The sequence below is a fragment of the Tasmannia lanceolata genome, unplaced genomic scaffold (genome assembly GCF_043159265.1).
Source record: "Tasmannia lanceolata isolate RefF3 unplaced genomic scaffold, GAP_Taslan_0.1 ptg000002l, whole genome shotgun sequence".
Classification (NCBI taxonomy): Eukaryota; Viridiplantae; Streptophyta; class Magnoliopsida; order Canellales; family Winteraceae; genus Tasmannia; species Tasmannia lanceolata.
In genome coordinates this window covers 44,634,891-44,761,355 of record NW_027518679.1, presented here as the reverse complement: position 1 = coordinate 44,761,355, position 126,465 = coordinate 44,634,891, and the positions used below count along the sequence as shown (strand labels likewise).

The 126,465-nt window shown below is 38.6% G+C and overlaps 8 protein-coding genes and 1 long non-coding RNA gene across 17 annotated transcripts in view; 3 read left to right on the top strand and 6 right to left on the bottom strand.

The window, feature by feature from the left end:
- Positions 1-5,994: 5,994 nt before the first annotated feature.
- Positions 5,995-29,081, bottom strand: LOC143874877 (trihelix transcription factor ENAP1-like). 4 transcript variants are annotated; one of them, XR_013249573.1, is made up of 3 exons: positions 28,046-29,081; positions 6,582-6,705; positions 5,995-6,420 (listed from the first exon to the last, which is right to left on the bottom strand). XR_013249573.1 is itself a non-coding variant. In XM_077376924.1 (2 exons), exons 1-2 carry the CDS (start codon positions 28,872-28,874, stop codon positions 6,697-6,699), a joined length of 843 nt encoding a protein of 280 aa, XP_077233039.1. In that variant the 5' UTR covers positions 28,875-29,072; the 3' UTR covers positions 6,456-6,696. The 4 variants fall into 4 exon arrangements, 1 of the variants encoding a protein (XP_077233039.1); XR_013249561.1 differs by having other exon boundaries at positions 6,582-6,710; positions 28,046-29,073; XR_013249567.1 differs by having other exon boundaries at positions 5,995-6,376; positions 6,582-6,710; positions 28,046-29,073.
- Positions 29,082-29,705: 624 nt separating this feature from the next.
- On the top strand, positions 29,706-37,144 carry LOC143885373 (uncharacterized). Its single transcript, XR_013253258.1, has 5 exons — positions 29,706-30,467; positions 34,384-34,450; positions 36,176-36,453; positions 36,760-36,855; positions 36,984-37,144. It is a non-coding gene; the product is annotated as an uncharacterized LOC143885373 (long non-coding RNA).
- Positions 37,145-39,374: 2,230 nt separating this feature from the next.
- Positions 39,375-42,766, top strand: LOC143885363 (nudix hydrolase 15, mitochondrial-like). Of its 2 annotated transcripts, XM_077389503.1 has the most exons (4): positions 39,378-39,715; positions 40,057-40,199; positions 40,899-41,018; positions 42,470-42,766. In XM_077389503.1, the coding sequence occupies exons 1-4, from the start codon at positions 39,409-39,411 to the stop codon at positions 42,686-42,688; spliced, it is 789 nt and encodes a 262-aa protein (XP_077245618.1). In that variant the 5' UTR covers positions 39,378-39,408; the 3' UTR covers positions 42,689-42,766. The 2 variants fall into 2 exon arrangements, with proteins under 2 accessions (XP_077245626.1, XP_077245618.1); XM_077389511.1 differs by lacking the exon at positions 40,899-41,018 and having other exon boundaries at positions 39,375-39,715.
- Positions 42,767-46,616: 3,850 nt separating this feature from the next.
- LOC143874841 (SAGA-associated factor-like protein) lies at positions 46,617-60,236 on the top strand. 3 transcript variants are annotated; one of them, XM_077376921.1, is made up of 5 exons: positions 46,617-46,689; positions 46,875-46,943; positions 56,325-56,425; positions 58,654-58,965; positions 59,676-60,236. In XM_077376921.1, the coding sequence occupies exons 3-5, from the start codon at positions 56,384-56,386 to the stop codon at positions 59,856-59,858; spliced, it is 537 nt and encodes a 178-aa protein (XP_077233036.1). In that variant the 5' UTR covers positions 46,617-46,689; positions 46,875-46,943; positions 56,325-56,383; the 3' UTR covers positions 59,859-60,236. The 3 variants fall into 3 exon arrangements, with proteins under 3 accessions (XP_077233036.1, XP_077233038.1, XP_077233037.1); XM_077376923.1 differs by lacking the exons at positions 46,617-46,689; positions 46,875-46,943 and adding an exon at positions 53,182-53,190 and having other exon boundaries at positions 56,372-56,425; XM_077376922.1 differs by lacking the exons at positions 46,617-46,689; positions 46,875-46,943 and adding an exon at positions 53,253-54,506.
- A 2,284-nt stretch (positions 60,237-62,520) lies between these two features.
- LOC143874825 (cinnamoyl-CoA reductase CAD2-like) lies at positions 62,521-72,217 on the bottom strand. The gene is made up of 6 exons (XM_077376920.1): positions 71,867-72,217; positions 69,847-70,019; positions 68,809-68,994; positions 65,834-66,002; positions 63,745-63,931; positions 62,521-62,934 (listed from the first exon to the last, which is right to left on the bottom strand). Exons 1-6 carry the CDS (start codon positions 71,982-71,984, stop codon positions 62,790-62,792), a joined length of 978 nt encoding a protein of 325 aa, XP_077233035.1. The 5' UTR covers positions 71,985-72,217; the 3' UTR covers positions 62,521-62,789.
- A 7,515-nt stretch (positions 72,218-79,732) lies between these two features.
- Positions 79,733-88,920, bottom strand: LOC143874809 (cinnamoyl-CoA reductase CAD2-like). The gene is made up of 6 exons (XM_077376919.1): positions 88,656-88,920; positions 87,182-87,354; positions 86,144-86,329; positions 83,155-83,323; positions 81,082-81,268; positions 79,733-80,147 (listed from the first exon to the last, which is right to left on the bottom strand). The coding sequence occupies exons 1-6, from the start codon at positions 88,771-88,773 to the stop codon at positions 80,003-80,005; spliced, it is 978 nt and encodes a 325-aa protein (XP_077233034.1). The 5' UTR covers positions 88,774-88,920; the 3' UTR covers positions 79,733-80,002.
- Positions 88,921-93,730: 4,810 nt separating this feature from the next.
- Positions 93,731-102,754, bottom strand: LOC143874783 (cinnamoyl-CoA reductase CAD2-like). Of its 2 annotated transcripts, none has more exons than XM_077376917.1 (7): positions 102,708-102,754; positions 102,480-102,607; positions 100,559-100,731; positions 99,593-99,778; positions 98,140-98,308; positions 95,220-95,406; positions 93,731-94,082 (listed from the first exon to the last, which is right to left on the bottom strand). In XM_077376917.1, exons 1-7 carry the CDS (start codon positions 102,737-102,739, stop codon positions 93,938-93,940), a joined length of 1,020 nt encoding a protein of 339 aa, XP_077233032.1. In that variant the 5' UTR covers positions 102,740-102,754; the 3' UTR covers positions 93,731-93,937. The 2 variants fall into 2 exon arrangements, with proteins under 2 accessions (XP_077233032.1, XP_077233033.1); XM_077376918.1 differs by lacking the exon at positions 102,708-102,754 and adding an exon at positions 102,684-102,687.
- A 5,084-nt stretch (positions 102,755-107,838) lies between these two features.
- Positions 107,839-120,378, bottom strand: LOC143874757 (cinnamoyl-CoA reductase CAD2-like). 2 transcript variants are annotated; one of them, XM_077376915.1, is made up of 6 exons: positions 120,024-120,378; positions 117,973-118,145; positions 116,917-117,153; positions 111,253-111,421; positions 109,154-109,340; positions 107,839-108,228 (listed from the first exon to the last, which is right to left on the bottom strand). In XM_077376915.1, the coding sequence occupies exons 1-6, from the start codon at positions 120,139-120,141 to the stop codon at positions 108,084-108,086; spliced, it is 1,029 nt and encodes a 342-aa protein (XP_077233030.1). In that variant the 5' UTR covers positions 120,142-120,378; the 3' UTR covers positions 107,839-108,083. The 2 variants fall into 2 exon arrangements, with proteins under 2 accessions (XP_077233030.1, XP_077233031.1); XM_077376916.1 differs by having other exon boundaries at positions 116,968-117,153; positions 120,024-120,370.
- A 3,334-nt stretch (positions 120,379-123,712) lies between these two features.
- The window catches only part of LOC143874741 (Mitochondrial import inner membrane translocase subunit Tim17/Tim22/Tim23 family protein), a 10,917-nt gene continuing 8,164 nt past the window's right edge, over positions 123,713-126,465 (bottom strand). The window contains exon 4 of the mRNA XM_077376914.1: positions 123,713-124,214. Coding sequence (XP_077233029.1) covers positions 124,129-124,214 — 86 coding nt within the window. The 3' untranslated portion in view covers positions 123,713-124,128. The remainder of the gene's footprint in view (positions 124,215-126,465) is intronic.

Sequence of the window (126,465 nt, the reverse complement as noted above, 5' to 3'; positions counted from 1 at the left end):
ACTTGATAAGCCCATTCGTAGATTGGTAACCACATTTTGATACTAGATAACCCTAATCCCAAATACTTGAAAACCCCCTTCCAAAACTCTAGTACCCTCGGCCAATTTTTAGGAACTTGATAAGCCCATTCTGAAATTGGTAACCCCATTTTGATACCTGATAACCCCAATCCTAGAGACTTGAAAACCTCCTCCAAAGTCAAAACGTGTTGTATATGCCAAAGGGTATTTTCGTCCAGCTTTTACTAACAAGATCTCTTTTGTCCTCCGTTGATAATTTTTGAAAAGCATGGGTCATGTTGATAATTTTGCCTAATGTTTGTCCCCCATTGGTAATTGGTCCATAAACTAAAGTGGCATAACATAGATAAATGAAACAAATTAACTGGCATAAACCATCTTAAATGACACTATTCCACATTAAATGACAATATAATGGCATCCATCGATTCAAACACAATCACAAGAATAATATAAAAAAAGGCATGGCCCTGAGTTCCTTCCCTTCCTCTTTAAATCCATAGCTAGACGAGCAACGTCAAATGATCTTCAATTCCCCTGCATGTCATAGCAAATTATCACAGTATAAGGGAAGGGAAAAATAAAAAAGACTGAGGCAAAGAAAAATGTCTAAAGGTTGACTTTCTTGTAGTGAATCCTCACACTAGTTGGGTCCGTCTACATTAGGGGTGGACATGGTTCCTGTTCGAACCGAGGAACCGAACCGAACCGGCACATATGGTTCGGTTCGGTTCGGTTCCGGTTCTGATATCCTGGAACCGATGGAAATTCGGTTCGGTTCTGGGTTTGGGATCCCGGAACCAAAAACCGAACCGAGAACTGACCCTTACCTTAAAACCTAATGCCTCATCGCTTGATAAAATCACCCCACCCCCTTTTAATTCACCCCCTCTTTAACGTGTTGCTTTGCCTTTAAAATTTTAATTCACCCCCCAAATTTGTGCTTGATTATTCCAATTTGTGCATGTTTGTAGGTCATATATAATTTTTGCATTGCCCAAATTTGTGCAAATTTGTGCCTGATTATTCCAAATTCGTGCATGTTAGTCTTTGTAGTTCATATATAAATAGGACCGAACCGATTATAAATACGATTAGGCAAAATATCTACATTTGGTGAAGGTTGGGTAAACCCAGAACCGAACTGAACCGAACCGATTATATATGGTTCTGGTTCGGTTCGGTTCGGTTCCAAACATATATGGTTCGGTTCTGGTTCCAATTTCTGGGAACTGATTATATATGGTTCGGTTCTGGGTATACCCCAAAACCGAACCGAACCATGTCCACCCCTCGTCTACATGGATCATTTTCTTCCATTCTATCATATCCAAGGTCATGCTCTCTGTTATGTTCCTAACCCTCAAGTCTTTCCTCACTGTTTCGACCCAAGTTGTTTTCGGTCTGCCCCTACCTCTTTTTACTCCATCAACTTGGCATGAGTCACTTCTTTTCACTGGAGCATCTAAAGGCCCATGTTGGATATGCCCAAACTATCTTAAGCGGCACTCTCTCATCTTCTCTTCAATTGGTGCCACCCCCACTTTTTTACAGATGTCTTCATTTTTAATTCGATCTAACCTTGTGTGGTCGCACATTTATTTAAGCATTCATATCTCCGCTACACTTATCTTATCCACATGTTGCTTCTGGGTGGTCCAACATTTTGAGAGATGTCTTATAAAACTTTCCCTTCAATTTGGTAGGTATTTTACGATCGTACAGAACTCCTAAAGCATGCTTCCACTTCAACCAATCTACTCTTATTCTGTGGTTAACACCATCTCTAATCTCTCCTTCCTTATGTAGGATTGAACCAAGATTGTAAAAGATATCCCTCTTAGATACCTCTTGTCCATTCATATTTACTACATCCTCACCCCGCCTCCTTGCATTACTAAAGTTGCACTCCATATACTGTGTTTTAGCCCTGCTCAGTTCAAAACCTTTGGATTCCAAAGTAGTTCTCCATAACTCGATCTTAGCATTAACTTCTGCTTTGGTTTCGTCAATTAATACTATGTCATCTTCATATAACATACACCACGGCCCCTCGTCTTGGGTACCCTTTGTAAGTTCATCCATAACTGGAGTAAAAAGATAAGGGCATAGAGCTAGAAATTATGCTTTTTTTTCTTTTTCTCTCGTTCTCCCTCTTGACTCTCTCTTCTATCTCTAAATTGGTAATGACACCTGGCCCTAGCGCTACTCTACGAGGTTTACAACCAAACATTACTTACCACTATTCTACGGTAGGGGTGCAACTCGGGTTGGATGCAACCTGAAACAAAGTAGGGTAAGGTTGGGTTGATTTTTCCCAACCCGGGTTGAGTTCGGGTCGAGTTCAGGTTGGAAAGAAGGGTTCCTCAAGTCGGGTCGGGTTTAAACTCATCGGGTTAGAAATCTGGTCGGGTCGGGTTTGGGTTGGAAAAAAGGGTTCTACAGTATGAGCTTATTTATTTGGGGACCAAATGGAAGGCAAGTTGGAAGTAGAAGGAATTCTTCAAATGTCATTTCTTAGGTTCAAGGCTTGAGCATTGGTCCATAGAGATCAGCCGAGTTTTTAGATGACATTATTTCTATGATTAACAATAGTTTTCTTTCCCTTTTCCCATATCCCTATATTTCTATGATTAACAATAGTTTTCTTTCCCTTTTCTCATATCCCTAAAAGTTCCAAACATCTAGCATGTAGCATGGGATTGGCTAAATCTAGGGCTTAGAGTGACTTAGTGTACTTACTACATGTCCTCTCACCTCATTGATGTGAATCTGAATCTCCATGGAATATAGTGATCTTTCTCAAATAAAATAAAAAATTACCACAATTCTACGGGATAACTACAAAGCTTGTGGCCTCCCCGTTGACACTATTTAAGAGGTAAATACCTCCAAAAACTGACCCTAATTTTTCCAAATGAATTTTTTTTTTCCTGTAAAAATTTTTCACCGAAAATCCAAACGGCCGACAGTGGGCCAGGAGTGGAAAAGAAGAGATGGAAAATGGAAAAAGGCGAGTACAGAATCACATGTTCTTCCGTGTTTCTCGTATTGGGTGGGTGAATCATAATTATTTTTGCTTCCCCCGAGTGAAAATATCTGCAATTCCTTGTCACCCTCAATCCCATCTCAACCCACATCAGTTTGAAAGCTTTCTAATCAAATCTCTCTTAATTTTTAGAGTTTTCAAACACATTGATCGAGGTGAAAATGTTGACTTCTGCCTTTGAATTTTCAATGGTGTGACTTCTTTCACCTTTTTTCTGACTCTTGTTCTTTGATCTTCTTATTTAATTCCACTGCGGGAGAGACACCAAACTTCACGGAGAATTGGACATATTTCTTCTTTACTGTTTGTATAGAATGATGATAGAAACGGCAATGTAACTAAAAAACATGGCAAACGGTCGTAATAAATTTCGGTTTCTATTGGAGCCGAGATATGGGGCTTTTTTCGGATATGGACAGGCCCTATCTATGACTACAATTTTAAACTAGAGGGGGTTCTCAGCAAGTAAGAACTAAGAAAGGGGGGTAAAAGTTGAAACAAGGTGGTTAAAAGTTGAAACACACACCCTTTACAAGAGTTTTTATATGGTGTTAGGGAATTCATAGCAGCCATTGATATTTGATCCAATGACGGAACGAACTTTATAAGAAGCTGTCGTCGGATCAAATATAAAGGGCGATGCTTTTATCGAACCCAACAAGAGATTTTTAGATGGTGTTTGGTAATTCATAGCCACCATAGATATTTGGTCAGCGACATGCCGACAGGCCGACAGCCGACTTTAAAAGAAGCTGTCTTTGGATCAAATATCAAGGGCGGCACCTATATCTGAATGTCTAACCCTATCCTTGTTTTGAATTTTGGTTTCTATTAACCCATATATCAACAACAAAATTAAAGAAGAAAGAAAAAAAAAGTAAAGGTAAATAATTTCTTTAAACCTATTTCATTGTAGCATTTTATCAAAATATGGTTGTGCCGATAATCAGTCCCCTTTGTTGTCTCCATTCACGAGGTGGCTGGTCTGATGTGGCAAGGTAAAAAAAATAATTACAACAACCGAACGATGCTCGGCTAGGATGAATCCTATTTCATCCTAATTCCAACCTTCTCTCTCAATCCAAACCCTAGTCTTAATCCAAGAGACTGTCCAAAATTTCTATTTGCACTTTTCACATCTGCTCTCTCTTGATCTCTGATTTTTTAGTGCTCTCTCTTGATATCTGATATTTTAGTTTTTTTCTTTGCATTTTCATTTCCTTTCTTCTTTATAATCTGCGTCTTTCATCCTTTCTGTCTTCTTTGCATTTTCATTTCCTTTATTCTCTATAATCCGCATATTTCGCCCTTTTTGTCTATTTAGGTCATTGTTCTTCCATCTTACTGTTAAATTATCCAATTTGCATCTTATTTTGCATTTCTCTTTCTGGTAATAAGAAACAAAATAAGAGGTGCAATTATCAGGCTCGAGTTCAGGACACCAGTCTTGACAGGGCAAGGATGGTGCCTAACGCCTTCCGTCTCCGTAATCAGACAACGAATCCAATCTAAGATTATGCGGGCATCATAGTCATTTATGGATCCTAGGCCCTAACCCAGGAGGCGACTCTAGTCTATTTTTGTCTTAATGCAACAAGCAGATCCACACACACATACAGAGCCACATATACGTAATTTAAATATATATCTCACAGAGAAAAGAAAGAAAACACTCTTAGAAAAACGGAATATTTACATACCCAGAAAGGGAAATAACACCTTCATCAGGTTTTATATATTTTTCCTCTTTTTTTTTTTTTTTTTTTCCTTGGAGGAAATTTCTTTTTGACTAACGCCCGAAAAACCTAAATTTGTGGGAAATGATTTTTTCTGTATAACAGGATTATTAATAACTCGTTGGGTTTATTCGAGACATATGAGGTTTAAGTGATTTATATGAATCATTGATATTCCTTTCATGGAGTTTCTCCATTATTCATATGGTTCCTAAAGTGGGGAACCAAAGAATGAAATGAAAGCATCCAAACATGTCACCAGTTTGAGCAAACAAGCAATTCAAAAGTATTATACCATGTATTTAATTTCACAATTACATGGTTCCACACCTTCTGGCTTACTTCATTCATTTCAGGTGAGGGTTAAAATGAGGTATCAGCAAGGGTTAGACTGGTTGCAATCATGCATTCTAAGGAAAGAATCAATAAGATCAAAGATATTTTACCTTTTTCCCATAACAATGACATGCCTTCTTTTATTTAATTTGTTTCTGACCACCACTAGTTTGTCATAAATCATTTTTTTTAATATTTTGAATGATTCTCATAAATCATTTTATGCGTGTGATTACTCTTTTGTATGGATAATTTAATTAAAAATATCTAGCTAAAAAAAAAAAAAAAAAGAATTATATTTGAACTTACCATTTGCGACTCGATGATTTTTTGATTTCTTCCAATATCTCAGTTGATCTAATAAAATTGCTTCAACGACCGCTTGCATTCTTGCATCTTTTCTAATTCTATTTAACCAAATTATATAAAGGTGAGTAGACAGAGAGAAAGAAAACTTTTATAGGCAGCAATACTCATGCTAAAAGACTAAGTGATAATCTTTCGTGCTCTTTCGCAGTACATACATTGTTCTATTAGTGGTTTTTTCATGTAGAAAGCACATGCATTGTCCTGAAATGTTGAGCATGCATAATCCATGTGAAATTAGTTAGAAAGGTATGAGACAAGGAGAAACACTTCTTTCTTTCTTGTTTTTTTCCCTTTTTTTTTGGAATAGCGAGACATGGAGAATACTTAATTATAGTGTGTTATAGCCATTAGAGACAAATCGTCAAATATGCCTAATATTAAATCTCACATTGTCCAAGAGTGAATTTGATAGCCATTGAAGATAGATAATCTAATGAGCCCCACCTTAGATCTCACATTGCTCAATGTTGAAATTAATAGCAATTAGAAATAAGAATATATAAAAAAGTGTAAAGGGATACTAGTTATAGGATCTAAGTAAAAGACAATCACAGATTGGGGATGTCCATTTTGTCTAGTGAAGAGTGTCATCATCACAAGAAAAGAGTGCAGATATCACTATATCATGGCAATTCAGCAGTAGCAATTTTGTAGCACGTCTTTTTCAGGGGATAAGTGCGACCTCATATGAGGTTCATATGAATTAAATGAATAAGATAAATTCTGCTATGAAAGAGGCTCTTCTCTATAGAAGAAGAGGAGCCACGAAATGGCTTTTTGATGCAAAGAGGGGGCTCTTCTCTCTTGAAAAAGAGGAGCTGCATCCGTGTCCACCGATTTTACTAATCAGTGTCATCCATATAACCTGCAATCATGAGAAACTAACCTTTGCACTTCGCACATATGCAGCTTCTTGTTGGAAAACAATGAAACACATGTGCAAATGAGAAATGTATGCTTATTAGAATTAAACTAAATGATAACAAAAGACCCCTCTAGTTATACAATCTGAGTATGTACAAAAAAACCATAGTTAAAGAACAAAGATTGTATGTAGAATCAATACTAACCCTAATCACCAACATCTTGTATGGGTCATCTGGTGCTCAAGGTTCGAGAGGGCTTCAGCAAAAAACATCTAGTTGTCGCTCACTTCCAACAGGGAGGGTTGGAATCACCTTTAAGTTACAACTTCTTCCCTGATGCAAGTAATGATGGTTGAGAATGTATTAGACTGAAATTTCAAGGTCAGTTTAGCAGAAAGACAAGACAATCAGGATGTTAAATACAAGCTTATTTATGCATCAGTATATCAAATTCTTCAAAAGAGATTTCCATACAATGCATTCCAAAAGTAGATCTCTCTTTTTACCATGATATCTTGTTTCTCCTAGAACTTCGCCGTAAATATATGGTAGAGTCTTCTTTTTATCTGAGAGAAATCTTTAAGTGTACCATCATCATGACACATAGAACATGCCCAGAGAATGGCACCAACACCTTCTGTGTTTGAGGGGTAGAAGGTGCCTCATTATGAGGAACATCTACTCCTGCTGTTATATTCCTGTCCGCCTTAACCAACTAATGTACCAAAAAAGGAAAAATATACCCAGGTGTTGGTGCATCTTAATCCTTATCTTAAGAGAAACAAAATACAGATTACATCTGACCAGGTGATGGGAATGTATGAGATAGATGCCCAAAGTAACATCAGCATCACATTGAGACTACTGAATGAGATATGGTTTTCAAGAAAGCAATAGGAACCAGCATATCAAATTTTTCAAAAAAAAACAAAAAAAACAAAAAGGAAACAGCATATCAAATAACACATCAAACTTATCAACAATTCAGTTAACATAATGAATGGAATAAAGTTCATAAAATGGAGCAAAATGAGATGAAGATAAAAAGCTACATAGGTTCCCTTCTCTGGCTCCGAGTAATATCAAAGATAAGAAGACTAAGAACCCCAATTCAATCACATAATGGAGCGAGTAGCAACTGTGCCAATAACAATTGATTCTTTGTCTCTTTTCAAGTCAACGAGCAAGTTGGTTAGTAAAAGAAAGTACATGGGAAGCCTTGACTTCGGAAGATATGGCACAAGACTGCCTTAATGTCTATGTTCTTGGTCATCAGTAACATCTAGGCCCAATAGAATTTGCAATTTGAATTCCCTAAGACCTCCATCATTGGATGACTGCACTGGTGTATCCTACACCCCATATTCTCCCAAAGATCATTATTTTAGTTTGTGACAATGAGGATGTGATTTTCTTCTTCTTTACCTTCGAGTGAAATGTGTTTTGCTCCACGTTTATCTTTGATATCTTTAATAGAGTCCAATCATTTCTCAAACCATTAGGAAATAGCTTACAGAAAGGAAACTTCACCTTTACAGATATCAAGCTTCCATATAAATCCAGGATTGTGTAATGTTTTGGAAGTGGCAATTTCTTGACCTCATGTGGCAAACGAACCAGCAACATGGTCACTTCGCTAAAAGGCACATGTACACAAACAATCCAGCCCCAACAGCTTTAGATTCTTCGTCGAGCCATCACTCTCCCAGGTTCAGATGCCATTACTATTTTTTTTTTAATGGCATTATTATTTTTTAGCATAGCCTATAAAATAGCCACTTCAGATGCCATCACTATTGACCTCAAACTGGAAAGCTGCATGTAACTGTGCGACAAGAGGTTGACTCTGTCACTTCTGTGATGGCTCAAGTGTAGGGGGGCCTCACCCACCTGCATCTACAATTTCTGGTCTGGACCTGATCTCTCCTGAGAGATATATCGATTCTTCAACGGATAAAGAAGCAAAAAAGGGCTCTGAGAAAAAGAAGGCGATTTTTTAGGCGATTTTGGAGCTCCCTCCTTAGGTCGATGGAAACCCTAGGGAGGGAGGCATTTTCTTCCCTATTTCGTCTCTATCTCTCTCTCCCGTCTCTCTCTCTCCCTCCCCTATTTTGTCTCTCCCTCTCCCGTATCTCTCTCTTCCCTATTTCGTCTCTCTCTCCCATCTCTCTCTCTCTCTCTCTCTCTCTCTCTTGTCTCTCTATTTTGTCTCTATCTCTCTCCCCTATTTCGTCTCTCTCTCTCTCTCTCTCTCTCTCTCTCCTCTTTTTCTCCCCCATCTGAGTGTCGTGGCAGGTCACAGCTATGATTTGATGGGGTCCACAAATATGGCACTTTAAAATGAGACCAATGTGCAATATAAAGGAAAGGAAGGGGGACTGGTGAAGGCATTTTCAGCTGCGGTAGTAGATGAAGAATTCGAAAGGGAAGTGAATAGGTATTCGGCAGGGTGACAGCGCATGGAAGTGTAAAACTCGTTGTAGTGGTTGACCCAGAAGATCATATTTTGGCTTTTTACTGGTCTAGGAGCATGCTCCTAGCCACCCTTAATTGATTCTATGTAATGCAAGTCGGGACCCCTGGTCCCCAATGTAATCTTCATAGTATCAATGAAATTGTCAATTTTCAAAAAAATATATCGATTCTTCAATCTGAAAAATCATTTTTCAAGCAAAAACCAGTTTGAAAAGTCCATAACAACCATCCACCCACTAATCTGGTTATTCCTCAACCCCCAACCCCACTTATTCAAATTCCATCAACATTTAGTGTCCATTATGTTTTTTTTTTTTGAAAAGCAAATGTCCATGATGTTACTCCACAAAAATCAAGGAGATACAACTGGCTTACGCCAATGTACCTAAAGCAATGCACAAAATAAAGCTTCGCCAAGAATTAGGGACTAATTTTAAGGCAAGATTCCAAATTTCAATTATGATCGCTGTTAGAAACGAGATTAGGGTTAGAAGAGAGGAAGAAGAAGAGTGAAGGATGGAGAGTCTCCACTAGGGAGCTCCTCATGTAAATGATGTATATATAGGCCCATCTAGGGCAACATGAGTACAAAGACTATAATACCCTCACTCCTACAAGTAATACCTAAACTACCCTTGCATACTCTTCAACACTCCCCCTCAAGATGGAGTGTATATACTATGGAACTCCAACTTGCTACAAAGAAGTAAAACAAGCAACTAAAGATAACAAAAATTACAATAAGCTCAAACACATATCCAGCTTGGTATATCACTCCTCAAGCTGGTGTGGTGAATACATAATAAAAGATAACGGCCACCATGAGAGTACAATCGTAGAGATCAGCAGCCACAAAAAAGGAACAGCTCCCCCTGAAGCAGCACTACGACAAGAGCAAATAGAACAGGGCTTCCTCCTGAATGAGAGCCCGGTGAACAAAGCTGCAAACCATGAAGGATCGAACAGAAGCACCTCGACAGGGAAATAGTAGCGATCCATTGAGCAAAAAAGGCACACCAAAGGCGCTCACAACGAACATCGGCAAAGTAGTACAATGCCAAGAGAAGATAACCATCGATGGGGAAACCATCGGAGACAAGGTTGACGGGAAAACCGTCGCTTGGAGATAAGAAGAAAAGAAGGAGAAAGATAACCAACCAACGATGGGGAAACCATCATCTGGTGACAAGGTCGACGGCATGAACATCGTCGCTTAAAGACAAGGAGGGAAAAGATAAACCAACCAACGATGGGGACACCATCGTCTGGAGACTAGGTCGACGGCATGAACATCGTCGCCTGAAAAGAGCCTACAAATGATGGGGAAAACATCGCCCAGAAAAGAGAGGTCAACGGGAAAAAACTATCTCCTGTAAGAGAGCCGACCAACGATGGAAATGGAAGCCATCGCCTGGAAAATGATAGAGAAGATAACTGACCAACGATGGGGAAACCATCGTCTGAAGACAAGGTCGACGGCATGAACATCGTCGCCTGAAAATGAGCTAACCAACGATGAGGACACCATCGTCCGGAAAAGAGAGGTCGACGGGAAAAGACCGTCGCCTGTAAGAGAGCCTACCAACGATGGATATGGAAGCCATCACCCAGAAAAGAGGGGAGAAGGCATAAAACTGAGAAGACAAAGACTGACTAGGGAGCACAACAACACTCCCCATCGGGCGAAACTACATGAGCTTGGAGATGACAAGACAAGGAGGACAGTATCAAGACAAACGAAGAGATAAGGCATAAAGCCGGACAACATGAAGGGACATGAAAATAAGAAAGACGGTAATAATCACCAAGGGGACGAACAAATAACATAAAGAGAAGACGATAACACTCTCCATAAAAAAAAACAGCATAACAACATAGCAACACTCTCTCAAGAAGACAACAACATAACAACACTCCACCAAGAAAAGACACAAAGAACCACATGAGAACAACTTGAGAAGACTCCCCTCAAGTTGAAGGTCATAATACCTTCAACTTGTAACGGAAAAAAAAGGAGAGAAACAAGGCACCACACCTCTCTCGGACATTTCATCGAAGCCTTGAAGAAGATAAAGAAACGGAGAGAAACAAGGCACTACACCTCTCTTAGACATTTGAGCAAACACTTGGTGTGTGCTTTGAAGAACTACATAAAAGACATGGAAAACAATACATAGAAGACAATGTAAAGAAAGAGATGACATCAACAAAAAATAATAAGAGAACCACAAGAAACAATACAAGACAACAAGAAAAATAGTACAAGTCAATACTCCCCCTCAAGTTGAGGCCGAAGACCTTCAACTTGAAATGAAAAGAAGACTTTCAATGCACGAAACCTCTTTGAGACATTTTATCAAACACTTGGTGGGCGCCTTGGAGAGCAAGACAAAAGACATGAAACACAATGAGGATGAAAGACAAGAAGACAACAAGCCATACGACAACCCAAATGAGAGAAAGAGAGAGTAAATACGGCCGAGGAAAATGAGTTTTGCCGAGAGAGAAACGACGACACAGAAAATACAGAGAGAGATTTTAGGGGTTTGAAACAAAAACAGAGAAAAACGAGAGACTCTTGGGGGAGAGATCTTACGGAAGATTTGAGGAGAAACTATAGGGAGATAAAGAGAGGAAAACGAGATACGAGAGAGATACAAGAGAAACAGATGATGGCGTGGAGGGAGATAGACTCTTCTTCTTTCCTTCTTGAAGGATCAGCCCATTGGCTCTGATACCATGTTAACTTACCAACTTCTCCGAAAGCTTAAGCTATTGGAGAAAGGCGTTATTTATCTTTTATACTTTAACACTCCCCCTCACGTGTGGCCCCACTTGGCAAACACATGGCACATGTGGTCCCACTTTGGGCCGACCATCACATGTGGATTTTTGCTATCTGGGAGGTTTGAACTCGAGACCTTTGGCTCTGATACCATGTTAGAAATGAGATTAGAGTTAGAAGAGAGGAAGAAGAAGAGGAGTGAAGGATGGAGAGTCTCCACTAGGGAGCTCCTCATGTAAATGATGTATATATAAGCCCATCTAGGGCAACATGAATACAAAGACTATAATACCCTCACTCCTACAAGTAATACCTAAACTACCCTTACATACTCTTCAACAATCCCAATCCTCATCAATGATGCAAATTGAAACTTTGAGTTTCAATGGAAATCCAAACATAAACCCCCTCCCTCCCTCCCTCTAACCTTCTACCTCTAACCTGGTTGAGTGAATGAAATCCCTAGCAAATGCAACTTACATACACTCTTAAGACTATTCAGAGATAAGATTGTAAAGGTTGTGCATCCCAACATGCCAACTCATGGAACATAAAATATCCAATCTAGATAGCCCTTACATGGAGCTCATAGCTTACGTGATACATAAGACAAGAGTACAGCAGTAATTCAATAAAATCAATGCATAAAAAAGATTTAGAAACTTCTGAAAGAATGTGGTAGATTTCCCTAGCCAACTCATGAACTGATGCAACTTTGAGCTCCTGTCTCAAAAAACTCACTCATTGGCTTTCAGACCATGCCCTATCCTTCTGCTTCAAGACCACATGCCTTATCGATGTTCCAAGTATCTTCATCATCATTTCTCAAGGATAACATCAGTAAAAGCCTCAAGCATTTGCATAGATCATAACCAAACCCACACATCATTAGGCTAAAAGCACTTGAATAGACAAATCCCAAGCATCTTTCGGCTAAAATATATTGACACACTAATGAAAACCTTAAGTTGGTGGTTGGGGTTGAGCATGTTGCTGAGTTGGTCAAGCCTTTATGCCTAAATCTAGAGGCTGCAGGTTTAGATCCCAACTTACCTACCAAAAAAGTTAGTGGAGACTTTGTACAACCCAAGTACAACCAAGTTCAATATGAGTACCAAAAGAGAGCCTTATGAAGTGTGGTTGTGGTGCCAACCATATGTAAGAGTAAAATATCAGCATCGTACCAAACTTTCAGATGACATACGTCAGTATCCCCGGAACCCTGACAAAGTCCACAAATAATTTTGGTTTTCTACAAAATTTCGATCGAATTTCGATAGTTTTGATCAAGGTTTTAAATTTCGACTCAATACCAAAATCAAAATCGACTGTAATCGAAACGTTACATTATTTCGAGCGAAATTTCGGTCGAAATTCAAGGGATTTCGCTCAAAAAATCTGGAATTGATTTGTTATTTAATATCTCCCCGAAATTTCAGGCAGGATTAAAAAATACTTTTACGGTTTCGTGTGATTTTGAATGAAATTTCGAAATTTCGTCAAAAAATTAGGTTTCGGTGAGTACCGAAACCCATTCTGAAACCGAAATTTAAAACCTTGGTTTTGATACCATGTTGGTAGCGTTTCGATCATGCCAACCGATATGTTACACCGACAATGTATAGATTGCATGAGTTCATGGGTAAATGCCAAAATTTGGATCAATATCTCTCCAAAATTTTCAGTTCAACACCCAAGTTCAGTTATGTTTTTTTTGTTTGAAATGGTGAAATATATTAAAAGAGAAAGCACACGACCGAGAAAGTCGAGTCCAAAGTTCAGGTATATTTTTATTTTTATTTTTTATTGATCCTTTCTACAATTATCATGCATTAAAGTGCAAATGCATTAACTAAGATGCATTTACACACGGATTAATCCATAAAATGTCATTTCATGGATTTAATCCTTTCACAATTGAGAAAAAATTTATTTTTGAAAAAAATAATACTCCAACAACCCCAGTATACAAGTTTCACTCAACCACGAAAAATACACAATTTTTTTCATTACAAAATATCTCTAGAGTGTGTTCTGGGGGCTTGCCACACCAATTATCCAACTAGAAGAAGGTATTTTGATAATTTCCCACTCAAGAAGAAAGGTGGGAGGAGAAGCATTGGAACACCATCTTCCAGTTTCTCCATAAAAGGAATATTCATCATCCACCTACTCCCCAAGCCTGAGAAACATACTAGGTTTTGAGTATTTAGAATAGAGAACACTGGCTGCCATTGAAAAAAAAAAGAAAAAAGAATAGAGAACCCTGACTCATTATTCATCATTATTATTGAAAGGTTTCCACCATTTTCCTGTAAGCACAAAATGTTGGGTTCATACCTTCTTTACACAAAGATTCCCAGTAGCCTTAGGACAGCAAACTGTCTCCTAATTGATCAGATGAACTCTCTCGAAAGTGGAGCCACCGTTCCATAAGAAATTCCTAAAACTGCCACAGTAGGGATCTTGTACATAGAGAAGAAATAAGTTGAGATTGTAGATAATGATGCTTGAAGCATTGTAATCCTCTTGGGGAGAGATAGGTACTTGGTCTTCCAAGATTCAAGTCAAGACTCAATTCTTTCAACCATAGGATCCCAAACATGCTGATTGAGAGTTCCATTTTTGTGGCAAAGGCAAAGATATTTGATAGGTAGGGAAGCAATTGAGCACAGAAGCAATTGACTCACTCTCAAAGAAATCCATATTAATACCATAGACTAAAGATTCGAATATGATAATTCTTTGCCCAGTGGTCTCCTCGACAAGGTATAAGAAAAATATGATTCTGAGAGTGTGAGATCTTGCGAAGCCTATTAGAAAATGATAGTATCGTCAACATACTGAAGATGAGAAATAATGGAGCAGCCAAGACATGCCTCCAGGCCCTTAAGAAAACCAATCTTCCCAGGTTTAGACATTATGTAACCAATACTCCCAGATGTCAATGTGTAAAGGATGAAGATAGAGGATCCTCTTGCCAGAGACCCCTCAAAGCCTTGAAATAGCAAACCTACATTAAAAGGAATAGAGAAATGGACAATGGAGATGCACCACTCGATCCACTTCCCCACTTAAGACCAAACCCCATTTTCATCAAAGACCACATCAAAAGAGGTCATTCAAGCCTATGATATGCTTTCTCAAGATCTTTCTTGAGAAGCATACCTTTGGATCCGTGGCTTATGGTTGAATCAATAACTTCACTGGCCACCATTATGTCATCAATGATTTGTCCTATAGACAAAACCACTTTTACTAGCTGCCACCAAGAGAGGCATAGCCCGCTTAAGCCTGATAGTTAAGAGTTTAGAAATTTTCTTGAAAATGCTTCCAATCAGGCTGATAAAACGAAAATCTTTAATATCTTCTGCATTCTTGACTTTGGGAATCAGAGAAATGAAAGAGGCATTAAAAGCTTTGTCATATGATAGAAGAAAAATGCATCCATCACCTTCATTTAATTGGATTCAATGACCTCCCAAAATTCTTGAAAAAAAATAGGGAGAAGCCATCCGAAGCTGCAGCATTATCTTTGTTTAAGCTGAAGACTGCTCTATGAACTTCATCTATATAAAATCGAGATTCGAGGAAGATGACTTCCTCATTGGGGAGTTGAGGGCAGTCAAAAGAATTGAAGGTTTGTTTCCCCAATCAAAAGTAAACATCCTAGAAAAATAGTTCACAATTTCCACCATGAGCCCAGCTCTTGCTTTTATCTTCTAACCTGGCGCTAACTTACTAATCAACTTTTTTTTCCTTACTATGGAAAAAACAAACATTGCTCTAGGAGTAAGCGTGAGATAGAAGAAACTTCATTGAGGAAAATCATTGCAAGAATTATGAGAGTTGGGGTGAGAGGGGCATTAGAAAGTTAGCAGAGGTAAACACACTTGAGCTTGGAAGTCCACAAGTCATGTTTGGAATGTCTTCTTGAGGGGATTAGGTAAAGGATGGGATGGCAAGGGTATAAAGTTTTACGAGGATATTTGGTTAAGAAATATTATTTCTAGAGAAGCTTTTATAGGCAGGCCTCTATAGGATTGTGTGGGGCAAAAGGATTAAAATTTCCAATTACTATGAGATATTGGGTGGGAGTTTAGCATGTGGGTACTGGGTGGGTATTCTATACGGTGTGTTTGGTTGCACAAAATCTCGGCAGCCATTGGCATTTTGGTTGAATTTGGGATGCCATTCCTCGTTTGATTGCCACTATTGCATTGAACTCCCAAGAGACACCTTCGCATGTCTCCTAGGTAATTGTTGCATGTCTGCTGAGGTGGAATTCGTGTCCGCTCATAGCTTTCAAACCAAGTTCTCCAAAATTTTGGTTGAAAACTCTTGGGAATGGTGCTCTCTCTCTCTCTCTCTCTCTCTCTCTCTCTCTCTCTCTATACTGGTAATGGTAGGGGTGCAACTCCGGTCGATTTTTTAGAATTCGGGTTGAGCTTTTGCCTAAAAATCGGGTCGGGTTCAGGTTCATTCCTATTATTTTTTTAGCAAAAGCTCAACCCGACCCGACCCAAGTTGCACCCCAAGGTAATGGCACCCCTTCTTATTCCCCTAGTCTCCGAGGTAATTCCAAGCAAATCCAATGCTTGTCTCCTCGCTTTTGACTACTTATTCCACTACTCTCTGAGTTTATGTAGCGCATCCAAACATACCCTAGGAATTTAAAAGATGAAAAGTTTGTGTCTTCTTACCCTTTTTTTTGTTTTTTTGAATGAATAAAATAAAATAAAGTAAAATATCCCTTCAATTCATAGTTTGAAGATGATAAAGAAAAGGGGGCTTCTAATCGTGGGGGCACTTTTTTAGTGTAGTTATCTTTTGGTTTCCTTGGAAGGAAATAGTTCCTTTAATGAAGTGGAACAAGATATGGAAAGCCCGATTCCTCCAAGAGTCTAGAAAATTAATACTTTGGACAAACTGAACAGGAGGGGGGCATACTAATATAGGAACCCTATGCAAGGGTGAAGAAGAGACGATGGACCATATATTTATCTATTGGAACATGGCTTAGATTTATTTTTATTTTTTGAAAGATAACTGATGCAGATTATAGGGCTAATAAGAGGCATATTTGCCCATTAGGATTTTAGAGATTTATTTTCCATGTTATTTAGTTTCTAGGAATTTTATTTTCATGTTTTAGTTTTAGGGCTTTTATTTTCTATGGAATTTTATTTCCATTGCCTATGTATAGGCCTCATGTATGGAGCTTTAATTAGTTTTGATGAGTAAAAAATAGATTGGTTTTCACCCCTCTACAGATTTGTTCTTCTCCTTCTTCACCCTTTCTCCTCCATTCTTCGTTTTTCTCTTCTTCTCCTATTCTTCCTCTTCTCTTCTTATTCTTCTTCTCTTCTTCTTCTTCCCTCTTTCTTTTATTTCTCTTCCCGGTCCTACATCACTAACTTTATTAATGAAGACAAAGCAAATACAAGGGTGGGAGAAGATGTCCCCCCCAAAAAAAGACAGATAGCACCACAGGAGATCGCAGAGGCCAAAACCCCCCAAAACGCACTCACTACTTGGAAGCTATGAGGATGTGATTACAGTAGATAGAACCAATACGTCAAACAACATCTATTGTTCGGCCACACGGACATAACAAGGAATTTCAGTGCATATCAGCACCCTTCAAGACCCCTAGCAACAGCTTTTAGGCCTCTACCCTCAACAGTGAAGCAAGTTACTGGATGGAATCAGAGATAGCTTGTATTACGGACAATCCTTCCTTGTCTACCCCTTCTTTTGCTAGGTTATAGGCCTCTTTGTTCGCAAACCGTCTCATGTGCTGAAACTTGGGGTTGACCAAGATCACTAAGTCCCTAATTTCCACAATGATGTCCGCTAGCTTCCAAGGACCTGCGGCTTTACCACAAGCCAAAGAGATTACATTGGAGAAATCACCATCGATGATGAGAGGATCAGTTTTATTGGTTGCAAACCATCTCATCCCATAACTGCGCCTTAGCCTCCGCTTGATTTGAGTCATAAATGCCGGCTGGTTCGGAGTAAGAAAATAATAATAGGCCGTTTGAATCCTGAAATAGCCCTCCAATACCTGCCAGACCCGGTTTCCCTTTGGAGCTTCCATCAAAGTTTAACTTTATCCACCCCGAAGGATGAGGCACCACTTCAAAAACAAATTTCCTTCTTTCCTTCTAACATAATCACCTTCCAATTCCTAAGGATATCTACAACATTATAAGGAGATAATTCCTTGCCAGCTCTTCTCCATGCTATAATATCAAATTTGATGTCTAGCAAAGTCCTTCCCCATCTTCTTGAGCTATTTTGAAAAATCTAATTATTCCTCTCCTTCCAAATATGCCATACAATCGCAGACGGCAGTAGTCTCCAACAAGATTGACCCACTTCCCCAAAAGGGCCTCCACTCCAATCCAAGATAATAGATTTTATAGAAAGTTGAAAAACCCATGATAAGCCAAAGCTTGATATGATGCTCTACCATAGCCTATAGGAGTAGAAGCAATGGACTAGTAGGTGGTCCATTCTTCGCACTCCTTGCATAGTATGGACCAAGAGGCCATGTGAACTTTCCTTCTTTTTAGCCGATCACAGGTATTGAACATCCTCCTCACCACGGTCCATGTAAAAGCCACCACTCCCAGGGGCATACTAATATAGGCACCCTATGCAAGGATGAAGAAGAGATGATGGACCATATATTTATCTATTTGAAAGTGGTTGGATTTTTTTTCTTCGAAAGATAACTTTATTAATGAAGACAAAGCAAATACAAGAGTGGAACAAGATGTCCCCACTCCCCCCAAATAGACAGATAGCACCACAGGAGGCCGCAGAAGGCAAAACCCCCCAAAAACCACACTCACTACTTGGAAGCTACGAGGATGCGACTGCTCCGTCTCATTCAGTTTCCTGCTCTCGAAGGCAACAACTGGATGCTTGTCTTGAATCAGCACTCCGTCAATCTCACGGTCATTCTATCGAGAAGAAGGGCACCCACCCTCGGTTAAGTTAAGGGATAGACCGAACCGAACCAGCTCACTAACGAAATTTCAGATCAGGAAATGTCACCCGAAGCACACCTTATTCGCTCGGCTGAAGCTGGACTCGAAGCACGCCTTCAAAGCTTACCTTCCCTGAACCAACCGATAGAACCAATACGCCAAACAGCATCTGTTTCTCAGCCACACAGACATAACAAAGAATTTCTGTGCATATCAGCACCCTTCAGGATCTCTAGCAGCAACTTGTAGGCCTCGACCCTCAGTAGGGAAGCAAGTTATTGGATGGAATCAGAGATAGCTTGGATTATCGACAAACCGTCCTTGTCTGCCCCTTCTTTTCCTGGCTTATTGGCCTCTTTGTTCGCAGACAGCCTCATGTGATGGAACTTGGGGTTGATCGAGAACCCTAATTGCCAAAATGATGTCTGCTAGCTTCCAAGGACCCGCGGCTTTACCACAAGACCAAGAGATTACATTGGAAGAATCACTGTTGATGATGAGGGTACCAGTTTTATTGGCTGCAAACAATCTCATCCCCCATACTAGCGCCCTAGCCTCCGCTTCATTGGAGTCACAAATGTCGGCCGGTCCGGAGTAAGACAATATAATAGGCCGTTTGAATCCCGAAATAGCCCTCCGGGTTCCCTTTGGAGCTTCCATCAAAGTTTAACTTTATCCACCCCGAAGGAGGGCACCACTTCGGCGAAATTTTTTCCTTCTTTCTTTCTAACATGATCACCTTCCAATTCCAAGGATATCTACAACATTAAGGAGATAATTCATTGCCGGCTCTACTCCATGCTATAATATCAAATTTGATGTCTAGCAAAGTCCGTCCCCATCTTCTCGGGCAATTTTAAAAATCTGATTATTCCTCTCCTTCCAAGTATGCCATACAATCACATAAGGCACTAGTCTCCAACAAGATTGACCCACTTCGCCAAAAGGGCCTCCACTCCAATCCAAGATAATAGATTTTATAGAACGTTGAAAAACCCATGATAAGCCAAAGCTTGAAATGATGTTCTTCCATGGCCTATAGGAGTAGGAGAAATGGACTAGTAGGTGGTCTAGGGGCTATTCACACTCCTTGCATAGCACAGACCAAGAGACCATGTGAACTTTCCTTCTTTTTAGCCGATCACAGGTATTGATCCTCCTCACCACCGTCCATGTAAAAGCCACCACTCTGGGAGAGGCCAAAGATTTCCACATCCTAGCATAACGAGATGCTTCTCTATTCAAAGCGGCCAACCTTAAAAAAGAAAGAGCAAACCGAGAAAGATTCATTGGGGTTCGAGACCCATACTCTACAGTCTGATTCATTAGGAGAACAATAACAAGCATAAAGCCAAGTTGAAAGGGTAGAAAAACTGACTATCTCACACTCGTTGAGGTTTCGCCTAAGGGTAATGGACCACACCACTCCCCCATCTGCCTCCCTCTCCATATAGTCACACACCCTAGCCTCCCTATCGGTTGCTAAAAGGTAAAGGCTCAGAAATGCATGGCATAACAAGGACTCTCCTAACCAAAGATCTACCCAAAGTACTGTCCCTTCCCCTCCCCACTCTAAATCTCACCCAAGGGTCATACAATGGCCTAGACTCACAAATGGACCTCCATGCACCCCAAGCCTTTTCCTACAGATGGATTTCTACTCTCCCACAACCCCCAACCCTTCCCATATTTGTCTACAATTATTTGATGCCACAGTGAATTTTTTTCTTCTCCAAATCTCCGCAACCATTTTTGGAAAACATGCCTCCCTTTATAGGCATTTAGAACCTTAGAATAGGACGCATCAAACTAGGCGCCCAACAAGATGACATAGTTGACCATTCAAAAAAAAAAAAAAAGATGACATAGTTGTCAAGACTGACGTCCAGGTTTGTCCCTTGTGAGTTGTGTTTCCCTAGACCCACAAACCCAAAGGAATGACAGATGTAACAGAAACAAATTAAAAGTTACGCTTTGTCGCCAACAATAAAATTCTGAATCATCAAGGCCCTCTTGCCAATGAGTAGAAGCATCTCGAAACCGGCCTCTAGCAGCGAATTGGATGTTGAAGTGAACTTGGGCCTGAAGGGGATTAAGAGCCTAATACGAGCAAATCACTTTTTCAATCCTATCCTAACATACTAATAGTCCCCATAACTCCTTCGCTTCCAAATACCACCTTGGAGCAATTGAACCCACCATAAACTTGTAACTGAATTTCCAACTGAGAACTTGTAGCATCCTTTGTCCTAAATTCCACCATGGCGACCCTAGTTGGAATTGTGAATGCTTGGAGCTCTTCATCACTGAGCAAACCATCCTCCCTGCAACCCCTAAGTGCTTTTACCCACCAAATAGAATCTCAGCAAAGCCATTACAAGCTTATGGTTAAGGAACTGTACCCATTGAAACATGCCTTTCCTTCAATAAAATATTTAGAAACTTAAGATTCCCTTAAAAAGAATCTCAGCAAAGCCATTTTTCGTGCCTTCCTGATCCAATTATTTGATCCATCTTGGATCACAAGATGGTCCCATATAATTTTTTTTTTTTTTGAAAGGTAAAAGAAGGTCCCATAGAATATGTTCCACCAGATCTCTAAAACCTACATAAAAGGCATCAATTTCCCACAACACTCTTCTTAAAGTTCTCATGTGTCAATGTTCATCAAACTTCATATCAAACCACAATATGGAAGAACAGAGATCCCTAAAACTAGGTAAGAAAATGCACATTGTACCCATCACATAGCACTAGGCATGCAACTTTGTCACAGGACTAAAAAATAGGTATTTAGTTTTTCATTTGCCTGATTTTTTTAACATGCTACGAAATCACTTTTTTGCGATAGATCATGCTAAAAAAAACTCGTAGCATAAAAAAAAGGCGCACCTTAGTTGTACACATGACTCCTTTCATGGATGCTGATGTGCATGAATAGATACCAATACGGCAATACCCATCTCATCTCCTTTTTTAAGTTGGTGTCTCTAAGAACCAATATCTGCCTTGTACTTACACCCATACCCATAATCAAGTGACATAGAAGACTACGAAAGAATAATGTACTTATCTCAATTATATCATCACATTCTAGGTAAGTTCCTCAAAAAATTTATAAATTCCAGATCTTTGCCTTCATCTAAATAGTAGCACAGTGAAAGAAGGCAATGGCTTCACCTGCTAAAGAAGCCAAAATTCCAAGATCTGTATCCAAGGGAAGACCAATATTAACTCTTGCTTACCTATCCAATGACCAAAACTTCACTTGCAAGAGGGGATTTCATCCTCTTCTTGTTGAAAGCAAAACATATTGAATCATAAATGAGCTTAGTCTTAGGTAACTAAGATACATCCCTATTCATTTCTCTACGCATTGTTTCAAGAGCTCTAGTTTGAAAGAAATAAAATAATATGGATTCCCAACAGAAAAGAATTCCAAATCCCAAGAAATAAACCCTTCAGATCAAATACAGATATTGATAGTACACAATTCAAGAATATTAAAGAAAAAGAATAACAAAAAAATTGAGTTTGACAAGACTCCTTAAATCAAAGTCGCGTGGCTTCTTTCTTCAACATAGAAAAGGTAAAAAAAACAAGATAAAAAGAAGAAATTGCTGTTACGTTTCTTTCTTTTTAGGTTATTTCCATAATTTAGGTTTCCTTATTTTCCCTTTCTATTTCTTCTGATTTTATTTCCTAAATTGCAACCATAGACTTCTATAAATCCATGTAGATGTCGTATGGCTATTCTCAAGCAATAATATTCGTTTCAGTGCTCTTGCACATTGGAGGCCTAAGTTTCCTCGAATTAACTCCCTGATTTCTTCATCTTTCTCTATTTTCTCTCTTCTTTTTCTTTGATTTCTGTTTTGATAGAACGGTGTTCTATCAAGTTGGTATCAGAGCACTTTCCTGGTGGATGCCTCTGACGCGTCTTCAAAAGAACGAGCTCGGTATCAAAGATTTGAAGGCTTATTCCATGGCTGCCGGGAACAAGAATGGTTCGTCAGAAGATCAAGCCTTGGAAGCGAAGTTCGATCTGAGATTCCAAGCTTTCGAAGAAAAAATAATGAAGATGTTTGGAGAATTGGTCTCCAAATTACGAATCCTCCTCAAGTGATGACCACCAAAGATAGACCTGATCTTGTGTCTGAATCTACTATTGTGCACAAGGATCGGCCTGAACAAGACGCTACAAGTTTTCATGATCGTCGAATCAACGAACGAGATAATCGGGGAGGCGGAAATTATAATGCTCGAGATCAAAATTTTCCCCTCATTAGAGTAGAGTTTCCGCGATGGGATGATAGTGATTCGATTGGTTGGGTGTTCCGAGCAGAACATTATTTTCGATTCTATTAGTCGGCGGAGGACCTCAGGGTAGAAATTGCTTCCATCAGTCTCGAGGGCGATGCTACCCAATGGTACGATTGGTTTGAAACCACTTGCCATGGAGTTCCTTCTTGGAAACAGTTTGTGGAGGGTGTATTAGTTCGCTTCGGCCCCTCTGGATACGAAAATGTTCATGGAGAGCTAGCGAACATATGCCAAACAACAACTGTCTTGGAGTATCAAGGCCGCTCCGAACGACTTTCTAACTGAGCCAGGGACTGGTTAGAGCCACAGTTGGTCGGAACGTTTGTAGCAGGACTTTGTCCAGACATTAAACGAGAAGTCAAGATGTATCACCCTCGCACGATGACATCGGCTATCTCGTATGCACGATTGCAAGAGGAAAAACTCAATGAAGATAGTCGACATTCATATAGAGGCTCTACTAGTTGGCCTCCAGATGGGCCTCGAGATGGTCCTGTCAAATCTACGGGTCATAACCTCCCGGTGAAACGATTGACGGAAGAAGAACTCAAGGATCGGACGTCGAAAGGGCTATGTTGGCATTGTGATGAGAAGTGGCACAAGAGTCATCGTTGTAGACAAAGGCGATTGCTGATGATCGAGCCCGTGGATGATTCCGACATTGAGGACGATGGTGAATCAGATCACGAGGATACCGATCAAGAAGGTAATGGTGATACAGTTGCTATTTATGTACATGCCTTGGCGAGATATTCTACTCCCCAAACTATGCGGATCAATGGATACATCAAACGCCAGCCTGTGACGATTTTAATTGACTCAGGTAGTACAAATAATTTTCTTAACGTGTGGGTTGCCAAAAGACTTTCTTGCCCTGTGGAGCACTCTGATAAATTTGAGGTTAAGATAGCAGATGGTCGAACCTTAACTAGTTTGGGAAAATGCCCCAATATGAAGATTTCCGTACAAGATCAGGAGTTAGTCACCGATCTATTCCTATTGCCACTAGATGGCTGTGATCTAGCTCTAGGAGCTCAATGGTTGCGTACTTTGGGAGATATTACTTGGAATTTTTCCAAACTCATCATGCAATTTTCGTTGAACGGAAAAAGGGTCACTATTAAGGACAAAAGTGGAGGCAGTGTAACTACAATTAGCAATCATCGTATGGAAAAGCTGGTACAGAAAGAGCATGAGGCCTTCCTTGTGCAGCTGCGAAGACTTGAGAGTTTTGAAATTGCCACAGAAGCTGAGGAAATGGAGGTCCTTCTCTTAGAATTTGCTGAATTATTTGAAGAACCCAAGGGGCTACCTCCTAAGCGCTCGCATGATCATCGCATACCCGTTCTTCCGGGCAGTAGTCCTGCGAATGTGAGACCCTACCGCTATCCATATATACAGAAGGCTGAGGTCGAGATAGTTGTACGTGAAATGTTAGCACTTGGTATTATTCGGCCTTGTGTTAGCCCCTACTCATCCCCTGTATTACTAGTGCGAAAGAAAGATGGCTCGTGGAGGATGTGTGTTGATTACCGCGCATTGAATCGCACCACCATCAAAGATAAGTATCCAATTCCAGTGGTGGATGAATTACTTGATGAGCTTGGAGGTGCCTAATATTTTTCTAAGTTGGATCTGCGCTTCGGGTACCACCAGATTCGTGTTCACGAGGAGGACATTCCGAAGACAGCCTTTCGAACTCATGATGGTCACTATCAATTTTTAGTGATGCCGTTCGGACTCACCAATCCTCCTTCCACTTTTCAGAGCCTTATGAATGACATCTTCTGACCATATCTCCGTAAGTTTATTTTAGTTTTCTTTGACGATATTCTCATATTCAGTTCGTCTTGGAAAGATCATCTGCAAAATTTACGGATTACTCTCACCCTCCTGCGGGAGCATTGTCTCTTTGTTAAACGATCTAAATGCAGCTTTGGGAAAACTGAGGTTGAGTACCTTGGTCATATTGTCTCAAAGGATGGGGTAGCAGCAGACCCTTCAAAAATCAAAGATATGGTCGAGTGGCCTAAATCGACCACAATCAAGGCATTGCGGGGATTTCTTGGGCTGACAGGATATTACAGGAAATTTGTGTGAGATTATGGCAAAATAAGTGCGCCCTTAACCGCTCTATTGCGGAAGGACAACTTCAAATGGGGAGCGGATGCTGATGTTTCTTTTGAGAGGTTAAAGGAGGCAATGTCAACTACACCTGTTCTCACCTTGCCAAATTTTAACAAGATTTTTGTGATAGAGTGTGATGCCTCTGGTATCGGTATTGGTGGAGTACTAATGCAAGAGGGTCATCCCTTAGCATTTACAAGCAAGGCCTTGTCCCCAGACCAGGGGCGATGGCACATGAAAGGGAAGGGGGACAATTGCCCCCCTTAAATTTTGGGAAAAAAAATACCATTATTTTTTAGAGGAATGCTAGCCTCAAGTGGCTAATTAGCCGCTTGAATGTACTCTGGATATGATTGGTTACAAATTCGCCAAGCTAGCATTTTTCTTGCAATAAAATCCGTCTCTTCCCTAATTTGTCGCTTTCCCACTTTTATCATTTATCTATATGCTATTTTTTCGTTCCAAAAAAGAATCCATAATTAGACGGTTTTCCTCTTTAATAAGTTAGCTTTAACCCTGTTAAGGCAATTTTTTAGTTGCACTGCAGTGAGAGATTGATTGGGATAAGCTTTAACTACATCTTCGACTGAGAGAGAAGATTGGGATTATCTTTACGGGACCCACCAACATCCAAACTAACATATAGCTTCTGGCTCCTCACCATGTGTAGTATGGGATTAGATCCATTGATCTGATCGGCTCACGAGTATGGCCCATTCCCGTTGCACCCACATTGATTGGATGATCCTGGCCCCTAGATCCATTAATCGTCAATTAATCCAAGAAAAGTTAAACCACTGAATTTTTGTAAGCCGTGTCTTACGGATGAGATATCCTTTTGACATAGGACCAAGATACCTAAGAAAGTTCAAAGGAACGACACCATGGAAGTAATTGAAATGAAAGGGAGTCGGTATTTATTGTAGATGATTACAGAGGCGCTTAATTTTGTGTGTGTTCCCATGGATTCCCTTCCGGTACCCTCGACCAAAAAAATTACTACAAATTTTGCCCCCCTTGTGCAAAATTTCTGGCATCGCCTCTGCCCCAGACACCACGAGTTGTCTGTGTATGACAAGGAAATGATGGCTATCGTCCATAAAGTCACAAAGTGGAGGCCGTATCTGATTGGTCGGCATTTCAAAATACTGACAAACCACAAGAGTCTAAAGTACATAACGGAGCAACAGATTTCTTCCATGGAGCAGCACAAATGGGTCTCTAAGTTGATGGGTTATGACTATGAAATCATCTATAAAAAGGGGGCTGAAAATGTGGTGGCTGACGCACTATCACGTATACCGGAGAATGTGTCACTTGTAGCCATATCGATGCCGCTCTTTAATGACCTTGATGATATTCGCAAGGAGTGGGTAAGACGGTGGCAAGCCCCGGTCTTCTTCATCCCTTGCCGATTCCGACACAGGTTTGGACCGATATTTCCATGGATTTTATTGATGGCGTGCCTCTTTCACATGGGAAAAGTGCGAAATTCGTCATCGTTGATCGTCTTACAAAATATGCTCACTTTTGCTCCTTATCTCACCCATACACTGCAGCTACTATTGAGCAAGTATTCATAAATAATATTTTTTAAGTTGCATGGGATGCCCCAATCTATTGTCAGTGATCGCAGCCAGTGTTCATTAGCAAGTTTTGGACAGAGTTTTTTTCGCTTGCAGGAGAGCAAGCTGAACATGAGTACTGCATACCATCCCCAAACCGATGGCCAAACTGAGGTAGTCAATCGCTGTTTAGAAAATTATTTGCGTTGCTTCACAAGTGATCGACCCAAGGAGTGGGTCTGTTGGCTACCCTGGGCTGAGTGGTGGTATAACACGACTTATCACTCTGCTACAAAGAGGACACCTTTCAAAATTGTGTATGGGCGTGCCCCACCTGTTGTCACTTCTTACACCCATGGGTCTTCTAATGTGCACCAAGTTGACTATGACTTACGCGATCGAGACTGTGTGCTGCAGATTCTTAAGGATAATTTACAAGGTGCTCAAGCCCGCGTGAAGCAACAGGCAGATAAACATCGAACTGAGCGAGAATTCCAAGTTGGTGACTGGGTATTCCCGCGTCTACAGCCTTATCGACATATGTCCATTAATGTTCGTGCTTCCAGGAAACTTTCTCCACGTTTTTATGGGTCTTACAAGGTGCTTAAGCGTATTGGACATGTTGCTTATCAGCTAGATCTTCCATAGGGCTCAAAAATACACCATGTTTTCCATGTGTCATGTTTGAAAAAGAAGCTAGGACCACATGTGATTCCTCAAAGTCACCTGCCAGACACGTCCCCAACAGGTGAAGTTAAAACACAACCACAAGCCATTTTGGACCGACGGGTTGTCAAGCGCAATAATCGAGCACTGACTGAGGTTCTCGTGGAATGAAAAGATTTACCAATGGAAGATGCCACGTGGGAGCCTTACTATTTCCTCCAGCGTAAATTCCCGGAGTTTATTACTATTCAACCTTTATTACAAGGTTGAAATTAAGGGCGGAGGAATATTACGTTTCTTTCTTTTTAGGTTATTTCCATAATTTAGGTTTCCTTACTTTGCCTTTCTATTTCTGCTGATTTTATTTCCTTAATTGCTACCATAGATTTCTATAAATCCATGTAGATGTCGTATGGCTATTCTCAAGAAATAATATTCATTTCAGTGCTCTTGCACATTGGATGCCTGAGTTTCCTCAAATTAACTCCCTGATTTCTTCATCTTTCTCTATTTTCTCTCTTCTTTTTCTTTAATTTCTGTTTTGATAGAACAGTGTTCTATCAATTGTAGACCTATTGGAGACTGTCAAATCTCCTAAAACATCCTTGATTTTCCGTTCATAATCATAAATGATAGAGATTACAACTTTATTATAATGCGATCAACATAGATAGAAATAAATACATCTGATTTTCAATAATATTTCCTAAATTAGGCGAAACTCACCAGTGCCAGAACTATACTTAGGGCGCTTCATCTTCTCAAGCTCAATCTGCGCCTCCATGAACATCTGCATTCGCTGAAATTCAAGCTCCTTAGTAAACTCCATTTTCTGCCTCTCAAGCTCCATCATCTGCTGCTGTTTCGCACTTTCTACCCTCTCATAAATCTCCCCAAATTTCAGTATCGCCCTAGCCAGTTCTCTAAACGCCGGAACACCCGACGAAGATTCCGGCGGTGGCGAATCAGAACCCGGCCGATTCTCCCTGAACGCCGGAATCCCTTCGCCGGAACTATCCGTAGATCCAGGCGAGTTCATCCTAGAGGAAGATCCAGCCGAATAGGCGAGAATCGCATTAGGGTTAGGGCTAGGGTTTGGAGAGGGGAGTTTGCGTTTGACGGTGAAAGTAACAGAGGAGGGAGTTTTAGGGGTTTGGTTTGGTTTTTTAGGGTTAGGGTTAGGGTTTGTACCAATGAGGAGATCAAGGCGGGTGTAAAAAGGCCAATTTGAGGGGGCGAGTTTGGATTTTTCAAGCTTGTATTTCTTTTTGAGAGTGTCGATTCGGTTTTTGCATTGGATATCAGTTTTTCGAGGTTTGTTAACGGCAACTTGACGGGCGTTAACGGCGTCAGCTACTTCTTTCCAGTCTTTTTGACGGAGGTTGCCTCTGCTGAGCTGGAGATAACGGTCGCCCCATGCTTCGATTAGGGTTTGGCTTGCGCCTTCGCTCCAACAATCTTCGCGAGTGGTGGTGGCTGGAGTGTAGTGGTGGTGGTGGGGCCGGGTTGTGGGGGTGGTGTTTTGCGCACCCTGGTTTTCTGTAGATTCCTTCATTGAGAGGGTGGGATTTTGGATGGAGGAGAAAGGGGGATTAGGGTTTGTGCTAAGGTACGCCGGAGGAGGGGAATAAGTAAAAGGGGTGAGGAGAAAAGGGGAAGAAGAATCCCGACGGTTGGGTGTGAGGAGCAGAGGACCGGAGGTGATTGAGACCAGTTGTCATTTGATCGGAACTTGATCGAATGATCCTAGCCCTTAGATCTATCAGACCTCGTTTTAGCAAGAAAATTAAAGGAGGAATGATAGATGCAAGAGCCCCTTTGCATAGAGCCGGAAAAGGGCCCTTCATTGGATCACATCATTTTTGGTAACCTTCGATTTAATGACATGGTTCAAATCAAGGGCCCTTTTCCTGCTCTTTATGCAAAGGCGCCCTTGTATCTATCGTTCCTCAAATTTTTGAAATTATTGTGTTTTTAGTCATTTACCTTACACATTGGTTGTTTGTTTGGAATTGGGCTAAGACCAATGGCTTCACTTTTGAAATGGCTTTTCTAAGTAATCCTTACTATTCTAAAAGCCTACACCTTCAAATTTCGTCAACCAACTTCTCCTCAAACACCATATGTGTCCCACTTTATATGTTGATAAACTTCCTTCCGTATCCTCTTTTCTCAAGGCTTTTCCGTCATTTTCAATTGTGCTTTGCCCCTGGGATAAGTCAAAAAATCTCACCAGATGTCAATTCATCTTCTGAATTACCCCTGCATACCCGTCCAAGAGATCGCCGCTCCTTCTACCAAGTACCAACAATCCTTACTATTCTAAAAGCCTACACCTTCAAATTTCATCAACCAACTTCTCCTCAAACACCATGTGTGGCCCACTTTATATTTTGATAAACTTCCTTCTGTATCCTCTTTTCTCAAGGTTTTTCCGTCATTTTCAATTGTGGTTTGCCCCTGGGATAAGTCCAAAAATCCCACCAGATGTCAATTCATCTTCTGAATTACCCCTTCATACCCGTCCAAGAGATCGCCGCTCCTTCTACCAAGTACCAACAACACTCATCTCCCCTAAAGCACGAAATCCACCGTCTCTCCAACCAATAGTTGTTCATCTGCACAGGTGTCTGCCAAACCGATCGATTTCGCCACAGGTGTCACCTCACGCTGCCAGCTCTCTCGGCCTCTATCTCCTTTTTTTTCTCCTTCTATCTATACCCTCTGTTCTCCTTTCCATGCCCCTCCACCCTCTTTCACTGCTCTCTCCCTCAATCTCAACCATATTTTCTTCTGACCACCACCACCATCGTTGGACCCCTTGCTAAGCTTTTCCCGACTTCCTTCAAACCTAACACAATGAAAGGCCAGTAATGTTTTCCCCCAGCCTGATGAGTGTGATCGGCAAGCTGGATTTGAGATCAAGAGATTGGATCCAAATTCTTCAGACTAAAGAACCCCTTCCATCTTCTAATTCCTTGTTGTCTTCTTCTTCCATCCTTTTGCTTCCAGATGGCATCCAGAGCTTAAGAGCATGAACCTACAGGTGGAGAGAGTACTTTTTCTCTTCTTTTTTTGGGAAAGGTACAGGTGGAGAGAGTATTTGCAGGACGATCTTATGGTTGGAATCACCGTAGGCGCTTGTTCCGTCCGTATCTCTCTCTCTCTCTCTCTCTCTCTCTCTCTCTCTCTCTCTCTCTCTCTCTCTCTCTCTCTCTGTATTTATTCTTCACCGTCTTCTTTGATCAATTTTTGTCTTTGTTGATGGATATTCAAGAGAATTTCTGCATGGAGATCGGTGATTATTTCATTTGTGAACTATAATTCCTGGAAATGCTAAGAGATTTTTGCTTTCATTTAAGTATATTGCACTTTTATTCCTTTCAGTGTATTTGGTTTCCCTTATATGCTACACTTTTCTTTTCTTGATTGAATTATATCGTTTTTTATACACAGATTCTGGTTTCATTCCTATCTTTATTTATTCTATATTTGAGTCATTGAGTCAAGTCGCAGTTGGTCCGGTGGCATTGGTGTATCTCTTAGTTATTGTCTATTCTTCATATGAACTATACACAGAGCTTGCAATATTGCTAGGCTGCTAGCTCAGATGGTCAGCGTTTTTTTAATGTATAATGGGTCTGTTGAGGTATGAAGCCAATTTTTTTATTTTCTTGTATTTTAATTGCTACAGGTGATCAACAATTTTGTAGATTAATTCTGAGAATGTGAGACCAAAAAGTTGATGATTTATGCAATACTAAGCAATAATTTGTCTATAAAAGGACTTGTTTATATTCTGCTTTAATTTTTTACAATGGCCAAAGTTAGTGGAAGCACTTTAAGCATTTCTCATAGCCCCTTAATTTTGCATGAGTATAATTAGACTTTTTTTTTTTTTTTTAAATACCGGGTACTTGTTTATTGAACGAAATAGAACCTGAATCCTAAGCACCCTATATAATTAGACTATTCTAGAAAAAAAAGGTGAATTAGTGACTTAAGAACTATGACATGTATGTTAATGAAGTGTTGATTTTGTACTGCTAATTAATTGATGATTATTGGCAAAGTGAAATCTAGACCAGTGATTTCAGGATATCACCATCTCATTGATGACGTCGATAGGCCTAATGACAATACACGTGAGTGACCAATTTCATGTTCAGGTTGGTCTCATTGCTGCAACCAATCAAATGGGCAAAGAACGAACCACATCTCCCTTTACTATGATAAATGTTGATGAGAAATTGACAATGATAAAAGGAGAGAATTCCCTTAGCTCTGTTACCAATTTATTGTTGTGTTAGGGGAAATGTTATAGATTGTTGTCTCTCCTAAACCAATTTGTTGTTTTGTTGGGGGAGATGATATAGATTGTTGTCTCTCCTAAAAGCCAATGTAGGACATTCATAAGATATGATGATAGAAAAGTTGGATTTCAGTCAGTGGCGGAGCCAGGATTTATACATAAGGGGGGGCTGCTTATACATAAGGCTGGGCCCATTTGAGTTGGGCCTATTAAGGAGTTTGGCCCAACTCAACAAGGGCAGCTGCCCACCTTATGCTACATGTAGCTCCGCCCCTGATTTCAGTGATAGTTTGATTTATGCATGTGAGAAGCAAAACATTGGTAAATACTTGTGTTTTATCTCTTCACAATGTTTCTTTGAAATTTTGAGCAGTTTTGGTCGTTGCCTGCATTTGACGTTTTTTGCTTAAAATCATTGTCAATTTCTCCTCTATGTAAAATGTAAGATCAAATCAAATAAAGGTAGTTGATATGGTGAAAAAATGCCCTAACATATCTTTTTGGTGACTAACACACCAACATACCAATTTTTATGGTTGGAATTAAATAACTTTCATTTTTTTGACATTTAATAAGTGATCTATTAGGACCTACTTTGCATCAATGTATGATCTAGATGGGTGCTGTGTAGAAACTTCTACACTGAAATTTTAGTTTTGGGATTTTGTTTATAAATCTATGATTCACACATTTTTTTCCAATGTGTACTTTTTATCGTTCATTAGTGAAAGAAAATTACATCTTTGTTTTGTAAGTGATGTGGCTTCTTGCATAATGATATGTTTAGGTGTGATTTCAGCATAGGCTACCATGCATGACAGTGCTTAGGACACATGAGTGGCCAATAGAGCACATTTATTCCAGACATAATCATGCTTGGATTAATTTATTTTGGATTTGCAGTAATGAATTTCTTATATTTCTAGATCACCCAAGGCTATTTAACAAATCTGCTCACTTCCTCCAGGCCCCAGTAAACAACAGTTGTTGCATAACAACCCCTATTCTGCTCTTGTTGTGGATGATTCTGAAGATGATAGTTATGAATTGCTTATCGTTAATTGATGATTTAAAAAGGTTATCAAGAGTTTTTTTTTCCTTAGAGATTTATAAAGATTATCAATGGAAGTTTTTTATTCTTACGATTAACTTCATATAAATGGTTTCATTTGTGAGGAAAGTGTTCATGTGCAGCTGCGTAGGGAGCTCCCTGCGCTTAAGTGGCTTATAAAGCCACCGATTGGTCGCTTTTTGTGGACCCCGCAAAGGTGGACCCGCCATACGAACCAATCGTTTGTTCTTTTAAAGCCATTCCATCAACTGATTAGGTTTTGATTTTCTAATTAGATTTTTTATTCAGCTGTATGTCTTTTGAATAAATATCAATGCAAGATCCATCCATTTTTTTGACACTTGGATCATCTATCTTTTGTTAATATTGGGTGGTAAATAGCAGTATAGCAGTCGATGTATGAGTAAATGCTCCCTATAATAGGTTATATCGTATGGAAATTGTTTTTCCTTGTCTCCCTCTCTCTATGTGTGGGTTTTTTTTTTATGTACATCATAAACTCTTGGGCATGAACGATGAGGCACTACTCCTATCGATTTTTAAATTCTAATTTCTCAACTGAGCTATGAATTTTATACTATTTTACTTCATTTGTCCCGAATTGAAATGCTTCTCTCTTTCTCGCTCATATGTCTCTAAAAGCTGGTGTCGGTTGACTTGAATTGGCCGATTCTTGATTCAACTTTGTAACTTATCTATCATTTAGTTACATGGGTTTTTTTTTTTTTTTTTTTTTTTTTGTGGCAGAGGAACAATTTTGGTAGAATTCTTTTCAATCTTTTCCTTTACCGCACTTGATAGTGAAGGTGGAGTTCTCTCTGCTTAATAATAAAACAATGGGGCGAAAAGTGAGGAAAAACTTCAAAAAAAGTTATTTTTTCACAGGGAAAACTTTACAATAATTTCCTATTTTTTTCATTGTTTCGCTATATATGGAAAAATAACTTCAACCGGCGTGGTTCAATTTGTATTCTGAGAAACCCTTGATATCCCTTCAAATAAGCCATAACCAATTAACCATATCATTTCCCTCTAAATCATTGAAAGGAAAAAAAATTTACACAAAATCCGACAAATAGAATTGAGAAGAGAGTTCTTATACGTTTTATGAGTACTGACTTTACCATATCTAAATGGGAAACAAAATTTCGAACCCTTTGTTTTGGTATGTCTTTATTTGTCTTGGAGACTGCATTTTCTAACAGATTATCTACTAATACACACACAGGCATGCTCAGATAGTAGTTGAATGTGACGAGGTGTGCAACTGCTTGAATGTTTAAAACAGTTCCTTGTATGAACTCCATGCAATAGAAGTTTCTTTTAGATTGCAATTACAATCACATTGACTACTGGACTTTGTTTCACAAACATCTTTGTTTATGTGCAAATTGTTCAATTATTATTGGATTAGCTAACAAACATCCACATAGTGGTCTGTTTGAAATTTTCATGTTGTTTCTGCTATGAAAAAATAAAATAATGTTACATAAATATGTTATTGCTCTATTCCCTATGCCAACTTTCCTGTTCATTTGATTCATTTCCTTCTCAAGGAAAAAACCCACCATTCTCTGTTTTCATATTTCTTTCAAATATTTTAATAGTAAATTTATGATTTAGATTTGTTCACTTTACTAATTTATTTGTCGAAATATTGACTTTTCTATTTTATTGTAGGTGTTCTTCTTTTTTAAATTGACTTGATGGGACTTGACGGAGATAGGTGTCTGCTTTTTTTTTCCTGGTAATATATGCTCTTAATGGATTTTATTAGCAGTTCTGATCAATATTTGTTCGGTTTAAATTAAATGTATAATTCAGTTTTCTTAACCGGATAATTAGGTTTGGTGTAGGCTTGACTGATCATGTCGATTATCAAAGGATACACTTGCCTCTCTGAAATCGGTCTACTGACATTTATATTCCTTTAGAATGTCATGAATAATAATACCAACATCTTATTTTAATCATTCAAGTAAAATTTTGATCTATTATAATTTTGCCTCTAAATATTAAGATAGTGTATTTTTTAGATTTCTTCATCTAAACCAAGAGAATGTGTTTTAAACAACCAAGCATGATCTTATGTTTGTTTCCTTTTTGTTAATTAAAGAGGGTACTCTATTTAGATTGTTTAGATTTTCTTCTTGGTTATTGTTGTGGTGTCAACAACAACAATAGATCAAAACGAAGATATCATCAGACTTGGTTATTATTTTCGTATCATCAGAACCTTCTTGGTTATTGATTTGACTTTGACGATGCCCGAAAGATTTAAGGTGTTTGATGTTTTTTTTTGTTTTTTTTCGTATCATCAGAACCTTGTAGATATCTTCTTTATGCATAAGATGCATGTACATCTCACATCCAAAAGCTTGAAAGTTATGGTGTCTACCCTATTCTTCAAGAAAAAATACTGGCAACAAAAGTATAGGTGTGATTTGCTGAAGTTGTTTGATGATGTAGGTAATTTATCTGGCAAGCATTCCAACAGATGGGCCTCATACTGAAAATCGCTTCCAACTACTACGCTAATCCTCCTCAATTACACGAGGAAGCAGAGCACTTCGACGGTTGATCTGCTTTGGGTTTAGTCGGTTTTGGAAATAGGAAATTGATTTGGTGACTTCTTTTGCGATTTCCAGCGGTAATGGATGATATATATATATATATATATATATATATATATATATATATATATATATATATGAGGAATATTGCCGCTTCTGGTCTTGATACAAGAAATATCTCATCTTTGTTGGATGCCTATTTTTATTTCTAGAATCTTTCATTTCTTTTTCCTTTTTTCCCCTCCTAGAGTATCCTTCTTGAAATCAAAAAGTTCCAAGTAGGTCCTAAAGGTGCTGAGATTTTTTACTTACACTTTATTTTGAAGAGCATTTCCATGGAGCATTGAGGAGAACCCGGATTTTGGTACATGACTAAGGTTCCCTTTCTCTGCCTAAACATTATTCTATAATTTGTTAAACATTTCTTGGATGAAACTTCATGAAAAAAATTCTGACGAAAAGGTTTAAATGCAAATTGCTTTAATTTACACATGTTAGGTTTTGTTTCGTTTAATGATGATGTATTGAATAGAACTGTACTGTTGAGCTAAATTTTACTGTTGTGTTGTTTCCATCATTGGTACACTTAATTTCCATTAGATTCCGGGCAGAAAATTTTCTGTTTCCGAGCTTCTTTGTGCACCAGTTCAGAATGGACATTCTTTTGCAAGTTTCCCACTAATTATTATTTTCATTTTTTTATTGGCTATATTGAAAAGGATGCATAAGAAAAATTGAGCCATTTTCGATCCCGACTTGAGATGAAAGCTACCAGAGTCGTGATCTTGAAAAGCATTTTAATGTTTTAATTTTAGAACGATTTGTATATAACAGTTTTGAGTATTATTTTGGCTGGGAATATCTGCTTGCTGATAGTTTTACCCATATCATATTTGTAGGCATTCCAGCAAGTAGCAAAGCATCTATATAATGCAAATGTCCAACCATCAACTTTGCTACCCAACCCAATTGGCATCTTTATGCTGCATTTGCATCTAATTTTCACAAGATTCCTGTCATTGCCAGACCATGAAACTCTTTGAACAAAGTCCGATGGATGACTTTACTTGTTCCTACTTCCTAGAGCTCTTGAAGAACTACAACTGCTTGTTTGTGGATATTCATCATGGGTTATTGAGGCAACTTGCTTGAAGCTGGTTTGAAATTTGAAAAGCAGGTTGTGTGTGCTTTTTTATTAATTTATGAGAACTAATAATAGTTGCTATGTGCAGGATAAGTTCTTCTAGCCGAGTGTGTACAACAAATTGCAATTTGTTTTTTTAGCAGTTTGGCTTAATATGTATGTCTTGGATCTCATGTTTTATTAGACTAATGGCTATGTAAAAATATATGTGATGTACCCAGATGATTATGAGCAGTACATTGGTTTGTTTCTTTAGCAGTTTGACTTAAATACGTATTTCTTGTTTCTCATGTTTTGCATGTAAAAATAGTATATCTCACATTTTAAGCTTCTACGCAGACTAACGGAAGAATTGCGTTACTCTTTGGTGGTGGTGTCATTCCAGTTCTCTGTTGTAGTGAAAGTGCTTGTGATCCGTTTTGATGTCCCAACATGGTACCTACTATATGATTAGAGACAAAAACTATTGATGATTATAGGTTTCTATTGGAATCACAGATATGAATTAATAATTGTATGCTCTCTTTATTAGTGTCCTCTAATATGGATTATGACTTTTTAAGGTCACAGAGATTGCTGGAGGACCGTGCAATTGGAACTGAGAACAACAAGATTGCATTGCACTTTGACAAGGTTTTATAGCCTAATTTGTGATTGTTGCAACCACATCTTATAAATGTAGTCATCACTTAAAATGTTTACATACCTACCAGTGGGGGAAGATGGAAGCTTTTAGTTGTAAAATCAACATGTATTTTGTTGTTATATGTGGTTAACATACTGTAGTTCCACGTGCAACGCACGTGCACTTTTACTAGTTAGAAGAAAACATGGATGGTCACACATGAGATCTACACAACTCACATGGGGTCTTGTCTCGTATCAAATTTTATTTTGGGTGGTAATAGAGCCCCTTACTTTTACCATAAAATACTAAGATTGTGTGATCTAAACCATAAGCATATTGTTCAATAAATTACACATAATAAGTGATTGGACAAAGATACCTCTGTCTATGGCTTTGGAATGCTTTGGCAAAAATAATTTCTTGATCCTGAGATGATTATGATCCTCTGCAAAATGAAGAACAATCTGAGGTAGTCTTTTACCCTCTTCACTTCCTTATGTGTATTCCAATGGGAAGAAATAACAACCTTTGCGAGAGTAGGAACTATTCCCGTATTTTTAATAACTCAAAAGGAAACCCTAGAGTACACCATTACGGACTTTTTTTCCTCAGATAAGACCACTAACCTTATTGAGCTTACAACGAACTTTCACATACTATTAACACGTTATCATACTCCTTCCAATGCACACACGTACACGTGGCTAAGGTGTTCTCGGCTCAAAACCTTATTGATCACTAAGCATCTATGTTTCGATCTGAATTGCTCTTTACTAATCAAATATTTTCTACACTCCGGTTTTTACAAAAGCCAGAACATATGATATGGAAGACAATAAAAGTCTTATATTTACGTATGTTTCATTGCTCTAAACAAAATTTTCATGGAATTTTAGTTTCCCTAGTGGTAAGAGAGAGATAGTGAGACTGGTGAGAGAGACCTAGGGAGAGTGTTGAGAGAGATTAGAGAGGGCATGAGGGAGAAGAGGGTGAGAAAAAACTCTAATCAAAATGCAACTCATCATTCAATGAGGAGCTGACACGCAGCACTTGGAAGACTCTAAGCTGGTTAGGGTAAAAGGGTAGTTTTGCCACGCTTCCAGAAGCCATAGAAATTCAATAGAAATCGCAGCCGCCTTAGCAGGATAAACTTAGAAAGCGGTATTCCAAGAAACTCACCAATTAGGCAAGACTATATAAAAGGCAGCATTACTTTGATGCATGGGACTCCAGTCTATAAAGGGGGGACAAACTTCAAGGTACGCAACACACATTATGATCTCTCTCAAGCTCTTTCTCTCACTTAGCTCAGCTCTTACTGTTGCCATGTGAGACTTAGGCATCAGAAAGACCTTCTAAAGTCCAAATTCGGTCATCTTTTTTATCCATTTCTGTGGTTGTAGGACATCTTTCCAGAGCTAGCTCAATATGGATCACTTTTTGAGAGCCAGTCCAGCTTTTAACAGCAACAGTTGCCAATCGTGTGGCCCTCATGTAGCAACCCGAGGAAGATATGAGTGTGTCAATCTTGAGATGAACACTTTTTTTTTTTTTTTTGGGAGGTAAGCTGGGTCGAACCTGCAAGCTCAAGGTATAGAAACAAAGCCTCATGGCCCTGAACCATTGGGCTACAGGCCCAACCCTAGAGATGAACACATTAGATTACACATCATCGTATTTCATGGCAACCGAGGTGTGAGATGGTCATGATGATTCTCAACTACAGGATGATCCAAACCGTGTGTGCATGCAGTCCAGTATTTTTCAAAGTATTGTGAGACCTACTTTGTAGGATGATCCGAACTGTTCATTTGCTGGGCCACAACGTAAATAAGTTATGCCCACAAATGAACGGTTCGGATCATCCTATGAAGTGGGCCCCACAGCACTTTTTGAAAAATACTTGACTTTACAGGCATACGACATATAAAATCTCTATATAAAGGATTTATGACGACCAAATTCGAGACTAGAGATTTCTAGGCCAAGGGATTTTGTTTGCCTTGCATCATTAAGCAACCTCGAGCATATATAGTTGATTCCAAAATGATAATGTCACCCTATGGTCATTATCATGGGATGTGATTCCCAACCCATGCAAAATTGCAAATATTCCTCTAGCAAGGTTCTTCCAAGTTGTATGCAGTGCATATTACAGTCTCTAGTCGAATGATCTCCATCAGATCACGATCTAAGATGGAACATAAGGTGGTCCCACACAACTTGATAGAGGATCACACCAACTTGGTGGGCTCACCCCTCCTTACAAGTAGAGACTTCAATTGGTCATCCAGATTCTTATTCACACCGATGATCCTACGTGTAATCCTCCTCTCATCATATATTATGATGTTGAAGGGATGGTTGTGATTGTTCTAATCATGGGTGAGATTTCTTCGAACGCCCCCATTAATGGCGGTGACAACCATCTTGATTGGGCGCTCCAAAGTCTCACTGAGAAGTTAAAATTCAACACGTTAGAAAGTAGAAGAGACACAATTTCTCATCTCGGGGTCCTCGAGACTCTACCAGAAAACCCTCACCCGCCCCATGTTGCCGGAGTGAGGGAGAGGAGGGCCGCTGTTCTGGTATGCCTTTTCGAAGGTCACCAAGGAGAATTACGTGTAATTCTTACCAAGCGGTCCGAAAATCTTTCGACACATCCAGGTAATAATAAATAATCCCTACTGTTTTGATTTCATTTATCAATTAACCCTGCTTGGCAACCATGAATTTTTTTTTTTCATGGAATATTAGCTTACCAAGTGTTGGGAGAGGAGTAGGGAGACTGGGAGAAGGAGAGAATTGAGAGGACATGAGTGAGAAAATGATGCGAAGTGGCCAAAAAATAAGGAAAACAAAAACTCTATTTTGAGTAGAGTTTTTCTTTTCCCACCCTCCTTGTTTCTCTAACACCACCTGACAAACTAATATTCTATGGAAAAAACTTTCATGGATGCCAAATATGGCCTAGGAGATCATGCGAAGTACACGATGGATGATTATAGGCGAAGTAGCATTACCGGGAGGGAAGATGGAGGAGGGAGATGAAGATGACTCTGCAACGGCATTAAGGGAAGCCAAGGAAGAGATCGGCTTGGATCCCTCTCATGTTCGGATTGTTGCATTCCTTGAACCGTTCATCTCTAAGGTTCGCCATGGCTACACCATCTTTTCTTGTGGATAATACTATAGTAGGGTACAATCTCATTGTAATGGACAAAGCTATGGTTGATCTAGGGAGTCCGTTTGGTAGGCTCTAAGTTAGATGTCCATGATTGCTTGAAAATCACACCAATTAGACACTTTTACTATCGACTAATCATATTTTGGTTTCTAAATGGGATCATCTGTACCTATACATAGTTTTTTACAATATATCGACATTAAATGACCAAAATACATATTATAAGATCTTCTGATTTGGACGATGTTGGGGTCGTTAGGGATTCAACATATGACCTAAAATAGACTATCTGGATTATAGTTTCAAAACTCTCCTACATCATTGTCAACTCGAACGAACGGACCTCTTTTTACCTTGCATACGTTCTTATTTGAGTCTGCATTTTATACTAGAAATGCAATCAAAACTTCTTTGACTCTCACAAGTTATGAATGTGTCAACCAAGTACTCAGCCACATCAAGCCACATCAACCGAGTACTCAATTACGTCATGCTGATTAAACTAAGATTTGCTTGGGCTATGTTTTGACCAACATATATCATTCTGAAACACTAGCCTGATCAACCAAAGGCGAGTCGGCTATCTACCTATAGAAGCATTCCACTTCTTTGTATATATATTTTTACTTACGAAAGACTGATTGTTGTTTTACTTCGAAGCAGCATCTTCTCAGTGTTTCACCAGTGATTGGTCTACTCAGGGACAAGGATAACTTCGAGCCTGTTCTTAACACTGCCGAAGTGCATGCTGTTTTCGATGCTCCATTAGAAATGTTCCTCAAGGTAGTGAATCTCTTTGTAGCTGTGTTTACAACCATTTTTTAAAATAAGATAAGTTAGGTCTTGTAAGAGCAAGTTATTCATTGGATACTGATTTGTTGAACTTAGGACGGTTATCCACCGACGGTTATTTCCCTTAAAATGGGGATAATGATAGTCATATAAAACGAGAAATTTGAAATTCAAAATGGGTAGTTATTTTCATTGAATGCACCATTAGAGAGGTTCCGCATATCAGGTTTTGTCTTATTCATTTAATTCATCTCGAGTTCACTGTTCCTTCCTGAAAATGTGAGCCGTGATTGGCTTTATGCGAAATTGCCTAGCAGATGTTAAAGCATAAAAGATTAAATAAAGCCATCTCCAACTGCTTAAGCATTTGGAGTAATTGATTGTTTCACATGGTATCAAAACAAAGGTCCTGGGTTCAAAACTCTTTGATATTAGAAAAATCGACATGTAATGGCGAAGCCTAAAGAGGGGTCACATGTGCCACGTGTAAGCCGACCCTAAAAAGAGGGACCACACATGAGGGGGAGTGTTAAAGCATAAAAGATTAAATAATGCGATCTCCAATGGCTTAAGCTTTTGGAGTAATTGGTTGTTTCACAAAGTCCTATGTATAATATGTATATCGGAAAAGTGTTTTTGGTCAGCACAACCAGATAAGTTATCTGGTCTGTCGACCAGAAATATTGTGGGCCCACATTGTTTGGGTGATGCAGACCATTCATCTGATGGGCCCTGACATAAATAGGGTGTGCCCAAAAAATCATCTCCATAGGATTATCCTAACCCTTCAATTTGTGGAGGTTTATTCTTGTCCATCTTAACCTCCACAAATCGAAGGGTTAGGATGATCTTATGGGGGATGAGTTTTTGGGTACACCCTATCTATATCAGTGCCCATCAAATGAATGGTTTGCATCACCCAAACAACGTGGGTGCATAGTGTTTCTAGTCAACGGACCAAATAAGTTATATGGTCCGTAACTTATCCGGTGGACGGACCAAAAGCACTTTTTTGTGTGTGTAGAGAGAGAGAGAGAGAGAGAGTTTCCTCTCTTGAACATTGACTCTTCCATAGATTTTTCCCCTTTCCGCATGGTAGTCAGGGATCAGGTTTGCAAAATCCTAACATTGGTTTGCATTGTCAAAAATGCCCAGTTGAAGGAAGCTGATTGCTAAGAAACCTGATTGTATCTAGAGACTCTATCTTAGTTGGTCCATATTTATCACAAGAACAAGATAATTTGTAACAAGTCTTATTCAATTCCATCATTTTTCTCGTATTTTTTTCATTTTCTGTAGGCACGCTAATATTCATAATTACAAAAAAATTTCATTATCTCATATGGACTGATATTGGAACGATCGACTATGTATATTTTGACAATGGCACTACCATATATATATTTTTTAACATTTCCTAAGGTTGACGTTTTCCTGTGTAGGAAGACAAGCATAGAAGTGAAGAAATGGAATGGATGGGTTGCAAGTATATAACTCATCTCTTTGATTTCGAAACGGAGAACGGGAATTTCCTCATTTGGGGCTTTACTGCTTCGATTCTTATTCGGACTGCATCTGTCGTTTACCAAAGAGAACCACCCTTTGAAGAACATCTCCCGGATTTCCAAACACTCCACAGAGATGGCATTGCCCACATCTAAGCTTCCCTACGCTTTTCTCTTGTAGTTATTGTAATTTTGTAATTCAATTATAAATGAAAGACTTCCGTTCTTGTTCTTGTTCTTGACTTTACAAACACTTTGCTTCCCCACCACAGAGAGGAAGACAGAGATCTTCATGGCTTTTTCTCTTGTGCATGGTTTTGGTTGAGAAGCAAGTGGAAGAGTTTGATTTGCGGGTTTGCAGGTTTATCCCATGTAATCCTTGTAATTTTATTTCTCATAATGATTTGCATGTGGACGTAGGCATCTTGACCGAACCACATAAAGTCGCGGTGTGCATCTTGAGGTGACTTCTTGTTTTACTTTTCCATTTATCTGCATAGGGTCGGATCGGATTTAGATCAGCAGATTTTGACAACAGTCATAAAATAATAAACGTTAATTGTTAATTTTATGACAAATTGATTAAGCCATTGCGGTTTACTTGTTACTTTACTTTAGTCTTCATTATACAGTTGAAATGGGTTAAGATGTGGAAGAATTTGCAGAAGGGTCATGTTTCAACAGTTGAGTTAATAGGAAAATCCTAACCATTCGATAGGACCTTTTTCATGGGATGTTAAATATTGGTTATTTTTGACGAATTCTCCATTGGCAAGGACTTGGACTGTCCTACATAGAGACATGGTTTTAAATTTCGACCGAAATCCGAAATCCAAAATTTCGGTGGAGACCGACACCAAAATCAATAATACCCGAAATGGTATTTTTTTCGTCCAAAATTTTGAAATTTCGACCAAAAACCTGTTTTTTTTTTTAAAAAAAAATTAAATTAATATTTTACCGAAATTTCGACCGAAATTACCAAAAAATTCAGCGGTAATTTCAGCCGAAATTTTATATTGAATAAAATAGTGTTGTTCTGGTTTTGACGGATTTCGCCCGAAATTTCAATTTCGGTGGGGCCCGAAACCGGTACCGAAACTGAAATTAAAAACCATGATAGGGATAAGAATCATTGGATAAGCTATTTCTGGCATTGGGTATCTTGCTCGAATTTTTCTTGAATAACTCTTGGGATTGGCTACCCCGCTTGCATAAGATGCGCTACCTATTGGAGCTGTTCCCGTTCTGAATAGAGGGGATAATAGCCCCAATCAACAGGATAAAATCCTTGATCTGGGTTTTCCAATCAGAGAAGGGCATTTGGATCCAGGGAAATGAAAATTATGGAAAATAATATATTTCATGAAAAATAAAGTTCTAAGGATTTTTTTTTCTTGAAAAACAAGAAAATTTTTTAAAATTTGAAGAAAAGACCATGGAAAAATGAGTTTGGGTTTACCCAACATTGGAAAAAGTATTTTCCATGTAAAAAAATTAAGAAAGAAGCTTCGGTATATCCAAATTGCCGTTGGTTTCCATATGCTTTGTAAAATGGAAAAATACAACTTATAAGGCCATGAATAGAATCCTACTGCCATATATGTGTACGGCCATGAATATTGTTGGTTAGCCTAATCATTATCCCATCAAGGGCAGCACACGATTCGGTCTGGTTCGGTTTAGGAAGGTTTTTTTAACTGAATAGATCCCATCGGTTTGGAGAAAATCCAAACCGTAACCGAACCGATGGGAGGTATAACCGAACCAAACTGAACCGATTTTGACTGGTTCGGTTTGGTCCAGTTCACGGTTTATTTGGATTTGTTGGAGGCCGCCAAAATCAATGGAGGCCCCTGGAGATGAGGTCACTCCCCTCCTTCCCTTCTCTTCTCTCTGTTCTCTCTTTCCCTCAACTCTTGGCATTCTCTTCTGCTCGTTCTCTCTCTCTCACACTCCAATCCTCTCCTCTCTCTGCAATCTGTAGCTTTCCACCTCTAACCCTAGCTCCAAAAAATATCCTCCCTCAAATGAGGCTTTTATGTTGCATTTATATCTAGGCTTAGGGTTGATACCCTTAGGGTGACTACAATGACAGAATTACCCCTAGACTACCGAAAATGGTAAAAATGCCCTCTAATAAGAAGAGAAAAGAAAGGAGGTGCAATTTTGAGTTAAGTGGGGGCGGCTAAAAATGGGTGTCTAGAGGGGTGGCCAAAATAGGGTGTCTACAGTTTCCCATCGGTTCGGTTCGGTTCATTTTCGGATTAAAACTCAAAAACCGTCAACCGGTCGGTAAAAGTCTCAACTTTGACCGAACCAATGCCTAGAAAAACCGAACCAAACCAAACCGAAAGGCATGGCACGGTTCGGTTTATCGGTTTGGCCGGTTTTTTGTGTAGCCCTAATCCCATCTTCATTGGATGATTCTAGGTCCTTAACCAAGAATGATGAAAATCTTGTGAATGAGATCTTTGCTCAATATCAGACCAATGTTTTAAATTTCGGTTTCATAATACGTTTCAGTCCTCTCCAAAACTGAAATTTCAGCCGAAATCTGCCAAAATCAAATCAAATAATATTTTATCCCCCCCAAAGTTTTCAGGAATTTTAGGAATTTCGACTGAAATTTTGGAAAAATATATAATAATACCAAAAATCTGGGTGAAATCCCTTAAATTTCGGCCGAAATTTGGGAAAACGAAATATCAGCCGAAATTCTTAAATTTCGTTCGAAATTTGGTAACGTTTCGATTATACGTGATTTCAATTTCTCTCTCAGCCGAAATCCTATCGTCGAAATTTAAAACCTTGTATCAGACCCACTAGGCCACTAGGGATCCATTTGATGGACCATCATATCAACGGTCCGGTTTGACAGGTCCGGTTTGCCAAGCACATATTCGTTGGGAACCACAAAGAGTGGGACCCATGCATGAAAACCTTGCCTAACATCGAATGAGTCCCAAATAGAACTGTAACATTCCACCAAGTTGATGGAACGCATTAGGCTAGGCCCTTTAAAGTTTAAACATGTCTCATGTGGGTCCCACCCTGTCCAGTAATAGGAGGGGGCGGACCCAATCCAATACCTAGTCGAATTACCGCTCTGGACTAGACCTGGCAAAATGGGACCCGTACCCGCGGGTACACCCGGCCCACAGGGGCACGGGTACCAATTTCATTACCGGCGAAAAAAATACCCGTACCCGTGAGCCGCGGGTGCGTCTGGGTCGGGCGTTGGTGCCCGCGGGTGCTCGCAAGTTACCCGCCATTCGGTTTTCAACTTTTTATTCTTAAGGCCTAAACACTAAACAATAAAAAATAGACTATGTGGGTGGGCCAACAAAACAAATCAAACCAATCAGACTATGTGGGTGGCCAACAGTCAATAACTTTAATTGGGTGCTGGAATTTGCAACGAATGGTTGGTAATCTTGCAACAATTAACAACAATATAGGTTGCAAAATGAATGAAATTGTCGTTGCCGCAAAGTTTTTTTTTTCAAAATAAATATAAATTTATTGAGGAAAAGGATTGTACGCTCGACCGTACCTAAAGTTAGATACGGTAGAGTGCCAAATCACATGGGTCCCCCATTTTTGGTGGGCATCTAAACTATTCATTTGCAAGGCCCCATCATAGATAGGGTGCATACCAAAAATCAGCACCATTGAATCATCCTAACCCCTCCAAAACTGGAAGCCAAAATGGGCAGATTTGTGGACAAACATTGTCTGTCCATTTTGGCCTCCACAAATGGATGGGTTAGGATGATCCTATGGACCTGATTTTTGGTATGCACCCTATCTATGATGGGGCCTTGCAAATGAATGGTTTAGATGCCCACAAAAAATGTGGGACCCATGTGATTTGGTACTCTACCGTACTTAACTTTAGGTACGGTCGAGCGTACAATCATATACCTCAAATTTATTGGGTTATCCGCAGGTTTACCCAACCCGCGCGGGTTGGGTCAGGGTCCATGAAAAACCTACCCGTAGAATCGCGGGTATTTTTTACCAGTACCCGCGCGGGTTACCCGTTTGCCGGGTCTACTCTGGACCGGATCCATATTTCCACCCCCAGACAAAAATAATCTCTCTCTCTGCAAAAACGAAGCAGGCAAAAGCTCCATCACAGACCGCACCTCGATGTGAATTCTCTTTCTCTCTCATTCATTTCCCTTTCAATTTTAGATCAAATTCTTCAAATTCAAGGAGCGATTCACTCCAAATGATCTTTTTTTGTTTCGATCTCGATCTCTATTTTGTTTCCACTCAATACCTCTTAATTTCTATTTCGCACTCTCTCTCTCTCTCTCTCTCTCTCTCTGTACAGCTCTTATCTTCGTCAAGCCCTTATCAGGACGTTGTCTCGTACGTTTTCGAAACCCTAGAAAAAGGAAAGGTAAAACGGAGTAATGTTCCGATTTACTTACGCAGTTCTTGATCGCCATATGCTGATTCAGTATTTTCTGAATTTTAGAAATTTTGTGCTGAATTTTTGCATTTTGATCGAAGCACAGTGTTTAATTAATATCTAAATTAGAAAAAAAATTATGAGCACTTTCCCATTTTTCTTCTTCTTCTTCTTTTTGTATTCATTTATTTGCATTTTTGGAATACTTGAATCTGATCTCTTTGGAGAATTGCATTAATTAGTTCTCTGCAGGTATGGTATAGAATGCACTTATCTATTTCTTATTTTAGCACATCGTCGAATTGCATTATTTATTGAAGTCAAATTTCTGAAAAATAATTTGTGGGAGGCTGCAATCCATCTTAAACATACTGTAAAACTGGTCTGTTCTATTACATAGTGAGAATCGTAGTTGTCAAACTCTTATGAGTCGTATGAGTCAACTCCCAAGTCGAGTCAAGTCATTGGGCGAAAGGCAAGTTGCATGGGTGACTCTGTTGAAGACTCTTGCGAGTCGTTTGGTCACTCTTACGAGTCGCTGTGAGTCAACTCGAAAAAATAACTCTTATGAGTCGAGTCGAGCCACTGAGCTTTTGAGGCGAGTCGCATGGGTGACTCTGTTTAAGACTCTTTCGAGTCGTCTGGTGACTCTTACGAGTCGCTGGAAGCCAACTCGGAAAAAAAAGACACGAGTCGAGTCGAGCTGCCGGGCCAGGGCTTTCTTTTTTTATGGTTGAAAACTTGGAACTTAGAACTTAATTATTTTTATTCATGCAAGTTATAAGCATATATTTATTTATATTTTTGGCTTAGTGCTTTTTCTATGTGCTATTGGGTTATATTTTTTTCAAATAAATTTCTGTTCTTGTCAAAAACTCTTACGAGTCACGAGTCATAAAATTAAGACATCAAGTCATGAGTCGAGTGTTGTGAGAATTTGTAAACCTGACCCTAGTTCTTATACGTCCCAACAAATGGTCACTTAACATAGTGAGAATTTCTAACATTATTTAGTTGTAAAAATGTTACATATATGCTCCTCTTGCATGTATTTTGAAAAAAGTCCTCATTATTTCACAAATAAGAAGCAATTTTAACATTCTGAACCTTGTAAAAGTAAGCGAGAGATTTCAAATCTTACAAAAACCGGATCAAACTCGATCTGCAGCCAACGACAAGATGAGAGCAAGAAGCACAAACACACACACCAAGAAACACAAGAGTTACTTTGTTTGGCAGTGTGCCTACGTTGACAGGAGAAGGGAGTTTCACTATCTCGATATTACAGAGTTTTTATATGGTGCCCGAGCGTGAAGTCCAGTGCAGGCAGCACCACCCTTGATATTTGATCCAACCACAACCCACTTTTTTCTTCCTTTTCTGATGATTATAAACTCTCCTTTCTTCCTTTTCTCTCAGCTAAGAAAATGCCTAAACTGTATATCACCTTAACCTTAAAATATATATATATATATATATATATATATATATATATATATATATGTATCATATATAAATCTTACTACATCAAAAAATTCCCAAAATACCCCTAGAAAAGCAATCCAAAAATTAATTTCCTTCCAAGGCGCTTCCTCGAAAACCCTGGGAAGGGAGAGCTGTTGCGTCACGCACATTAGTCCGTCCGGGTGATAAATTACTGTCAAAAACTCAAAATACAAGACATCTGCACAACAAATCTAATGGTAGGTATTCAGTGAGTTCTTACTATTATAGGAGTGCTACTTGTACTGTTGAAAGTCCAAACTGCTTCCTACTTATCACTATGGAGCTCTGTTCCTTCTCTTTGAGCAATATCCTTTTATGTTGCTATATGATTTTCCTTTTATCTATTTGGAGATTAACTTGGAAGTTCCTTCTATAGATTCATGCACATTTGCAGTGATATTGTAGGAAATCCAGTACACATTCTTCTTTTGTGCTCATGGATGAGTCAGGAGTTCCTTGGAAATTTTAGAATGTGTGGAAGAAAATGATCCACGTAGAAGAACCCAACTAGAGCCAGGATTAGAGCTGGGTAGATTCCTTCTTCATAAATTTTTTCTAAAGGATTCGTTTAGTCGACCCCAACTAGTTTGGGACAAAGGCTTTGTTGAGTTGAGTTGAGTTGGTCTGCTTTCCCACCCTTGGAAGGTGGTTTAAGACATGAACTTTGCCTTCTTAATACACATTGGTTTATTTTGGGTATTTGCTACCGCTGTAGGCTATTGATTGATACAACAATGATGGCTTTGGAATAACCATAATTTTTCTTCTCTTTTCTTTCTGGAGATTGTTTAGCTAGCTAATGGGCCTTTGGACAGACCAATTTTCTAGCCAGTGATTGTATGAGTTATGATTATGGAAAAGAAGGAAAGCATCAACACCTAGTCAATCTCATTAGTAGAATGATGTTTGGAGGGAATGGATTGTTTAAATTGGGGCATCGGATTTTGTTGAAGTTAGTGTGTTGCCTACCAGTTTCAGTTATAAAGATCAAATCAAAAGACTTATTGCAGCTCTAGAAACCCTCACATTATGTTAAAAGTTTGTTAAAGTAGAATGCTTGCAGGGTGGTATGGAACAAAGGATCAAAATCTTGGCTTTGGAGTACTATCACTCACACCAGAAACTGATGTGTTTCATGTGATGGTAACTTATACAAGTTCTTATTGGACAATATAATGTTTATGGAATACTATAACATGGTTTTTCTATATTGTGAGATGATAGTAGTTGTTCTCCTTGGCAGTTGAGAAGATATTTTCGTGAAATGAAAGATTTGCTGTCGGTCCGGCCTTTTTCTGAGTGTTCCTTCTCATATCCAGAGAGAAGGAATCTAAGCAAACTCTAGCTAATTTTGGAATTGATTCATTGTTTTCATATCAAGTGGTGCCATGATATGCTGGCACTGTAACTTATTTTATTTCTCTTCTTCTGTTGTTCCTGGTTTTTGCCAAGTTTAATGTAGGCTCTTTTCATTCTTATTAGAAGTTATTCGAGGAGAAACAATAAAAAGGGGAGAAAAACAGTGGATGAGTAGCCCGTGCCCACTTGCTTTGTCGAACAGTTAGCTGGAAAGGCATGGTAATGGAGTAAGAACATTTCTTAGATGGGCTAACTCATAGGATAAATTACGTACACATGGTGGGTAAACTGGTGTGATAATCTCCCTTTAGCTGAAAGTTTTCTTCCCCTTCACCGAATTTCTCCCAAAAGAGATTCCATGGTGATATATTCTGTAGATTGGGTTCCTGAAAAGATAGTGTGGGCAAGCCTTCTTGCATTGGTCAAGTTGTTAGATGGGGTTCGTCTCTCACTTGATATGTTTATGTAATCCTGCAGTTCAAAAGTCGTTTCTCTTTCGGTTCAAATTAATGATCCCTTAATGCAAGGGAAAATTCTGCAGGCCAAGGGAGGAAGGTGGTCTCAGCATTAGAAGGATTCTGGACTTGAACAATGCCTCTTTGATTAGGCAGATTTGATACTTAGTGTCCAACCACGATTCCCTATGGCGCAAATGGGCTAAACCAAAATACATCACAGATGTAAAAATATATGGACCATGAACATGCCTTATAATTGTCTCTCGGGGCATGAGAGGTAATCTAAAGCTACAAGATTTGGTTCGCCCTTGTGTCACTTTTCTTGTTGGAAATGGCTCCACCATAGACTTGTGGTTGTACCCTCGACTTCTTCATTGTATCTCTGCCGATCTGCTTAATCAATAGATGGCTCCCATGCTCCGCATTGCCAGTCTCTAAGATTCTTTGAAACAGAGAATGGGACCTCAACATCCTTGATAGTCCTTGTCTGGGTGAGCTGAAGAGTCTTGGAGGCAATGTTCAACTTTGATCAGGGAGATCTTCCTATTCGAAAACCCACCTCCAATGGGATCTTCTCTTTAGCGAGTGCCTGGTAATCCATTAGAACCAAAGGCAACAAAACTGACTGGTTAAAATTAATCTGGTTTAAATGATTTACAGGTGTCAGGCCATTCTCGATCACCTCAACACAGCAGACCACATCATTACAATGTAAATGAGAGTTGATTCCTGGTGTCCCCTCTTCCACTGTTTACTTGAGAGCATAAATCATATGTTCTTCAACTACTCCTTTTCGTCTTGGATCTGGCGAGCCATCTTATGTTGGTTTAATCACCGCAGGAAGCCCCTCAAAGAAATCAGCCTCAAAGGATCCTGGATCCTCAAAAATCCTATGGACCACTAAAAAAACGGAAAATTAACTTTATTATTCTGGAAAATTTTATTGTATGGAAGTCTTTTTCATAAGATATCATTTATCAAGCTGAATGAATGCACATACATAAAGGCCAAGAAATGATTTTAATCCCTACTAGTCTACTACAATCTACAACCAAAACTTCTGTTTCTAGCTTGCTTCAACCCACCATAACAGAGTAAACTCTAAAAAGAGAATACTTGAACAATGTACACATCTAATCTTAGCTGATATTTACCATTCAAAAATAAATAAAAATAATCTTAACTGATGTTGCTGCAATCTCAGCAGAAACAAATAAAAGCTTCTTGAAAGTCAATTCCTACAAGAAATGTAGTTAACTTCTAGAAGAAATGAACGTCCTATTGTATCACTCAGCTGAAAATTCTTCTTCCATAACCCTCTTCTCTTTGGTCAAATAGTGAATTGGCACTTTTCAATTTTCTGCAGAATTCAGTGCATGTACTCCTTGTTGAGGTTTGAAGGTCCCGATATATCGGCCGTATCGGACCCCCTTTAATATCAATATATTAGGAATATTACTGAAATTTTGTGAATACCGGCATACCAAAAGGTTTCCTATACGAATGTTTATCAATATGTTGGCCGATATATCACAGTATTTAAAGCCTTGCTCCTTGTAAACATCTTTGAAAAATCTTCTAATTCTATTGAAATAGTGTTCCTGTTGCATTCTTCCTCCAACAACAATTTCTCTACAACAATTTCTTGCAGAAAAAGTCTCCAATTTGGAAAATGTTTCTCATATCAGTTTTGATGCAAATAGGGCTATAAAAAATATTGATGATCCGCAAGACATTACTGTCACCTCTCACAGTGATTGATTAAGAGATGCGATTGTGGTCCATCTTCCGAAGTCCAAACGAGGCATACCTTGGGAAGAAGGATTTGCATCCTCATTATTGATGGTGATTCCAATGGAAATATTGTTGCCCAAGAGATAACCGGTTCATGAATTACATGAAAGTGCTCGGTGTAGTTAGCTGGAACGGCATCACAAATTACTTGTATAAATTACGTCATCTTAAAGTCTGTCTTCCACTCATCACTCGGTCGGATGCGAATCTGACGATATCTACTATGTACTTCGATCTTCAAAAAGATCTTGGATCCATGTAGCATCATCCGACATGTCTTCCAATCAAAATTTAAATTTCCACCTAACCATTCAGTAGCTGAGACTTCGCTAGCTAGATCGCTTAGGCCAAGGATAGAGTCTGGCAAGCAAGCAACATTAAATGCCGTAACACATGTAGATCCCTTACAGGATCAACCAAACTGAGGTGGTCTAACTAGTAGCCAGGAAAAGCTTCAGTTTTATAAAGGTGTTGCCTCTAATCATAAGGGGAGTAAGGATTTCAGACTAGGAATAGCCTCGAAAAATTTGAAGTTTGGCTTCAAAAAAGTATTTTCGCAGTCAAGATACCAGAATTTTTGAGAAGAGTCACCTTGTCTGGAAAGGTGAAAATGATTGGAAATCGCAAAGTTTCCATGTGGATAAAGTCTCCTCTTTTAGTCGCCTCGATAAGACCAAAGACCATTTCCCTCCCAAAGAAGGTAGGAAAGGTGGGTCTGCGTTTCCCAAGAAATGGTGGGAGAGAAATGTCTCAAATAGAAAGGACCAAAAAGAAACAATTTATTTCAAATATAATAAAAATGCTAGAAAATTATGAGAGATTAGGTGATTTGTTTCTCTCAGAAGAGGAGGAATGAAGGGATAAGTATAATAAAGGAAGGGGAGCTCTCATGATGTATCCCCATCGAGAAGAGAGAATGCAAAAGAATTCAAGAAACTCCAAATCTCAAAACTTAGGCATGATGCCACGACTTTCGAGGATAGAGCTCCAGAACTGCCAGAAAAAATTTCTGTAAATGAAGGTTGCGTTCCTCTGCCTAATCAGCAACATTGTAAGGAAAATAATTGACAGGAAAGTAAGGAGTGGCCGGAGGCTAATTGGGCAGGAGAAAAGGGAAAGAAGAAGGAAATAATCCCCCCGGATGAAGAATCCAAAATGACAAGAGACTCAATGGAAGTGGAACTCAGTGGAAAAATTAAGTCTTGCATTGAGAGGGGAGAACAACTATCAGTAGATGGAGGGATGGAAACCTCTGAGGAAGAAGAGAAGGTGTTGAATCCTGGCGAAGAGATCTCAGAAGAGGAAAGGGAAGTAATGCCTGTTGTAGAAGAAAGGGTATTCTCTGAAGAGTTCGAAAAAATGTCAAAAATGGGGGATCACCTGGGAATAGGATATTAGGAAAATATTGAAGAAACAAAGAAAATGTTCTTAGACATAGAAAAGAGGGATACCCAGCTAAAAAAATGAAAAACCCTAGGACGAGGTAGTAGGGAACTTAACGCTCTCAAAGTTAGGCATCTACTCCTCTTTCTGTCTACTCCTCTTTCGAGCTGGGTTTGCTCACGGTTCGGGGTATTGATGTTGGGTAATAGTAAAGCAGTTGGCCTTCCTAGTAGAAGGTTTTTGGAAGGACTTAGATGAAGCTTGCTCACGGGGGAGGGAAATGCAAGTACTACGATCATCCTCCATGAAGAATTAGATAGTCCTGGTACCCTTTCAGGGGTGTTTCGCCTGGCTTCTGTGGAGAATATTTTTGTGCATGTAGAGTTTGTTCAGTGTTTTGGAAACAAAATGTAAAGGAAAGAAATAGTTTAGCACAAGGGGGAATGGGTTTTTGATGCAGGAGCATCCCTTATTCCATCGGCATCCGACGTTGCTCCATTAGTGTAGGGCTATTTTTGTTCCTAACTCACTTGTACCAGCATGGTAGTGTAGTTATTTTTCCATGTTGTATGTCCTTTTTAGGGGTAGTTTCGTTATTTCGACCACTTAGTCTTAGTTTTTAGTCATTTATTCATAGAAGGGGCATATGTGTCATTTCCATTGTAGAGAAGCCTATAACTAGGCCATTTTCCTCCATTTGTAATCAGACCTAGACTTTGGATTTTGGAGAATAAAATTGGGGAATACTTTGTGGGAGGGAAACCTCTAGTAAACGAGGGTTTCTAGCTGCCATTTTCGTCCAAGGAAGAAGAAGATCTCAGCTGGAATTCGAGTAGTTCTTCTCTTCTCACGCTTATTCTATCTTGCTGCTGTGCAGAGTGTTTGAAATCTGAAATTTCTTGCTACCTCTTGCAAGCAACAAGTGGAGTTCGTCAGAGAATTATCAAGAAGAGGATCAAGGAGGTGAATCTGCCCTAGATCTTGCAAATTGCTGGGATTGAGGAACATTTCGAGAAACTTCAGTGGAGTTTTCTCTTGATCTTCTAATCCTGTAAGTATGTTCTCTTCTGCCATTGATAGGTTCCTCAAATCTCCAGAATTTTTTATGCAAATGTTTAGGAAAGATGGTCATGTGCAAGATTAGATGTGCTCGGTCTTAATATTTGTCTCTTAAAATTTTACATAGTAGATCTGAAGTTCCTGTACGAGGAAACTTAGAATCGAATTGAATTTTGGATTTGGAAGTAGTAAAGTTCAGAATCATAATTTCACTATCCATGTCATACTCGATTAGATCCAGAGCTTGATTCTATGACTGACTCTTAGTAGATTTGGAATTTGATCTCAATCATGAACTTTCTGCATCTGTAAATTTTGTATGGTTAGAAGAAATTCAGCAGCTCTATGGTGTTTGATTAATTGTGTGAAAGAGCCAAACAGCTACATGCTAGCTTTGAGAAAATTTCAGTTGCTGACGATTGGAACCATGGAGTTTTCTTTCATATGTTGAACTCCAACTCCATGTCCAAAGCTTGCCATGCATGTTGCTGTTATAGCTGCACTTTCCCTGCATCAGTTTTCTTTTGGGCCAAGGAGAATGCCCCTGGGCAATTCATACTATGTAAATCCCGTGGGACTACTGGTCCCCATTGTTTATTATGCTCGTATGAATATATTTGTCAATTTCAAAAAAAAAATTGGAAATTAACACTTGATCATGATTTTTTTATGGTGTGGCTATCGATACACATGCTTCAAGTTTCATCCATATTCAAACTAAGCATGGAAAGAATTGCACATGGGGACATATGACCACTCTTTGTCTCTTCCCTCGTATGTTGACCAGCTCAGTCCTCTCGGGACTTCGTTGCCCTTTTAATGATATTTTTCTTTGGCATTCAAAAAACAAAAAAAAATCTTCTCCTCCATCATCCTATAATAAGTCTCAATTGCCTTAAGTGACCAGGTGCTGATTCTCTGCATCAAGTTTTTATTTGAATTGGCTTGTAAACAAGCCAATTCAAACAACCCCTCTAAACCTTTTCAGGAAGTACCAACAATATTCTGGAAAATTGTTCCGCACGTTGATCCCTTTTTTCCAACTTTATGGACAGTTGAAGCCATGTGGGACCATGTCTTGACATCAGCATAGTAATTCAGTGACCTCATGCTGATATCACTTGCATAATCAATAATCATCCCCTCTTCCCTCTCCCTTTTCCCTTTTATTCTTTCTTTTTTCTCACTGCTGGATCCATCTTTTGACGATGAAATGGTATGGTTTTTATGATGTGATTTGTTAAAGTTATGGACTGCATCAGATAGCTAGCAGTTTGCAATCAAAGATAACTAATCTTGAAGTTCATATTTATAGATCCCTTAACCCTGGCAATAAGTTCAGTTTGTTAGTTATATAATGCTAGATCAAGTATAAATGGCAATAAGCCTCTGAAATTAGGCTGAGTCTGGGAGCTAGGAGTGGTTTGTTGCTTTCGATTGTAGTGTTGCCTTTTGCCTTTGTTTTGCTGTTGTTTTTCTATTGGCTTTTGCCTTGTACCGTGGCTCTTGTGCCCTTGGTTTTTTGCTTCCCCTTCCCAGTGTGTTGGGATTGTTTTTTCTTTCTCATGTTGTATCCTTTTCTTTCTTATCTTAATATATCTGGTAGGGGTCTGCCTATCCCCAGCTTGCCCATCAAAAAAAAAGAAAAAGATCAAGTATAAATGATTTCAGGAATCCTTTTTGTCTTCAAGATCGCTGCGATGTTGGTTCTTGATTTCGAACTTGCTATATATGTGATCTCTTTGCTAGATTAATATGTTGGCATATTTTCTCAGTAAGACAAAACTGATCTTGGAATATATTGACACAGTTTGCAATTGGAGTTTTTGATTAGTAGGAGGCTTTTTTGCTGGCTAAAATCCCGTACAAATGTCATTACCGAATGATGATAATTCATCTCCTCAATCCCACGTAAGTTTTCCTTTTAACTCACAAGTATGCACATTTTCAATATTAGATCTATGACAATTCCGGAAATGCTTTCTCATGGAATAGTGATTTTATAACCAAGAGGGACAATGACATTGCCATTCAAGAAATAACAAGGGGATGACCTCCGAATCTCTTGTTCTAGTGATTCTTTTTCTTCATTGCCATTTTGTTTGCAGGAAAATGTGATTGAACAATGAATATGTTTATAATTTGATTTTTGCTTGCACCACGCATATTTTAGGGAAGTGATAAATGTGCCCCTATTCATTACTTGGGACACCCAGCTGCAGTGTATCTATGTCTGCAGAGGGGCTGATGGACTTCACGTCAGAAAGATTCAACCGACCTGATTGTCACAAACGCTGCATCTGGGTGTCCGAAGTAATGAAAAGGGGCGCATTTATCATTTCCCTATTTTTACTGTTTAAGCAACTATTGTTCTTTTTAATTTTTTGTGCTTGCATTTATTCATTGCTCCTGTTTATAATTTTTCTTTCTTGGTGTACTAGTAAATAGATAACTGCTTTAATATAACTCTTCTGGATTTGTTCCTACTCCATTTTCACCTCCATTTTCACCTCACTTCTCTCTTGCTTGCTGTGATAAATCTCGGAAACTCAAGTAGAACAACATATGAATGGTATTCAGATCTGTTACAGCTATCAATGGAGCAGTTGCTAATAACATAGACCCACATCATGCATACATCATGCATATTCTCTCTTTAAATGATTTAATGAACTCTTTCTAGGCTTTTTACAAAAGTTAATATACTTGCTAAATCTACCAAATTTTTTCTTTTCTTCTGAATTTTTTATTTGCTCATCTTACTAGATTTATTACCCAGACATCCAAGGCATGATGTGATGTTCTTGTGGCCCTTTCCAAGGCATGCTTCTTTCAAGATACCCCATCCGCCATTCCTTTATCGATGGGGGCCACATAATTTTGTCCTCTTTTTTCCACATGTTCTAAACAACAGTTACATGTGAGACTGTGAGAGTCTTCTTTCAGACATTTAGTACCTAGGATGTTCAACTTACCAAAGATGGACAAAATGTGAAAAGTAGTCCCACCCTCTTTTAGGAAGCATTTCCAGCCACTTCTGCACCCAAAAAATGCATCTAAATGATGCAACTCATCTATATGATATCTCTAGGTCTCATGAATTTAAATTTGTCGCGAAGCCCAGCTTTCACTACTTGGTCAAATATCAAATTTGATCCCAAATCTTCTTATTTTGTATCTTTTTTTCTTCTAAACTCCCATAACATCTGTCCCTTTCATTTTTTTTTTAACAATAACATCAGTCCCTTTCTTTCCTTTTTTTTCTCAAGGGGAACAAATAAAATAATAAACCAAAGCATTTGGTACACTCTATTGTCAGAGTGCCGCAAGCAAGGTTTACTCATCTAGTGTGGCATCCTTATTTGCTTTAGCTTGAGGTTTTCCTTGAGGCATATGTCTCAAATTCTTTTCTAAAACTACAAGTTTATTTGAATAAAAAGTGGCCTCGATGGGATAATTATACAAGCATTTGTTGATAGGAGCAAGTGATTCCAAAGCAGGAGGCAGAGCAGCATCTTAAGTAGTAGATTCTAGCTTCTAGGGATTACTATATTCCGTCTTGCCATTTCAGCTCTTGGATTCTTCTTCTTTCTTCTAGCATCACATTAATACATCAATTTAACATAATTTCAAGGAATTTCTGTGGAATTTTCAATATCATATTTATCATTCCTTTTTTTTTTTTTTTAAATTGACATATCATATTTATCATTCTTAAAGGTGTAAGTACACCAAATAAGAGTTTTTTTTCTCAATTCTATCCTAATTCTTTAAAGTGCTCCAATATCATGTCAAGGGCTGACATGTAGCTGGATCCCTTTTTGTTAAAAAGGAATTCCTAAAACTATTTCACCTCTTCTTAAAATTTAACCTGCAACATATTATAAAATTTAGATCATGTACGAGGAGTTAATCTTTCATAAGGAAAAATCATTAGATCAACCAGTGGCTTTCTTCTTGCCTCAGAGATCTTAACTTGATCATGCAAGGATGACCGTCACTGTGTATGTGTGGCTGATTGCTTACTCATGCTTTTGCAGCATATTTGTTTTTTTTTTTTTTTGAAAGATAGCAGCATATTTGTTCCTAATGCTATTCATTGCAGTTCACTGCTTTTATTGTGGTTTACCAATATGCAGTTATCATACCATTTCTTTGGGGATCTTCTGGACTCCTTAATCATGGATGTTGCTTCCGAATGTCACCGGATTGCTAGGCTAGGCCTTGATCGTAATTTGGAGGATGAAGAAGAAGAATTGAGGCTCTCAGCGCAGGCTCGGGTGAGGGTTGCTGATCCTAGCAATAGTGGTGAAACAAATAGCAAGTACGTGGTTGACATATTTGGACAAACTCATCCCGCCGTTGCCAATGAGATCTTTGAGTGCATGAACTGCGGTCGATCTATCATGGCCGGAAGGTTTGCTCCTCATTTGGAGAAGTGCATGGGAAAGGTTGGTTTCTGTAATCACAGATTCCTTAGTGCTTAAAATTCCCAGTTTGCCAAGTTATACATGTTATTGTGTGCATAGTGTATATAACTTCTACAAATTTTACTATGGTACTTGGATTATGATCTAAGCATTTAACAATCCTCTTTGCTGGGTCATATGTTTTTGGGCTGCATCAGTAAACTATCAATACCGGTCAATGCAATTTCAGTCTGTGCAATGGATGTGTGACTGTGTTGGATATGAATGCTGCATGTAGAGTGCTGTTGTGGTTCTATTTTGAAGTATCTATCCGGCGGTTGTTTGTTTGCTTATACTACTTGTATGAGCCCTTTTACCTATAGTTTCAATACTCCCATGTCATTGTGGACTCGCCCGAATCAACTCTTTTTTCCTTGACTGAGTTCTTTTTTGAGTCCTTGTTTTGTCATACAAAGTCAATCAGAACTCTTTTGACTCTCTCAAGTTATGACCGTGTCAACTGCGTACTCGATCGCACCTAGATGAGTCAACTAGGATTTACTTTGGCTGCATTTTGACCTGTGTAGGCATTTTGAACACTGCTCCTACCCATGTTTTGCAAATTATCGTTAACTGCTTGCATGGTATCAGAAAGAGGTATCATGTCAGAGTTTGCTTGGTATCATTCTTGCACTTAATTTTGTTGATATATTTAATTGATGTACACGGCTATCTAATAATTGTTTTTTCAGGGTCGAAAGGCTCGCAAAGCAACAAGAAGCAGTACAGTTACGCAAAACCGGCATTCTCGGGGGAGCCCTATTTCTATCTATAATACTCCCTACTCAAATCCTACTAGTGTAAACAGGGTTGCAAACGGAACACCTGACTCCATGGGCGGGGAGTACGCCGAGGGTGCATTCAACGATTCATGAAGCTGCACAGAAAACATCATTCTGAGCTTCCATGGAGAAATGTCAACAAAGTTACGTCCTTGTTATAGATGGCATTTCACAAGCACACATTCTAGAGTATGAAGAAACTAAAAGGTAATTAAGTTGCAGAGGTCTTCAAAATTTTATGTCTGGATTTTGGTGGTTCATCTTAAATTTTGTGCGCCATGGGGCGTACTTCATTTACTCTGGAAATTGGCCTTGAAAAGAGGGTTGAAGAAAAAAGAAAAAAAGAAAAATATCCACAGTAATTATATTCTCATAATTTGCACTATTTTCACCTTCACAATTATTTCCCCATGACTATTTTCTGCATTGGGAACTTCCTCCCGCAATAAAACAAACTGATACAGTTCGAAATGCGTCAGCCCCCAAAATTGAGTAGTGAAATTAAGTTGCAATATTTGAATTTCCAAACTGTAGCTAACCGTGTTTTATCTAAATTGTAATCTTGTTTTGTTACCAGAAAAGAAAAGAAGGTTGTAATCTTGTTTGGTATGCATCCAAGGAGGTACTGATTCAAAAAAGGCCACCCGGAGAGATAGTAGATGATTCTTAGTGAAACTATTCTACCTTCTCTCTCTCCAGAAGGATTTTTTGAATCAGGCCTATAATCAGGTCTAAAACCTTATCAATGTATATTGCCCTTTGTTGATATGCTAGGGACCATTGCAGAAGGCATTTTGCAGTCCGGCTTTTGCATGATAGAGCATCCACATAGGCTCACTTTTCAACAGATTCTGTCTTATTCATTTCTTTCATCTGAGGTAGCTGCTCTCTCATGCGAAAGCCTGCTCATGAAATGCCTTCTGCGATGGTCCCTAGCAAATCCCGACCACGACCACGCTACCCCATAGCAAATTCCCCGACAATCTCAGCTATTAAATATCATATTGATGCAAATTTCTCTATATATAAACACACTATAAATAGGGCAGTGATAGATCGACCCCCCAATCGACCCTCATATAGGGCGGTGCTGAGAGAGAGGGCGACAGAGATATGGGGTCGATTTATCACTGCCCTATAAATAATGTGAAATGTTATCAGCACAACCCTATTTTGATATTTGCAAAAACCCAGCTGTCTTTTCTTCTTTAATTGGCTCGTGAGAGCTTTTTGGGAAATGTAATAACTTTTAACAGCTCTTTAAATACTAAAAGACAAGATGTGTTAGCGAAACTATCAAAATATGGTTGTGCTGATATCATTTCCCTAAACAGTGTGGAAGAGAGTTCTTGATCAAGCTGCTGTATGTTGTCACGACAGCGTTTCTTGGATTTTAAGTAAGAAATCCACGTTTTAGAAATCTCTCCCACATCCTGAGATTTCTAAAAATTGGAAACATGGGATGATATGCTACTCTCTTGCTGATGAAGAGAAGGGCGAGAAATCAGAAAACGACGGCTGGTCTGCTTCTTCTATTGTCTCTCATCTATAATTTTGAAGAAATCTTGGATTCTAAAATTCGCGTATCCAACGCAGATTTTAGAATCTTGGATTTCCTCCAAATCGTAAGCTGGGAGACGAGAGAAGGAGACAAGCCGTCGTTTTCTGTTTTCTCCCCCTTCTTTCCGTCTTCAAGAGAGCAGGAGATCTTCCCATCTTTCCAGGTTTTAGATATCTCAGGATGTGGGAGAGATTTCTAAAACCTGGATTTCTTACTTAAAATCCAAGATTTTAAAGAGAAGTGAAGCAGTCGTTCTCCTCGTCCTCTCGTCTCCCAACTACAATTTTGAGGAAATCCAAGATTCTAAAATCCGCGTATCCAAACGGCCCCTAAATCTTATCCTCGCATCATCAGACTGTAGTGGTCTCTGAGCATGGCTAGATAGATTGCAAGAAAACCATTTCTGATGGAAAAAAATATTGGGAATTTTTTTTTCTATCCACTATTTAGAGGAAAATGATATGATGATGATTAATTTATAGAGTATCGTCATAAATTGAAAGTCCCTCCAACTAAAATTGAATAGGTTTTCTTTTGTCATGTGTAGAAGTCTAGAAGAGTAGGAACTTTGAGAAATGTTTTTCTTTTCCAAAAAATTCTAGCAATCCAAACAAACAAGGCCTCAGTGACGCATCCGTACTTAAATGCTTCTCATATCCGTGGAACCGTATTTTGATAATGGGGGCGAAGTCACCTTGTTTTACACATTGGTTGCTAAGCTTTTTGGGAATTGTAATATCTTTTCACAGCTTGTTAAACAATGTAAAGCAAGGTGAGTTCGTCCAATTATCAAAACATGGGAAGTGATATATTTGTCCCCTTCCCTTCCCTCGGCCACCCCCTTCTATTGTAAAAAGATTAACCAATACACTAGAGTGAGGTGGCCCGGGGAAGAAACAGGGGTAAATATATCACTTAAAATGTTTGTTCATTTTTATGATATTATGGCCCTGGGTGCAACTTGGGCTGGGTTCAACCCGACAGGTTCAACCCGATTTTGGCTTGGGAAAAGCCTACTAAATTTAATTTCGGTTTGGTTTAGGGTTGACGCCTTGGGCAACCCAACCCGACACCCATTTTTTAATGGAACATTAGTTTATCTAGTGGTGAGAGATGCCTAGGGTGGGTAAAGTTCTCAAAAAACTTTACCTATCACTTCTCCTAAATCCATTTTTCAATGCACAAATCAATATATCCTTCACAAACTTTGATAAAATTATCTCTCCAAAAAGCCCTGTAAGTTCTCTGGTTTATAAAGTTTACCAATAGTCAATCATTTCTATACAAGTTCCTATAAAAAGGATATGATTAACATCAGAAAAACACATGGGCAGTAAATTCTAACCAACCCTAGTTATTACCAAGAAATGATACACACCATTAAAACCACTTATTGCCATGGAATCCAGCAAAATATATGATATTGAGGAGATAGTTATTTTACTCCATCTGCAACAAAACTTTCAGGATATGTAACCTTTGCTCTTTAAGCTTTCTACAGAATCCTTGATGATTTGCTCCGTAGAGCTGAAATGGAGACCCAGATCAATCAGCTTCTTGCATGGATTCTGAGCCCTTAACAACCCTGGTTGGGTGTCCTTCGGAAAACTGCATAAGATAAAATGATAAAAAACCAGCTTACTGATAAAAAAATGATAAAATAGTTCAGAAATGATTAACCTTTATAATCATTTGATACAACATCTACTGCATAATGGCCCCTCGTCACTGATAAATAATGTTTTCATATATGTTTGATGGCTTAGTACCAAAACAGGCAGGAAACATTTTGGGATTCCTCTTTGGTTTTGTTTTTCATTTTCCTGATCCACTAAAAAGATGACCCGTTAACCATTCTTAATGGTCCAATGGGTCTGAATGGATTGGGACTTTAATAGGGGAAGGTTCTAGAGTTTTGCACAAAAGAAAGCCAAGTTTTTAGTAGGGATGCAACTCGGGTTGGGCTCAACCCGAACCCGACAGGATCAACCTGATTTCGGCTCAGGTTGGGTTGGGAAAAGCCAACCTGATTTAATTTCGGGTTGGGTTAGGGATGAGGTCTTGAGCAACCCAATCTGCACAGAAGCTTCATCATCTAATTTTATCATGATTTTCAAAATTTGAGGGTTTTTTTTTGTATTTTTTTTTTCTGTTTTTGCTCTAGGCTAACCCGAACCCAACCCATCTCAACCTGACCCGATTTGTAAAAGATGGTTTAGGGTTGACCGTCCTCGGTCCAAGGCTCACGTTGGGTAGGGTTAGGGTTGAGGGAATGCTATCTTGGGTTAGGCTAGGGTTGGCGACCCAACTCGGCCCGGGTTGCACCCGTAAGTTTCAGTAACCTAATCTGGCATTTGTCATTTAACTAGTAATATCATTTACATACCGAAAGAAGGAAGAAGAAATCAAGTTCCTTACCTGGGCACCTTGTATTCTGGATAAAGTTCTGCAACTTTGGTGGCAAAGTCACTAAAATGGGCTATGGCTTCAACACAAAGGTGCCTTCCTGATGCTGACGGATTCTCATAAAGTAGAATATGAGCTAGCGCAACGTCTTTAACATGAGCTGATCCCATATAAATGTTCTCATATTCTTCCGTGCCTCCTATCACCATATCAACACTTTGGATCAAGCCTATGAATTAAACTCTTTATAGCCCATGAAATCAAGAATATAATACATTACGAGTAGTAAAAATGGCAAAGACTTTACCATTTTAACAGTGCATCAAATCACCCTATCAATTCTCAAAGGATCTTGGGGAATAATAGTAACCCCAATCATGTAACTAAACATGGTATGCAGAATGTGATGGTCAATTTCTATGTGCAGTTTTGGCAAGAAAACAACACATAGCAACAAATGTTCTTTTTATTTTTTTCCCCACTCTTTCAACGTAATTTTTTCACGGCAATAATTATATGACAAACCACAAAGAACTGAATAGAAGCTTTAGTAGAGGTGGTAAGAGGAGATCAAAGGATGAAAAAGATAGCAGTACCTGAAGCAAATATGGTGAAGAAAACCATATGGAAATGATATATCCGCCCCTTTTGATTACCAGGAACACCCCCTGTCAGTGTTTGTGGCAATCAGGGGCATTGAATTCTTCTACTTAAGTAAAACAGCCCCTCTTTAGTCATTGATACACTGCCAGGGGGTGTTCCTGGTGATCAAAAGGGGCGGATATATCACTTCCCTAGCCAAAATTATTGAAGAAATAGGAAAAGTATTTGTTTTCTAATAATTAGTCCCTTCTTGTTTTGGTAATAATTAACCCTATCTAGTTAAGTAACGCTCAACTACTAAAGGTATAAAAGTGTAACATCTCATACAAGATATATTGTATAAAAGCTATACTTATTGTTCTGGAACAAAAGCATTCTGCTAAATGAATCTGACAGCATTTCTAGATAAATCAAAAAAGTCCAAAGGCAGCCTACAACTAGCCAAATTTATCTTGGTCATTCAACTAAGCTAGAGGAGCCTTGGCGCAACAGTAAGGTTGCTCCATTGTTACTTGGTGGTCACGGGTTCGGGTCACGGAAACAGCCTCACTGCAAAGCAGGGGTAAGGCTGCGTACATCTAGCCCTCCCCAGACCCCGCAATGGCGGGAGCCTCGTGCACTGGGCCGCCCTTTTTTTTGGTTCAACTAAGCTAGACCTTATAGAAGAGCAAAGATTTAAGTCAATGCTATGTTTCAAAAATAAATTGATCAATTTGTCCAATGTTTTATCACGATCACAAAGTGATGTTATTAGGTCGGTCTACAAAAGAAAAAGTAAACTTTCGAATTTGAGCTACAGAAGTTTTGTCGGGTGTCTGCTTTTAATGAGAATAATGTCATAAAAAAACTGAGAGTAACCTGAAGATATGAAGCGCCCACCTTATATCATTCAAGAGACAACATGATACGGTTCTCAAGACCGTTCTAAAAAACACATGATATTGTTCTAAATGCTGAAGATAGTAATCTGCTGAAAAGATTGCAAAAATGACTTTCCAATTTTTCATTTTAAATGGTAAAATAAAAGAGGTATTAATGCCTTTGACGTATCTAATGATAATAGTAAACAGAAACGGTTAAAAAACATGTGATCTTTGAAAGAATATTATGTATATTGATACTTGCTGAAAGGAATTCATAGAAGATTTTAACATGATTTATAAAAGAAGTCTTGTTATAATACCCTAAAACAAGATATTATAAAAGAAACCATTAAAAAAAAGATACTATAAAAGAAGTCTCTTTATAGTATTATAAACAAGATACCCTAAAACAAGATATTATAAAAGAAACCATTGAAAAAAAAAAAGATGCTATAAAAGTAGCCTCTTTATAGTATCATAAAACAAAATATTATAAAGAGACTTCTTTTATAAATTGAAAAAACCTAATAACTTACAAAATCTATTTTTGTTGCAAATATTAGTTGTTAGAGGGCCTGCTGTGTATAATACATCCGACCTTACAATTCTAAACTAGTAGAAGTTGTCACCAGTACCTTGTAGAAGGCGAAGGAGCATGATCATGCTAGCATTGATGACTGGAGCCGGGGGAAGAATAGGACCCAAAACTGTACCGGGATTGATCACAACCACATCCAGTCCTTTATCCTTGGCAAACTCCCATGCAGCTTTCTCCGCCAGTGTTTTTGAAACAGAATACCAAAGCTAGCCAAAAGTGAAAAACACACAAAAAAATAAAAAATAAAAAAATAAATCTCTGCAAACATCAACACAACAAACTCATGATGGATGCTAACATATGGAAATGTTACTTATACACCTAGTTTAAAACATTGCCATATTTAATGAACCTTATCACCATCCATTCTTGATTGAACAGCACCAATAGTAAGATATTAGAATTTCTGTTCAAATAAAGATACATTTATAAGGAACTGAGTAACTAGGATAGTAGCGGTTGCATCAGTCAATAACCCCTATTTAGAGGAAAAAGGAATGGTGATCAAAATCCACCCCCTTTTTAACCATTGCCGCCTCCATTATCATATTTTTGAAGCATATTTTGGTTAAATATTTTTAAAGTACCAATTTTATTAAATTAACTAATTAGTTATTCATCAAAGTTTCTGCTGCAGGACAATACCTAGAATAGGGAAAATCCTACACTCCTAATGGGATTAAGACTTTTGGGCAATTTAGGGCTTACGCGGAAAATTGAAAGAGCACTTAACAACTAACCGAGGGTCGAATTAACACCTAATTAATCTATGGGCAGTAGCAATAATGAGACTTAAATAGCATAAATAATTATAAAGATTGTAGTTAAGCATGAAGTAAACCTTATACAAATCAATCAAAGCGATAAGGATTCATAAGATGAATTGATAATAAAAAGATTAGTCCGAAACTAGGCCTACGCATGCAAATAATTAAAAGAACTAAAAAGCTAATGCAAGTACCAATGGAATAGATGTCACACAAGCATGAAAATATTAATATCCAATGAAGAAAAATAAAAAAAAATGTCCAATAGTAGTAAAAAGCTCAAAACGATCCAATTTTGGGTTGTATATTTTGGTAATTTTGCAGATTTGAAATTTTGGTTTAATAGTGCTGTCCAAATCTTAGGTTAAGGTTTAGAAGGTACAAGAAAGGTTAATCTAGGGTTTAAGCTCCGATTCGGTTGTAGGTTTAGGCTAAGGATCTTTTAAAAGGGTTTTCAGGCTTGAAAATTGTGCAAATTTTCAATAAGGCTCAAAAGGGATTTAAAGCTATGGTTATTGGGTGTTTAGGCTGAGGTTTAATCATAAAAACAGTCCTTCAAAATCTTGAAACGAGAGAGATCTATAGATTTTGGGTTTTTGTATTTTAGGGTTCAAGAACAAAGAAAAAAAATTGATTTACTAACCTTGTTTGTGCTGATTTGATTGAAGAAATAGAAGATAATAGAGGAGAGGAGATGAGAAAAGATGGTTCTAAACCACCAAGAGGAGAAGAGAAGAAGAAGTCCAAGCCACAATAGCTCTCACAAAAGAAAATCTCAATTCTATTCAATATTGAAAGTCAAAAGTCCCTTACATTGCTTTCATAAGATGTATTTATAAGAAAAAGAAACCCTAGAAGATAAACTAAATTTAAGAACTAATCTCAACCATTCATCTAATCAAAAGCAAAGCTAAATAAAGATAAAAACTTATCAAAAATAGTAATCCCGCAATTGACCTATACCCCTTCCTAAAAACACTCATAACTTGCTCAAATCACATCCAAATCATGTGATCTTGGGCCCATTAGATAGGTAATTAAAAAACCTGTCTAATAATACCAAAAGCACACCAAACGGGTGAGATTTGATGCCTAAAAAGTATGCTACAAAAAAAATGACGAAAATAATAGTTAAAAATATAAAAACTTGTTCAATGCCAATGACTGGAACAATCTTTATGATTTTCATCCACATCAGTTTCATTTGCTAGAAATTTCCAACTTGAACAACTTTGTAGAATTCTTATACTTGAATTGTTACAACTTTCTGGGATGTGAGAAGACTCTTGAGATTCCCAATCTAAAGGATTTCTTAACAACTGGAAATGTATAGAAATCCAAGAAACAACTCCAATATGATTTTATGAGGTGTTAATCGACTTTTCAAATACTACTTGGTTTTTCATAAGGAGTTTTTTTTTACAATAGATTCATAATTTTTATTAGCAATGGAGCTTGGTATTATCAGATTTTTGCAAAGTTATCATGTTCAAAGTCTCAATAAGCCAAGATAAGCATCAGCAAGCCTTCAAGGTAGGTAAAAGAAGTTTTGCCAAGTTAGAAAATTGAGTAAATGTGCTGAATTTTCTATGAACTTTATTCCAAGAGGTGCCTAATAATCATAACTATAATTCTTTATATTTTTCCTTTGAACTGTTGGTATTCTAAGATATACCACTTCAAAAACTGAAGCAAGATATGACAGTCAATGGCAAGAACCTAAAATAAAGAAGTGTCTATCTATCAAAACAAGGTGTTCTAAGTATCATTTTCTGACACGCGCGCGCACACACTCACACACACCAAGTTAGAAAATTGCCCACAGTTAGCTTAGTTCTTCTTTTTCTTTTCTTTCATTTTTATTTTTTTTTTGGTTTTTTCCTTCGTTTCTCTAGACCACCTTGTTTTAAGATGGTTATAATGCATCTACATTTAGAAAAAAACAAAGTGACTAATTCTTTGCAAACTCCATTCAAGAAATAATGAGCACTTTGTCAATGATTTAATTGGAGAAATTATTCTCTAGCTACATTACAGAACATTCTCATGAAAGACAACTCCAACAGGCCACAGTATGATAACTGGTTGGTTCCCATTCTCGAAATAGGACTCATCTCTCAAAGTCTGGCTGTACTAAGATACTACACACTTCTAATAACACCCCAGGCACATGTTAGAGAAAATGAACGAGAATACTAACATACACATGGGCAGGGTTCAGAGCAAATGAGTCTCGCCAACTCACCTCATTTTGCTTGCAGTAATCAAGATCGGTCCAGCAATCCTCCCCTTTAACCACATCTTCCGGCCACTTAGGGCTCGGAACTATGGCACAATTCGATGATGTTACTACCACTCGCTTAACTCCACTCACTTTCGCTGCCTCCAGAACATTTATTGTCCCTTTGATTGCCGGGTCAAGAAGCTCCCTCTGCACAAACAAAGCAAACGAACAAATTACTATAAAAAAACACCAAGCAAAAAAAGATGGAGATGAATTTGATACGATCATCACTATCTTGACTGTTATTTTTTTATTTTTTGATAAAAAAGAGTGTTAGGGTCCTAAGTGGGTTCCTACCTAGCAGATTAGGTATGGGACTAGGAGGGACCCAGCCTCGTACAGGACATGTTTAAAGGACCTGAGGCTTTAAATTTCGGTTTGAGTTTCAGTTTTGGTCACAATGGAAATCAAAATATTACGATTTCGATGGAAATTTCGGCCGAAATCTTGTAAATTTCATGGAAAAATTTCAGTTTCTCTAAAATTTAAGTAGAAATTTCAGAAATTTTGGTGGAAATCTTGTAAAAAGGAAATTTTGGTTGAAATTTCAGAAATTTGGCAATATTTTGGTGAAGTTTCGGTGAAATCCTATAAAAAACAATTCCATGCGAATTTCATTTCTATCTTGTTGGAAATCTGAAACTTCGAACGAAATATTCCGATTTTGGCTGAAATTTAAAACCTTGAAAGGGCCTAGCCTAACGCGTTCTATCAGCTCTCTGGAGCTTTTGGCATATTGGTTAGGTACATAACATTTTGTATCAGAGCAGCCACCATGCCTCATGTTCATGTCACGAAACGTGGTGGAATGTTACAGTCCAGAGTGGAAGCCTTCCTAGTTATGGGACTAGGTGGGACCTAGCTTGGTGTGGGACAGGTTTAAAAGGCCTAGTCTTTCCATTAGCTAAAGTCAAGATCGTATTATTTAGAGAAAAAAAAAAACAATCATGATAGTGAGGATTGTTTTAGAATTTGTAGTAGCCATGGATTTGAGCTGACCTCGGGATCTTCGACTCGATCGACAATGCAGGGCGAGGCAAGGTGGAATACACCGACGGTACCTTGGATTGCAGCAAGGAGGGATTCATAGTCGAGGAGATTGATTTGGAAGAGGTGTAGATGCGATTCTGCGCCTTCAAGGGTTTGGAGATGCTTTGTCTCTTTCTCATCCTCTGTGAAAACCAAAACAAATTTCCATTTCCGCTTTTTTTCAATGAAAATGGAAAATATATGCAACATACATAAATGCCACTGGCATTGTGCAGAAATACATTTTCTGCCAGGAAGTTTGGAAATCATTTAATTATCAAAAAGCCCCTAATCTTTCGTAAATGATCGACAACCCCTTAGCGGCTTATTTTTTGAATTGAGGAAAATTTATTAAAGGGGTCAACAAAATGCAGGCACACCGACCAAGGAGGTCGGAAAAGGAAATGCAAATATCTAATGAGGGAATACTACATACACCGATCACAAAGAAGCCCCCTTCTAGAAGGTAGAAAAATCAAAGACCTCCATACTATGGCTTTGAGCCCTCGCTCCAACAAGTCTATCCACCTCACTATTAGCAGACCTTCTGACGTGTTGAAATGAAACATCATAAGCCACCACCCGATCCAAAATCTACTCAATAAAGTGGGCAAATCTCCATGGGTGAGGGTTTCTGCCCTCCAAACATCTTATGAATTTGCGTGAATCACCTTGCACTACTAATTATTCATTTCTCTCCTCTCAATCAATCTAATGCCTTGGAGAACCACCCTTACTTCTGCCTCATTGAAGTCCATAGAAAGAACCATCTAGTGATCCCCTACTCATCCCTTAGGGTGTGTTTGGTGCCCAAAATCCATGATAGTTTGGGGGTTTTGCTTTGCATTTGGGTGCCACGTCAGCAAAATCTCTTGTTTGGTTGCCAATGTAGCGTCGAAATCCCCGGAGACTACCAGACAAGTTTCATAGGTAATTATTGCATGCCTTGTGATGTGGCATCCATGTCCCCTCCTTATACCCTCCAAGCCAAATTTCTCAAAAAGGATAGAATTTGGCTTGGAAAATGATGTTTTTTCTTTCTCTCTCCTCTTTCTATATTGGTAATGAAACCCCCCTCCAACTACTCTACGAGGTTGGCAACCAAACACTACTTATCACTATTCTACAAGGTAAATTCTAGGTAAATCAAATGTGTGTTTCCTCCCTATTGACTACTGATACCACTAATCTACAAGGTAACTACCTGCAGCCAAACAGAGCCTTAAGAGACCTCCTATATCTCTGTCAAAACGGGGTTTCCCAAACTAGACCCATTAAAATTAAACGGCTTTTCTTTTATTTCTTCAAGTTGTGAATTGGTCTTTGGATAAAGAGAAAAAAGCAAGGGAAGAAGATTTTTTATCAATGGAAAATAATACTAAATGGGAAAAAATTCCAAGGTCTAGTAGGTTTGCAATTTTCCCTAAAAATAAGGAATTTTTTTTATTTTGCAAAAAAAAAAAAAAAAAAAAAAATCATTGAAAATGAGTTAACCAAAATGCTGAAAAATTAAATTCCCATGCATACAAACAGCCACTCTGATTCCAAGATCAATTTTGGGTCTAGATTCACTACTGATTCATCATTTCAGCATAATTTAGGTGAAGGCATAATTCGGGTGCAACTCAGGCGGGTCGGGTTCGGGTTGAGGCCAACCCGAACCCAACCCGAGCAACCATTTACTCAACCCAAATCCAACCCTACCCAACCCGAGCAACCATTTACTCAACCCAAATCCAACCCTACCCAACCCGAGCAACCATTTACTCAACCCAAATGCTTGACCAGAGCCTTGTAACCAAACAACCCTCCCCCTTGACTGCCGGGCTTTGGAAATGCCATTTGACTTCTTGTCTTCTCCCATCACACCCAAGCTCCCGCAATCAAACAGGAGGCATTGTTAATCGAAGGGTGGCGGCATTTCAGTGGATTGAGAGCCAAATCTATGCAAGAGGAAAGAGAGGGAGGGAGAGTAGGACAATAGGGTTACCGAGATCTTGGACAGTGGCATGGACAGTGTATCCTCGTTTAAGAAGGAGATTAACTACCCACGAACCGATGAACCCGCTCCCGCCGGTCACGCATACCACACCGCCGCCAGACGACATCTCTCTCTCTCTCTCTCTCTCTCTCTCTCTCGGAAGATCAACAATGGGGTTGATATCGATTTTAAGTGTTCCAATTAGTGATTTACATAGGGCAGTAATATAAATATAAATATAAATATAAATATAAATATAAATTATATAAAGCGTGAATCAGGGGTTAAAGTCATCCTCACTTTTGCATTATTTCATCACAATACCAATACCTTTTGCATTGCCATTTCTGATTTTCCTTGGGTATTCTCAGCTCCCTCTGTGGTTTATTGGGAGATAAGAAATGTATGGTCTGGATGCTATTTCGATATTCATCGTACCAAAGTGAAAGCTGTCCACCACAGTTTTGTCGTTTTTGAAATTGAATTGATCGTTGTCTCTAACATTGACCCCAAATTCATGTCCATTATGTAAATGTTAATTTCTGCAGCTTATTGCCCATGTTTGCCACCCATTAAAAAAATATTCCATGGAATACTCTTGGGCTGAAGCGCGTGTGTGTGTGAGAGAGAGAAAAGAAAGTACCTAATCTCCTAAACACCCCATCTGAGAAGAAAAGAAAAAAAAAACAATCCCATCGCATTAACTTTTCACAACCCTAAGTGGCCGACCGCATTCACTGTAGGATAATTCGCAACCCTAATCATTATCCTTATCCTATCCCATCGCATTAACTTTTCATTGCACCAATCACTTCTTTGCACGCGCTTCCTCTCTCTCCTTCTCTATCCAAAGCGAAAAACTAAAAAGCTCTCTCTCTCTCTCTCCCCCAAGATGTCCAAAAATAACACCACGTGCTCAATTCTTCCACTCTTCCTCCAAAATTCCCTTGGCATCTTTCAACGTTCTCTCATCGGTAGCGTTTCCGCTTCCCCGACTTTCTTTATCCCTTCCATCAATATCTCTCAATTTCAATTGGTTAACGGTATTTCCGACAGTTTAAAACTACTTTGCCCTTGAAGATAACATCCAAATCTAATTCAACACCTTACCTCTTCCAATGATCTCCACGCATGATTCTATTCTTCCCCAAGGTTGTTGTATTTTCTTTTATGAGTAGCAGCTTCAAATAAATAAGGGTTTTGATCTTTTATTTTACCTTTTTTTTTAAATCCTGAATTTAATAATTTTTTTGTTATATGAGTTGCAAAACAAAGAGAGGCACTATTTATTTTCTATTTTTTGTATGATATGAGTTTCATACGAGTTTTCTCAACTAAGAAAACAAAGAGAGGCACTATTTATTTTCTTTTACTTTGATTGTTGTATGTTTGATGGATCATGCATTTCATCTTGCCAAAGTTGATGAAATATTTCTGTACAATTTCATCCTTAACAGAGTTTTCAAGAAACACTCATCAAAAAAAGAGTTTTCAAGAAACCTCATTTTAATCCTGTTTGGTTGCCGGGTTTTTTTTGTTCCTGGGAGTTATGTGGGAGAGTAAGTTAAATTTTGGTCCCATCCCATGTTTGGTTGCCTTTTAGCACTAGGTTTATTTTAATCCCACTCTTGTAATGATTACTTGTGGGGTGAATTTTTTAATCCCACTTTTGTAATGATTGCCTTTTCATCTCATCCCAAGATAACCCCAGGAACAAAAATAAACTCAGGAACCAAAAATAAGTTTTTTTTTTTTTTTTTCCCACCATAATCCGGTCAACCAAACATGAGATTTTTATTTTACCAGGATACTTCTAGGACTTTTTTTTTCCCACCTGTCTCCCAGGGTATTTTTTTCTCCCACATAACTCCCAGGAATAAAAAAAAACCCGGCAACCAAACAGAGACCCTTCATTTATTCATCTGCTTCTTTACTCTTCAATCCATATTTAAGAGGATGCCTTTCCCACCCGTTCAAGGACCTTATCTTGCAATAAAACTATCTATATACTAGCATTGGTATCACGGCAGCCGGATACTAATGCTAAAAACCCCAATTGTTTGTTACTCAAGACTACCATTTCTGCGTGTTTGAGGTGCATGTGGAGGCCATAGTTCCTAGTTATAGTTTTCTAAAAGAAAGGAATTGGCCATTGCTTACTTAGGGATTGGGTTGATTGAAAGAAAAGAAAGGGTGAATATATCATTTCCCTATGGAACCTCACCATTTTCATGGGTTGATTGAAAGAAAACCTTGGAGTTGGAGGGCCTACTATTTATATGGAAAGCAGATTCTTACAAACAAGAAAATGCTGCCTACGTTTTATGTTCCGGCCCTGAGTGGGGGGTATGGGACTGGCTGGGACCCAGCCTAGTATGGGACAGGTTTAAAGAGCCTTGCCTAACACGTTCCATGTAGCTCTAGAGAATTTGGCGTATCGGTAAGGTACCTAACATTTTATTTTTAGCCATCAATTTGTTAGCCAAGGACTCGATTCTGATAGAAGGATTTTTGGAACAAATTGGCATTTCTATGTGGCGCCCGCATGAATAGATGGTCCAGATGGCCTGTCCTTTTATCTCCATGTGCCTGGTGTGAACCGGTCACCCAGTACCACGACCATTAATCATCCGTTTGGCACTTCCTACGCAAATGGTGGGAGATTCTTCCAACCATGTGAACAGTAAAACATTTCTTTTAAATGTATTATATTTGTTTTAGGGCTTGATATTATTAGGGGGGTATTTGAAACTTTTGGTAGTGTCCAATTCACACAGGATGCCGCATGACTCTTTGGTGGGGCCACCTAAGAGTTGCCTTAGCCCCAAAATTGCATCTGTGATCAATGGTTAATTGCAACTAGTTCTTAGGAAACTAGAAGTTACCGAACTAAGGGCCGTTAGGATAAGCGAATTTTAGATCCTGTAGACACCCCATTTTGACCGAACCCCAAATAACCCTTAAACATCTTGGTTTGAATAATTTTCCTCTAAGTGATGGAATTAGCATCTCAAATTTTGCCCTAGCGTAGTTTAGAACCTCAATAAGGTGTCCGCGAAATTTCATATAAATCGGGTCAAGTTTATGCAAGTATCAAAGCGAGGCTTTGTGAGGTTATTTGTAAAGGGGAGGGATATATCTAACAATGGGTGTGCCAATACCAATCTTAAATGCAATAAAGGAAGAGCCAAAATGACTCCCCTCATATTTTACCCGAGCGCATCCTTTGTAGAGAAAAGGGCAGTCATAATGTGCTACAAAAGGGGTTGTCCTGGGAAGCATAGGGGGCAAAATATGGCATTTCCACATATATATAAACACCTATCGAACTAGGGTTTGAGGGGAGCCCCATTTTTTCTGAGAAAGAGGGAGAGGGCAGCCGCAAGAACAGCAGCAGAGGGAGAAATACAGAGAGAGAGAAAAGGACGGTCTTCGCCCACCCGCCGCCACAACTCCTCCTCCAGCCGACACCCACATCTCCACCCTAACATTTCCCCCTCTCATCTTCTCCGGTTGAGCTCCGGCCGTGCTCCGATCAAGCTCTGGCCGGCCATTTGCAACCCCCGATCATCATCCTCTTCCTTTCACTCACCATCTAGTTTCTACCCTCATCTACCTCCACCATCTACTCTAACCGAGCCACTACCCCTGCCCGTTTCTAACCCAAAACCCACATCATCCACCTCCATTACCCACCGGAGCTCTCACCCAACCCCATCTTCTCCGACCGTTTAGCACCACCACCTACTCCATTTTCTTCTTCTCCACCGGAACTTCACCTACCCAATCTTCTCCGATCACCCTAAAACCAGCTTCCTCCCCCTCTGCAACCAATTTCCATTTTTATTATAAAAAAAATTCCAAGAGAAAGTGCAGAGAAAGAACGAGAGAGAGAGAGAGAGAGAGAGAGAGAGAGAGAGAGAGAGAGAGAGAGAGAGAGCTTCTATTGGTGTTTGTCATCATCTCCCACCCAAGCAGTTCAAGATTTGTCGGCATCTCATTTTAACTCTGATCACTATATTTTGGTCAGGTATCTAATCTATCTTCCCCCAATTTCTTTTGGTATTACACTATAACTATGAATGGAAATTGATTTTTATCTTTTATTTGATTTGGTTGCCTCGGTAAATCAATAACTTGATTTCAATAGTTTCATTGCTGATTTGTTGAAATTGATATGGTTTCAATGTAATTGAAAGTGCTGACTGCTTGTGGTAGCTTTTGGCTTTGAAACTAGGCAAGCAGATTCATGGTCATATAATTAGGACAGATTATATGGCAATGTCTTTGTGGGTTGTGTTTTTGTTGATATATATTCAAAGTGTAAAGGCATAATATATGCAGAATTGGTTTTAAGAGAATGATAAGGAAGAATATCATATCTTGGACAGCAGTGCTTGTAGGCTTTAGTCAAAACGGGTTTAGTGAAAAAGCTGTGAGGATTTTTTTTGTTAAATGCAGAATGCGATTGAGCCTGATAATTTTACTCTTGGTGGTGCGATTAGATCCTGTGCTAATCTCGCAAGCTTGGAAGAAGGTGCATAATTTCACTCCGGGGCTTTAGTTTCGGGGTTGATCTCATTTATTATTGTGTCTAATGCCATTGTTGCGCTGTATGATAAATGAGGGAGCATCGATGATTCCCAAAGATTGCTGGATGAGATGGAGATCAGAGACCAAGTCTCATGAACTGCATTGGTTTCAGGATACATAGACAGTGGCGAGAAAAGTTTTTGATGAGATGTCAATTAGAGATGATGTATTTTCAAATGCGATGATCACTGGATATTCATAGATTGGAAGCTGAGATAGAACATTTGAGGTGTTAGAATTGATGAAGTGGGAGCAAGTAAATCAGGATTATTTTAGCTATGTGGATGTTTTTAGTGTTTGCGCAAGTTCAACCGCTCTTATGCAGGGAATGTGTGTCCATGTCCGTGTGGTTCAGAGCGGATTCGAGTCCGATGTGTCTGCAAGGAACGCATTGGTAGATATGTACGTCAAATGTGAGAGCATAGGGACCTCGTGGGATGTGTTTAAGAAGAAGAAAGTAAGAGATTTGGTTTCTGGGAATGCTATGGTTTCTGGTTTTTCTCAGTATGGATGTACAAATGAGGCACGAAAGCTGTTTGAGAGAATGCAAATGGAGGGGATAAAACTAGACCATTTTACTTATGTATGGCTGTTTTGTCAGCCTGTAGTCATTTTGGTTTGGGGCGATGAAGGCGTTAGCCCAAGCCCATCCTTAGGAGACTAACTCAGTCTTATTAGAGCCTTCCATGCTTGGGATCTTATATTGTTTTCTCTGTTCTTGGGGCACTAACTTTCTTGTGGTGGTTTGTCTCTTTGAGACGCTAGTTGCTTATTCGGGGTTTTCCCTTTTGCTTTAGGGCTTCGCCCTAGTTTGTGGTATTACTTGCGTGTTTCCTTTAAGATTGAAAACATTTAAAGGTTCAGAGCATTGAAAAAGCTTTAAAATCCAAAAAAAAAAAAAATTTAGAAATTTAAACTAAAAAAATATTTGAAAACTTTAAAAATATCAAAAACATTTGAAAACATAAAAAACCTTAAAAAATCTAAAGTGTTGAGTGTTTCTTTTAGAAGCGTAGTTTGAGAGTTCGTTTCGAACTACGTTGGCTTGATCATCTTCTAAGAGGTACGTAGTGCAGCTTGAGATTCTTATCTCAGGTCCAGCCAAACTTTGTAAATAAATCATTTAACCCTTTTAAAAATACAAAAAATCTTCCAAAGCATTATTTTTTTCGAAAAGATCTTCCTCTAGAGTTATGACTTTGTCTTAGATAGAGAGTTTTAGAGTTAAGGTTTTGTTTTGATTTGTTGTTTGTTTGTTGTGTGCTTGTTTTAGAGTTATGAGTTTGTCTTAGAGTTATAAGAGCGCCTCCGTCCGGTCAGTGGGCGATTCACATCGCCGACTGATGACTAGAATAGGATGCGTTAGTCAACCCTTTGTTTTTCTTAGGAAATACAGCCTAGTTACACATAGGTTGTAGGAACCATCTGCATTAGCTTAGGGCTAACCTGCATCTAGTTAGGGCATATAGGGTGTCCTAAAATCTACAATTCACTGAAATCTAAATAATCGTTCATGAAGCTTTAATAACTAGTCTGGTCTTTTAGATCGAGTCTAGGATAGAGGTTTAGGTGTCTTATGTATCATAGCTTAGAATAGGTGCGAAGAACTACGTTGCCTTGATTCTCGTGGAGGCGGGGATACGTAAGCTTCTTTGGATGAATATCAGACCATCCGAAGACTCGGGCTAAATCGTTTAGAGTCTTAGGATTTGTTGTGCTGTTATATTGTATATTTTGTTGTGTTTTCTTACTTTCTTGTATAGACCTTATACCTATAGTTGTAGCATGCATGTGTTCGTCCACCAGAACTTAGACACCAGTTAGGTATGTCACTCATAACCTAGCAATATTTAGGTGGCACCTCTTTCATTTATTTTTTTGTGCGCTTATTATTTCTATTATCAGGAAATGCAAGCTTAGATAGACGACTCCTGATGATTGTTCCAATTTCACATATTTTTGCCCAAAACTCTTCGAGGTTAATAATAAATAGCATAAGAGACCAAGTGTTCGCACTCGGGCGAATTTGGGGTGCTCTTCAGACCTTCTCCATTCGTCATCAGGCACGGACCTTTTGTATCTCTGGTTATCCATTGCAAACAGAGCATTTGTTTTTGGTTCCATGGCGCATCCATGGATGCCGACTCTGAGTTATTTTCAGATATATCTTGGTTTTGAGCCCTGGCTCCGGATCAGGATGTATCTCTTTCTTTTTATATCGCCACTCATGCTATGCTGTGAGGGTGGCACAGTTTCGAAAGTTCCTTGGCAGAGCTCTCCTTCACTTTGTGGATGATCTAGAGGGTGTTGGGGACTCATTCCCTCACCATCCTCGGATCGGGGTCCACAGATCCCGGTTTAAGTTTGAAAACAGTGTGAAAGAGAGCGGTTTAAGTTTGAAAACAGTGTGGAAGAGAGTTCTTGATCAAGCTGCTGTATGTTGTCATGACAGCGTTTCTTGGATTTTAAGTAAGAAATCCACGTTTTAGAAATCTCTCCCACATCCTGAGATTTCTAAAAATTGGAAACATGGGATGATCTGCTACTCTCTTACTGATGAAAAGAAGGGCGAGAAATCAGAAAACGACGGCTGGTCTGCTTCTTCTCTTGTCTGATTCTAAAATTCGCGTATCCAACGCAGATTTTAGAATCTAGGATTTCCTCCAAATCGTAAGCTTGGAGACGAGAGAAGGAGACCAGCCGTCGTTTTATGTTTTCTCACCCTTCTTTCCATCATCAAGAGAGCAGGAGATCATCCCATCTTTCCAGGTTTTAGATATCTCAGGATGTGGGAGAGATTTCTAAAACCTGGATTTCTTACTTAAAATCCAAGATTTTAAAGAGAAGTGAAGCAGTCGTTCTCCTCATCCTCTCGTCTCCCAACTACGATTTTGAGGAAATCCAAGATTCTAAAATCCGCGTATCCAAACGGCCCCTAAATCTTATGCTGGCATCATCGCACTGTAGTGGTCTCTGAGCATGGCTAGATAGATTGCAAGAAAAACATTTCTGATGGAAAAAAATATTGGGAATTTTTTGTTCTATCCACTATTTAGAGGAAAATGATATGATGATGATTAATTTAGAGGGATATCGTCATAAATTGAAAGTCCCTCCAACTAAAATTGAATAAGTTTTCTTTTGTCATGCGTAGAAGTCTAGAAGAGTACGAACTTTGAGAAATGTTTTTCTTTTCCAAACTATTCCTGAAAATTCTAGCAATCCAAACAAAACCCAGCTAAATCCAAACTAAATCCATTTTTCAATGCACAAATCAATATATCCTTCACAAACTTTAGATAAAATTATCTCTCAAAAAAGCCCAGTAAGTTCTCTGGTTTATAAAGTTTACCAATAGTCAATCATTTCTATACAAGTTCCTATAAAAAGGATATGATTAACATCAGAAAAACACAATGGCAATAAATTCTAACTAACCCTAGTTATTACCAAGAAATGATACAAACCATTAAAACCTCATATTGCCATGGAATCCGGCAAAATATATGATATTGAGGAGATAGTTATTTTACTCCATCTGCAACAAAACTTTCAAGATATGTAACCTTTGCTCTTTAAGCTTTCTACAGAATCCTTGATGATTTGCTCCATGGAGCTGAAATGGAGACCCAGATCAACCAGCTTCTTGCATGGATTCTGAGCCCTTAACAACCCTGGTTGGGTGTCCTTCGGAAAACTGCATAAGATAAAATGATAAAAACCCAGCTTACTGATAAAAAAAAATGATAAAATAGTTCAGAAATGATAAACCCTTATAATCATTTGATACAACATCTACTGCATAATGGCCCTCCTCACTGATAAATAATGTTATCATATATGTTTGATGGCTTAGTACCAAGACAGCAGGAAACATTTTGGTATTCCTCTTTGGGTTTGTTTTTCATTTCCTGACCCACTAAAAAAATGACCCGTTAACCATTCTCAATGGTTCAATGGGTCTGATTGGATTGGGACTTGAATAGGGGAAGGTTCTAGAGTTTTGCACAAAAGAAAGCCTGATTTGTGGAGTTTCAATTGTGTTGAATTTTCCAATAAGCCTCATGTATGCATAGGCCACTATCATCTCAAGTCATGTTGATCACAGCAAGATTTCCACTGTACAAGTAAAAAAGCCAGAATAGCCAAGCTTTTAGTAGGGATGCAACTCGGGTTGGGCTCAACCCGAACCGGACAGGTTCAACCTGATTTCGGCTCAGGTTGAGTTGGGAAAAGCCAACCTGATTTAATTTCGGGTTGGGTTAGGGTTGAGGTCTTGAGCAACCCAACCTGCACAGAAGCTTCATCATCTAATTATATCATGATTTTCAAAATTTGAGGGTTTTTTTTGTATTTTTTTTTCTGTTTTTGCTCTAGGCTAACCCGAACCCAACCCATCTCAATCTGACCCGATTTGTAAAAGATGGTTTAGGGTTGACCGTCCTCGGTCCAAGGCTCACGTTGGGTAGGGTTAGGGTTGAGGGAATGCTATCTTGGGTTAGGCTAGGGTTGGCGACCCAACTCGGCCCGGGTTGCACCCGTAAGTTTTAGTAACCTAATCTGGCATTTGTCATTTAACTAGTAATATCATTTACATACCGAAAGAAGGAAGAAGAAATCAAGTTCCTTACCTGGGCACCTTGTATTCTGGATAAAGTTCTGCAACTTTGGCGGCAAAGTCACTAAAATGGGCTATGGCTTCAACACAAAGGTGCCTTCCTGATGCTGATGGATTCTCGTAAAGTAGAATATGAGCTAGTGCAACGTCTTTAACATGAGCTGATCCCATATAAATGTTCTCATATTCTTCCGTGCATCCTATCACCATATCAACACTTTGGATCAAGCCTATGAATTAAACTCTTTATAGCCCATGAATTAAACTCTTTACGAGTAGTAAAAATGGTAAAGACTTTACCATTTTAATAGTGCATCAAATCACCCTATCAATTCTCAAAGGATCTTGGGGAATAATAGTAACCCCAATCAAGTAACTAAACATGGTATGCAGAATGTGATGGTCAATTTCTATGTGCAGTTTTGGCAAGAAAACACCGCATAGCAACAAATGTTCTTTTTTTTTTTCCCCACTCTTTCAACGTACTTTTTTCACGGCAATAATTATATGACAAACCACAAAGAACTGAATAGAAGCTTTAGTAGAGGTGGTAAGAGGAGATCAAAGGATGAAAAGGATAGCAGTACCTGAAACAAATATGGTGAAGAAAACCAAAGCCAAAAGGGAAATGATATATCCGCCCCTTTTGATCACCAGGAACACCCCCTGTCACTGTTTGTGGCAATCAGGGCATTGAATTCTTCTGACTTAAGTACAACAGCCCCTCTTTAGTCATTGATACACTGCCAGGGGGTGTTCCTGGTGATCAAAAGGGGCGGATATATCACTTCCCTAGCCAAAATTATTGAAGAAATAGGAAAAGTATTTGTTTTCTAATAATTAACCCTATCTTGGTTTGGTAATAATTAACCCTATCTAGTTAAGTAACGCTCAACTACTAAAGGTATAAAAGTGTAACATCTCATACAAAATATATTGTATAAAAGCTATACTTATTGTTCTGGAACAAAAGAATTCTGCTAAATGAATCTGACAGCATTTCTAGATAAATCAAAAAACTCCAAAGGCAGCCTACAACTAGCCAAATTTATCTTGGTCATTCAACTAAGCTAGAGGAGCCTTGGCGCAACAGTAAGGTTGCTCCATTGTTACTTGATGGTCACGGGTTCGGGTCACGGAAACAGCCTCACTGCAAAGCAGGGGTAAGGCTGTGTACATCTAGCCCTCCCCAGACCCCGCAATGGCGGGAGCCTCGTGCACTGGGCCGCCCTTTTTTTTGGTTCAACTAAGCTAGACCTTATAGAAGAGCAGGGATTTAAGTCAATGCTATGTTTCAAAAATAAATTGATCAATTTGTCCAATGTTTTATCACGATCACAAAGTGATGTTATTAGGTCGGTGTACAAAAGAAAAAGTAAACTTTCGAATTTGAGCTACAGAAGTTTTGTCGGGTGTCTGCGTTTAATGAGAATAATGTCATAAAAAAATTGAGAGTAACCTGAAGATATGAAGCGCCCACCTATATCATTCAAGAGACAACATGATACTGTTCTGAAGACCGTTCTAAAAAACACATGATATTGTTCTAAATGCTGAAGATAGTAATCTGCTGCAAAGATTGCAAAAATGACTTTCCAATTTTTCATTTTAAATGGTAAAATAAAAGAGGTATTAATGCCTTTGACGTATCTAATGATAATAGTAAACAGAAACGGTTAAAAAACATGTGATCTTTGAAAGAATATTATGTATATTGATACTTGCTTAAAGGAATTCATAGAAGATTTTAACATGATTTATAAAAGAAGTCTTTTTATAATACCCTAAAACAAGATATTATAAAAGAAACCATTAAAAAAAAGATACTATAAAAGAATTCTCTTTATAGTATCATAAAACAAGATATTATAAAAGAAACCATTCAAAAAAAAAAAAAGATGCTATAAAAGAAGCCTCTTTATAGTATCTTAAAACAACATATTATAAAGAGACTTCTTTTATAAATTGAAAAAACCTAATAACTTACAAAATCTATTTTTCTTGCAAATATTAGTTGTTAGAGGGCCTGCTATGTATAATACATCCGACCTTACTATTCTAAACTAGTAGAAGTTGTCACCAGTACCTTGTAGAAGGCGAAGGAGCAGGATCATGCTAGCATTGATGACTGGAGCCGGGGGAAGAATAGGACCCAAAACTGTACCGGGATTGATCACAACCACATCCAGTCCTTTATCCTTGGCAAACTCCCATGCAGCTTTCTCCGCCAGTGTTTTTGAAGCAGAATACCAAATCTAGCCAAAAGTGAAAAACACAAAAAAAATAAAAAATAAAAAAATAAATCTCTGCAAACATCAACACAACAAACTCTTGATGGATGCTAACATATGGAAATGTTACTTATACACCTAGTTTAAAACATTGCCATTTAATGAACCTTATCACCATCCATTCTTGATTGAACAGCACCAATAGTATGATATTAGAATTTCTGTTCAAATAAAGATACATTTATAAGGAACTGAGTAACTGGGACAGTAGCGGTTGCATCAGTCAATAACCCCTATTTAGAGGAAAAAGGAATGGTGATCAAAATCCACCCCCTTTTTAACCATTGCCGCCTCCATTATCCTATTTTTGAAGCATATTTTGGTTAAATATTTTAAAAGTACCAATTTTATTAAATTAACTAATTAGTTATTCATCAAAGTTTCAGATGCAGGCCAATACCTAGAATAGGGAAAATCCTACACTCCTAATGGGATTAAGACTTTAGGGCAATTTAGGGCTTACGCGGAAAATTGAAAGAGCACTTAACAACTAACCTAGGGTCGAATTAACACCTAATTAATCTATGGGCAGTAGCAATAATGAGACTTAAATAGCATAAATAATTATAAAGATCGTAGTTAAGCATAAAGTAAACCTTATAAAAAATCAATCAAAGCGATAATGATTCATAAGATGAATTGATAATAAAAAGATTAGTCTGAAACTAGGCCTACGCATGCAGCCAATTAAAAGAACTAAAAAGCTAATGCAAGTACCAATGAAATAGATGTCACACAAGCATGAAAATAATAATATCCAATGAAGAAAAATAAAAAAAATGTCCAGCAGTAGTAAAAAGCTCAAAACCGTCCAATTTTGGATTGTAGGGGTATTTTGGTAATTTTGCAGATCTGATATTTTGGTTTAATACTGCTGTCCAAATCTTAGGATAAGGTTTAGAAGGTAAAAGAAAGGTTAATCTAGGGTTTAAGCTCCGATTTGGTGGTAGGTTTAGGCTAAGGATCTTTTAAAAGGGTTTTCAGGCTTGAAAATTGTGCAAATTTTCAATAAGGCTCAAAAGGGATTTAAAGCTATGGTTATTGGGTGTTTAGGCTGAGGTTTAATCATAAAAACAGTCATTCAAAGTCTTGACACGAGATCTTGAAGAACGAGAGATCTATGGATTTTGGGTTTTTGTATTTTAGGGTTCAAGAACAAAGAAAAAAAATTGATTTACTAACATTGTCTGTGCTGATTTGATTGAAGAAATAGAAGATAATAGATGAGAGGAGATGAGAAAAGATGGTTCTAAACCACCAAGAGGAGAAGAGAAGAAGAAGTCCAAGCCACAATAGCTCTCACAAAAGAAAATCTCAATTCTATTCAATATTGAAAGTCAAAAGTCCCTTACATTGCTTTCAGAAGATGTATTTATAAGAAAAAGAAACCCTAGAAGATAACCGAAATTTAAAGAAATAATCTGAACCAATCATCTAATCCAAAGCAAAGCTAAATAAAGATAAAAACTTACCAAAAATAGTAATTCCGTAATTGAACTATACTCCTTCCTAAAAACACTCATAACTTGCTCAAATCACATCCAAATCATGTGATCTTGGGCCCATTAGATAGGTAATTAAAAAACCTGTCTAATAATACCAAAAGCACACCAAACGGGTGAGATTTGATGCCTAAAAAGTTGGCTACAAATAAAATGACGAAAATAATAGTTAAAATATAAAAACTTGTTCAACGCCAACGACTGGAACAATCTTTATGATTTTCATCCACATCAGTTTCATTTGCTAGAAATTTCCAACTTGAACAACTTTGTAGAATTCTTATAATTGAATTGTTACAACTTTCTGGGATGTGAGAAGACTCTTGAGATCTCCAACCTAAAGGATTTCTTAACAACTGGAAATGTATAGAAATCCAAGAAACAACTCCAATATGATTATATGAGGTGTTAATCGACTTTACAAATACTACTTGGGTTTTTCATAAGGAGTTTTTTTTACAATAGATTCATAATTTTTATTAGCAATGGAGCTTGGTATTATCAGATTTTTGCAAAGTTATCATGTTCAAAGTCTCAATATGCCAAGATAAGCATCAGCAAGCCTTAAAGGTAGGTAAAAGAAGTTCTGCCAAGTTAGAAAATTGAGTAAATGTGCTCAATTTTCTATTAACTAAATTTCCAAGAGGTGCCTAATAATCATAACTATAATTCTTTATATTTTTCCTTTGAACTGTTGATATTCTAAGATATACCACTTCAAAAACTGAAGCAAGATATGACAGTCAATGGCAAGAACCTAAAATAAAGAAGTGTCTATCTATCAAAACAAGGTGTTCTAAGTATCATTTTCTGACAAGCGCGCGCACACACGCGCGCACACCAAGTTAGAAAATTGCCCACACTTAGCTTAGTTCTTCTTTTTCATTTCTTTCATTTTTTATTTTTTTTTGGTTTCTTCCTTTGTTTCTCTAGACCACCTTGTTTTAAGATGGTTATAATGCATCTACATTTAGAAAAAAAACGAAGTGACTAATTCTTTGCAAACTCCATTCAAGAAATAATGAGCACTTTGTCAATGATTTAATTGGAGAAATTATTCTCTAGCTACATTACAGAACATTCTCATGAAAGACAACTCCAACAGGCCACAGTATGATAACTGGTTGGTTCCCATTCTCGAAATAGGACTCATCTCTCAAAGTCTGGCTGTACTAAGATACTACACACTTCTAATAACACCCCAGGCACATGTTAGAGAAAATGAACGAGAATGCTAACATACACATGGGCAGCGTTCAGAGCAAATGAGTCGCCAACTCACCTCATTTTGAATGCAGTAATCAAGATCGGTCCAGCAATCCTCCCCTTTAACCACATCTTCCGGCCACTTAGGGCTCGGAATTATGGCACAATTCGACGATGTTACTACCACTCGCTTAACTCCACTCACTTTCGCTGCCTCCAGAACATTTATTGTCCCTTTGATTGCCGGGTCAAGAAGCTCCATCTGCACAAACAAAGCAAATGAACAAATTACTATAAAAAAACACCAAGCAAAAAAAGATGGAGATGAATTTGATATGATCATCACTATCTTGATTGTTATTTTTTTATTTTTTGAAAAAAAAGAGTGTTAGGGTCCTAAGTGGGTGCCTGCCTAGCAGCCTACGTATGGGACTAGGAGAGACCCAGCCTCGTATAGGACATGTTATAAGGACCTGAGGCTTTAAATTTCGGTTTGAGTTTCAGTTTTGGTCACAATGGAAATCAAAATATTACGATTTGGGTGGAAATTTCGGCCGAAATCTTGTAAATTTCATGGAAAAATTTCAGTTTCTCTAAAATTTAAGTAGAAATTTCAGAAATTTTGGTGGAAATCTTGTAAAAAGGAAATTTCGGTTGAAATTTCAGAATTTTGGCAATATTTTGGTGAAGTTTCGGTGAAATCCTATAAAAAACAATTCCATGCGAATTTCATTTCTATCTTGGTGGAAATCTGAAATTTCGAACGAAATATTCCGATTTTGGCTAAAATTTAAAATCTTAAAAGGGCCCAGCCTAACGCGTTCTATCAGCTCTCTGGAGCTTTTGGCATATTGGTTAGGTACATAACATTTGGTATCAGAGCAGCCACCATGCCTCATGTTCAAGTCACGAAACGTGGTGGAATGTTACAGTCCAGAGTGGAAGCCTTCCTAGTTATGGGACTAGGTGGGACCTAGCTTGGTATGGGACAGGTTTAAAAGGCCTAGGCTTTCCATCAGCTAAAGTCAAGATCGTATTATTTAGAGAAAAAAAAAAACAATCAAGATAGTGAGGATTGTTTTAGAATTTGTAGTAGCCATCGATTTGACCCGACCTTGGGATCTTCGACTCGACCAACACTGCAGGGCGAGGCAAGGTGGAATACGCCAACGGTTCCTTGGATCGAGGCTAGGAGGGATTCATAGTCGAGGAGATTGATTTGGAAGAGGTGTAGACGCGATTCTGCGCCTTCAAGGGTTTGGAGATGCTTTGTCTCTTTCTCATCCTCTGTGAAAAACAAAACAAATTTCCATTTCAGCTTTTTTCAATGAAAATGAAAAATATATGCAACATAAATAAATGCCAGTGGCATTGTGCAGAAATACATTTTTTCTGCCACGAAGTTAGGAAATCATTTAATTATTAAAAAGCCCCTAATCTTTCATAAATGACCGACAGACCCTTAGCAGCTTATTTTTTAGAATTATGGAAAATTTATTAAAGGGGTCAACAAAATGCTGGCACACCGACCAAGGAGGTCGGAAAAGGAAATGCAAATATCTAATGAGGGAATACTAAATACACCGATCACAAAGAAGCCCCCCTGGTGATGTGGCATCCATGTCTCCTCCTTATACCCTCCAAGCCAAATTTCTCAAAAAGGGTAGAATTTGGCTTGGAAAATGATGTTTTTTCTCTTTCTATATTGGTAATGAAACCCCCCTCCAACTACTCTACGAGGTTGGCAACCAAACACTACTTATCACTATTCTACGAGGTAAATTCTAGGTAAATAAAATGTGCATCTTCTCCCTATTGACTACGGATACCACTAATCTACAAGGTAACTACCTGCAGCCAAACAGAGCCTTAAGAGACCTCCTATATCTCTGTCAAAACGGGGTTTCCCAAACTAGACCCATTAAAATTAAACGGCTTTTCTTTTATTTCTTCAAGTTGTGAATTGGTCTTTGGATAAAGAGAAAAAAGCAAGGGAAGAAGATTTTTTATCAATGGAAAATAATACTAAATGGGAAAAAATTCCAAGGTCTAGTAGGTTTGCAATTTTCCCTAAAAATAAGGAATTTTTTTTATTTTGCCAAAAAAAAAAAAAAATCATTGAAAATGAGTTAACCAAAATGCTGAAAAATTAAATTCCCATGCATACAAACAACCACTCTGATTCCAAGATCAATTTTGGGTCTAGATTCACTACTGATTCATCATTTCAGCATAATTTAGGTGAAGGCATAATTCGGGTGCAACTCAGGCGGGTCGGGTTCGGGTTGAGGCCAACCCGAACCCAACCCGAGCAACCATTTACTCAACCCAAATCCAACCCTACCCAACCCGAGCAACCATTTACTCAACCCAAATGCTTGACCAGAGCCTTGTAACCAAACAACCCTCCCCCTTGACTGCCGGGCTTTGGAAATGCCATTTGACTTCTTGTCTTCTCCCATCACACCCAAGCTCCCGCAATCAAACAGGAGGCATTATTAATCGAAGGGTGGCGGCATTTCAGTGGATTGAGAGCCAAATCTATGCAAGAGGAAAGAGAGGGAGGGAGAGTAGGACAATAGGGTTACCGAGATCTTGGACAGTGGCATGGACAGTGTATCCTCGTTTAAGAAGGAGATTAACTACCCACGAACCGATGAACCCGCTCCCGCCGGTCACGCACACCACACCGCCGCCAGACGACATCTCTCTCTCTCTCTCGGAAGATCAACAGTGGGGCTGATATCGATTTTAAGTGTTCCAATTAGTGATTTACACAGTGCAGTAATAAATTCGCTCCCACTGTTTACAGGGGTTAAAGTCATCCTCACTTCTGCGTTATTTCAGCACAATACCAGTCAGTACCTTTTGCATTGGCATCTCAGCATTCATTTTGGGAGATAAGAAATGTATGGTCTGAATGCTATTTCGATATTCATCTCGTTTTTTAAATTGAATTGATCGTTGTCTCTAACATTGGTGGGCCCATATCAATTCATGTCTATTATGTAAATGTTAATTTCTGCAGCTATTTGGCCATGTTTGCCACCCATTAAAATAATATTCCATGGAATATTCTTGGGCTGAAGCGTGTGTGTGTGTGTGTGAGAGAGAGAGAGGCATGTTCTGATGTATGGATTTTATTAACTAACTTAAATAACCTTATCTCATGAAAAATGACAAGAATACCCCAAGCCCGTAGAAACTGACCAAAATACTCTCATCTTTTGCTCATGCATAGATCATAGCAATTAGTGGTATTTTGGTAATTTCCTATGAAATGAAGGTACTTTGGTCTTTTGCTATAAGAAAGGTATTTGGTCATTTTTCATGGGATAGGTCATTTTTCTTGGGATAGGATATTTTAGTGATTTCATGAGATTAAGGGTATTTTGGTCATTTCTAGTGGTAAAGTTGCCCCATTTTGGTGAATTCATCCAATGCAATTGCATAGGCTAGAGGCAAAGTGGTTGGGCCGTAGGTATTAGAGATCCCAAACAAATGTCTCAACAGGCATCCCTCCAACCAAATTTACGCTAGTCCTTATATAAAGCGAGAATCATGGGTTATTTTCTTCCCCAATCTAGCCTAAGTACCAACTATATCCCATTCCTACTCTTCCTGTCATTTAAGATGAAGCTTTGTGAAATTTCATGCTTCCTTTAGGGTATTTTTGCCTTTTTGGCAACAAATACCCTGTGCAAGCGTCCAAAAAGTCAAAAACAAAAAAAATTCCATTTATGTCCTTCTTTTTAGTCGTCAGATTTCTATTCCGTGTAGTCGATTACTTCACGCTTCTTCAAATGTGATTGGGGTTTTGGTGCCCCTCAAAGATGCGTCCAAACTTGGCTATTTCTCCACCTATCCCATCACATTAACTTTTCATTGCACCAATCACTTCTTTGCACGAAAGTCGCTTCCCCTCTCCCCTCCTCTATCCAAAACGAAAGACTAAAAAGCTCTCTCTCTCTCACACACACTAAAATGCACAATGTGTGCATTTTAGTAGCTATATAGTTTTTTGATGTAGAACAAGAGATCTCTCATGTGCATAAGCACAAAATAGCTTTATAAACCAGTCCAGATTCTATTTATTTGTATTGTAAGCTTTTGCTTAATGTCTGACAAGTAGTCTTTCTACACTAAAATGCATTGAAATATGACACTGTTGAATTTAGGTAGCAAAGAACAGAGCTAAGGTAGTTGCATATATTTTTCTCTCTGGACAAAAGCCTATGACAGAGCAAATTCAGTTGTGGCTCTCGTATGTACAGTCTACAGTGGCTATTACCAGGTTCAATCATCATGAAAGTGGTGTTCTAGACACCCATGTAAGAAATTAAAAAAAGAGTGCTAAGAGTTTAAACAATTTTCATCTTTGTAATAGAAAAGGCGTCATAATCCAATTTCAGTTCTCTGAAATCATTATTCTTTCACTCTCCAATGAGAATTATAATTCCTTTTTGATGTTGTGGATATTTGTTTTCTCCGAGCGTCTACCAGAATCAGAAGTTATTCACCCACTCTTCTTCCCTTTTCACCCTTGACTATTCTTTTTAAACTACAAGTGGCGGCCTAGGGAATAGAGAAACGGGTGAATATATCATTTCCCTATGGAACCTCACCATTTTTCATGGGTTGATTGAAAGAAAACCTTCGAGTTGGAGGGCCTACTATTTATATGGAAAACAGATTCTTACAAACAAGAAAATGCTGCCTGCTTTTATGTTACGGCCCTGAGTGGGGGGTATGGGACTGGCTGGGACCAAGCCCGGTATGGGATAGGTTTAAAGGGCCTTGCCTAACGCGTTCCATGTAGCTCTAGAGCTTTTGGCGTGTCGGTATTCGATTCTGATAGAAGGAATTTTGGAACAAATTGGCATTTCTATGTGGCGCCCGCATGAATAGATGGTCCAGATGGCCTGTCCTTTTATCTCCATGTGCCTGGTGTGAACCGGTCACCCCGTACCATGACCATTAATCATCCGTTTGGCACTTCTTAGGCAAATGGTGGGAGATTCTTCCAACCATGTGAACAGTAAAACATTTCTTTTAGATGTATTATATTTGGTTTAGGGCTTGATATTATTAGGGGGGTATTTGAAACTTTTGGTAGTGTCCAATTCACACAGGATGCCGCATGACCAGGACGACTCTTTGGTGGGGCCACCTAGGAGTTGCCTTAGCCCCAAAATTGCATCTGTGTTCAATGGTTAATTGCAACTAGTTCTTAGGAAACTAGAAAGTTACCGAACTAAGGGCCATTTGGATACACAGATTTTAGATCCCGGTTTAAGTTTGAAAACAGTGTGAGAGAGTTCTCGATCAAGCTGCTGTATGTTGTCCTGACAGTGTTTCCTGGATTTTAAGTAAGAAATCCATGTTTTAGAAATCTCTCCCTCATCCTGAGATTTCTAAAAATTGGAAACATGGGATGATCTCCTACTCTCTTGCTGATGGAAAGAAGGGCTAGAAATCAGAAAACGACGGTTGGTCTGCTTCTTCTCTTGTCTCTCATCTAAACCTGGCAAACGGGTGGGTCGGGCCGGGTCAACCCGCGGGTGCGGGTCACACGAGTCGGGTGAAGAAATGACCCGCATTTTTGCGGATCAGAATTTAGGTGACCCGCGCGGCCCGCGGGTGGGCCGGGTCAACCCGCAGGTCACCCGCAAATTCAAACAATTGCTTATTTTGGGAAATGTTATCACTGGATTTTGATGAGTGGTATGGCCGGCACCGTGGGATGATCCAAACCGTCCATTAGATGGCCCACAGGCTAAATAGGTGTTGCCCCAAAAATCATTTCAATAGGTTGATCCTAACCCTCCGATCTATAGAGGGTTAGGATCAAGTGATCAACCCTCTAACATTCAAATCGGAGGGTTGGGATCAACCTATGGTGCTAGCCATAACCTATTCAGGCATCAAACCCTTAAAAAATAGATTAGCATGACAAAATCACCATCCTTGGCATTAGAAAAAAAAGCCATCTAACTAGATTAGCATAACAAAATCACCACCCTTAAAAAAGCGGGTGCCCGCGGGTTGACCCGACCCGACCCGTGTTTTTGCGGGTTGGGTCACCCGCGGGTTAGTTTTGACGGGTCACTAAAACTCAGACCCGTGCCCGCAAATTTGCGGGTGGGTCGGGTCGACCCACGGGCACGGGTCATGTTTGCCAGGTCTACTCTCATCTACAATTTTGAAGAAATCTCGGATTCTAAAATTCGCGTATCCAACGCAGATTTTAGAATCTTGGATTTCCTCCAAATCGTAAGCTGGGAGACGAGAGAAGAAGGAGACCAGCCGTCGTTTTCTGTTTTCTCGCCCTTCTTTCCGTCATCAAGAGAGCAGGAGATCATCCCATATTTCCAATGTTTTAGATATCTCAGGATGTGGGAGAGATTTCTTAAACCTGAATTTCTTACTTAAAATCCAAGATTCTAAAGAGAAGTGAAGCAGTCGTTCTCCTCATCCTTTCGTCTCCCAACTACGATTTTGAGGAAATTCAAGATTCTAAAATCCGCGTATCCAAACGGCCCCTAAATCTTATGCTGGCATCATCAGACTGTAGTGGTCTCTGAGCATGGCTAGATAGACTGCAAGAAAAACATTTATGATGGAAAAAAATATTGGGAATTTTTTTTCTATCCACTATTTAGAGGAAAATGATATGATGATGATTAATTTAGAGGGATATCGTCCTAAATTGAAAGTCCCTCCAACTAAAAATTGAATAGGTTTTCTTTTGTCATGTGTAGAAGTCAAGAAGAGTAGGAACTTTGAGAAATGTTTTTCTTTTCCAAACTATTCCTGAAAATTCTAGCAATCCAAACAAGCAAGGCCTCAGTGACGCATCTGTACTTAAATGCTTCTCATATCCGTGAAACCATATTTTGATAACGGGGCGAAGTCACCTTGTTTTACACATTGGTTGCTAATCTTTTTGAGAATTGTAATATCTTTTCACAGCTTGTCAATCAATGTAAGTTCGTCCAATTATCAAAACATGGGAACTGATATATTTGCCCCCTTCCCTTCCCTCGGCCTCCCCCTTCTATCATAAAAAGATTAACCAATAAACTAGAGTGAGGTGACTCAGGGAAGAAAAAGGGGTAAATATATCACTTAAAATGTTTGTTCGTTTTTATGGTATTATGGGCCAGGGGTGCAACTTGGGCTGGGTTCAACCCCACAGGTTCAACCCGATTTTGGCTTGGGAAAAGCCTACTAGATTTAATTTCGGTTTGGGTTAGGGTTGACGCCTTGGGCAACCCAACCCGACACCTGTCCTAATTTTAGTGCATTTTTTATCAAAATCTTAGGATTATATTTTTTTCTTTCCTATTTTTGCCCAGGCCTACCCTAAACTTAGCCTGACCTAATCCGGCCTGACTTGAAAAATTGAGTTAGGCAGATTGGGTCAAGGTTGAGCGATTTAGGCCATGTTTGGCAACCATGGTTTTTTTTAGGGAGATGGTAACTTAAACGCTTTTTGAGGTCAAATCACGTTAACAATAACAAGGGGGGTGAATGCATACTGCAGGGGGTGAAAATATCATCGCTGTTTTTTAATGGAACATTAGTTTATCTAGTGGTGAGAGATAGCTAGGGTAGGTAGTAAATGAAGATTTGAGATCCCCAGTAGAGAGGGTTAGAAGCGTGTAAAAAAGGGGCAATAAATTCTATTTTGATTAGAGTTTTTCTTTCCCTCGTTTCAACATTTTCTCACCTAATCCTCACTCTTGCCCACTAAATTCTAACTAACCAAGAAATGATACAGACCATTAAAACCCCATATTGCCATGGAATCCAGCAAAATATATGATATTGAGGAGATAGTTATTTTACTCCATCTGCAACAAAACTTTCAGGATATGTAACCTTTGCTCTTTAAGCTTTCTACAGAATCCTTGATGATTTGCTCCGTAGAGCTGAAATGGAGACCCAGATCAATCAGCTTCTTGCATGGATTCTGAGCCCTTAACAACCCTGGTTGGGTGTCCTTTGGAAAACTGCATAAGATAAAATGATAAAAACCCAGCTTACTGATAAAAAAAAATGATAGAATAGTTCAGAAATGATTAACCTTTGATACAACATCTACTGCATAATGGCCCCTCGTCACTGATAAATAATGTTTTCATATATGTTTGATGGCTTAGTACCAAAACAGGCAGGAAACATTTTGGGATTCCTCTATGGTTTTGTTTTTCATTTCCTGACCCACTAAAAAAATGACCCGTTAACCATTCTTAATGGTCCAATGGGTCGGATTGGATTGGGACTTTAATAGGGGAAGGTTCTAGAGTTTTGCACAAAAGAAAGCCTGATTTGTGGAGTTTCAATTGTGTTGAATTTTCCAATAAGGCTCATGTATGCATAGGCCACTATCATCTCAAATCATGTTGATCACAGCAAGATTTCCACAGTACAAGTAAAAACGCAAAAATAGCCAAGTTTTTAGTAGGGATGCAACTCGGTTTGGGCTCAACCCGAACCCGACAGGTTCAACCTGATTTCGACTCGCGTTGGGTTGGGAAAAGCCAACCTGATTTAATTTCGGGTTAGGTTAGGGTTGAGACCTTGAGCAACCCAACCCGTACAGAAGCTCCAACCCAATTTCGGCTCAGGTTAGGTTGGGAAAAGCCAACCTGATTTAATTTCGGGTTGGGTTAGGGTTGAGGCCTTGAGCAACCCAACCCGCACAGAACCCGATTTCGGCTCAGGTTGGGTTGGGAAAAGCCAACCTGATTTAATTTCAGGTTGGGTTAGGGTTGAGGCCTTGAGCAATTCAACCCGCACAGAAGCTCCATCCTCTAATTTTATCATGATTTTCAAAATTTGAGGGTTTTTTTTTTGTATTTTTTTTTTTCTGTTTTTGCTCTAGGCAAACCCGAACCCAACCCAACTCAACCAGACTCGATTTGTAAAAGATGGTTTAGGGCTGACCATCCTCGGTCCAAGGCTCAGGTTGGGTTGGGTTAGGGTTGAGAGAATGCTATCTTGGGTTAGGCTAGGGTTGGCCTCAACCCGACCCAACTCGGCCCGAGTTGCACCCCTAAGTTTCAGTCACCTAATCTGGCATTTGTCATTTAACTAGTAATATCATTTACATTCCGAAAGAAGCAAGAAGAATTCAAGTTCCTTACCTGGGCACCTTGTATTCTGGATAAAGTTCTGCAACTTTGGCGGCAAAGTCACTAAAATGGGCTATGGCTTCAACACAAAGATGCCTTCCTGATGCTGATGGATTCTCATAAAGTAGAATATGAGCTAGCGCAACGTCTTTAACATGAACTGATCCCATAAAAAAGTTCTCATATTCTTCCGTGCATCCTATCACCAAATCAACACTTTGGATCAAGCCTATGAATTAAACTCTTTATAGCCCATGAAGTCAAGAATATAATACATTACGAGTAGTAAAAATGGTAAAGACTTCACCATTTCAAAAGTGCATCAAATCACCCTATCAATTCTCAAAGGATCTTGGGTAATAATAGTAACCCCAATCAGGTAACTAAACATGGTATATGTAAATGCAATAGTCAATTTCTATGTGCAGTTTTGACAAGAAAACACCACATAGCAACAGATATTCTTTTATTTTTTTTCCCACTCTTTCAACACTATTCACGGCAATAATTTTATGACAAACCACAAAGAACTGAATACTAGCTTTAATAGACGTGGTAAGAGGAGATCAAAGGATGCAAAGGATAGTAGTACCTGAAACAAATATGGTGAAGAAAACCATAGCCAAAATTATTGAATAAACAGGAAAAGTATTTGTTTTTTAATAATTAACACTATCTTGTTTTGGAAATAATTAACCCTATCTTGTTAAGTAACGCGCAACTACTAAAGGTATAAAAGTGTAACATCTGACACAAAATATATTGTATAAAAGCCATACTTATTGTTCAGGAACAAAAGCATTCTGCTAAGAGAAGCTAAATGTATCTGACAACATTTCTAGATAAATCAAAGAAGTCCAAAGGCAGCGTAGAACTAGCCAAATTTATCTATGTCATTCAACTAAGCTAGACGAGCCTTGGCGCAATGGTAAGGTTGCTCCATTGTGACTTGGTGTTCACGGGTTCGAGTCACGGAAACAGCCTCTCTGCAAAGCAGGGGTAAGGCTGCGTACATCTAGCCCTCCCTAGACCCCGCAATGGCGGGAGCCTTGTGCACTGGGCCGCCCCTTTTTTTATTCAACTAAGCTAGACCTTATAGAACGAGCAGGGATTTAAGTCAATGCTATGTTTCAAAAAGAAATTGATTAATTTGTCTAATGTTTTATCACGATCACAAAGTGATGTTACTAGGTCAGTCTACAAAAGAAAAGGTAAACTTTCGAATTTGAGGCAATTAGCTACACTCATAGCAATTCATGCCTTACGCTAAGAGCAGAAGTTTTGTCGGGTATCCGCATTTAATGAATGTCATCAACAAACTAAGAGTAATCTGAAGATATGAAACGCCCACCCTATATCATTCAAGAGACAACATGATACTGTTCTCAAGACCTTTCTCAAAAAAACATGATTCTGTTGAAGATGTAATCTGCTGAAAAGATTGCAAAAACGACTTTCCAATTTTTCATCTTAAATGGTAAAATAAAAAGAGGTGTTAATGCCTTTGACGTATCTGATCATAATAGTAAACGGAAACGGTTAAAAAACTTGTGAACTTTAATATTTTGTCATATTTTCAAAAGTAAATGAAAGAATATTATGTATATTGATACTTGCTGAATGATATTCATAGAAGATTTTAACATGATTTATAAAAGAAGTCTTTTTATAATACCCTAAAACAAGATATTATAAAAGAAACCATTCAAACAAAAAAAAGATATTATAAAAGAAGTCTCTCTATAAGACAGCTGTGAGGCCAGCCATGCTGTACGGCTCAGAATGTTGTGCCACCAAGATGGGCCCCAAGAAGCAGCACGTGCATAAGATTAGTGTAGCGGACATGCGAATGCTTAGATGGATGTGCGCCCACACAAGGTTAGATAGAATTAAAAATGAAGACATTCGTAAAAAGGTGGTACCAATTGAGGAGAAGATGAGAGAGCACCGCGATGGTTTGGACATATCCAACGTAGGCTTTTGGATGCTCTGGTGAGAAGAGGCGACTCGTGCCAAATTGATGGAGTAAAAGAGGTAGGGGCAGACCGAAAACAACTTGGGTAGAAACAATGAGGAAAGACTTGATAGCTAGGAACATAACAGAGAACATGACCTTGGATAGGATAGAATGGAAGAAAATGATCCATGTAGAAGAACCCAACTAGAGCCAGGATTAGAGCCGGGTAGATTCCTTTCACCTTCTTCATGAAATATTTTCTAAAGGATTCATTTAGCTGACCCCAACTAGTTTGGGACAAAGGCTTTGTTGAGTTGAGTTGAGTATAAAAGAAGTCTCTTTATAGTATCATAAAACAAGATACCCTAAAACAAGATATTATAAAAGAAACCAACTCAACTCAACTCAACAAAGCCTTTTTCCCAAACTAGTTGGGGTCAGCTAAATGAATCCCTTAGAAAAAATTCATGAAGAAGGTGAAAGTAATCTACCCGGCTCTAATCTTGGCTCTAGTTGGGTTTGTCTACGTGAATCAAAGAAGTCTCTTTATAGTATAAATAAAAGAAACCATTCAAAAAAAAAAGATACTATAAAAGAAGTCACTTTATAGTATCATAAAACAAGATATTATAAAGGAGAAATTATATAGTGGCCGCCCTTTACATATAAAGGGCGGAGAGAGAAGAAATCAACCACGTTGATTTTTTATAAAGGCAAAAGTCAAAAAAAGGAGTTTGACTTAGATAAAAAATCAAGGGGGAGGGTTTTTTCTCTCTCTGCCCTTGTCGTTTGACGGCCGGCCACCATATAAAAACTCATTATAAAGCATTATAAAGAGACTTCTTTTATAAATTGAAAAAAAACCTAATAACTTACAAAATCTATTTTTGTTGCAAATATTAATTATTAGAGGGCCTGCTGTGTATAATACATCCGACCTTACAATTCTAAACTAGTAGAAGTTGTCACCAGTACCTTGTAGAAGGCGAAGGAGCATGATCATGCTAGCATTGATGACTGGAGCCGGGGGAAAAATAGGACCCATAACTGTACCGGGATTGATCACAACCACATCCAGTCCTTTATCCTTGGCAAACTCCCATGCAGCTTTCTCCGCCAGTGTTTTTGAAGCAGGATACCAAATCTAGCCAAAAGTGAAAAAACACAAAAAAAATCTCTACAAACATCAACACAATAACCCATGATGGATGCTAACATATGGAAATGTTACTTATACACCTAATTTAGAACATTGCCATTTAATGAACCTTATCACCATCCATTCTTGATTGAACAGCACCAATAGTAAGATATTAGAATTTCTGTTCAAATAAATATACATATATAGGGAGTTGAGTAACTAGGATAACAGTGGTTGCATCAATCAGTAACCCCTATTTAGAGGAAAAAGGAAGCGTGATCAAAATCCACCCCCCTTTTAACCATAGCCAGTTCCATTATCCTGTTTTTGAAGCATATTTTGGTTAAATATTTTAAAAGTGCCAAATTTCTTAAATTGACGCTAGAAATTTCCAACTTGAACAACTTTGTAGAACTCTTAGAATTGAATTGTTACTACTTTCTGGGAAGTGCCAAGATTCTTGAGATCTCCAATCTAAAGGATTTCTTAACAACTGAAAATGCATAGAAATCCAAGAAACAACTCCAATATGGGGCTTGGTATTATCAGTTTTTTTTTTTGCAAGCTTATCATGTTCAAAGTCTCAATAAGCCAAGATAAACATCAGCAAGCCTTAAGGGTAGGTAAATGAAGTTCTGCCAAGTTAGAAAATTGAGTAAATGCGCTCAATTTTCTATTAACTTTATTCTAAGAGGTGCCTAAGAATCATAACTATAATTCTTTATGCTTTTCCTTTGAACTGTTGGTATTCTAAGATATATCACTTCAAAAACTGAAGCCATATAGGACAGCCAACGGCAAGAATTTACGTATCAAAACAAGATGTTCTAAGTATCATTTTCTGACACACACACATACCAAGTTAGAAAATTGCCCACACTTAGCTTGGTTCTTCTTTTTCTTTTCTGTATTTTTTTTTCTTTATTCTTTTGTTTCTCTAGACGACGTTGTTTTAAGCTGGTTATAATGCATCTACATTTAGAAAAAAAAGAAGTGACTAATCCCTTGAAGTCCTTTCAAGAAATAATGACGACTTTGTCAATGATTTAATTGGAGAAATTATTCTCTAGCTACATTACAGAACATTCTCATGAAAGACAACTCCAACAGGCCATAATATCTTAACTAGTTGGTTCCCATTCTCGAAATAGGACTCATCTCTCAAAGTCTGACTGTACTAAGATACTACACATTTATAATAACACCCCAGGCGCATGTTAGAGAAAATGAACGAGAATACTAACATACACATGGGCAGGGTTCAGAGCAAATGAGTCGCCAACTCACCTCATTTTGCAAGCAGTAATCAAGATCGGTCCAGCAATCCTCCCCTTTAACCACATCTTCCGGCCACTTAGGGCTCGGAATTATGGCAGATATCGACGATGTTACCACCACTCGCTTAACTCCACTCGCTTTCGCCGCCTCCAGAACATTTATCGTCCCTTTGATCGCCGGATCGAGAAGCTCCATCTGCACAGACAAATCAAACTAACAAATTACTATTAAAAAAACACCAAGCAACAAAAGATGGAGATGAATTTGATACGATCCTCACTATCTTCACTGTTATTTTTTTATATTTTGAAAAAAAGAACTGTTAGGGTCCTAAATGGCTGCCTGCCTAGCAGCCTTGGCATGGAACTAGGTGGTACCCAGCCTCGTATGGGACATGTTTAAAGGTCCCAAGGCTTTAAATTTCGATTTCAGTTTCAGTTTTGGTCACATGGAAATCAAAATATTTCAATTTCGGTTCAAATTTCAGCTGAAATCTTGTAAATTTTGGAAATTTCAGTGGAAATCTTGTAAAAAGGAAATTTCGGTGAAGTTTCGGCTAAATCTTGTAACAAATGATTCCTTGCAAATTTTGTTTCTGTCTGGGGGGAAATCTGAAATTTCTGCCGAAATATTCCGATTTTGGCTGAAATTTAGAACCTTGAAAGGGTCTAGCCTAACATGTTTTATCAGCTCTGGAGCTTTTGGCATATTAGTTAGCTACATAACATTTGGTATCAGAGAAGCCACCATGTCCCGTGTTCAAGCCACGAAACGTGGTGCAACGTTACAGTCCTGAGTGGAAGCCTGCCTAGGTATGGGAGGAGGTAGGACCCAGCTTGGTATGGGACAGGTTTGAAGGGCCTAGCCTAACATGTTCCATTAGCTAAAGTCAAGATCGTATTATTTAGAAAAAAAAAACAATCAAGATAGGGATGATTGTATCAGAATTTGTAGTAGCCATCGATTTGAGCTGACCTCGGGATCTTCGACTCGATCGACAATGCAGGGTGAGGCAAGGTGGAATACACCGACGGTTCCTTGGATTGCGACAAGGAGGGATTCATAGTCGAGGAGATTGATTTGGAAGAGGTGTAGATGCGATTCTGCGCCTTCAAGGGTTTGGAGATGCTTTGTCTCTTTCTCATCCTCTGTGAAAACCAAAACAAATTTCCATTTCCGCTTTTTTTCAATGAAAATGGAAAATATATGCAACATACATAAATGCCAGCATTGTGCAGAAATACATTTTCTGCAAGGAAGTTTGGAAATCATTTAATTATCAAAAAGCCCCTAATCTTTCGTAAATGATCGACAACCCCTTAGCGGCTTATTTTTTTGAATTGAGGAAAATTTATTAAATGGGTCAACAAAATGCAGGCACACTAACCGAGGAGGTCGGAAAAGGAAATGCAAATATCTAATAAGGGTTACTACATACAACGATCACAAAGAAGCCCCCTACAAGGAGGTAGAAAATCAAAGACCTCCATACTATGTCTTTGAGCCCTCGCTCTAGCAAGTCTATCCGCCTCACTATTAGCAGACCTTCTGACGTGCTAACATGAAACATAATAAGCCACCACCCGATCCAAAATCTCCTCAATAAAGTGGGGAAATCTCCATGGGTGAGGGTTTCTACCCTCCGGCCATCTTATGAATTTGCATGAATCACCTTGCACTATTAAACTATTCATTTCTCTCCTCTCAATCGATGTAATGCCATGGAGAACCGCCCTTACTTCTGCCTCATTGAAGCCCGTAGAAAGACCATCTAGTGATCCCCCACTCATCCCTTAGGGCATGTTTGGTGCCCAAAAGCCAGGATAGTTTAGGGGTTTTGCTTTACACTTGTGTGCCACAGCAAAATCTCTTGTTTGGTTGCCAATGTAGCATCGAAATCCCCATAAACTAGCAGACAAGTTTCATAGGTAATTATTGCATGTCTAGTGACGTGGCATCCATGTCCCCTTCTTATACCTTCTAAGCCAAATTTCTCAAAAAAGGTAGAATTTGGGTTGGAGAATGATACTTTTTCTCTTTCTCTCTCTTCTCTTTCTAAATTGGTAATGAAACCACCTTCCACTACTTTACAAGGTTGGCAAAAACACTACTTATCACTATTCTACGAGGTAAATTCTTGGTAAATCAAATGTTTGTCTCCTCCCTATTGATTACTTATACCACTAATCTACAAGGTAACTACCTACAGCCAAACAGAGCCTTAAGAGACCTCCTATGCCTGTCAAAGCGGGGTTTCCCAAACTAGGCCTATTAAAATTAAGTTTTAATGTCCCCAAGGAAGGTGGGGGTACAATTGCGAATCAGAATTCGGATAAAGAGAAAAAAAAAAAAAACAATGGAAATTTTTTTATCAATGGAAAGTAATATTAAATGGAAAAAAAATTCCAAGGTCCAGTAGGTTTGCAATTTTCCCTGAAAATAGGGTAACTTTTTAACTTTGTAAAAAAAGAAAAAAAGAAAAAAAAAGAAATCAATGAAAATGAGTTTACCAAAATGCTGAAAAATTGAATTCCATCCAAACAGACTCTGATTCCAAGATCAATTTTGGGTCTGATTCACCAGTGATTCCAACCCAACCCATTGATATTCTCACAAAGCACCTATGAACGTCATAAGAGAGAGAGGATTAAGGAGCTTTTGGGATGTAGGGAAATTTTTTTTCAAAGCCAAATCTCTCTCCTTCACAATGATTGAGGGTAGATTCATCATTTTCAGCATAATTTAGTTGGAGGCATTATTAATCGAAGGGTGGTAGCATTTCAGTGGATTGAGAAACAAATCCAGGGGTTTCCTTAAAGGATGAGAGAGAGAGAGAGAGAGAGAGAGAGAGAGAGAGAGAGAGAGAGAGAGAGAGAGAGTAGGGAAATGGGGTTACCGAGATCTTGGACAGTGGCATGGACAGTGTATCCTCGTTTAAGAAGGAGATTAACTATCCAAGAACCGATGAATCCGCTCCCGCCGGTCACGCATACCACTCCGCCGCCGGACGACATCTCTATCTCTCTGTAGGAAGATCAACAATGGTGTTGATATCGATTTTAAATGTTCGATTTACAAAAGGTAGATGATAAATTCGCACCCCTTGTAGGATAAATTCGCATACCCCTGTAGGATAATTCGCACCCCTGTGACCATGAATTGACGTAAAAAACAGAGGCATGTGGCGGGGCACATTTGGGAAACCTCTAGCCCAACGCAAAAATCTTTCCATAGGACCTAACCCTCTACCATAGAGGGCATATTTTGGAAACCTCTAGCCCAACCCAAGGACACTAAATAAGACTGCAACTCGGGCCGGGCTTATGCCAATCAGGTAGACAACCCAGGGACCCAAAACCTCAACCCTAACCTTACTCAATCTGAGCCTCAGGTCAAGGAAGGTCAACCCTAGCCTACCCCACCTTTAAATCTCGCAACACTTGCGTAATCCAATTTTTCCAAATCAGACAGGTTGGGTCCAGTTGGATTGGTCCGGGGCAAAAACATAAAAAAAACACCACCAAAGGATTTTGAAATCACAACAATAAGGGCCCGTTTGGATGCCGAGAAGATTTTGATTTGGATTTCTCACATTTGCAGCCCTTTTTGTATTGTAATTTGGATCGGATCAAATTCTCGGATTTCTAATTCAGCCGCTGACGGTGAAAAAAATCAGATTTCTAAATTTTCTGTGGAAATGAGAAATTGGAAATCCACTGGCAGTTTCCTTCACCCTCTTTGCTCCTCAACCTCTCCCCTCCACTAGGAAGTTCCCCCTTTCCTCTCTGTCACCCTCTACATGAACTGCCGGATCTATTCAATTTGTATTCAAAACTCAATTCCAAATCCAAATACAAAATGGGAGGTCCACTAAATTCATGATTAAATTAGGGGGAAACGGGTGAGGTTGCCCAAGGCCTCAACCCTTGCCCAGCCTAACCCCAGCAAAATTCGATGTCGGGAAATTATCTATGATTTCTCACCATATTTGGCAACGATGAAAAATTATTCCACCGAATACTTGTGGGCTAAATTTTGTGAGAGGTACGGAGGAGGAGGAGGAGGAGGAGAGAATTGAGTGGGCAGGATTAGAGTGACCCAAAAGGTCATTTACCAGTCAATTTAAATAGAACGCAAAGGTTATTTAAAACCTTACAAATTTAGGGAAAAGGGAACATAAGAGTTTGCATACGGAGCTTACCTATTAACTCCTTACTGCCGGCGATCAGAAAACAGTGTGAAAGAGAGTTCTTGATCAAGCAGCTGTATCTTGTCCTGACAGCGTTTCTTGGATTTTAAGTAAGAAATCCACGTTTTAGAAATCTCTCCCTCATCCTAAGATTTCTAAAAATTGGAAACATGGGATGATCTGCTACTCTCTTGCTGATGAAAAGAATGGCGAGAAATTAGAAAACGACGGCTGGTCTGCTTCTTCTCTTGTCTCTCATCTACAATTTTGAAGAAATCCCGGATTCTAAAATTCGCGTATCCAACGCAGATTTTAGAATCTTGGATTTCCTCCAAATCGTAAGCTGGAGACGAGAGAAGAAGGAGACCAGCCGTCATTTTCTATTTTCTCGCCCTTCTTTCCGTCATCAAGAGAGCAGGAGATCATCCCATCTTTGTAGGTTTTAGATATCTCAGGATGCGGGAGAGATTTCCAAAACCTAGATTTCTTACTTAAAATCCAAGATTCTCAAGAGAAGTGAAGCAGTCGTTCTCCTCATCCTCTCGTCTCCCAACTACGATTTTGAGGAAATCCAAGATTCTAAAATCCGCGTATCCAAACGGCCCCTAAATCTTATGCTGGCATCATCAGACTGTAGTGGTCTCCGAACATGGCTAGATAGATTGCAAGAAAAACATTTCTAAATGAAAAAAAAATATTGGGAATTTTTTTTTCTATCCACTATTTAGAGGAAAATGATATGATGATGATTAATTTAGAGGGATATCGTCATAAATTGAAAGTCCCTCCAACTAAAAATTGAATAGGTTTTCTTTTGTCATGTGTAGAAGTCAAGAAGAGTAGGAACTTTGAGAAATGTTTTTCTTTTCCAAACTATTCCTGAAAATTCTAGCAATCCAAACAAGCAAGGCCTCAGTGACGCATCTGTACTTAAATGCTTCTCATATCCGTGAAACCATATTTTGATAACGGGGCGAAGTCACCTTGTTTTACACATTGGTTGCTAATCTTTTTTAGAATTGTAATATCTTTTCACAGCTTGTCAATCAATGTAAGTTCGTCCAATTATCAGAACATGGGAACTGATATATTTGCCCCCTTCCCTTCCCTCGGCCTCCCCCTTCTATCATAAAAAGATTAACCAATAAACTAGAGTGAGGTGACTCAGGGAAGAAAAAGGGGTAAATATATCACTTAAAATGTTTGTTCGTTTTTATGGTATTATGGGCCAGGGGTGCAACTTGGGCTGGGTTCAACCCCACAGGTTCAACCCGATTTTGGCTTGGGAAAAGCCTACTAGATTTAATTTCGGTTTGGGTTAGGGTTGACGCCTTGGGCAACCCAACCCGACACCTGTCCTAATTTTAGTGCATTTTTTATCAAATCTTAGGATAATATTTTTTTCTTTCCTATTTTTGCCCAGGCCTACCCTAAACTTAGCCTGACCTAATCCGGCCTGACTTGAAAAATTGAGTTAGGCAGATTGGGTCAAGGTTGAGCGATTTAGGCCATGTTTGGCAACCATGGTTTTTTTTAGGGAGATGGTAACTTAAACGCTTTTTGAGGTCAAATCACGTTAACAATAACAAGGGGGGTGAATGCATACTGCAGGGGGTGAAAATATCATCGCTGTTTTTTAATGGAACATTAGTTTATCTAGTGGTGAGAGATAGCTAGGGTAGGTAGTAAATGAAGATTTGAGATCGCCAGTAGAGAGGGTTAGAAGCGTGTAAAAAAGGGGCAATAAATTCTATTTTGATTAGAGTTTTTCTTTCCCTCGTTTCAACATTTTCTCACCTAATCCTCACTCTTGCCCACTAAATTCTAACTAACCAAGAAATGATACAGACCATTAAAACCCTAGTTATTGCCATGGAATCCAGCAAAATATATGATATTGAGGAGATAGTTATTTTACTCCATCTGCAACAAAACTTTCAGGATATGTAACCTTTGCTCTTTAAGCTTTCTACAGAATCCTTGACGATTTGCTCCATGGAGCTGAAATGGAGACCCAGATCAATCAGCTTCTTGCATGGATTCTGAGCCCTTAACAACCCTGGTTGGGTGTCCTTTGGAAAACTGCATAAGATAAAATGATAAAAAAAACAGCTTACTGATAAAAAAATGATAAAATAGTTCAGAAATGATTAACCTTTATAATCATTTGATACAACATCTACTGCATAATGGCCCTCGTCACTGATAAATGATGTTATCATATGTGTTTGATGGCTTAGTACCAAAACAGGCAGGAAACATTTTGGGATTCCTCTTTGGTTTTGTTTTTCATTTCCTGATCCACTAAAAAAATGACCCGTTAACCATTCTTAATGGTCCAATGGGTCTGATTGGATTGGGACTTTAATAGGGGAAGGTTCTAGAGTTTTGCACAAAAGAAAGCCTGATTTGTGGAGTTTCAATTGTGTTGAATTTTCCAATAATGCTCATGTATGCATAGGCCACTATCATCTCAAATCATGTTGATCACAGCAAGATTTCCACAGTACAAGTAAAAACGCAAAAATAGCCAAGTTTTTAGTAGGGATGCAACTCGGTTTGGGCTCAACCCGAACCCGACAGGTTCAACCTGATTTCGACTCAGGTTGGGTTGGGAAAAGCCAACCTGATTTAATTTCGGGTTAGGTTAGGGTTGAGACCTTGAGCAACCCAACCCGTACAGAAGCTCCAACCCGATTTCGGCTTAGGTTAGGTTGGGAAAAGCCAACCGGATTTAATTTCGGGTTGGGTTAGGGTTGAGGCCTTGAGCAACCCAACCCGCGCAGAACCCGATTTCGGCTCAGGTTGGGTTGGGAAAAGCCAACCTGATTTAATTTCAGGTTGGGTTAGGGTTGAGGCCTTGAGCAATTCAACCCGCACAGAAGCTCCATCCTCTAATTTTATCATGATTCTGAAGAGAAGTGAAGCAGTCGTTCTCCTCATCCTTTCGTCTCCCAACTACAATTTTGAGGAAATTCAAGATTCTAAAATCCGCGTATCCAAACGGCCCCTAAATCTTATGCTGGCATCATCAGACTCTAGTGGTCTCTGAGCATGGCTAGATAGATTGCAAGAAAAACATTTCTGATGGAAAAAAATATTGGGAATTTATTTTTCTATCCACTATTTAGAGGAAAATGATATGATGATGATTAATTTAGAGGGATATCGTCATAAATTGAAAGTCCCTCCAACTAAAAATTGAATAGGTTTTCTTTTGTCATGTGTAGAAGTCAAGAAGAGTAGGAACTTTGAGAAATGTTTTTCTTTTCCAAACTATTCCTGAAAATTCTAGCAATCCAAACAAGCAAGGCCTCAGTGACGCATCTGTACTTAAATGCTTCTCATATCCGTGAAACCATATTTTGATAACGGGGCGAAGTCACCTTGTTTTACACATTGGTTGCTAATCTTTTTGAGAATTGTAATATCTTTTCACAGCTTGTCAATCAATGTAAGTTCGTCCAATTATCAAAACATGGGAACTGATATATTTGCCCCCTTCCCTTCCCTCGGCCTCCCCCTTCTATCATAAAAAGATTAACCAATAAACTAGAGTGAGGTGACTCAGGGAAGAAAAAGGGGTAAATATATCACTTAAAATGTTTGTTCGTTTTTATGATACTATGGGCCAGGGGTGCAACTTGGGCTGGGTTCAACCCGATTTTGGCTTGGGAAAAGCCTACTAGATTTAATTTCGGTTTGGGTTAGGGTTGACGCCTTGGGCAACCCAACCCGACACCCATTTTTTAATGGAACATTAGTTTATCTAGTGGTGAGAGATGGCTAGGGTGGGTAGGAAATGAAGATTTGAGATCCCCAGGAGAGAGGGTTAGAAGCGCGTAAAAAAGGGGCAAAATAAATTTCTATATTGATTAGAGTTTTTCTTTCCCTTGAAACAGCCAGTCCTTTGTTTTATTTCATTTAAAGGTTTGGTTTTTTAGTAAACAATGGATAGAAGAAATTCTCATTCAAGAACAGGAAAAAGACCCTGTTAGTTCTCACACCTCCTAAATCCATTTTTCAATGCACAAATCAATATATCCTTCACAAACTTTAGATAAAATTATCTCTCCAAAAAGCCCTTAAGTTCTCTGGTTTATAAAGTTTACCAATAGTCAATCATTCTGTACAAGTTACTATAAAAAGGATACAATTAACATCAGAAAAACACATGGGCAGTAAATTCTAACCAACCCTAGTTATTACCAAGAAATGATACAAACCATTAAAACCACTTATTGCCATGGAACCCAGCAAAATATATGATATTGAGGAGATAGTTATTTTACTCCATCTGCAACAAAACTTTTAGGATATGTAACCTTTGCTCTTTAAGCTTTCTACAGAATCCTTGATGATTTGCTCCATAGAGCTGAAATGGAGACCCAGATCAATCAGCTTCTTGCATGGATTCTGAGCCCTTAACAACCCTGGTTGGGTGTCCTTTGGAAAACTGCATAAGATAAAATGATAAAAAACCAGCTTACTGATAAAAAAAATGATAAAATAGTTCAGAAATGATTAACCTTTGATACAACATCTACTGCATAATGGCCCCTCGTCACTTATAAATAATGTTATCATATATGTTTGATGGCTTAGTACCAAAACAGGCAGGAAACATTTTGGGATTCCTCTTTGGTTTTGTTTTCATTTCCTGATCCACTAAAAAGATGACCCGTTTACCATTCTTAATGGTCCAATGGGTCTGATTGGATTGGGACTTTAATAGGGGAAGGTTCTAGAGTTTTGCACAAAAGAAATCCTGATTTGTGGAGTTTCAATTGTGTTGAATTTTCCAATAAGGCTCATGTCTGCATAGGCCACTATCATCTCAAATCATGTTGATCACAGCAAGATTTCCACAGTACAAGTAAAAACGCAAAAATAGCCAAGTTTTTAGTAGGGATGCAACTCGGGTTGGGCTCAACCCGAACCCGACAGGTCCAACCTGATTTCGGCTCTGGTTGGGTTGGGAAAAGCTAACCTGATTTAATTTCGGGTTGGGTTAGGGTTGAGGTCTTGAGCAACCCAACCAGCACAGAAACTCCATCATCTAATTTTAACATGATTTTCAAAATTTGAGGGTTTTTTTTGTATTTTTTTTTTCCTGTTTTTGCTCTAGGCTAACCCGAACCCAACCCACTCAACCTGACCCGATTTGTAAAAGATGGTTTAGGGTTGACCATCCTCGGTCCAAGGCTCACGTTGGGTAGGGTTAGGGTTGAGGGAATGCTATCTTGAGTTGGGCTAGGGTTGGCGACCCAACTCGGCCCGTGTTGCAACCCTAAGTTTCAGTAACCTAATCTGGCATTTGTCATTTAACTAGTAATATCACTTACATTCCGAAAGAAGGAAGAAGAAACCAAGTTCCTTACCTGGGCACCTTGTATTCTGGATAAAGTTCTGCAACTTTGGTGGCAAAGTCACTAAAATGGGCTATGGCTTCAACACAAAGGTGCCTTCCTGATGCTGATGGATTCTCATAAAGTAGAATATGAGCTAGCGCAACGTCTTTAACATGAGCTGATCCCATATAAATGTTCTCATATTCTTCCGTGCATCCTATCACCATATCAACACTTTGGATCAAGCCTATGAATTAAGCACTTTATAGCCCATGAAATCAAGAATATAATACATTACGAGTAGTAAAAATGGAAAAGACTTTACCATTTTAATAGTGCATCAAATCACCCTATCAATTCTCAAAGGATCTTGGGGAATAATAGTAACCCCAATCAGGTAACTAAACATGGTATGCAGAATGTGATGGTCAATTTCTATGTCCAGTTTTGGCAAGAAAACACCACATAGCAACAAATGTTCCTTTTATTTTTTTCCCCACTCTTTCAACGTACTTTTTTCACGCAATAATTATATGACAAACCACAAAGAACTGAATAGAAGCTTTAGTAGAGGTGGTAAGAGGAGATCAAAGGATGAAAAGGATAGCAGTACCTGAAACAAATATGGTGAAGAAAACCATAGCCAAAAGGGAAATGATATATCCGCCCCTTTTGATCACCAGGAACACCCCCTGTCAGTGCTTGTGGCAATTAGGGGCATTGAATTCTTCTGACATAAGTACAACAGCCCCCCTTTAGTCATTGATACACTGTCAGGGGGGTGTTCCTGGTGATCAAAAGGGGCGGATATATCACTTCCCTAGCCAAAATTATTGAAGAAATAGGAAAAGTATTTGTTTTCTAATAATTAACCCTATCTTGTTTTGGTAATAATTAACCCTATCTTGTTAAGTAACGCGCAGCTACTAAAGGTATTGTTCTGGAACAAAAGCATTCTGCTAAATGTATCTGACAACATTTCTAGATAAATAAAAAAAGTCCAAAGGCAGCCTAGAACCAGCCAAATTTATCTTGGTCATTCAACTAAGCTAGAGGAGCCTTGGCGCAACAGTAAGGTTGCTCCATTGTTACTTGGTGGTCATGGGTTCGGGTCACGGAAACAGCCTCACTGCAAAGCAGGGGTAAGGCTACGTACATCTAGCCCTCCCCAGACCCCGCAATGGTGGGAGCCTCGTGCACTGGGCCGCCCTTTTCTTCTTGTTCAACTAAGCTACACCTTATAGAAGAGCAGGGATTTAAGTCAATGCTATGTTTCAAAAATAAATTGATCAATTTGTCCAATGTTTTATCACGATCACAAAGTGATGTTATTAGGTCAGTCTACAAAAGAAAAAGTAAACTTTTGAATTTGAGCTACAGAAGTTTTGTCGGGTGTCCGCGTTTAATGAGAATAATGTCATAAAAAAACTGAGAGTAACCTGAAGATATGAAACGCCCACCTTATATCATTCAAGAGACAACATGATACTGTTCACAAGGCCGTTCTAAAAAACACATGATATTGTTCAAAACGCTGAAGATAGTAATCTGCTGAAAAGATTGCAAAAATGACTTTCCAAATTTTCATTTTAAATGGTAAAATAAAAGAGGTATTAATGCCTTTGACGTATCTAATGATAATAGTAAACAGAAACGGTTAAAAAACATGTGATCTTTGAAAGAATACTATGTATATTGATACTTGCTGAAAGGAATTCATAGAAGATTTTAACATGATTTATAAAAGAAGGCTTTTTATAATACCCTAAAACAAGATATTATAAAAGAAACCATTAAAAAAGAGATACTATAAAAGAAGTCTCTTTATTTTTTTGATGGATTTTTTTTTTTGATGGGTAAAGAAGTCTCTTTATAGTGTCATAAAACAAGATACCCTAAAACAAGATATTATAAAAGAAACCATTCAAAAAAAAAAAAAAGATGTTATAAAAGAAGTCTCTTTATAGTATCATAAAACAAGATATTATAAAGAGACTTCTTTTATAAATTGAAAAAACCTAATAACTTACAAAATCTATTTTTGTTGCAAATATTAGTTATTAGAGGGCCTGCTGTGTATAATACATCCGACCTTACAATTCTAAACTAGTAGAAGTTGTCACCAGTACCTTGTAGAAGGCGAAGGAGTACGACCATGCTAGCACTGATGACTGGAGCCGGGGGAAGAATAGGACCCATAACTACACCGGGATTGATCACAACCACATCCAGTCCTTTATCCTTGGCAAACTCCCATGCAGCTTTCTCCGCCAGTGTTTTTGAAGCAGGATACCAAATCTAGCCAAAAGTGAAAAAACACAACAACAAAAAAATCTCTGCAAACATCAATACAACAAACTCATGATGGATGCTAACATACGGAAATGTTACTTATACACCTAGTTTAAAACATTGCCATTTAATGAACCTTATCACCATCCATTCTTGATTGAACAGCACCAATAGTAAAATATTAGAATTTCTGTTCAAATAAAGATACATTTATAAGGAACCGAGTAACTAGGATAGTAGCGGTTGCATCAGTCAGTAACCCCTATTTAGAGGAAAAAGGAAGGGTGATCAAAATCCACCCCCTTTTTAACCATTGCCGCCTCCATTATCCTGTTTTTGAAGCATATTTTGGTTAAATATTTTAAAAGTACCAATTTTCTTAAATTAACTAATTAGTTATTCATCAAAGTTTCTGATGCAGTACCAATGAAATAGATGTCACACAAGCATCAAAATAATAATATCAAATGAAGAAAAACAAAAAAAATGTCCAGTAGTAGTAAAAAGCTCAAAACGGTCCAATTTTGGGTTGTAGAGGTATTTTGTTAATTTTGCAGATCTGGAATTTTGGTTTAATACTGCTATCCAAATCTTAGGTTAATGTTTAGAAGGTAAAAGAAAGGTTAATCTAGGGTTTAACTTCTGATTTGGTGGTAGGTTTAGGCTAAGGATCTTTTAAAAGGGTTTTTGGGCTTGAAAATTGCGCAAATTTTCAATAAGGCTCAAAAGGGATTTAAAGCTATGGTTCTTGGGTGTTTAGGCTGAGGCTTAATCATAAAAACAATCCTTCAAAGTCTCGAAATGAGACCTTGAAGAACGAGAGAGATCTATGGATTTTGGGTTTTTATATTTTAGGGTTCAAGAACAAAGAAAAAAGAAAGAAAATTTGATTTATTAACCTTCTTTGTCCTGATTTAATTGAAGAAATAGAAGATAATAACCTGAGCAAACTCTCACCAGATTCCTGGATGGACTTAAACCAGAAATCGGGAGGGAAATGAGAGCGCATCTTTTGGGAGATGTTGATCAAGCTTTTCAAGAGGCTTGCGAAATTGAAAAGCACCAAAAGATGTTCTCCCCCAAAAAATTTAGCAACCAAGCTGGGGAGGCTTCTTACAAGAAACCTCAACAATCAAATCCCAATTATCCTAAGTCCAATAACAACTATCAACCTCCAAAGGACTTTAAGGGTAACTGAGTTTTGGGAGAAGGTCCTAAGAAAGGGCAGTGCTTTAAATGTAAGGGTTATGGACATTATGGACGTGATTGTCCGAACCGTGTTGCATTTGTAGAGCCCCGACAAGATGAAGGAGAGGACTATGATGATCAAGCCAAAGAAGCCGAGAATGATGAGGAAAATTATGTGGCCGATGGCTATATTACAGATGAGAAGAGATGAGAAAAGATGGTTCCAAACCACCAAGAGGAGAGGAGAAGAGAAGAAGAAGTCCAAGTCACAATAGTTCTCACAAAAGAAAATCTCAATTCTATTCAATATTGAAAGTCAAAAGTCCCTTACATTGCTTTCATAAGATGTATTTATAAGAAAAAGAAACCCTAGAAGATAACCTAAAGTTAAGAACTAATCTCAACCATTCATCTAATCCAAGGCAAAGCTAAATAAAGATAAAAACTTACCAAAAATAGTAATCCCGTAATTGACCTATACTCATTCCTAAAAACACTCATAACTTGCTCAAATCACATCCAAATCATGTGATCTTGGGCCCATTAGATAGGTAATTGAAAAACCTTTCTAATAATACCAAAAACACACCAAACGGGTGAGATTTGATGCCTAAAAAGTAGGCTACAAATAAAATGACGAAAATAATAGTTAAAATATAAAAACTTGTTCAACACCAACGACTGGAACAATCTTTATGATTTTCATCCGCATCATTCTCCCCTGCTTGAAAAAGAACTCGCCCTCCATTTCTAGTCCACTTGAATCAAATATGTAGACGATCCGTTGAATCAGTATATGTTATAATCTGTCAGAGTCTCGAATGCCATAACATGCTCATGGGAACTGTAAGAACAGTCTGAAATGCCGGCGGAGTGAGAGGGAAGAAATCGCCCCTGAAAAATCATAAGAACGCAAAAGGCTGCGGAGAAGTAATCTGGCTGGAAATATAGCAACGTACTCCTCCTGGATCAACAGGATCGGCATGACAACTCTGTGCAGTATCAATCCATGACCATCCTCTAAAATATCAACATCCGCTGGAATCGCAAATCGGCAACAAAAGCATCTACTATAACTGTATCTGGCACAGTAATGGCAGACTGACAAACCTCCTAATGATCATCATGTTCACTGATATCGTCGGTCTCAACTTCCACAATCATCTCGATCGGATCATCGACTGTAGAGTCAATACTGTCATTGTGCTCACGTACTGGCATCCTCAGTCACAATGCTCATCATGGCCTCGATGTTTGCAATCTCTACAATAGGCTCAGACTCGGTATACCTAGCAACTCTGTCATCAGTGGTGCACTCTTCACCAAGAACATTCGACCAATCACCAGCATCAACTGCGTCTGGCATGTCGTGGGAGTGGGTAACATCGGTTGTGGGCTTATAGCTCTCGATTGTGGTAACATTGAATAACGTCGGCCGGTAACATCACCGTGGAATCTCATGGCTAACGGTTTGTAGCTTTCGACTGCGGGCTTCACGGTCTCGATTGCAGGCTTCACGGTGCTCTCTACTAAGCTGTATCTCTTCGCGGAGAAGATTCAGATCTGCCATATTGTCTCTAATGAATTGTGCTAACTCATCATTAGATATTGGACTGCTAGAAGTCATCGTGTGGTAATCTTTACCACTTCTTGTGGGCTTGCAAAGAAAAACTAGAGACTAATCTGGACACTAACACCCTAAAAGGTTTCCTAAATAAATAACTCTGGGCTCTGATACCAAGTTGATGCAGGACAATACCTAGAATAGGAAAAATCCTACACGGAGAAGATTCAGATCTGCCATATTGTCTCTAATGAATTGTGCTAACTCATCATTAGATATTGGACTGCTAGAAGTCATCGTGTGGTAATCTTTACCACTTCTTGTGGGCTTGCAAAGAAAAACTAGAGACTAATCTGGACACTAACACCCTAAAAGGTTTCCTAAATAAATAACTCTGGGCTCTGATACCAAGTTGATGCAGGACAATACCTAGAATAGGAAAAATCCTACACTCCTAATGGGATTAAGACTTTAGGACAATTTAGGGCTTACGCGGAAAATTGAAAGAGCACTTAACAACTAACCTATGGTCGAATTAACACCTAATTAATCTATGGGCAGCAGCAATAATGAGACTTAAATAGCATAATATTTATAAAGATCGTAGTTAAGCATGAAGTAAACCTTATACGAATCAATCAAAGCGATAAGGATTCATAAGATGAATTGATAATAGAAAGATTAGTCCGAAACTAGGCCTACGCATGCAACCAATTAAAAGAACTAAAAGGCTAATGCAAGTACCAATGAAATAGATGTCACACAAGCATGAAAATAATAATATCCAATGAAGAAAAACAAAAAAAATGTCCAGCAGCAGTAAAAAGCTCAAAACGGTCCAATTTTGGGTTGTAGAGGTATTTTGGTAATTTTGCAGATCAGGAATTTTGGTTTAATACTGCTATCCAAATCTTAGGTTAAGGTTTAGAAGGTAAAAGAAAGGTTAATCTAAGGTTTAAGCTCCGATTTGGTGGTAGGATTAGGCTAAGGATCTTTTAAAAGGGTTTTCGGGCTTGAAAATTGTGCAAAATTTCAATAAGGCTTAAAAGGGATTTAAAGCTATGGTTCTTGGGTGTTTAGGCTGAGGTTTAATCATAAAAAAAATCCTTCAAAGTCTCGAAACAAGATCTTGAAGAACGAGAGAGATCTATGGATTTTGGGTTTTGTATTTTAGGGTTCAAGAACAAAGAAAGAAAAAGAAAATTTGATTTACTAACATTCTTTGTGCTAATTTGATTGAAGAAATAGAAGATAATAGAGGAGAGGAGATGAGAAAAGATGGTTCTAAACCACCAAGAGGAGAAGAGAAGAAGAAGTCCAAGCCACAATAGCTCTCACAAAAGGAAATCTCAATTCTATTCAATATTGAAAGTCGAAAGTCCATTACATTGCTTTCATAAGATGTATTTATAAGAAAAAAAAATCCTAGAAGATAACCTAAATTTAAGAACTAATTTCAATTATTCATCTAATCCAAAGCAAAGCTAAATAAAGATAAAAACTTACCAAAAATAGTAATCCCGTAATTGACCTATACCCCTTCCTAAAAATACTAATAACTTGCTAAAATCACATCCAAATCATGTGATCTTGGGCCCATTAGATAGGCAATTGAAAAACCTTTCTAATAATACCCAAAACACACCAAACGGGTGAGATTTGATACCTAAAAAGTATGCTACAAATAAAATGACGAAAATAATAGTTAAAATATAAGAACTTATTCAACGCCAACGACTGGAACAATCTTTATGATTTTCATCCACATCAGTTTCATTTGCTAGAAATTTCCAACTTGAACAACTTTGTAGAATTCTTAGACTTGAATTGTTACAACTTTCTGGGATGTGAGAAGACTCTTGAGATCTCCAATCTAAAGGATTTCTTAACAACTGGAAATGTATAGAAATCCAAGAAACAACTCCAATATGATTATATGAGGTGTTAATCGACTTTACAAATACTACTTGGGTTTTTCATAAAGGAGTTTTTTTATAAAGCAATGGAGCTTGGTATTATCAGATTTTTGCAAAGTTATCATGAGTCTCAATAAGCCAAGATAAGCATCAGCAAGCCTTAAAGGTAGGTAAATGAAGTTCTGCCAAGTTAGAAAGTTGAGTAAATGTGCTCAATTTTCTATTAACTTTATTCCAAGAGGAGCCTAATAATCATAACTATAATTCTTTATACTTTTCCTTTGAACTGTAGGTATTCTAAGATATACCACTTCAAAAACTGAAGCCAGATATGACAGTCAATGGCAAGAACCTAAAATAAAGAAGTGTCTATCTATCAAAACAAGGTGTTCTAAGTATCATTTTCTGACACACGCGCGTGCGCGCACGCACACACACCAAGTTAGAAAATTGCCCACACTTAGCTTAGTTCTTCTTTGTCTTTTCTTTCATTTTTTTTTTTTTTTTTGGGTTTTTTCCTTTGTTTCTCTAGACCACCTTGTTTTACGATGGTTATAATGCATCTAAATTTAGAAAAAAACGAAGTGACTAATCCTTTGCAAACTCCATTCAAGAAATAATGAGCACTTTGTCAATGATTTAATTGGAGAAATTATTCTCTAGCTACATTACAGAACATTCTCATGAAAGACAACTCCAACAGGCCATAGTATCATAACTGGTTTCCATTCTTGAAATAGGACTCATCTCTCAAAGTCTGGCTGTACTAAGATACTACACACTTCTAATAACACCCCAGGAGCATGTTAGAGAAAATGAACGAGAATACTAACATACACATGGGCAGGGTTCAGAGCAAATGAGTCGCCAACTCGCCAACTCACCTCATTTTGCATGCAGTAATCAAGATCGGTCCAGCAATCCTCCCCTTTAACCACATCTTTAGGCCACTTAGGGCTCGGAATTATGGCACATATCGACGATGTTACTACCACTCGCTTAACTCCACTCACTTTCGCTGCCTCCAGAACATTTATCGTCCCTTTCATTGCCGGATCAAGAAGCTCCATCTGCACAAACAAAGCAAACTAACAAATTACTATAAAAAAACACCAAGCAAAAAAAGATGGAGATGAATTTGATACGATCATCACTATCTTGACTTATTTTTTTATTTTTTGAAAAAAAAAAAAGTGTTAGGGTCCTAAGTGGGTGCCAGCCTAGCAGCCTAGGTATGGGACTAGGAGGGACCCAGCCTCGTATAGGACATGTTTAAAGGGCTTGAGGCTTTAAATTTCGGCTTGAGTTTCAGTTTTGGTCACCATGGAAATCAAAATATTACGATTTCGGTGGAATTTCGGCTGAAATCTTGTAAATTTCATGGAAAATTTTCAGTTTCTCTAAAATTTCAGTAGAAATTTTAGAAATTTTGGTGGAAATCTTGTAAAGAGGAAATTTTAGTTGAAATTTCAGAATTTTGCAATATTTTGGTGAAGATTCGGTGAAATCCTATAAAAAACAACTCCATGTGAATTTCATTTCTATCTTGGTGGAAATCTGAAATTTCGGACGTAATATTCCGATTTTGGCTGAAATTTAAAACCTTGAAAGGGCCCAGCCTAATGCGTTCTATCAGCTCTCTGGAGCTTTTGGCATATTGGTTAGGTACACAACATTTGGTATCAGAGCAGCCACCATGCCTCATGTTCAAGTCACGAAACGTGGTGGAATGTTACAGTCCTGAGTGGAAGCCTTCCTAAGTATGGGACTAGGTGGAACCCAGCTTGGTATGGGACAAGTTTAAAAGGACTAGGCTTTCCATCAGCTAAAGTCAAGATCGTATTATTTAGAGAGAGAAAACAATGTAGTAGCCATCGATTTGACCCGACCTTGGGATCTTCGACTCGATCAATAATGTTGGGCGAGGCAAGGTGGAATACGCCAACGGTTCCTTGGATCGCGGCCAGGAGGGATTCATAGTCGAGGAGATTGATTTGGAAGAGGTGTAGACGCGATTCTGCGCCTTCAAGGGATTGCAGATGCTTTGTCTCTTTCTCATCCTCTGTGAAAAACAAAACAAATTTCCATTTCTGCTTTTTTCAATAAAAATGGAAAATATATGCAACAAAATAAATGCCACTGGCATTGTGTAGAAATACATTTTTTCTGCCAGGAAGTTAGGAAATCATTTAATTATTAGAAAGCCCCTAATCTTTCATAAATGACCGACAGCCCCTTAGCAGCTTCTCTTTTTGAATTATGGAAAATTTATTAAAGGGGTCAACAAAATGCTGTCTCATCGAAGGAGGTCGGAAAAGGAAATGCAAATATCTAATGAGGGATACTACATACACCGATCACAAAGAAGCCCCCTTCTAGGAGGTAGAAAATCAAAGACCTCCATACTATGTCTTTGAGCCCTCGCTCCAACAAGTCTATCCACCTCACTATTAGCAGACCTTCTGACGTGCTGAAATGAAACATCATAAGCCGCCACCCGATCCAAAATCTACTCAATAAAGTGGGCAAATCTCCATGGGTGAGGGTTTCTACCTTCCAAACATCTTATGAATTTGCGTGAATCACCTTGCACTACTAATTATTCATTTCTCTCCTCTCAATCAATCTAATGCCCTTGGAGAACCACCCTTACTTCTGCCTCATTGAAGTCCATAGAAAGAACCATCTAGTGATCCCTTCTCATCCCTTAGGGTGTGTTTGGTGCCCAAAATCCATGATAGTTTGGGGGTTTTGCTTTGCATTTGGGTGCCACCTCACCAAAATCTCTTGTTTGGTTGCCAATGTAGCATCGAAATCCCCGGAGACTACCAGACAAGTTTCATAGGTAATTATCGCATGCCCGGTGATGTGACATCCATGTACCCTCCAAGCCAAATTTCTCAAAAAGGGTAGAATTTGGCTTGGAAAATGATGTTTTTTCTCTTTCTATATTGGTAATGAAACCCCCCTCCAACTACTCTACGAGGTTGGCAACCAAACACTACTTATCACTATTCTACGAGGTAAATTCTAGGTAAATCAAATGTGCGTTTCCTCCCTATTGACTACTGATACCACTAATCTACAAGGTAACTTACCTGCAGCCAAACAGAGCCTTAAGAGACCTCCTATATCTCTGTCAAAACGGGGTTTCCCAAACTAGACCCATTAAAATTAAACGGCTTTTCTTTTATTTCTTCAAGTTGTGAATTGGTCTTTGGATAACGAGAAAAAAAGCAAGGGAAGATTTTTTATCAATGGAAAATAATACTAAATGGGAAAAAATTCCAGGGTCTAGTAGGTTTACAATTTTCCCTTTAAATATGGAAAAAAATTTATTTTGCAAAAAATAAAAATAAAATCATTGAAAATGAGTTTACCAAAATGCTGAAAAATTAAATTCCCATCCATACAAACAGCCACTCTGATTCCAAGTTCAATTTTGGGTCTAGATTCACTACTGGTTCGTCATTTTCAGCATAATTTAGGTGAAGGCATAATAGGTGTGCAACTCGGTCGGGTCGGGTTCGGGTTGAGGCCAACCCGAACCCAACCCAAGCAACCATTTACTCAACCCGACCCGACCTGAGCAGCCCTTTTTGCAAACCCGAACCCGAGCCAATCCGAGTTCAACCCGACCCAACCCGAGATTTTAATCTTAAAAACTAAAGAAATTATTAAAATTTCGGGTTGAACTCGGGTCGGGTTGCCCAAGCCCTCAACCCGAACTCAACCCGGTTGAGAAAACCCGAACCCGAAACCAACTTGAACTCAACCCAACCCGAGTTTTTTCCGGGTTGAACCCGCTGGGTTCGGGTTGAAACCACCTGAGTTGCACCCCTAGGCATTATTAATCGAAGGGGGGTGGCATTTCAGTGGATTGAGAGCCAAATCTATGCAAGAGGAAAGAGAGGGAGGGAGAGTAGGAAAATAGGGTTACCGAGATCTTGGACAGTGGCATGGACAGTGTATCCTCGTTTAAGAAGGAGATTAACTATCCACGAACCGATGAACCCGCTCCCGCCGGTCACGCATACCACACCGCCGCCAGACGACATCTCTCTCTCTCTCTCTCTCTCTCTCTCTCTCTCGGAAGATCAACAATGGTGTTGATATCGATTTTAAGTGTTACAATTAGTGATTTACGAAGAAGGGCAGTAATAAATTCGCTCCATCTGTAGGATAATTCGCAACCTTAATCATTATCCTTATCCTATCCCATCGCATTAACTTTTCATTACACCAATCACTTCTTTGCACGAAAGTCTTTTCCCATCTCTCTTCCTTTATCCAATCCTTATATACTTATACTGTATATAAAGCGGGAATCATGGGGTTATTTTCTTCCGCACTTTAGCCTAAATCCCATCTATATCCCATTCGTATTCTTCCTGTCCTTTAAGATAAAGCTCTGTGAAATTTCGTGCTTCCTTTAGGGTATTTTTGCCATTTTGACAACAAATATCCTATGCAAGCGTTCAAAAAGTAAAAAACAAGAAAATTCCATTTATGTCCTTCTTTTTAGTCGTCAGATTTCTATTCCGTGTGGTCGATTACTTCGACCTTCTCACGCTCCTTCAAATGTGATTGGGGTTTTGTTGCCATTCGATGCCAATTTTGCCCCTCAAAGATACGTCCAAACGTAAACTTGATTCCAATAATTAGTTTTGGATTAAGAATTGGTTCTCAAAATTCAAAACAAACAGGGGCTAAAAAGTCTAGATTTTGTTATCCATTTATCCATTAAACAAATCGAGATTTTTGGGTTGAAATTTCATTTCGGCTGAAATAAAGTACCTTTCGGGTAATCTAAATTTAGGTATAGGTGGTTACCGAAATTCGAAATTTCGGATTTCGGTTGAAATTTAAAACCATGGATTTATTTTAGTTCCTGCATTTCGGGATCAAATACTTGTGGTTTTTTCTTCATAGTCTCACATTAACTCCTAAAGTTGGGGGCCTTAATTTTGGGTCTTGCAAGGAGAAGAAGATGTGGTTTACAATAGTAGTAGAAGGTAAAATACTCGCCGTTTTCTTTTATCACCATATCGCCATGATAAAAGAAATTTAAGTCTTTTAATATGCTATATTTAATGATAGTAAGAGATGCAAGCTATGCGGGTTTGTATGAAAAGCCTGAAAATTCAATTAGCTTATCTCTTATTTCCTTCTTTTTTTTAAGTTTGATTTTATTGTTGTGTAACTTCTCATATGAGAAAAGCATTTTAACAGTTTAAAATTTAACTTATATTGAAACCTTGTTGGTAAATAATGCTTGTTATATGGATGCAACTTCTATATGCTTGTTGTTAAAATGTGATTTATATTGAAACCCTGTTGGTAAATAATTCTTGTTATATGGATGCAACTTCTATATACCTGTTTGTTTCCTATGTAAAGCTTCTTTTAATACATAACTTCTCATGTTAGAAGGGAAAAAAACCTGTGTAGGTAAGATGATCCCACCTTTCATTATTCTAAACCATTCATTTCATAGACCTTGCTTTCTTTAAGCTTTGTTTATTTTTTTTATTTTAAGAACTAATTAAGTCAAAACTAACTATTGAAATCAAAATTATATTTAATTTTGAGTCCAATATTAATGTTTTGGAGTCACAATCGGTTCTCAAAATCTAAAACAAATGAGGCCTTAGGATCAATATAAGGAGTTTTTATATGATGCCCGACCGTCAAATTTACAACACCCTTCCCATTTGATTTTTGATCTAAAAGAGAAGTTAATAAAGGTGGTTTGACCAGATAGAAAATCAAAGGGCAGGGTTTTGCCACCCTGCCCTTGTAAATTTGACGGTCGGCCACCATATAAATTCTCCAATATAAGAATGTCTGCACTTTCCTAAAATCAGTCGTGTATGTCTTGGTTGACCAGGGACCAGGCTAGCATTGTGAAGGAGCACATCAAGACTTTCATTCAAGCATTTAAGATTGTAGATGGATCGCACGTGCATGTTTACCAGTTCACATTAAAAAGCGTTAAAGTCCGCCACATACAAAGGGGAGTGAATTATCCTACAGAGGGTGCGAATTTATGATCCAATGTTTTCCATCGGATGATCCAAACTGTCCATTTGCTAAGCCGCAATGTAAATAGGTTGTGGCCCAAAACTCATTTCCATAGGGTGATCCTAACCCTCGACCATAGAGGGCACATTTTAGAAACCTCTAGCCCAACCCAAGGACCCTAATTAGGAGTGGAAATCGGGCCGGGCTTAGGACCCAAAACCTCAACCCTAATCTTACTCAATCTGAGACTCAGGTCAAGAAGGGTCAAGAAGGGTCAACCCTAACCCATCCTGCCTTTAAATCATGCAACCCTTACCCAATCCAATTTTCCAAATCAGACGGGTTGGGTCCAGTTGGATTGGTCCGTGACAAAAACATTAAAAAAAAAAACATCATAACCCTAGGATTTTGAAATCATAATAAATTCACTATAAAATTAGGGGCATATGGGTGAGGTTGCCAAAGGCCTCAACCCTCGCCCAGCACAATCCGAGCAAAATTCAGTGTGGGGGGAAAATCTGTGAAATTGAGTTTACCAAACACTGGAAAATCAAATTTTCATGGAAAAAGTTCTCTAAGGCCATGCTTGGCAACGATGAAAAATTATTCCATGAAATACTTGTGGGCCTAATTTTGTGAGAGGTGTGGAGGAGGAGAGAATTGAGTGGGCCTCAACTCTCAAGGCCATTTTGGAGAGGAAATCTGCTGCTCGATTTGCCTCTCTCCAAATATGGGTAGAGTGATGATAGATTTCGATAGATGCTTGCTAGAGTTTTCCTTCTTCTCCACTGGCTATTGCTTTTGCCATTGATAACATTTATAGCAAGTATTTTATAAATGAAAAGTTTATTTAACTATTAAATACCTTGTAAATGTAAATTTCTTAATAAGTATCAAGTATTTTATACAGCTTAAATTTCATTTAACCACTAAATTTCTTTATAAGTAGGGGATTTGCTTGGAAATTTCGCAGAAATCCATTTCACGGCTTATTTTTGCAGGAGAGAACAGCCACCTCAGATGAATTAAATAAATAAGACAATCTGCTAAAAAGTGAGCATGTGTGGCTGTTCTCTCCTGCAAAGTAAGCAGCGAAATTGCTTTATGCAAAATTGCCTAGCAAATCCCTTATTATATTACATACGTGTCTATTCAGAGCTAGTGATAGAAAGAAGCTATTCAAAATCTCTTCAACCCATCAGTTTACCTACTTTGCTTCTCAAAACCATAAGCACTTCAGAACCTCCTCTTCATCCCAGCTGTGGTTGAATCCTCACATGTTTTTTTTGTTTTCTTCAAACAACTGAATAAATTTATTTGAGAAAAGAACATACAAGCATACCCACCCACAAAAAAAAAACAGAACGTACAATCATGAGGAAACCCCAATAGAAACTGCTAGTGAAGAAAGATGTACATCAGAGATAAGAACCCAATATAGTAACAGATTAAAAGTGATCCCATGATTGCCAATATCCTCATAATTTCGGAGAAGTAGAGGGCATTCCTCTGGTGAAAGATCATCGGTTCTAGCCGTTGAATGTCAAGTTTCAGTCTGAAATGATGTTACTACTTACTACCAAACAAGAAAAATTGATCAGAGTATGAGCAATGTAATTCACTTAAGAAGCAGATAGTGATACAGTAATATCCATATTTGAAACTCTCGTTAGTCGATAATCATATCCAAGAAATCAAAATAATAACAAAATTGTCGAGAAGATTTCCTCTCGTAGATAGTATCCGCTTCATGTTTAGTTTATAACTTATCGACTTATTTTGACTAGCTCCAAATGTTCAGTTCCCAACAAAGAAACACCTTTGCAAAAGGATTTGAATGAATAGAAGGAGGGAGTCTGTCGAATGAAATTACCAAGTGAAAGGAATGCTATTTGTTTTTTGAAACCTCTCATTAGAAATAAGATAATGGCAGCCGGAGATTGGGAAGCTTTTGCCGTCTGGAGAACTAAAAGTTCATGCAACACAATGTAGAAAGGAAAATGGATGAGTGACAAAACTAATCAATCATGTCTGTCCAAAAACTTCTCAATCAGAACTGAAAACGTCGCAAAGCCTGCACAACCAGCACAAGCTGCCCTGGGCCCACCTAGAAGTTCACATGTTAGAAGGGTTAGCATGCCCACAATAGAAAAAAAAATAAGAAGAAGAACAAGGAACACTCAATGTAATCACCAAAACATGTTGAATTTAATATGTAGTTGCAAGATATTAACGACTTGAGGTAATATGTAGTTGCAAGTTATTAACGAGTTAAGGCAGTTCCAACTTGTACAACATACCATCTTTTTGTTCACACCAACAAAACAGGAGTATAAATGCTTTAAGCCATATTGTCCATAAAACAAAACATAAAGAGAATGCATGGACTGGACAGGAGCACTAGGATTACATTCCAATGCATGGACTCTTTTTCCATCAAAAGTATACAAAGCTTTGGTTCCACTGATTTTTGTTCGACGTTTTTTTCAATAAGTGCTAAGAATCCATTACAGGTGATCATCTCGCTTACTTTGAAGATTTCTTTGTGGGTCTTCAACTGGATAGGAGCACTAGGGCTACATTCACTCCCTCATTCTTAAGGAGAGTCTTTATAAGATTATGGCCACGGAGAGTGTTTATAAGATTACGGCTAGGGTGTTGCCAGATAGATTGCTAATAAATGCATGTACTTCTATCATAGATGCAGAAGGTGTCTTGTGCAAAGTAGATATGAGAAAAATGTATGATATGGCAGAATGGAGGTACCTAGATCTCATAATAAGCAGGATGGGCTTCGGATATCAGTGGAGAGGTTTGATAAGCAATTATGTTTCATCGACTCTGTGAATGGTTTGCCTAAAGAACCTCCAAGTGGAGGTGGATTTGTCAGGGAGATCCATTGCCCCTGACAAGATTTACGTGGTTCGGCAGTGTGCCTACGTCCATAAGATTAGTGCTTCACTATTTCTGTGTAGGATTACAAACTCTCCTTGTTCTAGGCCAAGAACACACAAAGAAAACCACACAACCCATAACCCTAATACGTGGCTTATATATCAATGTCACATCAAGAAAATTACCGAAATATCCTTTAGCACAAAAACAAAAATTAAATTTTCCTTTTGCGGCACTGCCCCAGAAACCCTAAGGCCAATAACATAGCCTTTTTTTATTTTTTTGAATAAGGAGATGCAGTTCTGTGTAGGATTTTGTTACAGATTTCTAATAGTGGTTGTTATTAAGAGGAAATTCTCTATACAAAATCTCTTGCAGTTGTTTTTCAGGATCCGATCTATTTTCTGCTAAAAAATATTCTTTTTTATCCTTTTCGACCAGAATCCCATCGACTCCTGAATCTTATTTTCTAGTAAAATCATCTCCAAGACTACAATTGTGGATTCCCTTGCTAAGAGAGGGGTGTCTAAATCTTCCATGTATGTGGTGTGATCACTGCCCCCTGATTAGTTTTGTATTTGTTTTTCGTAAAATTTACTTCTACCATTTAAAAAAAATGAAGCAGTTGATTTCCAAGATCCATTTCATTTGGCAGAAATTATCTATTTCAACTAGATGCTAGTGAAGATGACCATCTCCTGATTTTTTTTCATCATAGCCAATGCGCACCTAAGGATTCACTACTCAATCATCACCAACACCAACTAATTTTTGCTAGCAGAGTGAAAACCAGTTCTGGAAGGTCAATAGAATACATACCAATGATTAAAGGGATATTATGCAACATTAGAGAAACTGGAAATCAATCCTCTATTCGTAGGGTAAGGCACCTAATTAAGGATCATAACCTATCTATAGTAGCTATTTTTGGGCCTATGAAGGATGCCAAATTCATTTCCGGAATTGCTGAAAAAATAGGCAATGAGAACTCTTATGTCAAAGGGGATTGCCCTAAAAGTTAGTTCTTGTGGAAAGGTAATATAACTGTCACTCCGATGACGCACATGAGCCAAGCATTATCTGTTCAGTAAGTGGCTAATAACATAGATGTATTAGTATTCCAACATTGAAGATATTAGATGGTTGGAGGGGACTTCAACACCATCTTGAAAACGGTGAAAAACTTGGGGGAAGGATTGCTAATGCTTAAAGCTACGAATGAATTCCAGGATGTTGTAGATGCGCTGGCCCATAATGATATTGGATATGATGGCAACGTGTTTATAAAGAGCAACAACCAAACAGAGGAAGGCAATGTGAGAATGAGGCTTGACGAAGTGTTGGTCAATAGTTGGTGGATCAACAACATGAACTGCACCAAGGTATCCCATTTATCTCGTACTTGCTCGGATTATGCTCCTCTTCTTATATCTTTGATTGAGAAAAATATAATCATAAAATGA

Bases quoted from the DNA above. Each gene is read 5' to 3' on its own strand.
- LOC143874757 (XM_077376915.1), bottom strand. From the start codon at position 120,141: ATGTCGTCTGGCGGCGGTGTGGTATGCGTGACCGGCGGGAGCGGGTTC. The intron at 117,154-117,972 runs GTCGGGTCAAAT...TTGTTTGTGCAG, and splicing joins ATCGAGTCGAAGATCCCAAG to ATGGAGCTTCTTGATCCGGC. The intron at 109,341-111,252 runs GTACTGGTGACA...ATATGGTGATAG, and splicing joins ACTCCTTCGCCTTCTACAAG to GATGCACGGAAGAATATGAG.
- LOC143885363 (XM_077389503.1), top strand. From the start codon at position 39,409: ATGGTTGTGATTGTTCTAATCATGGGTGAGATTTCTTCGAACGCCCCC. The intron at 40,200-40,898 runs GTTCGCCATGGC...ACTTCGAAGCAG, and splicing joins TTGAACCGTTCATCTCTAAG to CATCTTCTCAGTGTTTCACC. The intron at 41,019-42,469 runs GTAGTGAATCTC...TTTCCTGTGTAG, and splicing joins CATTAGAAATGTTCCTCAAG to GAAGACAAGCATAGAAGTGA.
- LOC143874783 (XM_077376917.1), bottom strand. From the start codon at position 102,739: ATGGTCACAGGGGTGCGAATTATCCTACAGGG. The intron at 102,608-102,707 runs GTATGCGAATTT...ATCTTCCTACAG, and splicing joins GTGCGAATTATCCTACAGGG to AGAGATAGAGATGTCGTCCG. The intron at 100,732-102,479 runs GTAACCCCATTT...TGGTTTTCACAG, and splicing joins TGCCACTGTCCAAGATCTCG to AGGATGAGAAAGAGACAAAG.
- LOC143874825 (XM_077376920.1), bottom strand. From the start codon at position 71,984: ATGTCGTCTGGCGGCGGTGTGGTATGCGTGACCGGCGGGAGCGGGTTC. The intron at 70,020-71,866 runs GTAACCCTATTG...TGGTTTTCACAG, and splicing joins TGCCACTGTCCAAGATCTCG to AGGATGAGAAAGAGACAAAG. The intron at 62,935-63,744 runs GTAAGGAACTTG...TATCTTATGCAG, and splicing joins CCAGAATACAAGGTGCCCAG to TTTTCCGAAGGACACCCAAC.
- LOC143874841 (XM_077376921.1), top strand. From the start codon at position 56,384: ATGTCATTACCGAATGATGATAATTCATCTCCTCAATCCCAC. The intron at 56,426-58,653 runs GTAAGTTTTCCT...ACCAATATGCAG, and splicing joins ATTCATCTCCTCAATCCCAC to TTATCATACCATTTCTTTGG. The intron at 58,966-59,675 runs GTTGGTTTCTGT...TTGTTTTTTCAG, and splicing joins TGGAGAAGTGCATGGGAAAG to GGTCGAAAGGCTCGCAAAGC.
- LOC143874809 (XM_077376919.1), bottom strand. From the start codon at position 88,773: ATGTCGTCTGGCGGCGGTGTGGTGTGCGTGACCGGCGGGAGCGGGTTC. The intron at 87,355-88,655 runs GTAACCCTATTG...TGTTTTTCACAG, and splicing joins TGCCACTGTCCAAGATCTCG to AGGATGAGAAAGAGACAAAG. The intron at 86,330-87,181 runs GTCGGGTCAAAT...TTGTTTGTGCAG, and splicing joins GTCGAGTCGAAGATCCCAAG to ATGGAGCTTCTTGACCCGGC.
- LOC143874877 (XM_077376924.1), bottom strand. From the start codon at position 28,874: ATGAAGGAATCTACAGAAAACCAGGGTGCGCAAAACACCACCCCCACA.